At 34.9% G+C, this 114,106-nt stretch overlaps 3 protein-coding genes across 4 annotated transcripts; 1 reads left to right on the forward strand and 2 right to left on the reverse strand.

Annotated features, from left to right (window-relative positions):
- Positions 1-22,884: 22,884 nt before the first annotated feature.
- On the forward strand, positions 22,885-31,088 carry LOC106713185 (apyrase). The gene is made up of 11 exons (XM_014505902.2): positions 22,885-23,072; positions 23,474-23,696; positions 24,034-24,231; positions 24,308-24,438; positions 24,582-24,729; positions 25,250-25,376; positions 25,611-25,765; positions 25,920-26,010; positions 26,372-26,518; positions 30,504-30,670; positions 30,951-31,088. Exons 1-11 carry the CDS (start codon positions 22,969-22,971, stop codon positions 31,086-31,088), a joined length of 1,629 nt encoding a protein of 542 aa, XP_014361388.2. The 5' UTR covers positions 22,885-22,968.
- Positions 31,089-45,719: 14,631 nt separating this feature from the next.
- On the reverse strand, positions 45,720-50,918 carry LOC106713133 (synaptic vesicle glycoprotein 2C). Its single transcript, XM_045682320.1, has 10 exons — positions 50,803-50,918; positions 50,100-50,312; positions 49,430-49,592; positions 48,737-48,918; positions 48,227-48,411; positions 47,955-48,115; positions 47,186-47,360; positions 46,287-46,561; positions 46,046-46,173; positions 45,720-45,787 (listed from the first exon to the last, which is right to left on the reverse strand). The coding sequence occupies exons 1-10, from the start codon at positions 50,849-50,851 to the stop codon at positions 45,720-45,722; spliced, it is 1,599 nt and encodes a 532-aa protein (XP_045538276.1). The 5' UTR covers positions 50,852-50,918.
- Positions 50,919-58,190: 7,272 nt separating this feature from the next.
- On the reverse strand, positions 58,191-62,460 carry LOC106713181 (apyrase). 2 transcript variants are annotated; one of them, XM_014505898.2, is made up of 11 exons: positions 62,325-62,460; positions 61,749-61,971; positions 61,289-61,486; positions 61,089-61,219; positions 60,774-60,921; positions 60,393-60,519; positions 60,136-60,290; positions 59,798-59,888; positions 59,502-59,648; positions 59,176-59,342; positions 58,191-58,328 (listed from the first exon to the last, which is right to left on the reverse strand). In XM_014505898.2, exons 1-11 carry the CDS (start codon positions 62,420-62,422, stop codon positions 58,191-58,193), a joined length of 1,623 nt encoding a protein of 540 aa, XP_014361384.2. In that variant the 5' UTR covers positions 62,423-62,460. The 2 variants fall into 2 exon arrangements, with proteins under 2 accessions (XP_014361384.2, XP_014361385.2); XM_014505899.2 differs by lacking the exon at positions 59,176-59,342 and having other exon boundaries at positions 58,258-58,328.
- Positions 62,461-114,106: the final 51,646 nt, after the last annotated feature.

The following is a 114,106-nucleotide window of genomic DNA, read 5'->3' on the forward strand; positions in this document are numbered from 1 at the left end:
AGTTGTGTTAGTTACACCATTTATAACTCAAGAACAGCTGAATCGATTTGATTTGACTGACAATTGGTGGGCAGGTAGCTTAGAACCAGGAAACGGACATAGGATAATTTTTACTCCGTTTTCTATTTTTTATTCCGCGCGGACGGAGTCGCGGGTAAAAGCTAGTATAAAATATAAGATGGATTTTTACCTATTCTTTCGACTGGTATCAAAACTGAGAAGTTTATCATTACGTCTATTGTCTTTGGTAACCATAAACCTATATGTGTTACCACAAGTTATCAACTTCCCGGTGCGTTCCTTTGGAGATGACTCTAACCAGTTGGACTTGAAGATGGCCAACGAGGGGTTCCCGTTTTTCTCCCAGGAGGCAAGGCGGGCATCTTTTTTTTGAACATTTCCCCCCCCCCCAAATAAAGCTCTTAACTTACTTTGCCATCCTATAATAGACAGAAGAAAGCAATAAAATATAAGTCTACTTTCTATTTTCTATCCTTCGTTATCTGTTCCTTTCCCGTTTTTTTTTTTTCATTTTTAATGATGGGAAAAGGAAGATGAAGAATTAGGCCTCTGTCACCTCACTCATGAGGAGAAGTGAAGAACTGTTGATGTGTTCTGTAAAATCAAAGTATTTCACCAGTCAAGCCGAGCTATATTGCAACAGACCTTTTTTTTAACTTTTCAGGGAAAGCTTTTTGTCCTCATTTTTAGGAAAAGCTTTTTCCGTCCCCTTTCCAGTCAAAAGCAATGCAAAAATTGAGTAGCGATGCTACGAAAGTAATCTAATATATCCACATAAAATATCAATTTTAGTACTATTTCCCATGCTTAGTTTACTTTATATGTACATACTTTATACGTTTACACGTACATAACGTGGGAACATTTTTTTAATATAAGACATGGGGGCAAACGCACGGCGGGAACACCGAGGTGATCGATGCCTATGGATATCCGTAATACCAGAGGAACTGAAGATGCGTTGCTGCCCTTTGATAAAGAAATATGCTTGCTTTTTCAAGGACCCTAAGTCGTTCTTTTTTGGAATCACCGTCATGAACTGACCATTCCACAACGCGGCCGCCATTCCACAAACATAGGACTTGGGATAGGAATTCTTACCGAATATCATTGGGCTATAAATTTATTAATCTATATATATAAAAGAAACTTGTGTTAGTTACACCATTTATAACTCAAGAACGGCTGAATCGATTTGACTGAAATTTGGTGGGCAAGTAGCTTAGAACCAGGAAAAGGACATAGGATAATTTTTACCCCGTTTTCTATTTTTTTTTTTATTCCGCGCGGACACAGTCGCGGGTAAAAGCTAGTTTAGTATATTACACAATCCAAGTTTTAAGAAGAATGAATCTAGGGTTACAAGTTTTAATATCGACATTTTCATTTTATTATATATTGTTCAAGTAAATCAGTAAAATTTTGAACAGTGGTAGATCCCGCAACAACAATATTTGTTGGATGCATGAATTGGCCGGGTGGACCGGTGAAATACCTTGACCACACAGAAGACAGACAATTCCGCGTTTCGTCTGATGAGTGTGGTACCGGAGGCATAATTTTAGTCCTCTTTCCCTTCCCTTCTTTTTTATTAGGAAAGGATGAGAAGGGGAGTGGATTTGGTGGAAGAGGGGACGCATAGGAAGGAGAAATATCCTCTTTCCATGCGTCCCCTTCTCAACGTAGGCAACATGTCTGCATTTGCGGATGTATATGGGCAACGGTCGCCTCGCTATATCGGCGAATCCAGGTGGCTGTTTGCTAGTTTGCCACCTTATGATATAAAAAAAATCTTTAAGGTAAAATTCTTTCAATTGCTATTGAAGCGAATAAACACAAGATTGTTATTATCATGTAAATTGCGTCAAATTGAAATTCGGAAGATTTCAAGGATGTAGGAAATTACTTTTTATGAGCAGCTTCTTTGAAGATTCGCCTTCGATTTTTATTGTAATAAAAAAGTTGTGAGATATTAGAAAAATAATACAATATTATTTTGATTCTACAATTATTATTATTTTTCTACACATAAAAATATGCATCACTTGTTTTTTTACTGTAACTTTAAAAAATGCATTAGGCTCCTAATACACAAGGCTAAGTAAATCGCCCAAACTAATATTTTGTGGTTGTGTCGCAAGGATCGCGCTCCGTACGCACAACGTTGAATCGTCAACGTACGTCGTCTCTTCGATCAGTAGAGGCATAGCGACTACATGTCAACTGCATAGATTTGTTATTCTGACATTATATTACGTAAGTTGCTTATCAACTGCATTCGCTGGGTAACGAACATCTAAGTTCCCCTCTGTGCATGCAAGAGCATTAAGTTTTAACTTACTGGTGAACTAAAGAAATTTAATAGTCTCCGTCGTTGAATAAAATAAAGAACAATAGGCGTGAATGAATAGGCTCTCACTCGCATTTATTTCTAAGACGAGGTGGAGAGCAACAATGGTGGCACATAATACTTAATAGCTTACGACCAGCAAAACTACTACGTCACTAACATAATGTTCTTAATGAAAAGTACTATTGTAAAACATTTTTCTTGTTATACCTGTGGTACTTTATCTGTGATTTCGCAAATTGTTTTTTTGTTTCTGCTTAAAATAATTTAAAGCTAAATCACTGAATGTCAGTTGTTTCATCAGCTGTTCAATTTGTTAACCTATAATGTTAGATGTCACTATCAATACATTACTTAAAATCATAAGGAAATTCTTTTACATCCAACCAGTCTCTTCTTTCCAAATCGAACGAAGCACAAAAACTCGTTATTTGCACTCACAAAACATGTTTTTATTTATTTATTTTACAAACATTAAAAAAACATACTTTCGATTACTTAGCAGTACAAAAAGCCATAACAAAATTACAGACATCTTTTACTCGATTTCAATAATTTTATTTAAAAAGATCAAACGGTTCAGTCCAAAAAAACAGAATAATTTTGATTTTAAACGTCAGAATATTATTAATCTTAAAAGTAAATTAAAAATTAAATAATTCAAGAGCAGCTAATATAAACAGGCGGAATACATCAAAAGCCACAATATAATATTTCCTCAGTCACCAAGACCGTGATAATATTTGAACAATGGAACCTTACCACGACATTACGTTATCCAGACAAGTTATGTAGGATATTATATGATGCTTAAAATAGCTCGAGAAATTCCTACACCGGCCTCCTGACTGTCTTGCTGACAAAGTTGACCCCATTCCAAATACATTTTTGTATTTAGAAATGTTCAAATATAGCTACTGACCTTTAACAGTGTTATATAATATACATTGAACACATGTATTCAATGAAGAGGTATGTGTAGATTCATTATAACAGTTAGTTTCCATTGCCGAAATACCTGTACCACACATTGCTTACTCAATTTTTTCAAGAAAAATGTGAGGGATGAATTTATGTTATTGTAAAGGCTAAAAAAGGGAGGTAAATTTCTCAGAATTGTATTAAAACTCCTGATATATGTAGATTTTCGTTTTTTATTATTTATTTTCAAATCTTCAACTAATCAAGCGTATCCTTATTTTTTGTTATTGTCTTCATTGTATTTATACATGCTATAATGAAATTAAATTTAAAGATAAACAAATAGAACAAAATCATAAAATAACAAAAATATAAACACATCACAAGTCTGGCAATCTTGACGTAAACAATAACTCAACTAAACCGCTAGTTTTATTGTATATCTCAGAGTTTTGCATTAAGATTCCAGAGACAACGCATGTACCCTTGAATATTAATACAAACATTTGTAAAATAAAAGCGCTGAGCTTTTCATATTTATTTGCATTCTTTTCTCATGTTTCACAACTTAAGATTCTTGATACTTGAGAGCTTGGGTAATTTAGTATCCGGATTATATGTGCTATACATGTTACTAAAAAAATCATTTTAGGTAACTAAAGGATTTCTATTTGTTTTAACATAGTAGTATTTAATTAATTCAATATTTAATATTATAAAAAAATATTAAATGTGAATGTCTGGATGGTAGTTCGCTACGAGGTAACTTCAGAACAGCTGAAAAGTTTTAGATGAATTTGGCACAGAAATAGATCGTAATTCAAAAGAATTCATAGGCTAAATCTTATCCCTGAAAAATTGTACATACGTATGTACATGCCACGGGATACATATGTTAAATCTGTCTCCCGCGAATCCGTCCGCGCGGAATTTAAAAAAATAACAAAATCTGGATCGCGTTAAAATTTATGACAAATTTTAACGAGATCCATGCATCTGTCTTGGAGATACATTCTAACAAACATATAGATGTTTGTTAGAATGTATAGATGCAAATGTTTGGATGAATGGATAGCCATTCATCCAAACATTTGCATCTATCTATATATATAAAAGAAAGTCGTGTTAGTTACACCATTTATAACTCAAGAACGGCTGAATCGATTTGACTGAAAATTGGTGGGCAGGTAGCTTAGAACCAGGAATAGGACATAGGATAATTTTTACCCCGTTTTCTATTTTTTATTCCGCGCGGACGGAGTCGCGGGTAAAAGCTAGTATATATATAAAAGAAAGTCGTGTTAGTTACACTATTTATAACTCAAGAACGGCTGAATCGATTTGACTGAAAATTGGTGGGCAGATAGCTTAGAACCAGGAAACGGACATAGGATAATTTTTACCCCGTTTTCTATTTTTTATTCCGCGCGGACGGAGTCGCGGGTAAAAGCTAGTTTATAATATTAGTAAAACTACACATACATTATAATTAATAATACTAAGGTTAAGACATTTCAGTAGTGAATACGAAGTCTTATCCCTTATTCTAATTTATTATTATTAACAAAATTAAGTCTCGACGGATGTTATAACCTGTGATAAATTCAACAATTTGTCTACCTCTACAAATGTTTTCTTACCGAGGGCTTTCACTAACTAAACATTATATATAAATATAAATTGTTATTCATTTCTATAAGTTTTCAGTAGTTATTAAATTATTCAAACTTTCGTGAGCCATTATCATTAACTAATATAGAAATCTAAGTGAGCGACGGGCAGAGTCCGCGAAATAATACCAGTTCCACTCACCCTGATGAAACCTGGTGGGCTCGAAACTAGTCGGTGCCAACACCGGACAAATGTGCTTGTGTTTCAGCATTTTCTATATCTTGCTGATATTTTAAATGTGAATGTGGATGGATAGATGGAGTTTTGTTTGAAGGTATATCTCCGGAACGGGTCAACGGATCTTGATGAAATTTGGCACAGGTGTATGACATAGTCTGGAAGAACACATAGATTACATGTTTCCTTTTTTTTCTAATGTGCACAGACGGAGTCGCGGGCGATAGCTAGTTAGTCTATATAGTTATTTTTAAGTTTATAATAACTGAATAACTCCAATAAAATGTTCTTTACTAAATTTAATTAAAACAACAATAAACAAAGTACAAAAATTCGGGTCAAAGTAAGAAACGTGATTGTGCTCCTAACTGTTGCAAAAACTTTTCTGAACTAACCATTTCCCTTGAGGCATTTTCTTACAACGGAGTGTTTTCTTATTTTTTCCTTTGTGAAATTGTTTTATGATGAGTTTAAATATTAATATTACTATTTGTTAAATTAATTACTGGATAGTAGACTTTTTAATTAACGTTTCTATTTGCTTTAGTCTTTTTTAACTTTAAAAAAATAATATTAATTATAATTTATCAGGGACAGAATGTTGTTCATGGGCAATAGTAATTTTTGGTCTAAAATAATAAGTTTTTTTTTTCGTTTTAATATTTTAATTTAAAAATAAATCTAACGTACTGTATTTCTATCAAATATGTTTTAGTATATTAACTTTCCATTACTCATCTTATATTTTAATTTCAAAAGTTTTGTATTTAAATCACTTTGGAAATCCTAGATAACAAATTGGAGGCACAGCTTGTTTTATTTAAGTGTCTAAAAGTATACTTGAAAAGTCTTACAAAATTCATTTCATTTTGACATGAAATTACTAGCATTATATAAAAAACTTCGAAAGTTTTCGCGAATTTTGCGTTTGTTATTCCTGCGAAGGCAAACTTTATTCACGTTTCAGCTCGACCGTTGGCCTAAATATAAAGTTTGAATTTTCATACGATTTGAAATATTTTTATATCAAATTTAAAAATCATTTTTTTTATAAAAAAATATATTTTGGTACTTATTTAAATACTTTAACATTATTTTACTACACAAACTTTTTTTAAGTAAGAAACATACCAGCGGCGACACCGAGTTGATCATCGACGTCCATGGACATTTTCATACGATTTGAAATATTTTTATGTCAAATTTAAAAATCATTTTTTTTATAAAAAAATATATTTTGGTACTTATTTAAATACTTTAACATTATTTTACTACACAAACTTTTTTTAAGTAAGAAACATACCAGCGGCGACACCGAGTTGATCATCGACGTCCATGGACATGTGTAAAGGAACTGCAAATGAGTTTGATAAGGTAATACTCTCGCTTCTTGAAAGGCCGTAAGTTGTAGTGGTTGGTAATACCGCCGAGGACAGATCATTCCACAACGCGGCTGTGCGTGGTAGAAAGTTTTGCGAAACCCGAAAATGGAATTACTACTGTAGTAGAAGATTTATTTTTATATCACAGGGTGGCAAACGAGCAAGCGGCCACATGAATTCGCCGAACTGGCGAAGCGACCGCTGCCCATAGACATTCGCAATTGCGGATGCGTTTCCTACCCTCAATCGACGAAGGAGGAGACGCACAAAAAGAGAATATTTAAGCTTCCTATGCATCTCCTCCTCCATCAAATCCACCTCCCCTTCCCATCCTTTCCTTATAAGAAAAGGGGTGGGAAGGGAAAGAGGACTAAAATTAGACCTCCGGCACCACACTCATCAGACGATACGCGGAATTACTTCCACTTCAAATCTGTCTTCTGTGTGATCGTGGTATTTCACCGGGCGAGCCGGCCAATTCGTGCAACTGATGTTGTTATTGCTGGTGTCTACCACTGTTAAAAGGCTAAAGAGTGTTAGTAGAAGATATGATACATTCATAGTTAATCTAAATATATACCCTCTCAGTATGGTAATACTTAGTTTACTATGCATGACTGGACCTGCTTTGAGTCTGCTTACATACATATGATATAGACAAAATTAAGAACAGGGTGATGCATATTTCAAAATACAATCAAGAAAATATACGCTTTGAGTTCTTACATCTTTAAAAATTGTACTTTGCGATCCAAGGGGTGACTAATATTCAACCATGTTGGCTCAGTGTGGATTGGTGGATTTCACACATTTCATTGAATTTTCATTTACAGATAATATGTCCTAGTTGCATTACACAGTTTTTCTTTTTAATAACGTAGTATATATGTATGTTTTAAATTGTGCATCGAAAAAAAAAACACATTGGTATATGGCAGATACCGAAACTGGACGTGTAGATTACGGTCCGGTCCGGTCAGATGCGTCAACTTTTGGTCACTAACTTTATAATAAACTAAAAGGTTTTAAGAGTACTATGCGTATTGACATTTTCCAAAGGAAAAATAGTGCCTTTATTGTTATCATATTTTTTTTGAATTCAGCATAAAGTATAATGGCTTTGATGTCTACAGAATATTCAATCGCCTAAATTGTAAGACGCTGCTCGACTTTACATTCAAAGAGTAGCATCGCAATTTTTTATTTTATTTAATAAGCAAAATTTCTTTATTTCTAATTTAGATTAATTTTATAGGATAGAAAATTTATTATTTTAACTAATTAAACAAATGGTTTTTTAAAAACTTTTTCCTTGATTACGTAAAAACGTGATTGATGAAAATTGATAAAAGATTTTAAATAGATGTCCTCTTCATATATGTAGAATATTATATTGTTTAATCACAATACGCTTTAAGTTATCACGATCTATTTTAAAGTTGTAATTATTTAAAAAAAAAATCTTGTCTCTGAAGTTACTCGTGTATTTCGGCGTTTATGTTTTCCATTTGGAGTTATTAAAACGCTGAATAGCTAATAAAGGTTTCTCTAGACGAAGACTTTTTTATTTTTCATTTTAAAATATGATATTACTAAATAGTTTTTTTTGTCATTCGTATACAAATTTTCGAGTTAAATTGGTATAACGAATTTGTATAGTTGTTGAAAGGAAACCACAGTTAGCACTAACGAATGTATAGACGTATGGAAATAAAATACGAGTTTTGAAAACCACAGGAATGGGAAATAAAATGAAATATTTTTGCACGTAAAAATACAGTTCGAAGTGAGACCGCGATTGCGCTCGGAACTGCGGAAAAAAACTTCTAAATGGACTAACCACTTCCCCGGGGGCCGTATTCCTTCTTACTACGCCAATTACTGTTTACCTTTTTATTTTCAGTTGTTTTGTTTTGGATAAACAGACGAAAAGAATAGAAGTTATTTTCTTAAATTGCAAAGTTGGGAATGATTAGATTGACTTTTGTTTCATCACCTTATTCGCAAGACTACCTGTATCTTTGATGAAATGATCTTTGTACAATAACGTGTATTTTTATTAACTCCAGTTTCGAAAAACCCGTGTAGTTATACGCTGTATCCTATCTCCTACAGCTGATTTGTGTATTGTTTAATTCTACTTATTGATGTTAGCATAATTTGTTTGCATAAATGACGACGTTACGTCTTGCTAGGAAATTTCATCAGAGCTACTTTTATACAGCCAGTTGCATGACCTTTAGTTTTATAATGTGTAACATAATAGAAAACAAAGTGTAAAGAAATAGTATTCTTTTAATGTTGGAATTGCAGTAAAGGATAAAATGCAACGTGTCGTCTATTCCCTTGTCGCGGATCTAAATCACCCGAACGTTAGCGCATGCATTGCAAAACAGGTATTACCGACTGCAACATATGCATTCTATTTAAATGGAACAAAAACATTTTTACTTTTAAAACATAAAAGCTTTCATTCGTCTCCATTACTTCAGCTACAACCGACAAAATTACAAAAAAAAAAACTGATCTATATACATTTTTTAACCTAAATTTTTCCATCACAGATACACACAATATCGTGATACACACGTAAAAGCAGTGAACTTTAAAATAAATAAAAAGTCTACAAAACAACTTACGCCCGCAACCCAAAGGTAGGCGAAGACCACGGACTTTACTTGGCGCATTGCTGGCACACCTTCCTCGCTTCTTACACATTCGTACATCTACAGTGATATTCCTCGGTATAAGTATTTAGTTATCGTATCGTATTATTTATTTGCAAAGCTTGATTGCGACTTCGACCGCGCAGAATTAATGAATTACAAAAAAAATATAGTATTCTATGTGAGAGATTAGAATATAGCATTATTCTATATCAGAAATTAATTTAAAAAAGATGTATTGACCTGTTGCGAAGTTATCGAGTAAATAAGTAAATACCAAAAACATGTTCGAGAATATGTTCTGTGCAAAATTTCAATAATGATGTGAATTCAATATGATGAACCGTTGAAGAGTTATAGACTAAAACATGTAAAAAAAAAAAACAAACGTATCCCGCTTGAATGCACGCACGTAATGCCGAAAGCATAGATAGGCTTTTTTATTATTAAGTAAGATCTATCCACTTAACGTCAGGTACGATTACGAAAAGTGTTAGTCTATTATCCGTAAGAATTGTCGCGTAAAGGAGACACTTGAATGCCATTGTAGAGCTGAGAAGTATGCGATAGAAAACATAAAGATCTCTCCCAAGACCTTACGTAACATTCCCGAAACACGAGCCGAATATTGATAAGGAAAGTTTTACGATACGCAATATATTTCATATTCAAGTCGTTACGCTCACCAAATTTAATATTTTATATAGTAAGTACTATCTGAACTCGACATGCGTGGCAATGCCAGTCAAAATAATTCCAAAATTCAAAACCAAAATAATTTCAAACGATATCATAGTACAAAGATTTTTAAGCTCATACATAACCTGTCTAGCAGTTTAGAAACGTAAAGAATTTATATTACAAAGTATTTATTGACTTATAAAAAAACAACCTTTTTACAACTTTTTATTGCCTTCACATAACAATAAAATAGTACTTTTTTATATAAAATAAGGTGTTCATAATATGTTCACCGAGGTGTTCATTGACGCCCATGAACATCTGCAATACCAGAGGAATCAAAAAATACACTATATTAAATTAAAATCACAGAGGAAAACAACTACGTCTAAAAAAAGAGTGCATTAAGCTAAATAACTATTGAACAAAAAAAAAACGTAATAGTAATAGACGTAGAAAGAAGGAAAACAGCCGCGAGGGAAGTGGCCAGTACATTTAAACTTTTTACTACAAACGCAGACCGCAATCCCATTCTTACTCTGACCTGTATATTTGTTTGTAAATGTTATTTTTGTTAGTTTCAGTTTTGAAATTGTATTAACCGAGATTTCTTATAAAGTGCGATATGTTTTTGTTATTATTTGTCCTTAATATTATTTAGCAACAGCAAAGAAGAAAAGTAGAACACTTTGCAAAAGAAGCATGTGTACAATTTAACAAAATGGATTTTCAAGATTTATGTACATTTTTTTTAAACATATTTACCCAAATACACCGACGATATTTCAAACGACTCGACAAACATAATTTAACGCATGTACGCAATCCTGCGACTCATTTGGTCAGTAAATCCCAATACACGGAACAATCATATGCCCTACAAATTCCATTTTATATGTAATCAAGAACAATGTCAATCAAGCAAACAAGTGACGGTTCTCTATAAAGGCGGTTATATTACGATTAAACGAGAACAATTACTATTCTTGTTTTAAAATTTCTATGAATTACTCAGATTACTTAATTTTCCTTTGAAGGTAATTTTAAATGTTAGATGGAAGTTTAAATTTTTATTCCACCCGTCGTGTTCGTTATCTTCGCAATCTACCATTACTGGTACACAATTATTGGGTAGACGTAATAAAATCTATCAGCCACATAAGATATTTACGTTATGTATTTATCCTATGTATGTACCTTATAAAACAGGCCTAAATAGGTTACATTTCTTTTCTTTCTCTAGTCTTTCGCTTTTTATTCTCTTTTTTAGCCGACTTCAAAAAGAAGGAGGTTATCAATTCGACTGTATTTTTTTATATTAAATCGTTCTTATTTCTTAGTCTTTTGATTAGTGGACGTCATGTTAAAGATAAATGGTAGTAAAAACCATATTCTCGATGTTATATAACTCGCAACTGCAACAAAGCTTCTTTAAACTAAGAGTAATTTAGTCGCAGCTTATCTTTAGTTTGAGATACTGATGACTTTCAAATGGTTTCACAGAACAATGAATGCAATTTAAAATACAATTGAAAATTATTACTTTTAGACGACTTTAATCATCATCCTTAGCTTGAAAATGCATACAAATAATAATTTTCAAGAAGACAAACAAAACTATTCATATAATTATTAAGTTAACAAAAAAAAAATACTTGAATGTTCGTATTACTTAAAAAAAGAACATGTATAAAATACTTCAATGTACATAAATTAAGGTATGAATACAAAACAGCATTGTTTCATAATATTATTTTTCACGTGAGAAGTCAGTGAGAACTCATAGTAAAGACAAAGTAAACCCGATTCGCTTTTGTGGCTGGCGTCAGAGTGCAAAGTAAACCGCTGCACTTTGCATTAGGATCCGGTTTAACTCAATGCATTTAGTATATAACACTAAATGTTTTTACATAACATAAAAAGTTTACGATCTGTTTCATAAAAGAACACACCGAAATAGTCATTTATTTGGCCTAAGAAACATAACATAAATTTCGTTAAAGTTTACAACAAATTTTAAGACAAAAGCTGTTGCGGCGACTACCCATAAGGTGGACAGGGTAAATTATTCTTAAGATGTATAGTAAGATATTCTGCGACAAGTACTGGAGAATGTAAAGCAAGCCGCTCACTTAGCAGTAAAGCTAAAAGTAAAAAAAGCACAATTCAATTCCAATAATTTCTTTCATTCAATAAAGCTAATATAACATTTTTATTAATAACAAGGAATTAATTACATTCTATAATATTGGTCTCCAGCAACTTCGTTAGCAGTAGCCTATATAATATGCTTACATGCGTCAGTTACCTTTCCGTCAAAATCGGCCCAGCCATTTGGATAGAGGAACAATCTTATGATCCAACTTATTGATATTCCTTCAATTTATCTGAAACTTTTCTATCGAATGTAACATGGCTTATGAGTTTTTTATTTAGCACTTACATTAAATTGATTGTGAATATTGTTTTTTTATGACTGGCCATCAAGAATTTCGATGTATCGCGCTTATTCTTGTGTGTATATTTTTAGCCATCTTGTCGTGACCTTATGTAGCCTAAAGTATGGATAATTTTAAAGGTATCATTACATTAGTGTTAGTACTAATAAAAACTCTTTACTTTAGTTTAGGTGACATGTTATAAAATGGCGGTCATACTAAAGAACACATTATTCTAACGTAAGCTGTATAAAATTTGGCACAGAGAGTATATTTTCTAACAAAGTATGCAAATTATTAAGGTCTTGAAAAATTCTGCTGAATTTGCCGTTAACTGGTCGGCGTATGGTTTTGATGTCTACTTACTTTATTTTATAGTAAATGGATAAATTTTAATAAAAATAATGTCACGGTGTAAGAAATTAAGTATCAGTCTTTTAAAATGGTGGTACTAGGTATGTAGGGACGCTTGGTTACCGAACCGATATAGTAAATTCTTTAATAATTCTTGTTTTAGTAAACTAATTAAATTTATCGTTTCTAAAACATTCTCATCTCTTAACTTGGGGTCAGCCTTCCTAATAACCATTCCATAAAACCCTTGGAGTCCAAAAATCTTAGGTTTCTTTTGTACTATTATTGAAATTACAAGATTATTTTGTTGTGAAACTATTTTGTTATTTGGCTGTCAACGACAGATGTTTCGTTTCAATTTTTGTTCGAATTTCATCTTATATTGTTGCATAAACTTTCTTTACAAGTGCTATGCAACTACCGGCGCCCATTTGCATGCAATACCGCTGCGATGCGAAATAAAGTCCCTTTCAGGAAAAATACTTTGCTTCTTCTTTTATATTCAATGTTCCAAAAACAACTTTATATCCCGTCAGAGGCACATTGATATTACATTTCTGCCTTCAATTTAGATGCAATTATTACAGAATTATAGCTTCTATCTTACTAATATTATGAATGCGAATGTTTGAATATATGTTTGTTAGAAGGTGTCTACAGAACGGCTGCATGGCTGCATTTAATTTTTTCACCAGTGAAAAATTTAAAGAAAAATAAATATTTCAAGCGAATTTAAGATTATTTTTTTGCAAAAAAATAAGAAAACCTTTACTGAAGTATAAACGAACTGTAAGAAGTGAAACGCGAAAAGCGTAGCTTATGCTAAGCATTCTTATAGAATAGTTCCCGGGAAAATATACAATGAAGTTTTCATGCCACGGCAAGGTTGAGAGCTTTAACAACGACATTAAAAGGACCTTATAGAAAAGTTCAGAGAATCTCAGTAACATTAAAGGTGTAGTTAAATATAAATCCTTATACATTTTTGATGATTTTTATTTATTTAATAGTCTGGCTTCAGTGGCTAGTTGTAGTTGTAGTAGGCCTCTCTGCTAATTGTGGCTAGCTGTAAAACGCAATTGATACGTGCGCTATTGTATCTTTTAACCGCAAAACGTTTGTGCGTATATTATGTTTAATGGTCATACGCGAACCAATCGGCTGAGTGTCAAACGGAGTTACTGTCCCTTTCGTTGCTCGTGATGAATTTTAGATCACAACACTTTACTTGTAAATTACCGTTGTACTCCACTGCCAAATTATCTGTACACTAAAACATAGTATCATTTACTTTAGAAGTATGGATATAAATGTGAAATGTTTTTGTAGAAGTTTTTCGGCCATGGATGTCCAAGGTTTACAATACGGTTCCAAAGCGAAACAGAATAAGTATGAGATTATAAAATAATACATAATTTACTTAAAGCAGCAGGTATAGGTGCAGTTTCTTTTCATTTTCCAAGAAACGCTTAATCATTATAAAAGTCAGACAACGTGGATGGTAAGGAAGATGAATGCCTTATTATAAATTATTTTTCTATTTAACCACACGGAAATATAATTAAGTTAGGTTTTAACTAAAAAGTTCAATAAATATGTCAATTGCAAGTGCAATATGTTCAATGCGTTCGCAAATACGTAGATGTTATCTTTATCTTCTTATTATAAACGCGAATATTTGGATGGATGGATGGATGGAAGGATGGATGTTTGTTTGAAGGTATCTCCAGAACGGCTCAACGTATCTCGACAAAATTTGGCATAGATGTATATCATAGTCTATAAGAACACATAGGCTACTTATTTTGTTTTTGTTTTTTTATTCTACGCGGACGGAGACGCTGGCGTCAGCTAGTAAATTACAAATGAAATTTGAGAAGCTAGTGAATAGTCAATGATTTCTTTTTGTTCACAATATGTCTAGGCCGATAATTGACTAGTTTCAGAAAATATCGAAAAATATTTTAAATATCGTCTATAAAACGAAACAAAGCCGGCAATGTGTTTAAAGTTTAACAAACAAAATGTGTTTAAAGTCTTACCTAAGAAAATGGAACTGAAAGGAATGTTCTACTAACTTTACGAACTAAGCGAGCGGCAGTTCATGTAAGCCTTCAGTGAGTTACTATACCGGAAATGATCCTCTCAGGACCGCAATTATATTTCTTTGTGCTCGACTCGCAATGGACAACTATTGTGAAGATCCTACCGAGTGATTTTTATCATGCCATTTAGAGTCTTGAAAGATCTTAAAAGACATATCAAATGTATAAGTATTAATGTATAATTTTCGTTAACAGTTATCAAGTGTTTCAAAAAATTACTAATGCGACAAAAGCTTTGGAGATATTTACTTTAAACAAAATAGAAAAACGGAACATATTTTGTATATATGTTGTCAAGGGAACAACATTTTACAGCTACATATATACTAATACCAGCTTTTACCCGCGACTTCGTCCGCGCGGAAAAAAATGCACACAAGATAAAAAAGTTCCTATGTCCGTCTCCTAGTTCTAAGCTACCTCCCCATCAATTTTCAGCTAAATCAGTTCCACCGATCTCGAGTTATAAATAGTGTAACTAACACGACTTTCCTTTATATATATAGATTATAAAGGGGAAAGATTTGTATTATTGTATGTAACGAATAAACTTAAAAACAACTGTACCTATTTCTAAAATTCTTTTGCCGTTAGAAAGCTACATTATCACTGAGTAACGTAGGCTATTTTTATAATAACTAAAGTTTAGTATTCATGAAGAAACGACATATTTCTGAACACCTGAAAGTTGTATAAAATACTAGCTGTCGCACGCGACTCCGTCCGCGCGCATTTAAAAAAAAATTAACAGGGGTATGAAAAATAGATGTTGGCCGATTCTCAGACCTACTCAATATGCTCACAAAATTTCATGAGAATCGGTCAAGCCGTTTCGGAGGAGTACGGGAACGAACATTGTGACACGAGAATTTTATATATAAGATGATGTATGATAGAATCGTAGATATCCAAAAGCAAAAATAGATCTAAAAAAATATCGAGGAATGGCAGACACCAATGACATTTAACGTTAAATTTTCCTTTATACATTTAGGCTTCTATTTACTAGTATTTGTGGTACATGTTCAAACTCTATTAGACTCGACAAGCAATTAGCTGCAATGTTACGCGTCTAATTAGATAATCTGTTCCGATTACATTTAAATGTGACACTTAATTAGTTGCAATTACAGTTCGAGCGGCGATAGTTCGCAGCTGCATAATTTGACAGTAGATTATATCCTAGAACTATAGAATCACAATTTTGATTATAATAGAATATTAAAGTTAATAATTATAGTATTAGAAAAAAATATTTCGCCGGTTTATTCAAGATCGTTTAATTATATACTAAGATAGGTTTTTGTCGTTTCTATGTTAACAACTACATCTGTTTTAGGCAGTTTTGCCACCGACGAGACGAAAACTTAAAGGAGACGAGAACTTTGTAGGTCTTAAGGCTCTAACACATCCCGACTGGTGACTGGCTAGAGGCAGGCATCACGAACTACAAAGAAGAAAAATCGAGAATAGCAATTGCTGTTTCTATCTTTCCTAATTGTTAATCTTATAATAAGCGATTCGAGTTCCGCAAGGAAGAGAACTCGGTTAAGCAGTCAATGCACGGAAAAACTTTGTGGCACCACAGCGTGCTATACGTAGTCCGAATACAGTTTTCGTTCATTCTTTATTTCACTCTTATTTTGTATTTATATAAATATTTTTCTGTTGTTTGCCATATTTACTAACAAACTGTAAACACGAAGTCAATATATCTGGCTACTTAAGCAATTTAAGCTTAACAGAAGCTTTGTATAAATACTATTAACGAAATCGGAGTATCTGTATATAATACGACAAAAGTAATAATATTTCGTAGACATTTTGTAAATATTTTCATTGCTAATAACAACCAATTTTATTTTTATTTTTGTCTGTCTGTATGTTTATCTGCAAGGCCGAGTTTGTTCCGTGTAATCTCTGGAACGACTGGACCGATTTTTACGGGACTTGAACGGAAAAGTAGCTGATGCAGCGGGCATATTATAGACTAATTAAAATTTTGCGCTGACAAAATCGCGGGTGATTGCTAGTGTAACGGAGATGTAGGAATGTAGAGAGAGGTGTGGCATGATTGTTCGGTCTCGAAATATATGATTCCTGACTTAAAGGTTACAGGCCTGAGTATACCTACTTATTCGAATAAGAGATTAACTTTAAAATATTGTAATATGTTTACAGAAACATTTTCTATTTGTGACATCATTTTTTTATGAGTTGTAAAGTTTTTAAAAATTAAACGAAAAATTTATAACATAATATTCGTAATGATAAACGTAGTAGATATATGTATCTGACAAAGAGTTAAGTCGATTTTTGTTATCTGTAACAGTTGCGGCGCTGTATGGTCATTTGAAGCGGGCCTGTGGCAATTTGCGATACCGGCCGAGATAAATGAGAGCGCTTTCATTCTGGAACTGAGCATTTGCTTAAATTTGTAAACAGGGCACGTTTACAAACGAAATAGTTTATTTAATCCATCGCCTTTTTGGTATTTTGTGATCGTCATGTTTAAGTCAGACTTTAACTGTATTGAAAATAAAGGTTACGTACTAACGAATAGTTTGAATTTAAAGATAAGTTACGAAGTTGTACTGTACAGAACTTTGGTAAATACATTTTATGGGTTCAGTTAATATTCAAATTATCCAGCTTCATATCATCCGTTAGTAATCTTCTTATAAATCAATACATTCTTAAATTTTCTCGAGTACAATATTAAGTAATAATGTAGAGTGTTTTTCATTAATTTTAAAACAGTTTACCCTCTGACGAAGCGATACAAAGTTAGTCTCCGGCATAAGATGGCGTTGACGTCGCCTGCCACGCATTGTCCATAGTTTAACGGCGGCCTTCCGACGATACCTGGACCAGTTGAAGGGTCAATCAAAATGAAAATAATTATTTATTATATTCTTTGCTAATTCGATATAAAATAAGATATAACAAACATATATGCAGATTCACAAAGAAATATAGAAGATTTATGCCAAAAAATCATTAAAGAACTATATTAATCTCATTTTAATAATTCTCCGCGATTTATTAAAATCAAAATTAAAATTCTTATGCAACGATCAAGATGCACAGGTCTATCAGCGACCCGCTGAAAAATATTAATGAATTTTTCATTATTTAAAGAAAGTTTTTAATTAAAGTTTGCAGCTGGCTGTGAGACAACTACGAGTAAATGATGACTTTCAATTAAAAAACAAGACTTATAGTTTCAAGAAAGGACGTATACACTAGATGAAGTATTTTGTTACTGTAAGAAAAAAACAGAAATATAGTGTAGCAAGAAGCAATAGGTAATGTTCCACGTTTCCACTCTATCTTTTTCTCGGGTACCAAATTGTATGTTTTGTTAGTATCCCGTGTAAAAGTATCCCATTTTTTTCTTGGAACGGCATTTTATCAGCATTTGATTTGGCACGTCGGGAACAAGGCTTCTCACCTGTTCAGCGTGCCAACTTATGCACAGGGTGCTACACGGAACTTTCAACGTTTAATACGTCCGATATTTAACATGTTGAAAATCCGCCTCTATAGGCGCAAGATTCCCTCAAACCACCGACTATAAAATAATATTAATAATAATAATGTTCATATCTGTCTGTCTGCACGTAAGTCCGCGTTTGTTCCGAGTAATCTTCGAAACGAGTAATTTTAACGAGACTTTTACTAGAAGGTAGCTTATGAGGGCGGGAGTAACATAGGCTTTTTTTTTATTTTGCGCCGAAGAATTCGCGGGCAATAACTAGTTATGAATATTCTCTGGTGATTTATTTTCTCCAACTTTGAAACAAATGACATTTAATATCACCGCCTCCTCCACAACACGTCAACTCTGCTCGAAGCAATATAAACGTCAGAATATAGATGAAAAATTTAGTACATACAGATATTTCCATCTTTCTATAGTTCTACTGTATTAACTTAATTTCATACCAGCTAAACCATACATGCGTTGTGACGCCAATATCAAAAGTCCTAATAAATCAAAAAAAGAGTGAGCAACGGGCCGCGTCCGCGAAATAATCCTAGTCCCAATCACCCTGATGAAGGGCCCCCAATGGGCTTGAAACTAGTCGGTGCCGACACCGGATATAAGTCCGTGAGTGCCGTTCCTATATAAGTTAATCAAAATAATGTCTTAGTTGAAGTATGTAGTTATTTATAAGATATATTTTATAAGATATATATTTTAATTCATTACAAGTTAACTTTTATAAAAATAACTAGTTCTCGCCTGCGACACCGTCCGGGCGGGATTAAAAAAATTATTAGTAGCATATGTGTTCTCCCAGACTGTGTTCTACATCTATGCCAAATTCTATCGAGATCCATGTAGCCGTTCTGGAGATATCTTCTAACAAACATTCATCCATCCATCAAAACATTCGCATTTATAATATTAGTAAGAAGTAAGATATACATAAAGTTCCCATAATTCTAAAATAAGCAAATATTTTGGTATTTTTAGTAATCTTAAAATTGCCTTACAAATACGTACTGAAATAAACTATATTATTCCAGTGCGCAATTCTAACGGAGACGACCTTTGAAAACCTGTGTTTCATTTGCCTGACATAAATTGGCTGTTATTCTATTATGTTCGAGTATTTGTATTATTCAGGGTCTACCAGGCATCTTCAATTACTAGCGTGAATTGGGAATTTCAATTATATTAGTCTACGGACGCCGCTCAGCTTGTTTAATTGGAATTGTGATGATAATTAATATTTACATTAATACACCTACGCGTTTTAAAATATAATGACAAAATAATACATTTTACAACGGTAAAAACGTTAATCTTTTCACAAAAAATTAATTTGTGTTTGCAGTGGGCCTAGCATAAATGTTTGTGACAATCGTCATCGTATTGTCATCGTGAATTAATCAAAATTAATATGACAATTTCGGTGTACTTTACGCCCGATAGAGCGCTGCACAAATTTTGTCGATGGCGATTGTCACAAATATTCGTGCTAGGCCCACAAATGTTTACCTTTAACGGTATGAATTAAGGCGATAATTTTATATGCTCCGGATTATGTTTAGGAAATCGTAATTTGAAATTAATTTTAATTAAGTTATAATTTATTATGTCGTTTAATTTAAATCTTACCAAATGCTTCAACGTTTACAGAATAAGGATGTAATTAAGAAGTGAAAGATCCAATAAATTATGCTAAGATTAATTTAAGATTAAAATTGGGACAAGATAACTTAATAAATAACTTTACCCTTCATACAAAAAGACAGCAAGCGCCTCTGCTTGAAATTCAGACCCGGTCCTAACTTTGTAATGACCACTCGGGTGTGAATAATAAACAAGGTTACATAACTAATATTACATCTCTCACTCACCCGAATGAAGAACACGAGGATCGAGAATCCATTCCGTAGGTTTTTAAAACTAAAACACAATTCACCAACTAGTTCACAATACAAAAAATACTAAAATATATTTCTTAAACGATTCAACTTTATCTGTTGTTTTCTTTTAAGAAATGTCAAATGAATATACTGTCAAATTAATCACAATTTTTTTCACAAAACGGCCAGTGCTCATTAATGGTTTCAAAACAAATTTAAAATGCCTATGCAAACTTTTTACATAAAATGACTGATACTTAACTCTTATAAAAACAAGAAATAAAAGCTCTTTACTCAAGGAATGCGAATATTTAAATATTTTGCTATAATTATACATTCTTGCTTTACTACTTTTGTTGGCATTTAGTTGTATTTAAAAATAAACTAAATGTGAAATAGTCGATTTTGTACTAGTACTTTTGGTTCCATAAAATCTATAATTTGTTGAGGTTACTCTTTGATAGTTTTTACTCTTTGCCCTTCTTCCTATTTTTGTATTTTTGTACCGACGCTCATTTTTCAAATGTATTGTGACTTGTAGAGAGACATAGGACATAAAAATGTGATTTCTAAGTATCATAACTGTAAGAAATGCGAAGGAAAAATATTAGTAAAATTTGTATGCTTTCTGAAGCTAAAAGAACTAATAGTCTTTAATACACCAGCGTCAAGTCTTAATTATCGCGAGTTTGACATTACGCTCAAGTTGTCGACTCCATTGTTAGTTCGTTAAACATAGTTATATAGAAATTAGGTCTTTGAAAACTTTTGATGATTATTTTTGTTAAAACAGAAATTTTTGGAACTTTTAATAATATTATTTAAATTTTTATGCGGGTTATATTTTCATAATTTTTTGAACAATAAAAATGAAACGTTAAACGCTTGGGTAAACTTTTTATTCCAAATTTGTTGTTTGCTGAAAATATTCAACAAAGATTACAAGACATAAGCAAGTCATAAAATGCATATAAGCAATTTCACAAAAAAAAAATTGACATGTATATATTTAATCGCATACCAGGCTTTGGTACTTATTTGACGCTTAAGAAGTTTGCAAACAATTATTACGTTAATACTGTACAAAGAGCATGATGTTTTTATCGTAATAACAAATAGTAAAAAAAAAAACTTCTGTCAGTAGCAGTGCAGCTTCAATATCGTTTTGTACGGCCGGCTGCACTTTATTACAATAGCTGTCGCCAGCCTGTACTTTATGAAGGGAACGTTGAGTGACATTTGTTTTATGTTCGTACAGAGTTGTGTTTGAGTTGCTAACAAAATGTAATACCAACCGAAAGGCGAAAATATCTACATTTTACGAAAACATAACATAGCTACGTATTTTCGTCAAGTTAAGTGTTGAATGAATCAAGGATACTTTGCTACGAAGAAGTTTAACATAGTTTTCTAGGAAAATATATAGGCGGGCGGGAGGCTCTTTTGTACGGAGTACGTAAATTTAGTATAGTCCTAAGTTTAATTGCAAGATAAACGAGAATGGCTCAAATAAAACTTCCCGAAAGTGCTTGTTTATCTTTGGTGACATGTAAATTGCAGTTACCTCTGAAAAAAAAAAAATAACACCTTATAAACTGCATTAAGATTGAATTATATAAAGTAACGGTTAAAATATACTAAAATTTAATCGATTTACTTTCCATTTTTTTTAATTTCATTGATGTATGAAAAAAAAGAAATAATCATTAAAATTATTTCTGAAATGTAAGGTGAAATGTAAAGTTGTAAAGATGTAGGCTTTCATAGCGATTTTTATTTCTCATACACTTAACAATTTCTCAACATGAGTGGCAAATTCAGAAATACGTTCTAATATTAAAATGTAACTTAAGGCTTTGCGTGTCACTGGAAAATATCCCTTAAATTTGTTATAATTTAGTGTACAAAATTCTTTTCCAGCGTTATGAAGTAAAGTTATAATTTTATAAACATGGAAGAGCGCTTAGTGCTTGAACCTTTATATCAAAAGTCTCATTTTCGACGGAAAAAAAATTATAGTAATTTGTATATACGAAATTTTACGTACAAAGTATTCGGAATGATTATTTGAAACACTATGTCGAATGATTTAGTGACAAAATTCTTACCCAGAGACTTAAGTTCATATATGTCACATATAATGACAAAAAGAGGAACCCTAATGGGTGATAACCTGAACAAAACTATCTACAGATAAATAAAATTGTAGTGCTTATAATGTTAAAATATAATTTTAATATTTGTGCTACTTATATCAAAAAAAGATTTTTGAAATTTTTATCTATCTGTTTGTTCCGGATAATGTCCCAAATGAATGGACCGATTTTTACGAGACTTTTAATGGAAAGTAGCTTATATGTATGGATGTAGTAACAACGGCTATTTTTTATAATTCACGCTGACGTTTACGTTATGAAAAACTGTTTATTTTATAGACTAGCTGTCGCCCGAGATACCGTTCACGTGGAAAAAAATAATAAGTAGCCTATGTGTTCTTCCATAGTATGTTCTACTTCTGTGCCAAATTTTATCAAGATCCGTTGAGCTGTTCCAGAGATATCTTCAAACAAACATCCATCCATCTAAACATTCGCATTTATAATATTAGTAAGATTCCCTAATGTGATATTAAAACGATTTAAACGGTATCGCGTTCGTCAAGATAAGCGTGATTAGAAATAACAATGACAATCTTTGTAGATAATTTGAAACGTACATTAATACACTTATTTTAATACAATAGCTTGGCTCTGAATTATTAAAATAATTATAAATCTCAGAGTGTAAAGTCGGGAGTGGTTTTTACACATTAATGTTGATATGAAAATGAATATAGCATTAATATTTTTCACGGTTTTGTCTTTCTCGTCTGCCGAAAATGAATTTTCATTAAATATTTTACACTATAATGACTTTCACGCGAGGTATGTATTTGTTTTACAGCAATTTTAATAACAAGTTACCTATAATGAAATTAATTAATTATGATTTGTTTGGTAAATAAAATGTTTCCTGATTATTAATTAATTTAATTATTGTGATAATGTTTAATAGTACCACCGCTGAAATATTTGTATATGGATTTATGGTCTTTAATGTATTTAAACATTTGTATTAGTAAATTCAAAATGATATAGATTTACATATATAGATAGTGATTTTTTCGAAATTTTGTTAACAAAGTTCTGCCCAAGATAGGTTTGCGACTCAAATATTTGTTGTTTCGTTTAGCATGAACCAATTCGTTCTTGTCCACAAATGATTTTTTTGTTTTTAGCGAGTAAATTGGTGTAGTATACACTATGACGTCTATTTGTAATTTTAGGTTCGTAGAGACTAATCCAGCAGGTGGCGTGTGTAATCCGTCAGTGGCACCGTGCATCGGCGGCTTTGCTCGCTTGGCGACCGCTGTGAGAGAGGCTTTGGCGCGTGAACCTAATTCACTGCTACTAAACGGCGGTGACAGCTTCCAGGGTACGATTTGGTATAACTTGCTGAGATGGAACGTCACCCAAGACTTTATGAATATGCTGCCACATGACGCTCATGTGAGTTATCGTATTGTGAAAAACATATGTTTAAGCAATTGGATTTTTGAAAAAATTGATGGCTTGTGTGAAAGGTGCCACGATTAAGATGAGAGTGAAACACTGAAATGATGGATGATAGATCACCAGGATACCTGATCCTGATGATGTATCAGTTCTTTGGAGTACCAAAACCAGCCAAAGTGGGATAAGGTTTGGAAGATGATGATAATTTCTTTTTCTCTGGCGAATTCTTGACATTATTTTTGGTTAAGTTGATGCTTGTTGATGTCAGAATTGTTTTTGATACACCAACTTTTACTGCATCGATTACAAATATTGTTTTTAAATCCTATAGGTTCTAGGAAATCATGAATTTGACAATGGTATCGATGGAGTTGTACCTTATTTGGAGCATTTGAAATCAAAAGTAGTAGCAGCCAATATAATAGATGACTTAGAGCCAACTATACAAGGTTTATATTACCCCAGTATTGTTGTTGAAAGAAATGGAAGAAGGATCGGAATTATAGGTGTAATTATTTCGTCAACTAATGTATGTATTTCAAGTAACATTGGCTTGTATTCTTAAATGATTTACGGTTGATTTTGATGTGCGGAATTAATTTTAGGAGCTAGCATCAACAGGGCGTTTGAAATTTACGGATGAAGTAGAAGCTGTTAAAATGGAAGCAGAAAAACTACATAAAAATGGAACTGATGTAATTATAGTGTTGTCTCACTGCGGAATTGAAATTGACAGGTAAAAGATAGACAAATAAGTAATAATGAGAAGAGTATATACAATTATTTGAAAATTCTATTGTACTGAAAATACTACTAGTAACTTGTATTAAAAAATTACTATGTGCTTAAAATTCTTATTATAGTACGATAAATTAACAGGGAAATAGCTCAAAATGGAGGCCCATACATAGACATCGTTGTAGGAGGACACAGTCACACTTTGCTGTACAACGGTGATCCACCAGAAAACTCCACATTTCAACCGCAAGGATCGTACCCCGTTGTAGTTCGACAGGGATTAAAACCAGTAAGAGCGCTTATTCATTGATGTAAACTCATTTTATTAAAATTCAAATAAAAAAAAAATAATTACCCGAATGACAAGAAAGTATTTTTTTTATTACCCGACTGTTATTAGTTATTCGCGTGCATGTAAGATTGTTTTTATGTTTGTGGGATTGTATGTATGTAAATTTGTTTGAGCCTAAACTGAACCGATTTTGACGAGTAAGATGTCATTCGATTTGTATTCAGTTCTGAAGTGTCACAATTATATGATCATCATTACAAAACACACAGTGGACATAAGGAAAATAAATTAGTGAAAAACGCTGTCGAATCTCTTCACTTGTAGTACTTTTAACGCTGCTATACCATTTTTTGATGTTGCAAGTATATTCTGAAGTAAGAAAGTATTGCATAATAAAACATTACAGTTTATTGAACTTTTCTTTTAATTTTGTCATTTTTAAATTCAGTCAATAGATAGCGCTACTACAACGTGTCGCTTGAACTCGATTGAAGTAGCGACGTCGATATTTTTTTAGGTATTGATTGTACAAGCAGCGGCCCATGCTCAGTATTTAGGAGAAATAAAACTACACTTTGATGATCAGGGGAATCTCGTTAATTGGGAAGGTCAACCTCGTTACCTTGGAAATGAAGTTATGCAAGGTAAAAAATTTAAAACCCTTTTGTTTATGGTATGAAAATTATTTAAAATTGATAATCCTGATGTGAATCGATATGTTTAGACATAGCAGCGCATAGTAACAAAGTTGGAAACTATTACTAAATTTTAACAATTGCATTTCTAGAATTCTACGCCATTTTGACACTGAACGGATTTTTTGGACAGTAACTGCAATATTTGGTATATTATTCAAAATTTTTACCATATTCTCGCAGCTCCTGATGTACTAGCGAAGATAAATCAGTACCTTCCTGAGATCACGGAGATGGCTACGCGGAAAATTGGATCTTCCTTAGTACATTTGTCATCGAGATGCGCTTGTTCCGAATGCAACTTGGGAAGCTTTATTTGCGATGCTTATATGGATGCAGTGAGTTTTGTAATTTATTTCTTGCACGAATAGTCCGTTTTTACCTCTTCTACACTTGTAAAAAATGGTTTGTTTTATTGACTTCTTTTAAAAAAGGAAATTAAAATTTGTTTTTTTTTTTTTAATTTGATAAGTAATGGTGACAATTTAACAGATGGTAGGAAGAGCAAAAGGCGACAAGTGGATCGATGCACATTTTTGCGTCGTAAACAGAGGAGACATAAGGGTGGATATGGAACCTGGAGGTCGGTAAAAAATAGACTATTCATTTTGTTTTCATTGCTTATGCTGATGCTTATTACTCAGTGATAAAGAAGTATTTAGCGTTACAATACTTTCATATAGATACAGTCGAACCTGGATTAGTGAGATTCCAAAGGAACGTGACATTTTCTCGCTTATAGAGGGTTTCTAACCTGATTTCTCGCTGAAGGTCGTCTGTCGGGAATAACAATGACTCTAGCTCACAGAGGTTTCTTACTTTTCTAGATTTTACATTTATAAAAAGAAAAATAGATAGTGTGTAAAGAAGTAAACATATAATTACTAAACTCCGATAAAAATCAATATAATCTTAGAGAAAACTGTTTATTGGTTGGTTTTCAGTGATAACATTCGAGACAGTTCTATTATCGACGCCATTCGAAAACAACATAGAGGTGTTCGAACTACGCGGAGACTATATTTTAGAGATGCTGGAATACTCAGTCGCTAACATACCTTTCCCGGGCGCGAGGATGTTACAAATATCTGGTAAGGACAAGTTATTTATACAATTTTCAATAATTTTTTCAATAAAATGTACGTTATTTTATTAGTACATTAATTTAATTGCAGTTAATTATTATGATAAATAATTATTAAATTTAATAGGAGCGTCGGTAGCTCAGGGGTTAAGCTCTTGACTTGTAATCTACAGGTCCTGGGTTCAATACCGCCATGTACCAATGTGTTTTCGACTTTCGATTTACATATGTACATTTATCCGACGTTCTTACGTTGAAGGAAAACATTCTGATGTAACCTGTAAATATCTGCGAAGAAATTCAATGATATATGTGAATGCCAGCGTGGTTGACTATGACTAGTCACCACAGGTGGGCACAGTTAATCGAAAAGTTAACTTCGTTAATCGTTAATTCGTTAATTAAAAAATTAACTTCGTTAATCGTTAAAGCGTTAAATTCTCGAAGATTTAACGCAAGTTAAAGTTAATCGTTAACAGTTAACCATACCAAAATTATACGTACTAATTTCACACTTATTGTGGCGATACTTGTTTAAAATAGTAATTTGACTATATATTATATAACACATTAGTATTAGAGACAAGTATGAATGCATTATAGTATATTTCATTACGAGTGCGGAAAGCCTGTCATTGCAAAGAGTTCCGACAAATAATGTCTACCCGAGCCGAGGCGCAGCCGAAGGTGAGGGTTGACAGTTGGAACAAGTTCTAATGACAGTTCCGCAAGTGCACTGAACAACTATTTTTAATACGGTTGCGAAAAAATTAAGCAATTTAATAGAATAATAAAAACACAATAAAGCCAACCGTAAAAGAATACAAACAGAGATTTTTTTTTTGTTTTCTTCACCCATTCTGGGTAGGCAAAGGGAACTATGCCCAAACGGCCAAGTCTTCAGTAGATTATTTTTATTGATATGAAATGAAAATGAAATTTAATGAGATGAAATAAAATGAAACCTAACCTAATTGAATAAAATCATTAAATCTGATATTGTAATAAATTAGGAGCTTCTTTTTAGCAATATTTGCATGAATCATTAAAACATCAATGAATTTTTTGTAAAAACTTCGTGGTTGGTTTTTAGCCGACTTCAAAAAGAAGGAGGTTATCAATTCGACTGTATTTTTTTTTTTTTTTTTTTTTATGTGTGTTACCGCGAAACTCGGCCCCTGGTGGTCCGATTTTGATAAAAATTATTTTAATCGAAAGGAAGTGCTTGCAGGTGGGTCCCATTTTTTTGTTTTTTTTTTAAATAACTAGAAGACTAGTAGATTTTGAATATACCTTCAAAATTTGTTGCGGAAATTAGGGACATTTTTGCTTTCAGCGCTTACGTAGGCTAAACTATAGGACCTACATAAAAATGATGTATGGCGAATTGTAGCTCTTTAAATGTGCTAAATAAAAGTCCGCGATAGCATATATCTATCTTTTATAGTTTTCTCACAATAACCATTTTTTTCTTTAGAAACATTAATTAAATTCATGCCCTATTTCCGACGCTATTATTCAAGTTCAGTATTAACCCTTATGTAAATAAATATGTTCATTATCAAGAGAATTTAATGTAGATTATATTTGCAATTGAAACTATATCATTCTGTCTAATAGTTTAGGAGATATCGTAAGAATAAAATTACGCGGAAACGAAAAATGCTACATCGCGTTACAATGAATAGCACAAATTTGCTTTCTGGGCTTACGTAGGTCAAACTATATGACCTACATTAAAATGATGTATCGAGTAATTATAGATCCTTAAATTTGCTAAATAAAAGTCTCAGGTGGCATATATCTATCATCTATGGATGTCTCACAAAAACCATGTTATTATGAACAAACTTCGATTAAATTGCACACGAAAAACAGCGTCGTAAGCTTACGGCGCTATTATATTATATTCGATATGAATCCTTATCCAAATAAATATGTTTGATGGCTAGAGTATTAAATGCAGATTACATTAGCCTTTAAACTATGTAATTCTGATCAATAGTTTCGAAGATATTAAATTATTAAAAACTACGCGCATTCGAAAAATGCTACTGCGGCGCGCGGCTGGACAAAATTAAAGGCACGCTACGATGTATTAGTTCGTTAATTTTCAATTTGTATACCGATTTTGATAATTATTTCATTGTTTAAAGGATAAGTGGTTATCTGGTGTATTCTAAATTAGTTTTTGAATTGAAGTACACACATATTAAATAGGAAAGTCCTTTTCTTTATTTGTCTTATTTATGTCCTTATACGTATTAAGGAAATTTGTAATTAAACTTCAAATTCACTAAAAATTGAGAAATAAAACAAACATTTTAAGAAAAAAAAATAGCCGACTTCAAAACAAAAAAACTATCTCAAACAAAATGCGCTCAAAAGTAACTTAAAAAAAACAATTTCAAACAAAATGCACTCAAAAGTAACGTAAAAAAATAATTTCAAACAAAATGCACTCAAAAGTAACGTAAAAAATCAATTTCAAACAAAATTCACTCAAAAGTAACATAAAAAAACAATTTCAAACAAAATGCATTCAAAAGTACCATAAAAAACAATCTCAAACAAAATACACTAAAAAGAAACAAAATAATGTCATGAAAACTTCTTTCTTTCTTTCCTCTCTTTCAAAAACCCTCTAAACTCTAAAGAAAGTTCTCTTCTTTCTTGTAACATGTCTATATTGTATAATTATTGTTATTTTGGAGTCGGTTTCGGCCTAAGTAGGGACATAAACGTAAGTATGTCTAATACATCTTAAATATAAAATGTCACCTATTTACTTCGGCCGACACCGACTGCGAAATAACAATAATTATACAATATAGACATGTTACAAGAAAGAAGAGAACTTTCTTTAGAGTTTAGAGGGTTTTTGAAAGAGAGGAAAGAAAGAAAGAAGTTTTCATGACATTATTTTGTTTCTTTTTAGTGTATTTTGTTTGAGATTGTTTTTTATGGTACTTTTGAATGCATTTTGTTTGAAATTGTTTTTTTATGTTACTTTTGAGTGAATTTTGTTTGAAATTGATTTTTTACGTTACTTTTGAGTGCATTTTGTTTGAAATTATTTTTTTACGTTACTTTTGAGTGCATTTTGTTTGAAATTGTTTTTTTTAAGTTACTTTTGAGCGCATTTTGTTTGAGATAGTTTTTTTGTTTTTTTATTTTTAATAGACGTTATTTTGACAGTTGGGAAAGAGAACGCACGAGTTTGGAAAAGCTAAAGAAAAAGCACGAGTAAAAAAATGTTTTAATATAGTTGCTCAAAAAGGGATTGGAGGGTATTGCAGGGACGAAGAACGTTCGGAATGTGGGCTATTACATACTCTTGCTTTTATATACTCGTAATGAAATATACTATTTCGAGCCTTCTTTATATTTTGTCCTGTTGGTCAAGACTTTCCCGGACGTTCTGATGCATCACACTTGCACGCTAACTTCACATATATCAATTATCAACTCGTTCGTTCACCATTCGAGTCGCCGACAGTCGCTCAACATAGTTGAACTTACCAGCGTGGTGTGGCACGTAATTTAAACAAAATGACAGCACGTCTCCAAGTTTCTAATTTAACGATTAACGGACTTTTTTTAACGGAAGTTGAGTTTAACGGAAGTTAACAAAAGCGTTAACACTTTTTGAAGTTAACTTAAAAGTTAATCCGTTAAGCAAAATGTTAACTTCGTTAATTAACGATTAACGGATTAACGAGTTAATGCCCAGCTCTGCTAGTCACCTCTAACTTGGGGAAGGCTCCGAGCCCCTCAGTGGGGACTTACAGTGAGCTGATGATGACCATGTTTAATTGTATGACTAAAATATATCTTGACTATTTTTATGAACTGATCTGAAAGGAACAAAATACCTTCAGTAAGCGATGCCTTCAATATATTAAGAAGAATGGTAAAAATTAACCACAATTTTGAAGCAGTCACTAAAGTTACTGAATTCGAAAGAATAATTTTATGATGACTTTAAATAGGTATGCGTCCAATCTTCAACGGATCCAATCCAGTCAATCAAAGAGTAAAAAGTGTATCTATTCGATGCATTGACTGTCCTGTCCCCCGATACGAGCCTCTAGAACTTAATAAATACTACAGAATGATCGCTCCAAGCTTTATTGCTAACGGCGGGGATGGATTCTACGTAAGTAATTTCATTAAAAAACAAGCCCTTTCTTTATGTAACGCGAGAGTGCGAGAAATGTTTAGTTTCACCCCAATATTTTACTATATAATTCAAAAGAAAAGAACTTTTGTTTCCACAAACTCCAGAACAGCTAAACGATAAAACTTTACAGAGAAATAGATTACAATCTGGAATAACGCGTAGGCTAACAACCAAGTGTTTTCATTTCCATCAACTTAAATGCATATTACGTAAGATTATTTTTGTATTAAAGTTATTTTATTTTTCATTTATTTAGATGATTGCGGAAAACAGAAGAAACGTAGAAGTAGTTGGAGTGGATTATGACTTATTAATTCGGTATATAGCAAAGCTAAGTCCTGTCTTCATTGATGTCGATGGCCGAATACAAATACAAGATCCTTGTTTGAACTAATAAATAGTAGTTTTATTTTCTCATACCATAGTTTTTTACTACCGAAAAATCTAAAAAAAAATGTGAAAACACGCTGTTAACCTTAAACCTACTAGTTAATAAATGATTATAGTGAGACAGGTTCATTTGAACCGATAATAGAGGCGCTGCTATCGCGGTTAGTTCTGTCACAAAATATGTTAACCCTACATAGGAAAAGAATATGAAGTAAAAGACAGCAACATTACGACAAGGATCTTGTGGCACTTTTGGCATTGGCTGGAGGGCGCTAGTGAGTGAGTAAGAATAGGAATAGTGAGTGAAAAATATTGTAGAGTATTTCTTGTATATTTGATAATCTAAAAATTATATATTCGTCATTTCAATTTTTTTATGTGTGGGAAATTCCCTTAATAGAATAAATTTGTACTTTGTCCTCCAATTAATTTTGTTTTATGATAGGTGTTTCTATAATGACTAGGCCGTATTGTTGGCTTTATTGTCCATTAAATTAAGGACCCTTTCTAAAATGCTTACAACTTATTATAAGAACCTGTCATTACATGGCTCATAATTTTCAAGGATTAAAGTGGTACTTGTATGCGTAATAATAAATTTCCATTTCTAGACATAAGAAACATTTTAATGGGTTTTGTAAACTATATAAAGCTTTTAAGATAACAAAAAGAGGACAACTATAATATTTCTAAATGAAATGTAAGTTACATTTTAATTATGTCACGAATTTGAATTATACTTAATTTATAAATATTGTTTTTAACTAAATTTTTTCGTTAAAATGTAATTAAATAAATAACAAGAATTATAGAAATGTTGTTAATTCTGTATCAATAATAGAAAGAGGAAAGATTTGATTGCTTGTTTGCATTGAATAGGCTCCGAAACTACCGAACCGATTTGAAAATTTCTTTCACTGTTGAAAAGCTACACTATTCCCGGGTGATATACAGAGTCTATATTTATTCGGGCCTTCAAGAGTAGAGTGAATAGGCATCTACAAAGCTAGCGCGTACCATCTTTAGACGACATCTTCACCTCATCGGGTGAGATCGTGGTCAAGCGCTAACTTTTTCAATATAAAAAAAATATATATATATATTACTTCATTTTTTGGTAATTCCACGCGGACTAATTCATGGGATAATGTTTGATAAAATCTAACACTTTGGACTTAGTTCAGTTATACAAAATGCAATGCTAATTACTATCATTCAGAAACTAAAAATTGAAGCCTAAAACAATGAAATATTAACTGTAGGTTTCTGAAACTAAAGTCTCCGTTGGAAACATATTGTTATCTCTGTTTTGTTAATGACCGGTATAACAAAATGTTTTATATAGAAATTTTCTCAGAAACCCACTGTAATTGTGTAGCGATTTATCTCTATTTAAATCTATTAATTCACCTAGTGCTATGGATAAAGGTAAAATTCATGCAAATCCTGCATTTGAACGTTTGTTACTCTATATAGGATTAAACTTTCGAAACTGGATAACAGCTAGAGTAGAATTTATCTTTGTAACAATACTATAAATTGTGTTTTAATGCGTCTATGTATAGAGTTTTTTACTTTTATATACTTTCTATTAGTAAATTACAACTAAATATATTAATTTTCTTCGTACATATTACACGCAAACATACCTGGGTTTGGGAAACATTTTCCTGCCGTCCATAACCGATTCGTTTACCTCATAAATGTGGATGCGGACATCTATCCCATATATGAAACGTGACGGGCAATAAAGGGATATTTGGTCAATCACCAAGCCTTCGTTTACTATCAAAAATAACTTAGGTATATATCAAACTGTTTTAAAATTCTAAAGATATAAATAATCATTCTTTTCTATTGAGGTTATTACAAATAAAAGGAGTTGTTACGTTGAATCGTGACTTGAATTTAAATATTTCCTCAGGAAAGTAATTGAATTTTTCATTTATTTGAACAACGAAAGGAAATGACGTGGATTTCTGAAGATTATATCTGTCTTTTTATATAAGTAATTATTTTTAAAACTGTCATGGTTATGAGATAGAATACGAAATAATTAACAAGAGCACGGCTAAGAAGCGATTTCTTGAATGTCGTTGCATTTGACAGCGTCTTGTTTTAAGTACTTTGATACCCGCAGGTTCGTTACAAAGGATCTTTTGTAATAGTTCGATGTCGTTGTTTGAGAAAAAATAATTCAACATCATGATACAATCTTACTAATAATATAAATGTATCTTGGTATTGGCTCAACGGATCTTGTTATATTTGGCACACATGTACAACATAGTGTGGAAGAACAAATACGTTACTTATAGAGTTTTTTAACACACGCCGAAGTCGCGAGCGATAGCTAGTCTTATGTATATAAAAGAAAGTCGTCTATTTATACCTCAATAACGATTGAAAGGCCTCGGCTGAAAGTTGGTTTGGGCATATGACTTAGAACAGATATTGAACTTAAAGCATTCCTAGTTCTCACTTTGTCTTCTTCTATTGACCTAAGTCAGAATTAATAATAATCTTAAAAGTAGGTAATTTGGCAATGGGGGGTCTGAGGTAACAGTTCATTTTGGAAAAGGGGTCACTTGTCCCAAATAGGTTGGGGATCCCAGGCTTACAACGTACATATTCGTAGGTACTCTTCCTACTAGAACGACCTCTACCAATACTGGCATTTATTTTCACAAGCATAAATTTCTCTTGCCAGTATTTCATTTATCCTCTCAAAATGCTGGAAATTACTATTGCAAAATGAACAGTTTATGTTTTTCAAAAGAAGAAGTAAACAAAATTTTCTAAAATGTTCAATTCAATAATGAACTGCTTTTGTGACTTCACAACTCTATTGGAAGATTGCCAGGAAAGTCCAGCTTGGGCAATCACGTTTTCAAATATCAAACATTCCATATTCGAGGATAATTTCATTTTTAAGAAAATGTTTTTAAAATTTTCTGCATATAACATTCTATATTAGTAATATATTGGATATTATATAAGCTATCATATTTTATTGTCCTACGTACGAATTACAGACATCAATAGTTATTCTTTTTTATAAATATCAAGTGAAAAGAGCTTAAAATTTGTTTTATTTAAAATAGCTTTTGCCCGCGACTCCGTCCGCGCGGAATAAAAAAATAGAAAAAGGGGTAAAAATTATCCTATTCAATTTCTTGGTTCTAAGCTACCTGCCCACCAATTTTCAGTCAAATCGATTCAGCCGTTCTTGAGTTATAAATAGTGTAACTAACGCAACTTTCTTTTATATATATATAGATATGAATATTTAGTTTATAATTAATATTATTGATTTTTTAATTTATTTAAAAATTAATATTGAATTTGAGTTTATTCCACCCAGGTAAGGATCGCCTGCCCGTAAAAATATACCAAAGTAATATGTAGTAATAAGGTTTAAAAAACCTTTCGCTCCAAGCCCAAGTGAGTGATAGAGATAAGGCCAGCGAGATGATGGATGATTATTTTTTTCTTAGTACAAAATATTATCACAGACTCGTTTTTTAGTTTTATAAATTGAACTAACCATTTTGAAGTAGTCATTACCTAGCGCACTGAACTATTCGAAAACTTTTACTAACTATAAGGTAAGTTGTAAAGTTCGTAAATTTCCTTGAACATGCTTTAATTTCTTATTTTATCTGTGACTCAAAGAAGTATATGTTCCTCCTTACCAAATAATAATGTCAGTAGAATATTATATTGTGAGACAAATTATACTATTATAATGAAAATTATCTACTTATTTTGGGAAAATAATACGTCTTTTCAATTATGCTTTCAAGTAATATCTAATTATTGGTTTATACCAAAGTAGTATATATTTTAATGACAGTTCTTTTAAGTATTATTTAAAGATAGAAAATAAAGAATAAAATAATAACTTTCTGTAGTTTTACATTGATTTAAGTAGTCTCTTTATTATGTAGTGTACGTTTCTAAGGTTGTGGCTGCGGAGGGCGGACGTAAGCACATTACTGTCATGTCCGGTGGAAACGTGACCTGTTTCCTAATCTACCTTAAATCCGAGTTGTATTATAATGCGATATAGCAGTAAGAAAGTTGAACCACTATTGCCTTGTTTAAGTCCACTGAGAGACTATATTTGATTATCTACTTTCATCTTAAAGTGCTTCTCAATTTATCAAAGCTTTCTCTGTTTTTTTTTATATTAATTATTATTTGAAATTTAATAATTTTCATTTAACCATTCCAATTAAGCACTAGATTTTTTCGCTGACGTAGTTCATAGCAATCGACGAATCGCGGGACTAGAACCTAAGACGACTTTGTCGGTACCCTTAATCATTAAGTTTATTTTTCTAGCCTTATGGAATGGTAAGGTGGTACTCGCAATTTCAGAAAACTTTGTATAATTGCTCTTCGTGTAGCGTGGCTTATCTGTTTTGTATGTCACACCTACGCCGTATGTAAAATAGGATCGCGACAAATAAATAATGTGATACCTCGACCGAAATCAATTTTAAACACAAGGCCACTGCAACGACGATAAATTGTGAGGAAATTACATGCCGAGTTTGGAAGAGAGCCAATGCAATCTGCCATATTTCTAATGCTCAAGTTGTTGGATAATAGACATTGCGGTATTGCTAGTTATCCTCCTAATAACGTTTGAGTTTTTGATCCCAGCCAATTGCATAGCTTATAAAAACACTTTCTCAACAACTTTTCATATTTATTTTATACGATGTATGATTATAAGGTATTTAATAAACCTTAATATATAAACCTTTTCTTTAAAATATTTGTTTAATATTTAATTTAAATCAGCTTATTTTTTACCTTAGCCTTTCGAAATTCAAAATCCCCTTAAGTCTAATAATTTTACTAATTTAATTTAACTAATTAAATATCACTCTTCTTAGTCCTTTGTTTTTATTTGTCACGGTACCGAAAAATTTTGAAAAGATTTATCAAAAAACAATTGAAAACATAAAAATTTCTAAAATTGCTAACATTTTGAACATGTTCATAGAGTTGAAAAATATTTCAACTCTATGAACATTACGTGCGTCAATTTGATCTATTATAACTAAGGTCAATTATACTAAGATCTATTATGAGTCAAATATAACGTCAAGTCATTTGAATTTTACGAACTAAAATTCGTACCTAAAATATGTCAATAGAGCAGATTAAACGCTCTACTGTTCAAAATCAATAGCTTCAATAATTAAGCGTGAAGCTGGCAGTCGACAGCTTGACGTAGGTCAAGCGACGATTAGCCTTGATTTAGAGTTATTCCAATCAAAGTCATGACAGAGATCGTTTATACCATTAGTATTAGTGATTAAAATTAATTGATATCTCTCTGAGAGTCAATTTAGTTATAGTCATTAAACTTTTACAATAGTACCTAATACGTTGGAAGAGTTTAGTTAAGATTACATTACGTATTAAGTTTATTTATTTATCTGTGATTGACGAGTAGGTCGCTGAATTTCACATAAAAATCGTGTTTTGAGAAAAAGACGTAAAAATATTATCAAGAGTAGTGCAGGCTTTTTCACAATAAAAGAGATAATTTTTAAATACTTACTACAAAATCATATTAAATTAAATGTGAAAAAATTAGAGGATATAAATATTTATGTTTTTCAATACATAAATTCGAATGCAAATTAGTTTAACAGAATAAAATACAAAATGCATATCAGGTATAAAGAAATATTGCGCGCATGTTAACGCATACAGCTCGCGTTATGAGCACATTGGTATTGCCAGAGGGAAATTTAATTGACCAATACGTCATCTGAATCACGTCTATTGCGTTTAAGTGTTAAGCTCAAATGTAACTGGCAATTAATCTTATGCTAGAAGCCATACTTAATTCTTTTCTGTGGTAAAATAACAAATATATGATCAATTAATTCATTTACAATTTTTTATAACGGTGTACGTTTCTTTCGGTCGTAATGAATTCGTTCCCTTCTTACGCATATCTTTTACACAGTCCATTCATATCATTTTCAGTCTTCATTCAACTTTGCAGCCATCTACACATTGTTACATTAGTATCTTGAACGAAATGTGATCTACAATCCCAAAAAAAAAAAAAACAAACTCAAAACATCTGTAAAAGTAAACGTCGTTCGTGATGGAAGATTAAACGCAGTATACTATTAAAATCAGGAAGATAAAATCGTATCGAGTTTACGACAAAAATAAGGTCGTAAAGTAGTGATAACGTTTTTAAAGCCCCTATATAGCAATGCATTCATAAAGTAAATATCGTTTTGTTTTCCTCTTTGGGAAATTAAAAAAAAATCATCATCTCCCTGCCCTTTTCCCAATGAAGTGGGGTCATTTTTTTATAAAAAAAATGTACAAAAAACATATGTTTATTGTAATATATTGTGTTAAATGTAGGTAGGTTAGTATAACCTACCGTCTGTATGATTTAAAATAAATCAGTCCCAAACCAACCGCCGTTTAATTAATACCGATACACTACAACTGGCGACGAGGATGTTTTCAATTGCGTAAAAAGTATGGTGGACGCGTGGAAAGGTGAAGATAGTGGGCGAACAAGTGGACGCGTATGTTTATTACTCGCGAAAATAATTTTGCACAGCGTAATGTTAGTTTGCGGAACCTAAGTGCGTGCGATCATAATATGTCGGCGGAGAAGGCGGTGGCGTTGGTGTTCGCGGTAGAGGAAGACAGTCCGGAGAGGGCAGCGGCCAGGGAGCGACGCCGGCGCAGGTTGGGACTCAAGCAGGCAGGGCCGGTCGGCTGCAGTGGGCGAGGTGCCTGCGCAATGGCAGCAGCGGGCGGCGGCGCTTGCCTGTGCGGCGGAAAAGTGTGGCCGCAAGCTACGGTATGGTGTGGGAAGTACATTCGTGCGCGAGGCACGTGTGTCCGGAAGATGGGCAGGGCCAGGGCCGGTCGGCTGCAGTTGGCGAGGGGCCTGTGCAGTAGCAGCGGCGGGCGGCGGCGCCTGCGTGTGCGGCGGAGAAGTGTGGCCGCAGTCTACGTTTGTGGTGATGGAAGCACACGGGTGTTTGGGGCATGTGTGTCCGGAGGAAAGGCAGCGCCAGGGTTGGTTGCAGTGGGCAAGGGGCCCGCGCAGAGGCGGCGGCAGAGGTACCGGTGGAAGCTGCGGGGAAGAGTGTTTCGCAGGCTTCGTGTATTAAGTGCGTGCGTTAAGTGTTAAACGAAGCTAGTTATGTTAATGACTGTAAGACTGTATTAAGTATTTTGTATCGTAATGTTTTTGTAGTTTTTATTTTATTGAAATCGGTAAAGGGTAACCGATGTGTTTCAGTTTTTTTTTTTTGTATAAATTTGGTATAAAACAATTCGAAGTTGGTGTAAATTGTGACAAAGATTTTTAATATTTCAACGTCCATTTTGTAATTTTTCAAATCATGACAAAGCATAATGCAATTAAATGCAGCGCGAGGGCGAGTGAGACAGCTACACCGCTGTTGCCGCTAGTGGGAGCGGGACAGGCGCGTCGCTGTTTTGCTAGGATGACGTGTCTAGTAACGTATCTTACAAAATGTAATAAAATGGAATTGTATTGTGCAAAGTAAAATTATTATTCAGTGTTGTTTAATTGTACTATAATCGAAGATGAGTTTTATTGAATTTAATTTTGAACGAAAATATCGCACATTAATTTTAGTATAAAGTTCGAATGTTTCAGTTAGTATGTGAATTACGCCAATGTTAATTTCAAGTCACAAGCGGATAACTTGATTAGTTTGTATTGTAACAAGTAGTGAATGTTAACTGTGTAATGTAGGATGGTTTCCTTACATTAGTTTTTTTTTATTTGTTAAGCCATTTAGGGATAATGGTAATGGTTGTTGTGTTGCGGAGAAGATTCGCGTCCGCTCATTAGTTGGGCGTTGTCGTCATCGTTCGTCGCGAGCGTGGTGGTGGGCGGAGCGGACAGCAGGACATGCGGGGCTGCGGCGGCGTGAGCGCAGGCAGTTGTGGCACGCGGGTTGTCATCGGTATCGCGATATTGCAGTAGCCGTATTGTTGCACGTGGAAGCGTGCGTGGTGTCACTGCCGAAGAGGAGGTAGGACACGGTGCTACTGCCGAGGAGTAGGCGGAGCACATTGGCCGGGCGCACTGACTGGTCACTTGTACTGTTAAGGTGCGGGCAAGTAGCTGGTGGTCTGGGCGTACTGGCGTAGCCGTATTGGTGCACGTGGAAGCGTGCGTGGTGTCACTGCCGAAGAGGAGGTAGGACACAGTGCTACTGCCGAGGAGTAGGCGGAGCACATTGGCCGGGCGCACTGACTGGTCACTTGTACTGTTAAGGTGCGGGCAAGTAGCTGGTGGTCTGGGCGTACTGGCGTAGCCGTATTGGTGCACGTGGAAGCGTGCGTGGTGTCACTGCCGAAGAGGAGGTAGGACACAGTGCTACTGCCGAGGAGTAGGCGGAGCACATTGGCCGGGCGCACTGACTGGTCACTTGTACTGTTAAGGTGCGGGCAAGTAGCTGGTGGTCTGGGCGTACTGGCGTAGCCGTATTGGTGCACGTGGAAGCGTGCGTGGTGTCACTGCCGAAGAGGAGGTAGGACACAGTGCTACTGCCGAGGAGTAGGCGGAGCACATTGGCCGGGCGCACTGACTGGTCACTTGTACTGTTAAGGTGCGGACAAGTGGCTGGTGGTCTGGGCGTTCTGGCGTGGTTGTTTTGTTACGTGTGGAGTGTGCGTGATGGCACTGCCGAGGAGAAGGTAGGATACGGTGTGACTGTCGAGGACAAGGCACACAACTGTGCCCACATTGTCACTGGTACCGTCGTAGGGTGGACGAGTTTCTGGAGGCCCTTCTGTGTTGTAGGGAGGACAGGTTACTAGGGGTCCGACGCATCGGTGTGATTACATGTTGTGTAATGGGAAGGACAGGTGCCTGGAAGTCCGGGCACACTGGGATGGTCGTTTGTGTCGTTAGAGGGCACACATGTGATTGAGGGTTCAGGCGCACTGGTGCGGTCGCTTGTAGTGTTGACAAGGTAGGACTCATTGTCACAAGGCTTGTTGCTAGGTAAAATTTTGTATTTTTGTACTTGATGACAGTTTAATTAATTTAAGTTGATAATTTGAGGTAACGTAATAGTTTTTGGTTGAGGGATTTACCGGGAGTTTTATAGTGAAGTTAGGAAAATTTATCAGAATGTCAATTTTTATTATTTAACTGTAACATTGTGATCGTGGTGCATAGTAGTGACTGGGTCGAGTACTACTGTGTGAATTAATTTAATTTGTAATTGATAAGGGATATGGAGTTCGGTTAAAAAATAATATTAATGTGTAACCGCCATTTATTAGTTACAGTGTAAAAAAAATGTTTCATTTGTTTAGTGTTCTGGAGTTAATGTTGAGTGTATTTAAATCTGAAGTTACTGTATGTTTTAGAATTACAAAAAAAAAATTGTAAATTCATTGCATTTGAAAAAGTTAGAAGTTTTTGGTACGAAAACATGTTTAAATTATATTTAAAAAAAAAGTGTTAAAATGTTTCGGTTTGTTTGTTAATAAGTTGACCCCATAATTTGTTGTTCATTCAAGGATAATGTTATTTTGTTAATGATGATTGTGATTGAAGTTAGATTTCTTTAAACTGCAATGGCTTAGTTTTTTTAATATGGGTTCATTGTTCATCTGCATTGTTTTGGTCGAAAATGTAAAACATGTATGTGTATGTCAACATCTGTCATGTATGCTATGTGTTGTTGAAAACGAAATTTGTTGTAAAGTAGGTACTGTAATGTGTATTGTATATTTTTTTTTTAAAGAAGGGAAGTGTTGGTTTTGAAAACTGTGTATTTGTTGTAATTCTTTTAAGGGAGAGATTGTAATATATTGTGTTAAATGTAGGTAGGTTAGTATAACCTACCGTCTGTATGATTTAAAATAAATCAGTCCCAAACCAACCGCCGTTTAATTAATACCGATACACTACATTTATAAATTAACATGTTGTGCCCTTAAAATAGTACGAGTATAAGAATATAAGTGTGCCTTAATTTAAACTTTTATTTATGATTGCATATGTATAACATTTTAATTAAAAATTATATTTAAAAAAATATATTATATGAACATGTTATAAAATAATTGAACTTATACAAAAAGCTATAAATTTTACTGTGCATTAAGCCACTCCCAACATTTCAATCAGAATCTCTGCCATAAATTTTAAGGATTGACAACTTGAGTGATGGGTATGAGTTCACGCCTGTCGTCTTTGCTGGCAAACTGCCAGCCGACGTGAAAATCAAGATATTCAGGAAGCAGAAAATGTATAAAATTATTTCCCATATTAGGTTTTATCCATGAATCTTTTGTATTCAAATTTAATTTTTAATTTTTAAATCAAAAATAAATTATTATTACCCTTTTAACAAGACAGAGACCCCTTCTACTTTGGAGTTACCAAAATTCTATACATTGTTCTAGATATAATGAAAAAAAAAAAACTTTACAATTTAATATTAATTCTGAAAAATATCAATAGTGTTAAGCTGGCAAAATTCGTGCGAAGTATGTACATTATCATAAAGTGAACGTTCATGCAAATATTGAGTCGCTCTGTACCAGACATCCATTAGCATAAGACGAAAGGGGCAACGTATGTAGAATAGTCCAATTGAATGTCTATGAATCTTAACCTATAGCGTCTAGTAATCTAGAACAAATGTAGTAAAAAACAATGTGGTGATACATATTTATGATAAAACATAAAACCACATTCACGTCAATAATATCAATCAGCGGCGGTCAAAGGGTTAAAGCACGTGTTTAACTAAACAGTAATAGTTTTGTAGTAATAAATTAAATCTTTCTAAAATAAATCCATAGACAATAACATTGACATTGTCAGCCAATGAAATTGTAAAGTTAAGTGTAAATATAATTTCACATTTGCATTGAATTCGACTCTTAATGTTGAGATTGTTGACCGTTTGAACATTAAGAGCTATTTATATATAGTTACTTAAAGATATGCTAACTGCCCTTAGTGTTAATGATCGAGCACTATTAGTCGTCAGATTTACGCTAACGATATCTTTCCGACTAATTACTTATGCCAGTGTCTTGGCGCTCGTGATAACGACATGACATTTAATATTAACGTGTCTGTATTGTACAAAGGATTTTAATAGCTTGCAATAAGTTTTCATTGCTCGAAAACGTTTTAATTACATTGAATTTATAATTTTGATTATTTGTTAGTAATTTTCTATGTACTTTTTAGCTTTTTATCTCACATGCTGAAATGAAAAATGTGTAACAAGTTGTTGTAAAATGTGGAAATATTAGGAGTTATTAAATAAAGAATAATTAATCTAATATTAGGTCCTTACATATGAAATTGGCGTTTTGTATGGGAGGAACAAAAAGTCGAATATTTTTTAATATAATATATTTAATTAATCAAAGTATGAACCATTATTTTCTATGCACTTTTGCCATCTCATAGGTAGTTCATTGATCCCTTTACTAAAAAAACCAGTCGGACGGGAATCAATAAAATCTTTGAAGGCGATTTGGACTGCCCCATCGGAGTTGAATTTTTTCCCTTGCAAGAAGTTATCCAAATTTCGAAAAAAATTGTAATCTGTTGGAGCAAGGTCCGGGGAGTACGGAGGATGTCTTAGACTTTCCATTTGAAGCTCTTCTAATTTAGTAGCCGCCTGTTGCGCAGTGTGTGGTCTAGCGTTGTCGTGAAGCAGCAGTGGCGTGGAGCGATTGACCAGCCTAGGTTGTTTAGCCGCTAGCTTTTCCATCATGGTTTGCAATTGCTGACAATAGACATCAGCCGTAATAGTCTGACCAGATTTGAGAAAACTGTAATGAACAATACCGGCACTAGTCCACCAAACGCTTACAAGTAACTTTTTTGGGGTTAATTTTCGCTTGGGGCAGGATTTGGCTGGCTGGCCAGGATCCAACCATTGCGCTGAGCGCTTCCGATTATCGTAAAGAACCCATTTTTCATCACAGGTAATGATTCGGTTTAAAATACCTTCATTATTGTGCCGGTTTAGTAATGTAACGCAACAGTCGACGCGCGTTTGCCGGTTTGTTTCAGTCAATTCGTGAGGTACCCACCTTTCAAGCTTTTTAATCTTCCCAATTTGCTTCAAGTGAATTAAAACAGTTTTATCACTAACATCGCAGCCTGTAGCTAACTCGGACGTGGTTTGCGATGGATCCGCTTCCACAATAGCCTTCAACTCTTTATTATCAACTTGAGTCTCAGGCCGTCCACGGAGCTTGTTCTGCAGATCGAAATTTCCAGAACGAAAACGTTGGAACCAAAAACGAACTGTGTTTTCTTTTGCAACACGACCGCCATACACATCATTCACCCTTCGAGTCGTTTCCGCAGCACTAGTGCCACGGCGGAACTCGTACTCGTAAATAATGCGATATTTTAAGTTTTCCATTTTGTACAATGAGTGACGCAAACAGAAAAAAACAGAAGAAAAAAAACAAAGAATGACGGTCATCGAACCACAAATACATGAGTCTATAGCTGTACAAATTTGAATTTGGAATTCCTTACCAAAGAGGAGAAATTCGTGATTAAAGTGGCCAGTACGAAAAACGCCAATTTCATATGTAAGGACCTAATATATAAAATTCTCGTGTCACAGTTTTCGTTCCCGTACTACACCGAAACGGCTTGACCGATTCTCATGAAATTTTGTGAGCATATTCAGTAGGTCTGAGAATCAGCCAACATCTATTTTTCATACACCCCCCCCATTTTTTAACTGCGCGCGGACGGAGTCGCGGGCGACAGCTAGTAAAATTATAATCGAATGTTTAGATGGATGGATGGAGGATGGATGTTTGAAGGTATCTCCAGAATGGCTCAACAGATCTTGATGAAATTTGGCACAGATGTAAAACAGAGTCTAGAAGAACACATAGGCTACTTATAACGTTTTTTTTTTTAAATTCCGCGCGTACGGAGTAGCGGGATACAGCAAGTAATAAATAATTTCGAGGTGAATATTAAAAATATGTTTTTAATGATTGAAGTTTTAGTAGCCATAGCTTAACAATATTCTATATGATATAACATCAAAAAAATTATTTGTTTTAATGGTGTGTTTGCTTCACTGTTATCATATATATAAAAAAATCGCAGTTTACGCGCAGTCATCATAAAGTTATAACGACGCTGTTATCGCGGCGATGAAATGTAAAAACCTTTGTTCCATTTCATTTAATTTGATTTATGTCGGTTTTGATAACGTCTCATGAAAAATATTCGTTGCTGAATTGTATTTTAATATATTAAAATTGTTTTTACATTTTTTTTACTGTAACCTACAAACATGTTTAATTACAATATAGTCAAGACAGTGACTCGATGTTCGTAAGAAGTTTTTAACAGTGGTAGATACCGCAACAACAATATTTGTTGGGTGCACGAATGGGCAGGGTTGACCGGTGAAATACCACGACCACACAGAAGACATGCGTGAAGTGGAAGCAATGTGGTGTTTTCTTTGATGAGTGTGCGTGCCGGAGGACTAATTTTAGTCCGCGTGCCCTTCTCATCCTTTTCTTATAAGGAAAGGTTGTGAAGGAGAAGTGGATTTGATGAAAGAGGGGACTAATAGCAAGATGATATATCCTCTCGTGCGTCTCTCGAGTGCGTCTCCTCCTCTGTCGATTAAAGGTAAGCTACGCATCTGCAATTGCCGATGTCTATGGGCAGCGGTCGCTTGCTCGTTTGCTGCCTTATGATATAAAAAAAAAGAAACCTTACCACGATTAATAAATTATTAATATATAATAGCTGAGTTCTACAAAAAACCGTTAAAAAGTTTAAACAAACAACATGATTTTCAAAATATTTGTTTTAATATTTGTAATGTGATTTCGTAAAATGTTGTTTCGATACGAAATTACGGCAATTATAAAACACGAAAAACTTTTACGGACTTTCGTTTGTTTGAAACGAGGGTTTAGTTTATTCTTGTTTCAGTTTGTTTATTTGGTAATTAATTAAATTAAATCTGATTAATTCAAAGAAATCTCTCAAGAAGATGAATAAAAATTGTATAATTGCTGTCTCTTTAGTCGTAGTTTTCAACTTGGATGACTTATTTAAATAATATTTAAACATAATCAGCTTAATACCTTTTAAACTGAAAGCTTTAAGGTAATTAAATGTTAACAATTTAACATTTTGAATTAAAAGGTTAATTGTACAAATTAGTAAACAATTAACTTCTTTTTGTACGGAATCCCGTAAATTTTTCTATCTGTAACATACAATTTTTTTTGTTAAACTTTTAGTTTTTTTTAACACATAACAATAAATAATTTAATATTAAGTATAAAATATCGTTAGATATATCAGTGTGAAAATAAATGTTTTTGTAGGTTATACGAATAGGATGCTCACTTTCAGTATGGTAATGCCTGCTTTATTATGCATGGGCCGAGCTTCTGGTGATTCTGATACGACAAACAAAGTATTCTTAAGATAGACGAAATATAAATTACCATTTCTAAAATACGTTTTAACGTAAGTTATTGTATTGTGAATAAAATAAAAATCCATAATTCCTTTTAATAATAATTTATTTTAACAATTAATTTACTTGTCGCCCGCTCCATTGTTTTCTTTGTTTGGATCCGGTAAATAATAAACTAACCCAGCGACACCTATAATAAAATAAAAACTTTAAATAACTTTAAAATTGTACAAATTATAGGTTACTAGATGTAGCCCGCGATTCCGCCCTCGCGGAATTAAAAAAAACGTAATAAGTAGCCTATGTGTTCTTCAGGACTATGTTCTACATCTGTGCCAAATTTCTTAAAGATCCATTGAGCTGTTTCGGATGCTTCAAACAAACATCCATCCATCTAAACATTCAATTAACAATATTAGTAAGATGTCAAATATAATTTTATACTTACAAAGTGTTATCACAGATAAAGCCAGGAAAGGCCCCATACATCCTAACTCCAGCATTATTGGGAACAAAATGTTGCCAAGTAAAGAACCGATTCTGCCAATCATAACTATTGCTGAAAGTGCCAGTGTCCTAAAAGGATACACATATTAACATGAGTTTTCACTATCTAGTATCTTTTTTTAAACTACTATTAAAAGTGTTAATTATATTATTTTATAGATTTAATTAAAATAATAACATACCTTACAGTTGTTGGAAAAACTCTAATTAAAATATTTTGTTGAAGACTCAGAGCTGATTGCATTAAACCACAAGTCGCAGAAATAAGCAAAGCAGCTTGTATAGACGTATTAGTCCAGTACAATGATCCTGAACAAACGGCGCATAGAATCAATAAGATGAACATAAGTATTTTCTGTCCCACAAAATTAACTAGATAACCACAAGCGCCAACGAAGAACAATGAAAATAAACCAAGAATTATTCCATTTGTGTATGTCTCTGAACCACTTATTTGCTGTAAAAAAAAAAAAAAACATAGTTTATCTCTAAATTTTAAAACGTGCAAAACACACTTTAATGTCATGCACATTTACATCACAGTATTAGATTCACAGAATAGTCAACTAATCTCTGTTTTTTTTTTCTCAAAATGAATTATTAATTTAAATTAGAATTCACTGCTGAGAATATTAAAAATAAATTTAATAGATAACTAAACTACTATTGAGTATAATGTAAAATTGTTATATCGTCAAGTGCTAGCTTAACTTAATGTCAATCAGTTTTGTCGACTTCAATATTCACAAGTCTTTCATTTATCATCAGCTCACTATACGTCCCCATTAAGGTGCTCAGAGCCTACCCTAAATAAGGGGTGATTATGCCATCGTCAACCACGCTGGCCCAGTGCTAGTTGGTTGACTTCTTTGAATTTTTTCTCAGATATGTCCAGGTTGCATCACGATGTTTTCCTTCATCTTAAGTACATCGAATAAATGTACATATGTAAATCGAGAATCGAAAAACACATTGGTGCATAGCAGGATTCGAACCTATGACATCTCACAAGTCTTTTAATTAATACATTAACTATCATTAGGTAAATTTGTAAATTAAATTTTATTTAATTAATACTTACAGGTATACAGATTTCAGTATCTGTAACATTAGATGAAGAAACATTCATTTTGTCATTCAATTTATATTTATAATCATTCATCATAACGCAAAATCGGTCTGTCTTTCCGTAGTCTTTCTGGTAATTTTCTATAATCGTTGACAGCTGTGGATACCATAACCTCAATGCACTATACCTGTATGTAATAGAATTACTTATAGTCAGTTTTACCGATACTCAAAGACATTGAATGGTAACTAAGGGAGTCCCTTAATGTAGTATGGATTTAATATGTGAAATCTATGAACTTCCTTAGTGGCCAATTAAATTTAAATTAAACTCTGCGGTAAAAGGTAACTACGATAAGGAACTTTCCCTTGCCGTAGAGTTACTTTTTCAAATGCACACTTTAAGACTTTATTAGTAACCGTTAACCGCTTCTGCATATGCTAGTTAAGTACAATTATATGGCTTATGTACACTAACCTCAATACATGGACAGGCTATAAATTGTGGTATTTTGTGATGGTTACGTTATTTATGATGAGTAGTAGTGAGTGAGTATGATGAGAGATGGTACGGTTATTTTTTGATGGTGATGTTGTGTGGCGATTTGATTTGCATCATTTTGGCGGTGATGGTTACGGTTTGCAGCGGTGGTGAGGATTCGTACTAATATTAGTAATGGAATATATAGATAGATGCAAAAACTGTCATTCCCAAGCAATTACCTCTTCATTTATAGAGATTCGTGTTTATGTATTAATTAATGTGATTGTCAAACACTTACGCTAGCAAACACACGAATGTGAGACTTGAAAACAAAATAAGTCTACAAAACAAAGGCGCGCGGAACAACTCCTTGACGTCTATCATTGCGTGTGTCATTTGTTTCTTAAGGCTCATCTCTTTGGTTGATTTGAAGGAACCAGATGCACCAAGTGATTTTATCTGAAATACAAAAAGTATCAATGTCTATAATTCACATATTTTTGTACAAAATGTAGAGTATTTTTCCTAGCATAAAAGTTTAACTTTTTTTAAATATAATGTAGTACTTACGGGATACTCCGTTTTTAATTTCCCAGTATTCTCAACGTATACTTTCCTCAATACATCTAACGCTTCTCGTTCTTGTCCATGCGATAAAAGATATTTTGGACTTTCGGGTATGGTACAATAAAGTACTGCAGCTAATAAACTCCATATCGAACAAATATACAAGTAAATATTCCAGATTCTTAATTCTGGAAAAGAAAGAATTTATTTTAAATATTGTATTACAGGAAATTATGATGAATTTCGTTACTCGTGGGTTTCTGAGACCAAATCCTTGTTTAAAAGATATCGACTACATGTAAAACGAATAACTTTACCTCAGGAACATCATCTCTAAAGAAACTTAAGCACTTACTTAAAAAAAAGAAAATTATGAAGTAACTTTTTACGATTAGAGGAAAACAGGAAACGATCAAAAAGGGAAAACTCCACTTAACACCATGTGGCCTACTGTTTCCTTTTTTCTTTTAATATAAAAAAGATAATAAAAGATAAGAAGTTTTTTGTCCTTACCAAAGTAGCCCTCGATTATTACAAGATGCCAAGGTTGCAATAATACACCCCATGATATCAACGCAGCAACAACAAGAGACAACGACATGAATGAACAGTACAGCATCAGTATTCTATCTCGTATATTTTTATGTACAAATTCCGATACCATTGATGCAACAGCAGTAAATGATAAACTTAACCTGAAATAAACATCTTATTACTAACTAGTTTTTAGTCTATTTGTATTATTAAAATTGGAGTGTCTATTTATATTATAGATAAAAAAATCATATTTTGTACACATAATGTATTTACTCGTTTTATGTATTAACGCAAATCGGTATGTTCCGAAATTCTCGTTTTTTCCGGGAAATCTCTATAATGACTGAGTTGATTTTGACGTAACGGAAAAAAACTTATTGTGGGCGACCTTTTTTTTCTAAACGCACGAAGTTGTGGACGAAAGCTTACAGTTAATAAAAGTAATTTTAACAAAAATACAGTCGAATTATAATACTAAATCTTACTAATATTATAAATTTGAATGTTTGGATGTATGTTTGTTACTACGTATCTCCAGAACGGCTCAACGGATCTCTCTGAATGGCATAGATGTAGTGACATAGACTGGAAGAACACATAGGCTACTATTTAAGTTTTTATTTCCGCGCGGACGGAGTCGCGGGCAAGACCTAGTTATATTTTACTTACGCAATTCCTTCTAAAAGTTTTAATACGATTAACATCCAATAGTTTTGACTGGACCCTTCAATTATAGTACATACAAATATTGCGGCGTTGCCTCCAACTAAAAATATTCTCCTGCCGAAGGCGTCTACTAAGAATCCAGTAAAAAATGTCGCTCCCACTTGTCCTAAAAAAATAATAAAACTTTATTGAATATGTACGCTCAAAGATAAATTTTCTTTAAAAGCAGATTAAGTATAAATGATAAATTATGTACCATTAAAAAAAAACAAACATTCTAATATACTTATAAATATATTTATGGATTTCGTTTTTCATGTTAAAACAAGTTAAGTATTTGAATTCTTTTTAAATTTGTTTAAAAATAACATAACTTATTTATTATTAAAGTCACCTTTATGTCTTTCTGTTTTCGAGTCTTAAAGCAGTTGAATAAAGATTCTGTATTTTTAGAACTTTGACGTATGAATATAGAATTATACATTAGTTACTCGTATTTAATATTATAAAGAGTTAAACTAGCATAGACTTACACTGTGTTGTTGTTGAAATTATATTTTGTAAATATGTTGTGAAAATTATATTTTGCGAATATGTTTGGCAAAATATATTTTGCAATTGTTGCAATTATATTTTGGTGTTAAAATAATTTTAAAATATAAATTTTTCTTACCGAAAAAAGGCATAGCATTAAGTAAACCCTTATGCATAATACTCATGTTCAAATCGCATTCCGCCATTGGTAAAATATACGAAGATGTTGTAGTAACCATTGTGGAAGCGAACACTGCAGCCATTGAAGTGAATAATAATCTTATATGGAAACGTCCGAATTTGCAAAGAATCAACCCATCTTCTAATATTGTCATAGGATCTTTTGTTTGTTCTAGAAATATAATATTTATATTTATTAAGGCAAGTGTTTTGAATGTGAAAATAACTACATCTAATATATAAAATTCTCGTGTCACAGTTTTCGTTCCCGTACTCCTCCGAAACGGCTTGACCGATTCTCATGAAATTTTGTGAGCATATTCAGTAGGTCTGAGAATCGGCCGACATCTATTTTTCATACCCCCCCCCCCATTTTTTAAGTGCGCGCGGACGGAGTCGCGGGCGACAGCTAGTAATCTATATAAATATAATCTTACTAGCCTTAGTAATATTATAAATGCGAAAGTTTAGATAGATGGACGGATGTTTGTTTGAAGGTATCTCTGGAACGGCTCAGCGGATCTTGATGAAATTTGGCACAGATGTAGAACATAGTAAGAAAGAACACATAGGCTACTTATTAAGTTTTTTTTAATGCCACGCGGATGGAGTATTTATAAATTGTCTTTATAAGTTGCATATTTTTTTGCGACAAAAATTACCTTTGGACTCGGCTTGTTTTTCATCACCCATTTTCAATGCAGAAACCATTTAGTACACAGTCAACACAAAAACTACACTTAATAATTTTAAATAAAATAAGTTAAACGTTTTCATTAAAAAAGCTGTATACTAAATGAAAACGTGCGTTCTTTTTCGCTCTCATATAATAATGACTGCTTTAAAAGGCATCTTTTCTTAACGCTACTACATCAATATTAGTTTAAGTTTAAGTAATGTGATAAGGTTTATTGTGACATTGTCACTTTTAATAAGATAAGGAGATGCGTAGATAATTTAATTTGTCAATTGTTTTATTTAATTACACAAATTATCTACAAAGATTATATAATATTATGCAATGTATTCAAGTTGTATGATAAACGTAGATTTTTTCATCGCAATATGTGGCAAAGGAGCTAGTGGCCACTTGAAGTCGCCAAAATAGCGAAGTGACAATTGCCCATAGACATTTGCAGATGCGTTGCGTACGTCACATCTCGACGGCGAGATAAAATGTGATTCAAACGAATTTAGAAATCGAATGCTTTTTTTTACTGAAATGTACAGAAGAGTAAAGTCAACTGAAAAATATTCTTAAAATTATACTTGCATGGAGCACGTATATGTTTCCACTTAATGTCGAACCTATACAACAATGCGCGTCGATGATTACCTTGGTGTTCCCGCCGCTCGTTTGCCCACTTCTCTTTTAAAAAAAAACATATTATTTCGTTCATTTTTTACTCACTTCCTTACTATAATCATCTCAAATTTTACGTAATTCATTACCGTTTATCTTTACCAATGTATCTTTACTTATTCATATCTGAAAATCTGATATAATAAAATATATCTTTTATATTATGATATAATCAAGGAATGTGATATATTTGACATCTTTGTTTACATAACTAACATTGTTTTTGATAAAATGATTTTCAATCTCAGTTTGTTCAGCAAAAAAGATTACTTTATCTTTATAAATGACGTAATACGATGACAGCTAACGAGCACAATTAATAATTACGAAATCTTTGAGCTTGTAAACAAAATAATATAACTGTAACAATTGTGTCAAAATTGTTCCCTAAGATTAACGCAAGAAAATAAATCATTACTTGAAGGTAGTGCTCGTGTTTTTTTTCTAAAACATATTACAAAATCTTACTTATAATATTGTAAATGCGATAGATGTAGGGTATAGTCTGGAAGAATACATAGGCTACTAATAAGGTTGTTTTTTTTTCAATTCCTCGTGGACGGAGTCGCGGTTGACAGCTAGTAATAAATAAATCTGTTTCTATAAGATGGAGAGGTTAGGAATTTCCGTTTATTCACCGTCATATACATTTTTAGCATTTAAGTTTCAAACTGCGGGGTATGGATTCCCCTGTATTGAATTTATATTGCACAATTTTAACAGAAAATTGTAATATAATTATTAAAAAGTTTCACATAAAATCTTTTCAAATTGATTTAATGTACACAATGAATTCTTTCGCCTCCTTTTTAAAAGTTAATCGCCTATACAAAAGAACAATAATGCTATACGAATCTTTTGTTGGTAAAATATAAAAAGCTTTCAAAGAAATTTCAAAGAATTTCCAACAATTCAGCTATTAAGCTTAAAAGTTACGTAAGCGATTACAAAATCTAAAAATGTCGCTTTTTATAAACTTCAATAATTTATTGTATTCATTAAGTTTTATTTGACTATACAAATATACAAGATAGCTATAGTTTCAAATCTATTAAAAATTCGACATCTATTTCTATACTTATTATACTCTTAGGTTACGTAAATATTTGAAAACGTACGTACGATATGAAACTATCAAATAATATCACATTCGTGAGAATATACTCTTTGAATATCAATAAACTAAATCATAATTCAATTCCCTATTGAAGATCGAATCTTTATGCCTATAGAATATAACATTCTCGTTGCTTTTTCCTTTTTATGGATATCAAAATTTTTTTTTACCTTATCAAAAAAACGTATTGAGCCTATTTATTGGTAGAGCGATCGGTCCAACGGGAAACAACTGACTTGCTCTGTATTTTTCATACCCTAGGAATTCAACGAAAAGTTATAAATTTCATATATATGCATACAAAATTAAATGTTCTACCTTTACACTATTGCTACCGGACTCAAAATTTGCAGATGAACGTTGGCTTAATTAAGCTATTAACACGGATTTATGCTCACTGAAAGTCACATGTAGTAGATTTTAATTTACTACCTTTGTGAAAGGTTCATTAAACCTTGCTTACATTAAATCGAAATCAAATTGACGAAAACATGCTTACTCGAATTTATTTAGAACATGATGTTTTTGTCGAATTGGAATAGAAATTATCGCTTCTAAATTTTGCAGGCAAAATTAATCAAACATTAACTGTCATTAAACAGTTTGTTAAAAATTCAGACATCTAAGAATTTATTCGTATGCTTTCCTACTATCAAAATATTTAAACACACACTGCATTATCGTATTTAAAATATTTAACTAGACTGGAGGTAACTGTGGCTGCGGTGTCATGCGGCTCATTGTCACGACCCGACCTGAACGTGACTATTTTCGTAATTTCCTATACATATAAATTACGTTACAATATTGCCAAACAGAGCGTAAGTGGCTCAGGGGTTAACCATTTGACTTGTAATCTGCAGGTCCTGGGTTCGAATTCTGCCATGTGACAATGTGTTTATCGATTTTCCATTTACTTATGTACATTTAACCTGTACATATCTGCAAAGATATGTGTGAAGTTACTAAACCCGCACTGTGCCAGTGTTTGAAAATGGTCAATTCATCTAACTTAGAGTAGGCTTCAAGCCCCTTAGTGGGGACGTATAGTTGACTGATGATACATTGCCAAAACCATGTTTGTAAGATATCTTTTTTGAGTCTAAATTTAGTTACTTAATTCTAAATTATTGATTAATTTGTTTCGAACTCTTTGACATTCTACATGAATTAATAGGCGAAAATCCCGACTTGTAAAGCGCATAATATTTTTCTGTGTATTTTGTTTCATTATGACCTCGTGTTTTTTTCCATTAAAACAATTTTGTCTTTTCAGTCTAGTTTAACTTCAATAAAAACGCTTCTGGAAATCAGTTAATGTATTCACGTATGCTTTGCTACTTATACCGTATTGTGTAATGTTACAGGAAAATTATTCATAATATTCATAATAGCAGCATTCATCTTCCTTACGCCCAGGTTGCACGAGTTTTATTATGATTAAGTATTTTAAACAAAATGAAAAGTTACAGCACAGCGTTGCACTGCCACCTGATGCACCTTGTTAAGATTTGTTTTTTCAATTAGCCACAAATTATGTGAATTTAAAGTTAATTAAATCAGGCTGTAATAAAAAAAGCGATAATATGTAATAATCTTATCGTTCAAATAGAAATGAAAGGCGATCCGATCCGATCTTTCTACGCTTGCACCCAAAATGTTTCTAATCTACTAGACATATTTTCTGAAGACGACAGAGGAGACCTTAAAAATCTACAAAAAAATTCCTTTATATTAAAATATATATATTTTTTTTGTTTGTAATAGGAAAAATATTTGTCGTCATTTAAATAATTATTTTGACGTGATTTTTCGTTGGCATTACTCGTATACCGGGTTCAAAAACTAGTTATCTAAAAACACGTATGATAAGGTGCAAAAAAATCGAAACTCAATTTTAAAAAGTTGTGTAGTTGAAAAAAAAAAATTTAATGTAAAATACTTCAATTACAGACTTTTCATTCAGCAAGCTGCTTCACTTTGAACTAGGTTACGAGAAAACCTTTGAGATTCCGGTAATTTTCAACAAAAATAAAGACGCCGAGCGTGCCATGAATTTTAAAATATTAAGGATCACACTACAAAGTAGAATATTTAGCTCACCTAAATAGTTAACTACTACAGCTAGTCTAAGCAAAAAAAAAGATTTTTTTTTTAGATCATCGGTTTTTTAAGTACAGTCGATTAGTCGATCTGTCAAACGTCTATGGTCAGAGCACAATAAAATAAGACAGGTTAAATTCAAAGACGTAAAGAAAATGCCGTAAAAATCGTTCGAATATTGGGATCAGCCGTAAGTATCATACAAAATATATCATAATAGCTGCTTAGTTAATGTATTCAGCTGTAAGAAGCTGCTTTGCTGGTTGAAAAGTTCTGACGTGTTTGGAATGTTTAATTACTTTTCGCGTGTTTCGCTTGTGAACTTATTTGGCACGCCGGCACCCGCTAAAATGTTATGCTATCTTCACCTATTTCACGTGATGTAATCATATGTCTGACTGACTATATCAGAAGGATTCCGCAGCAGAAAAATGTATAAATATTTTACCGCTTACTCAATGAAAAAGAAAAAGTTTACGAAGTGGTAATTATCGTGATAATTATTTGCAAGCAATTTAATGAAAAACTAGTAAAATTTAAGTCTTCAAGTTTCAAAATCCATTAGATTTTTTCAAATCAAAGCACTAGCTAAATTAATTTCTTTTTTTTTTCTTAAGAATTCAATCGCAAAACCTTACAAAGGAATAATTAACGAACAGCGATTTTACTGAGCGACAACGAGGTTAAAAAGAACATTTTAAGCCTTGATATACTAATGATTTGAGATTTCGACATACGCAATAGAACCAGTTCTGGTTATTTAACTGCTTCAATATTCATTGAATGGTTGTTACAATCCCGCCCTATTCTAGTCAGAGAGTAAAGCGCACTGTATTTACCGGTGCTTCAAATTACACCGCATATTCTCTTTTGTGCTACAGTTTCAAATAAATTGCATTAAAATAAGACAGTTCTATAAAATGAACACATGACTAATACCAATCTAGATTTTGAGACGTATATTTTGAGAGTTCTACCGACAAATAACATGATCATTTTGCACTACCACGACCACTATGGATAGAAACTTAATCCCTGTTAATTTAAATTAACAGATTTTGTGCCAAATAATGGGGTTTAGTTATTCGTTGCTTTCTCATTGAATATAAAAAAAAATCTATATAAATGTACCGAATCTCCGAAATAAAATATATTTTATTCGAATCACGTACAACACATTGTGCTGCTACCAAAGTTTTTTCGTGTCTCGACTGCTTAATCGGCCCATGTTCATTGCGTAACACGAATTACTTCCTGCTTTGAATAAGTTACAAATTATGTGTGAAATTCGTACTTTTAATTATGACATCTCGATTCATAATTTGTATTTTGATAGATTTCCGTATCATAAACAGATCATAAATTTTTATAATACTAAATATTTTTTTTAATTCCGCGCCAACGAAGTCGCGAGCAAATGCCAGATTTGATAATATTAGAATTATAAATTTTGAAACATTCAAGTTTAACGTCATGAAGGAAATAAGATTTCTGTCATTAGAATTATTATGCGACAAATTCTGGCTAGAGGATCTGAAACAAAGGAGTTGTCTTAAAAAGCTTTGTTTTGTGTGTAATCGATGTTTTTTTATTATCTGATAGAATTAGTCGCGGTAGCAACGTCACTCTTACCAGGCCAGATAAGTTTCTAGAGCTATAAAGTACTAAATGTTTCCGTTTAAATAATATAGTGTAAACGTCTTATGAAACACTCAAAGAGAAAGCCTTTTCAACGTTCATTGCCACTTCAGATATTTTTACCAAGAATGGAACTATCCTAGAATATCGCACACTTGATACTCGAAGACATTACTGCGAGTCAATTTGGCTCTGGTCCAAAGAAATTTAGATGTAAGTCAGTTCATTATTAAAGAAAATTAACATTGTCCTTACATGGGATTGAATTACTTTATCAGGCGCTTCATTACTATCACAAAATTTAAAGTTTCACACGTTCGTGTACAAAGCTCACATAGGACTCCTCCTATCAAAATTGTCTATTTTTCGTAACATAATTTTTACCTGTGAAATTTTATTCGTACATTTAACTTGCATAAAATACAGGATTTTGTCACACCATTGTATTTTAAATCTTGTACACAAAGCTGTATATAGTTTTATTCTGCACTTATCAAAGACCGTTATTTAATCCTGATTACTCCTTTCCTATGCCCTTTTGTTTAAATAAATAATTAATAATAACTTATAAATCATGAATTTAAATAGCTTGTTACTAAAACTTTCTCACGTATTAGCAATATACAAGCAATCTACTAAAATTTCAAACTACGTCCTGGCAGGAAGCCAATTTAAAGGACCGCAACAGCGCCCAAAATTGCGAACTAACCTCAGCGTTTGATACATCGTGGAAACTAATCAAATTTCACGACAATCTTGACGAACCAAACAAAATATATTTTGCGGATAATGGTGTACAAAGCAGAAATCTTCTATTTATACATTATTAGTTTACTTGTTATTACAAAAAAAATATTCATTTTAAATATTTTTCGAGTTTTGGACTGTAGTAAATACTACCTGTCGCCCGCGACTCCGTCCGCGCGGAATTAAAAAAAACCTAATAAGTGTCCTATGTGTTTTTCCAGAGTATTTTCTACATCTGTGCCAGAATTCATCAAGATCCGTAGAGCCGTTCCGGAGATACCTTCAAACAAACAGCCGTCCATCCATCTGTTTTCCTAAAGCGATAGTCCATTTGTAAGTCCAATTATGTAAAAAGATTCAAATGGAAACCATAGAATGAAATAAAAAAGGAACATAAAAGGCGACGAAAATTACCTTAATTTACGAACTAAATATAACAAGAAAGCAAAACAATAGGAAAGTAATATTCCTAATGGTCTAAATGTTACGGACCGCTTTCCTTCTTGTCAACATTTGTCGTAAAATAACAACAATGTCCTTCAGAAGTTGTGTACACGCTTCGAATAAGTCATTTGTTAAAGTTATCGAGAAAATAAATCAAAGGAATTGTTCTTTTAAAATTTTAGATGTGGAAGCATAAAATATATAGAAAGTAAACTTGTTATTGTACATTGTATTTCATAGATTACGATACATTTTTTAATCTTCTGCATTCAATTGAGTAATAAAACTTTTGGGATACTTAGTTACTAAGTCGTGCTATAAAATAAAGATACTATACGTAACACAAAAGTAAATCCTCGTTTTAATTAATGTATCAGTTTTTTTTTTAATTTAATCGGTTTTTTAAATTTGAATTTCGAAAACAAGTCACGACCATTATAACTATTTAATTTTATTCTTAATCATTCATTCAGAATAAAAGGAAAAATGAATATTAAGGAACAAAACTTTTGTTTGTAATTGGCGAGTAAGAATTTTTTCTCTCGAACGTCCTTCGACTTTCTTTTTAATATATACAAATTAAATGGATAGATAAAAAAAAATATCTTTTAATTTTACTATTTATAATTATATTTATCTTAAACTACACATGGTTGTTCGATTTGTATCCGTCTATCCACGTCTATGAATATGGGACTGACTTTCTCGATATACCTCACTAGTACATCATAATCCACTCCAACTACTTCCACGTTTCTTCTATTTTCCGAAATCATCTATAACACAAACACAATTTCAATTAAAACAAAAACATTAATAAAACCAACAGCAAATAGTAAAATAGTATTGGCAGCTACATGTACTTTTTTTCGGAGAAATAATGTAACTTTATTAACTTAAGTATATGTGATAAACATTCTTGTATAGCTAGGTTTTAAGAAGACTTACAAATATCTAGTCGACTTGTGCGATCAACGATGAAGTGTGCCAAAATTACAAATACAAAAGCTTCTCAGACATTGTAATGCAAAATCATTCACATATTGTCACAGCTTATATCTCGTTAAAGCCAGATATCACCCTTTAAATATCGTATTAAAAGGGGAAAATATCAACAACACACATCAATGACATTTATGAAAGAGAAAACAACGTAACTCACATTAAAGCCTCCACCTCCATTGCCAATAAAATTTTGGGAAACAAGTTTATAATATTTATCTTTTATCAACGGCACGTATCGTGGAACAGAACAATCTATGCATCTCACAGTCACGTTAAGAACACGAGAACCGACTGGCCTTGAACCATCAAAAACTGTTTGTATGCCTGGAAAGGATTTAAAGAAAGTCATCTAAGAAAATTTTAAGAAATGTTATTGGTAATGACTATGGCAACTGAAAAACAAATTCGATTTTAGGAGATTTCCGTGATCGAAAAGTTGATTTCGAATAGTTGGGTGTATTGTGTATAACATACATGTCGATTCATGGATCGGCACATTCATATCGATAGTCAACGGTTTAGACATTTTTAATTAGGGTGATGGATAAGTACCCTTACTTTGTGTACATGTAGCTCCAATAAATTATAAATTTTAATAAATATTCGATTAAAACTCACTGAGAATCCATCACCTCCAGTGCCAATAAAGCTTTGTGATATAACTTTATAGTATCTATTAAGTTCTAACGGTTTGTATCGAGGCACGTCACAGTCTATACAACGAACATTAACATCTAATACCCGCTCGTTAACAGGCCGAGAACCATTGAATGTAGTTTGAATACCTGGTATATAACATTGAGTATTAAAATAAGAGTGTAATAGTTCTATTAAGTGCAATTCCTTAAAACTTTATGGTTACATTTAGATCTTGGCAGATTGGATCCTCAAACTTTTAACCAATGTATTATATCGTAGTGTTACAATCAGTTGGGGTTACTTACCTGATACTTGTAACATTCTAGCACCAGGATATGGTACATTTGCTACAGAAAATTCTAACATTTCCATTATATGGTCTCCTCTTAGATCAAATACCTCGACGTTGTTCTCAAATGGCGTCGATAATAGCACCGTCTCAAACGTAATCACTGTAAATAATTTGAAATCAATGTGTTGTTTAGTATATTTAAAATCTGAATAATTTCCTAAAACCTCTTGGATTTTTAATAGGGCTACTTCGTATACGTAATATATTATAGTGATTTTATAAAGTCTATCTATAAATCTAGACACTCACATCCAGGTTCCAAATCTACTCGTATGCCGCCTTGATTAATTATGCAAAAATCAGCATAATGCCAATTATTTCCTTCTGCTTTATCTAGAACCTAATTAAAACGAAAAAAAAAAATTGAACAACTAACCGTGAGTTTCAAAGACCAAAATCTCAGTTTAAAACTCTCAGTTTAAAGTTATCTATTTTTTGTCAAAGATATTGATACTATATTTTGGTCTCAGAAACCAATGGTAATGCAATATAATAAAAGAAAACATAAACGATTATGAAAAAATACAGTTCTGTTCTTTTTGTTAAAATTTATGAATAGCTTAGTCAACAGATACAAATGCACTTACCGCATCCATAAATGCGTCACATATAAAACTTCCTAAATTACATTCGGAGCAGGCACATCTGGAAGACATATGGACCATAGAAGTTCCTATCTGTTTGGTAGCTCTCTCCGTTATATCAGGTAGGTATGTATTTATCTTTGCCAACACATCGGGAGCTGAAACCAATTATTTTATTTTGAATATTTTAAATTTGCTTTAGCAAAGTTTCTTATTTACAAACACAGAGTACTAGGAAACTCTATTAAATAAAGTTTTACCTTGTTCGATTTCGTTTCCAATAAAATGGGGATTACCTTCCCATCTCAATAGATTTCCATCGTCATCGAAAAATAACTTTATTTCTCCTAAATATTGTGTATGTGCAGCCGCTTGGACAATCAAAACCTAAAAGCACATTTTGTCTTTGTTGAAACACACACTATTTCAAATACATTGCGTTGTAATAGATCGCGATAGTATGGTTCCGTAGTAGAATTTTTACCCGCCACCGTTTTTCTTTCCTACATTCAAAGAGCCCCGAGCTATTACAAACATTTCGATATTTGAGAATGAGTATTACTGATAATTCTTTATCTGCTTGATAATTTGTGGCCATCTGCCAAAATTTACTAGCTTATAATATAACGTTCAAACCGCACCTTCCTTGTCTGTTGTTCAACTATCACAGGATATGGTTCTTGGGCTACAAATCCTGAACTTTCTGGTGGCACACCATTGTACAGCAGTGTGTGACTATGACCACCCACTACGATGTCTATGTGTGGCCCGCCATGTAGTGCTATTTCTCTGTCAGTTTAAATTAAAAAATATATATAAAATAATTATGAATGGCATGAAATTTCTAGTTGCCCAATTGTATTATAATAGGCCAAGCGATCACTCTTAAATTATAATCGAAAAGCATAATATTTATTAAATTATTAATGTTAGATATTACTACTTTAATTTGTTACCTATCGATATCAAGTCCACAATGCGATAAAACTATAATAATATTAACTCCCTCATGATGTAACTTTTCTGCTTCTGCTTTTACAGCTTCCACTTCATCTGTAAATTGCAATTGTCCAGTAGACGCCAGTTCCTTAAAGAGAGTTGAAACATGACAATACAATCTAACGTAATTTATCCAAACTAACACTTGTTTACTTACTTTGGTTGAAGAAATAATAACACCAATTATTCCAATCTTTCTTCCGGCCCGTTCTACGACAATACTAGGATAATACAAGCCTTGTATAGAGGGCTCTAAATCATCAATTATATTTGCTGTTACCACTTTTGAATCTAAATGTTTTAAATAGGGTACGACACCATCAATACCGTTGTCGAATTCATGATTTCCTAGAACCTATAAATTGAAAGAAATAATTAGAATTGTAAGAAAACAAAATCTGAACAGTGTCTCTATTACATGGGGTTACTCTGAAAGATTAAATCACAAACATAATATCTTTAAATTTTTTAAAATTCAATTATGTATATTATTCATTAATGTTCAGAGTTAAGGAGTACACAGAATGATAGTACTGAAGATCGATCTGACGATTGGAAAGTAATTGAATTAGTTTTGTATAGATTTTATTAGCGAATATATTTATGGCATTACTTACATGAGCATCATGTGGTAACATGTTCATAAAATCTTGTGTGACATTCCATCTTAGCAAGTTATACCAAATCGTTCCCTGGAAGCTGTCACCTCCGTTAAGGAGTAAAGAGCTTGGTTCCCTTAACATTGCCTCTCTTACAACAGTTGCTAAGCGGGCGAAGCCTCCAATGCATGGTGCTACTGTTGGATTACAAACTCCTCCAGATGGACTCGTTTCTACAAACCTATGGGTGCCAAGAGTTTTTTGTTTATATTAATAACAGATTACAACAGGACCAGGCTCGGGCTGATAATGATGATGATCTCACCTTAATGATCCCTCATCATCTCCCTTACTTATATCCTATCGGGATATCTGAATTCATTTACATCTTACTCATATCCTTTTTTCGCACAATATTTTGCATCCAATCTACCTTACATAAAGATCATAGCTAAAATCCGTACGTGTCGTATTACTCTAACAAAATTTTATAAAAAATTTTAAAGGTTTATAATGCGGTTAAAATTACTTTATGAGATTATGTTACATTTGTACGAAAAATTACCTATTTTATGGTACGTTAATACTACTTACCTAGCATGAAAATCATTGTAGTGTAAAATATTTAAAGCGTACTCATTTTGAGTATACACTTCACATAAAATACAAAAAATTATAAATATTTTATACATTTTTTACTAACACATTAGCAGTGCGTGTTATGAACTACACAGTTTATAATATACTCGATATGATGCAATGGTGTGATAAGATAACCTAATATTTCTTTATAGCTAGATCTGTATTGTAATATAAGTTATCTGTATTAACTAAGATAAAATAATCCTTGAAATCCGAATCGCAAGTTTTACTAATTCCAATAAGTTATCATGAAATATTGAAAATACGCTTATGATCAAAGGAAATCAATATAGTTCATAGATTTTATTTATGGGTTTGGGATTGAAGTGAAACTCTTCTTTGGTTAAATTTCTTGTAAATTGAAGACAGGCATCAAGTGGAAGTAATTCCGCATTTCGTCTCGTGCGTGACAGAGGCCCAATTTTAGCCCAGTTTCGCTTCCCACCCTTTTCTACTAAGGAAATAAAGGGAAGGAGAAATGGATTTGGTGGAGAAAGTGATGCATAGAGAGGGTAAATACCCTGTTTCTGTGCGTCCTCTCCTGCTCTGATTCAAGGTAGGCAAAGCATTTGCAATTGCGGATGTCTAATATAAAATATAATAAAAGAAATTAGCTTTGTTGACGCGTTAAATTGAGAAGGTTTTAGTTATGAAGGCTGATTTATTATTCAGGTCCAGTAGGTCATTAGAAAGTTGGTAGCGCGACTGAATTTAAAGCGGCAGTCGTTATTGTCGTTTTGAAACAACGTTAAAATATTTATACAAGTTGCTTATCCCACTTTCAAACTCGATCACATTTTTAAAACCTAATTAAATTTCTTAAGGTCTGCTAAGTTATTTACAAAATTTAAAGATTATCTCCCTAACTCAGAATCATAAAGTTGTCACTAAGGATACCCTTACTGGGAATATTGTATGTAAATCTACAGAATAAACAACGGTTTAAGTAACCTTTAAACGTGTTTTTGTGCTTGAATACTCCTTTAGTCCGACAGTATGTGATCTGATTTTTACCAAAAAAAAAAAATCTGGTGTACTGTACTATGTAGTAGTGTGAGTGCAATATTGCAGTAAGTTTTCATTCGGTTCAAAATACTTAATCATAATAAAAGTCGGGAACCGTGGGTAGCAAGGAAGATGAATGTCCTATTACGTGTATTATAAATTATTTTCAAACTAAACTCTATCTTGAAATTGCTACTCTAACCATAAGTACAAGCAATTGCTAAGTACAAAGTACAATTGCATTAAAATGTAACATCATATTGTTTTTTAATCTAAGTCGTCAAGTTGTTGATGTCATTTACTCTAATGAATTTATAATGGTTCGTCTGCAGTATTTAAAAAAAAGTTTTAATTAAACTGCAGCTGTTCTCGAAGCTTCTGGTACGAGATTTCCCTAAGTAAAAATTAAAGTCGGTTCATTATTTTTACTAGAGCCAACGACAGGCCGCTGTAAACAGATGTGCTGGCTTGAATTAAAAATAACCATGACATTAAAATGTAAGACATTTTAAAGTATTAAAACGGTCAAATACAGAAATTTAATAATGGTTTATACGTCACTAGTACAATCAGCAAGCATAGTGAGCCATAATCAAGCTATTGTATTGTTCATCAGCATACTGCTGAAGTTCATTACGACGGAAGTAACGAACGATTTGTAATAACTATTTGAAAAAAAAAATATCCTGTTAATTTTTTTCAAATCTTAATGTTCTCTATATTTAAAAAAAAAACAACTGTTTTTGTTTCGTATCGGCATGTCAGGTAAAATGGAATAAGATATAAAATTATAAAAAAAAAACGTTAGTGATATTTTCAAAAGCAGATTCGGTCTATCGGACATTTATATCCAGTGCATCATCAACAATATGATATGTTGTGCTGCAATCTATGTTACGAGTATGTCGGTAACAAAAACATAACTAAAATATATTCTGATATAATACTTTTACTATTGTCTTTATATGTTTTACGGTCTATGTTAAGTTTATTGCATGTTTTGGATTATCGCTCGCTCATGCTTAAACTATTCAAAAATTTTTAAACTATTAATCCACAAAGATTATTTACTGTCTTAATGTATATATTGTAATTATTTTTAAATACCAGTTTCTTTTTAATACCATTCCAATTAATGTCTAGGGTTTGTAATAGAAATGTTTGTTACGACAATAGTCGAATGGATTAGAAACCCTAAAAACATGATAGGATGTCCGTACTTCTAACCATAAGACCATCCACGTTTATTATTAGACCGGTTTTATCTCTTATGAATTATTTTTATAAAAAGATAAAAGATATAAAATTTCGCCTCTTTTGTGTTATCCGATGCAACAAAAGGATACAACTAATATCAATTTAACTTTAATTTAAAACGCTAACATACGTAACGAAATGAACTCATTGCGTTTGTTTGTGCGGGGTTTCGAATGAGAGCAATGCAAACTGTTTGTCAACGACACAATACGATTTATAAACTGTACAAACATTTTGTACGTGACTAAACTTGTTTTAATCTAAACAAAGAAGTTTTACACTTCTATTGAAAATAGATCACTCACAATAATATTTACTAAACCCTGGTTTCTGACACCAAAATTTTTGTATAAAACATATCGTCATCCTTGTCTTTATTTTTGACAAAACAAAGACAATATGTTTTAAACGGGGATTTTGGTCTCATTAACTCACGATCACCAGTCCAAATCGGTCGTCAGTTTTTTAGCTATAGGCCGTCACAATGAAATTTACATACATAAAAACAAACATACGCTGGATGTTTTTCGAGTATGATAGACAAAATATTTTTTGGTCAACAGGTTCGGCAAACAGAAATCAAAACGCCGAAAATTTAAATTTCTACAATAATATTTTAGACCGATTAAAAGATAATTTGTATATTAACTTAGTCTTGTGTGGGAAGTGTGTTATTTTTACGATGTAATTGACTTTCTAATAGAGCACTTTTATTATGAAAGTTCAATCGAAAAACTATTTCCTGTCTTGACATTTACACGTAGTTCGTGAAAAATATTCTCAATAATATGTGATGCTCGAAGCGAGAATTTTCTGGCTATTCTCCAACAATATAATGACTTCGTTCTGACCACATTAATATATTTTTAAATCCTGACATCTGATGTAAATGACAATTTTTAATATGGCTTTGAATCACAGAAAAGGACACATATATCTCTGTAACAACAAAGCCTATTGTCTGCACCTTCTTCAAATTCAAATGAAAAGTCTACTTATCTTACTAATATTATATTTGATAAAGTGTTCATGGATGGATGTTTGTTACCAGGTATCTCCGTAACGGCTTAACGAAGAACAAATAGGCTACGATGAAAGAAGGGGTCAAGACAGGAAATATTGGTAAACTATCAAACTTTTTGTCGTTCGTAGTTTGTTAAAACGTTTGTCAATTTTCTCAATCACGCCAAATATTCTTTAAAAAAAAAATGAATCCCATCTAGAATCTAGTTTTTTGGTACTGTGTTTCTTATACATTTTTTATTTGGTTAATGTGTTGTTTGCATATTTTTCCTACTGATACCGAATATGCGAAATTAAAGCTGGTTTGTTGCACAGCTTAATTGTGACGAAATCGCTTAATTAAGCCACAGTTTAAACGCAAATTTAGAGAGTGACGCAGTTTACTGAGCTCGTGAAGTGTAAGTTAATACTCTCTAATGCTTTGTGGTATTTTAATGTAGCTCTTTTCAACCAGCAAGATTTGTTAAGTACAAAATATAATTAAATATCTTCCAATTCATCGATTTATTGTAAGTAATGGTTCCTCAAACACTTGATGAAGTGTCACGTTATACACACTTAATTAAGTAAACCATTGTAAACGTCCTATTCCATTTCAACAAAAAATAAGAAAAAAAGGAATGGAAATTTAATTTAGACACTTTGAGAACATTTGAATCAGTTAAAAACTAAGTAAGACAATTTAAGCTATTTTACTCGTATGATAAACCTAGAACTATGCAATGTATCGTAATCTTATATAAAAATATTAAGAAAACAATAAGAAACCTAAAAATACGCTTACAGTAGCAGCTATTGTTCAAAATAATTCTATTTAAATCATTTTGAAACATCATTGTAGGTGGTATAAAGCGACTACTTGACATTCAAACGACTCGCAAAGTTTTAAAAGACTCTCACGTGAAAAGTTATAAGTACGACTTCACAAAGAAGTGCTTTATAAGAAAGTTTTCAATGAATTGTTTTGCTCAAAGGAATAATGGTTTATTCTACAGAAATCTATAGCTAAATATTTTCACACTATACAAGATTTATTACTTAATAATTTTTTGACGTGACGTTTAAAAAAATAAGATAGTTACGACTGATATATTTTTAAATCTGCGATTATTACTGCATATTTCGCAGTTTGTGAAACATACCTATATTTTGCGACCTTCGGCATGCGTGAAATTATCTTTTTCGCTGGTCGCATTTTATAGAAGTAACTGACGGTATTTTCTGACCTATTTAAGACTTTAGTCATTTGGTGGCCGGAATCTAAATATTAAAATATCCTGCTTATGCTTTGGCGTAATTTATATAAACTTTTAAAGATATATTTTAAAACTGGACTGACTAAAGATAAAATTCATAGATTTTTTTATTAATTATTTATAACTTCTAACAAAATATACAATAATTTTTAAGTACTAAGAATGTTTATTAAGTGTATTAAGTTTATTAATTAAAAATGAATAAATTTTTTTAGTTAGTTTTACAAATAGAATTTAATAAGTCCATCTCCGCTTATAGTTTTAGTAACACAACTACACTAACAATTTCTGCTGTCAAAACGAATCTACAAAATAGAATTAAAAGTTCGCGGCAGCTTAACTCATTGCCTGTGAAAGTTGTTTCATACAGTTAAGACTCTTCCTTCTATTGTTGAATAGCAACTACAATAGTTTGTTACGATTTTGTGTTTGTACAGAATAATTGCGGTATTATTATCACAGGCGTCAGGATTTTTTTAATCAAATGATAACAGTAAAGAAGCTATTTCATAATTATCATTAGAAACTAGAAGAAGAAAAGTATATTTAATGAAAGACTTCTTAAGAAAATCTTTAAGAAATTTCAGATCAAAATTTGTAATTTTTGGGATTTATCATTTTTAAACCTTTCCATATGAGTCTTGTTTAAGTTGTCACGTGCGTTAAATACGAGTATGTGTTTTGTCTTTATTGCTTACAATATTATGGTATATTTATGACGTATTAGGTAGATGTAGGTAAAATGATTTTTTTATTCTCCTCTAACATGTGTTCATATGTGGGTACTTTAAAAAACATAGTAAATTTCACTAATTTAGTAAGATACAAATACCTATACGATTGAAGTACAACATCGTTTTGGTTAATTACTTCATAGTTTAAAGTTAAGAATAGTAATTCATAATTACTTATTAAATTTCATAAAGCCTAAGTGTTGTGCTAGGAGATGGATAAATGCATTATTCTCTCGTTCGGACATTCATCGTGACTGACTGTGACTATATCGTATCAGATGTAAACGGAACTTATAGGTGTAAGTGAAGTATATTGCTTCGGTAAATTATTATTTAATTCAGTGAAATATAGGATTAGTGCATCCAGAAGCTCTGTATCCTGAACACTCTTTACAAGGTATGTGTAATTTGATATTAAAATCAATTTAGATTGTATTGGTAAAGACAAATATATTATATAAATAATATGTTGTCTAAACAAATATTAATTGATGAAAATGTCACAGTTATTTCTGTTTAATGTGTAAAATCACAGCTTAAAGGAAAATAACTGCACGTCTCGAACAAACTTTTAATGGTTACAATAAACAACACTTATACGAGCAATTTACAACTTTGAAAAGCTTTAAGAGAGTTATAATGTCCGTCCTCGAATGTATTGCAGCTCGTAATTTTGACATGTTTGTACGAATAACTTCTGATAACAACTTCTTAACAAACGTGTTACAAATTGTTAGAAGACGAGAAAGTTATTTTATATAAGAAAGTCAATTAGTTAAATGTTATCTTTTGTATAAATATAATCTCATAATAAATAGAACTAATAACTGTTTTGCGATAACTGCAAATAACTTGTTATCAAATGTTTTTAATAAATTATTTTAGCTTGGAATAAAATTCCTTTGAGAATTGTGGGTTAATCAAGGTTTGTTGTTGTTTGACTCATTTTATCGCAGTCTCCGACAACGTTGTTGTGGTTTATTAGCGAAGCGTTGAATGACAGATACTTTTTGCCTTCACTTGACGAACATTTTTTATTTCTAACAACCACAGAGTCGGTTTCACTTAAAACTCTCAACGCCGCAGAATCAAGTAATTTTTATAATGGTCTGAGCTTATTTTAAAATAAGTGTTCGTATCAACGACCATGGCTAGAGCAGAGCCTGCCCATAGTAACGGAAGATTCCACAGCAACGATAAAAATATGTAGAGCATACGTGATATGTAGCAGGAAGTCTAAGAGATTGGGGCGCACGTAACACACACACACACCTATGAAGATCGTGTAAATGCTCATGCTTGGTCAGGCATCTAAGAACATATATAAGGCGAAATACATATCAAATAAACCTCTTCCGTTACCAGCATTAGGTGGTTTTATTTCCCCGTGCTCCGCATTGGGGGTGCACCGTTGATTATTGCCGGTGCACCTCCCGTGCGAGTTGTTCTGTATATCCGCAGTCAGTCCCCTACCCGGGGCCGATTTAGGATGTACATGTTGGTCCTTCGAGTAAAACGAACGGCGTCCAAGGTACAGTCGCAGATTCCATAAGGCAAGCAAGACGACGCCAACCGGAATTGTCGAGGTAAGTACCTTACACATTACCTAACACCTCGGTCAATTAAAAATAATGTTACACCAAGTTTAGCGTCGTAATATTAATAATACATGTGCACAGCAATAATTGCTTTATAATATTGTAATCGTGTAATAACTGCTCATGAAATATATTCGGGGGTAGTTATTATGGGCGTTTTGTTAAAGACCCAACAAATGACTAATTAGTTGAAAGAATTTAGTATCGCAGAAACCTTATAAATTTGTTATTTCATTATAGCTGTATTGGAAGTATAATGTAGAAATGAAAATAAATAAATAAGTTGCTTTATGGAGTAATTGGTTAAGATTATATAAGTACTTTGCGCGGTAATTTGCTGAGGCGCAAATAATATAGCAAATTGTGTTAAAAATTGGCTTATGTCAGATAAAACGTCGATCGACTGCAACCTCAGTGTTTTTAATCAAATGTAAGCTATTTTATATATTCTGTAATTCCATAACCTAAAACATTATTTTGTCTATTCTATAAATCAATAACACTTTTGTTTATTTTAAATAAACATCATTTATCATTGATTTGGGATCCACTATATTATTTAAATATTTGATTCACAAATTTGAAATAGAAATATTCTACTTATTTTGTTATTAATCGGACAGTAATTCGATATCGTAAATTAAAAGTATTGTAATGAGTAGTCTGAATGACAGCCAAGTTGGCATCATTCGGGGAATCGTGTGACAGATGTAAGATTAGTAATTGTAAAAAAGTTGTAATTTACAATTCATCAAAGAAAATATACGAGTTAAAGAAGACTGTATTTTATTAAAAGTATTCTCCGGCTGTGACTCCCACAGCTTCAGAAGTGGGATGACACGAGAACAAGCATTGTTTTCGATCTACGTCTACAAAGTTCATGTGAGTAAGCCTTGTTCAATCAAATTTAAACATAAACATATTGCTGAAAAGTGTGTTTGTAGATAAACTGTAAGCGAATACAGAGAGAAGGATTTGTTTTGGGTTACAAAGCCATAACAAAATGGCTTAGGGTTGTGCTATGGTTCGTGTATGTGGGGAAAGTAAAGTACCTACATGGATACTTTTGGTTTTATCAAAATATCACTAGCACTCAAAAGTATGTGCTATTTTTTTTTTTTAATTCATTATTCCTTATTCTCAGTATGGATTCTTATTATTAGTTGCTTTTATGTTTTTTTTTAACAAGTTATCATATTATATTATTATAATATTTTGTTATTTTGGTTATTATTTTGTCCAAATAAATACATAATTAAATAAATATATCAGAGATTGTGGATGTACATTGCAAAGAAAAGCAATCTTTCATTTAATGGAACAACATAAATGAAGGTGATTGTACATTTATGTCAAAAATGCTACATGTGGAAAGTACAAAATGTTATGTTGTTATTATTAAATTAAATTATTTTCTTAAATTTGGGTACAGATTTAAATACATTCTATGTGTACAAAAAGGGTAATTATACACATAAATTAACTTCTTAGAAGTTAAGTTTAGTAAATACTATATCACAAGTTACACATAGCCAAAGCAATTAATTCAAGATTTACATCCTTATACTTCTACTTTTATATACTTGAAAATCAATATGAATACAAATAAAAGTTAACTTTGATTAACAAAACAAGATGTTGTTGAATGAAATAAATCTAATATTTTTAAGATTAACTATACAACCTACATTTTAATTCTGCAGACAAATTATTTTATAAAGTTTTGTGGAACTTTGCTCTAATCCTAAGATTAATTATGATGTGTTAAAATAAATATATAAAGTTTCAAAAAAAATAATATTGAAATTACAGAACTTCTTTATTTATATCTCATAATTTATAAATAACACTTGATTTTTGGGTTTCCTGGTTTTACCTGTATGTGACTATGATACTAAGGCGAGTTAAAACTCCTGAATCCTATAGTGTGACTGGTATTTTGGGATTATTGATTCATTCCTTTACTATTCATTCCTTTCTTGCATGTTACAGTACTTATATTGATGTTTACAATTGTAATGTCAAGAACTTACATGTGACACCCTGTAAGGGCATAGCAATATATGTGTAGGTACCAGAGTTTTGTACAATAATAATTAAATTCCATTAAACATTTTCGAGTTTACATGAATAATAAATTAAAAATCTATAGAGAAAATGAACATGGCTGTTTATGTAACCTGACAAAATTCTAGTTTTTATGCTATTCCTGTATTGTTCTTTGTTACGAACTAAGGAGATTATGTTGGAAGATTTTAGTATTGTTATTGGTTACTACGCTGATAATTGTCAGTTTCAGATGCCACAATGGGACGTGAGAACGATAATTAAGGAGATCCAGTTGTGCCCAGGTGCGAGGACCAGGGTGAAAATAAAGACTAGCATTGCGTGATGATAAGACTAGCGTGTATTCACGGCTGAGAAGCGAGATCGGCGACAATCCGGGTTTGAGACTAATGACTAAGACTGACGTGAGCTCTGATATGAGATCGATTACAGATACCTATGAGTTCTCAGGTGTGAGAGCAGTGACAGACTGACGGGAGCTCAAGTGTGAGAGCTATAACAGAGACTGACGTGAGCTCAGGTGTGAGAGCTATAACAGAGACTGACGTGAGCGATGAATCAAGGTTGTGCTCTCAGGTGGGAGAGCGACGGCCGCGATTTGTATCCACTTAAGTATGTGAACGATGAATCAAGGTTGTGCTCTCAGGTGTGAGAGCGACGGCCGCGATTTTTATTCACTCAAGTATAAGAACGATGAATCAAGGTTGTGCTCTCAGGTGGGAGAGCGACGGCCGCGATTTGTATCCACTGAAGTATGTGAACGATGAATCAAGGTTGTGCTCTCAGGTGTGAGAGCGACGGCCGCGATTTTTATTCACTCAAGTATAAGAACGATGAATCAAGGTTGTGCTCTCAGGTGGGAGAGCGACGGCCGCGATTTGTATCCACTGAAGTATGTGAACGATGAATCAAGGTTGTGCTCTCAGGTGTGAGAGCGACGGCCGCGATTTTTATTCACTCAAGTATAAGAACGATGAATCAAGGTTGTGCTCTCAGGTGGGAGAGCGACGGCCGCGATTTGTATCCACTGAAGTATGTGAACGATGAATCAAGGTTGTGCTCTCAGGTGTGAGAGCGACGGCCGCGATTTTTATTCACTCAAGTATAAGAACGATGAATCAAGGTTGTGCTCTCAGGTGGGAGAGCGACGGCCGTGATTTGTATCCGCTCAGGTAAGAGAGCGATGAATAAAGTTTGTATTCTCTCAGGTGTGAGAGCGACAGCCGGGATTTGCCGAGCTCACGGGCGTGAGCAATGGATCAAATCTGCGAATGCTTAGGAGCGAGAACTATGACAGACCCAAGAACTTACCCAGATGCAAGAGCGGAGTGAGACGGGAGAATCCGAGGTTTTTGAACTGGCCGAAACCTTTACGGTAGCAGCGTGTCGAGGCTGATCATTGCAGTGCGGAGGTGCACATGCTAGAAGCGGAAGTGTGCATTAATCGCCGCGAACCGAAGGAGCCACGTTGGAGAGGAAAGTCGAAACCGGAGCCTTCACTCTGCTGGAGATTGGCGTTATTTTCCAGGTGGCAATGTTCACCCGTTAAACGCTTCGCGACTTTAAAACACAAAAGGAATCCGGCAGCAGCAGTATGATGACTCGCGGCGCGGACAAGCTAGCTCTAGTAGCGCATCGACTGGACGAGACGGACAAGTCGACACGATCACGTACACGAGCGGAGAACACGTTGTGGGCCTGCTGTTTACAACCGCCTGCCAAACCACATCACAGTAGCTACCAGCTTCGCCTCATTTAAAGATAGATTAAAATCGTGGCGTATCCAGAAAGCTCAGTATAACTATGAATGATTTTTGTTGACTAAGAAAAATAATGTATAAGTATATTAATTGTGCTCATTTTTAATCAAATAATTTAGTGTAAACAATTTCTTGGTTTACATTAAGATTCTGTTATTATAAGATAGATTTTATAACTTTTACTTTTATGAACTGTAATTTATATATTACCGTTGAAATTGTTATTGTAATTACTTTTGAAGCATTATTGCCACTTGAAGGTAGGTTTGTTGATCGGATGTTGGATATTTGTTCATCAGGCGACCGATTGCTTGTTGAAATGTTTATTGTATTGAAGTTATGGCTGTAGAGACGGCTCGATTAAATATTTTGACGCTGATATTCGTAATGACAGGAGAAATGCAACTATTGCTTCAAAATCGAATGGTTCAGGATTGACTTGCTATAGCCGACCAACTAGGACTTTGAGTTTGACTTTTGAGACTAAGTGTGCTCACGGAAAGTAAAGCATGTGAAGGATTGTAGCGCCTCTGTTTGTTGTTTCGAAAAGGTGCGCGCTCTGATAAGGACATTGAGAAGGTGCCGGACCGAAATGGAGACGATAAACGAGTTGCCCAACTGATTCGGACGGGGGGGCGCTCGACTAATATATATTCGACGTTGAAATGAATGACCACAATGTGTATTGCCGTTTGCATTTGGGAAGCTAATGACCCCTTGCCAGCTCGATGGTAGAAGGAGTGCAGAGATGGGACATCATGACACCAGAAGACGGGCCTGCTCTTTTGTCATGGTTAATGGCCTAGGTGTATTGGAGGGCGTTACGGAGGTTTCGTTCAGAGTTAAGGTAAGGAGAACTGCTAAGGCAGTGGATATGTATGTGATAAGTGACGACTTTGTGAGTAACATTTATTTACAGTGATCCCTGATATTTTTATGACTGGTGCACTAAAAGTATTTGAGGTGATCCCAGGGCTAAAATATATTTTGAAGCTACTAGAGTCGTTAGGATGCCTAAATCTACTCATGCGTAGTTCATGTTGTTTCTTCTCCTTTTATTGATCCGAAAATGTATGTTAACTTTTTTTATTGGGGGTACAGCCGGAAAGAAGTGTTGTTTATTTCTTGGCGAATACGAAACGAGGAGTATGTTTAGCGCATTATAGACTTGTAATTTATCGGATGGCTCTTACAAGAGATTAATTTGCTACAACTGGTTTTGAACGCCGAGGCAGTTTTGGTTCCTCTGACTCCTAACTATTTATGCATGAAAGAAATAAAAATAATATCAGACGTGTTTCGGTTGAGTTTTAGCACTTACTTACTCATATACGATGAGGATGAAGTGGAAATGTAAACTAATTATTGCGTAAAAAATCTTCATTTGGTTATTTAGGCTTAAATATAAAGTAATAACAAGAAAGAAATATGCATCGAAATATGGCTGTGTTCTTACGAGTCTTATAGAACTATTATTTATAGGGATTCTTATATCAAACGAACATTGAATCGTTGTTAGAGGCCTCTGGTTTGTTAGGTGACAGTGACCTTTTTCCACTCTTCGAAATTCAAAATTCAAACATTCAAATTCCGTTTCTTTATCATGTCAATACTAGTTGAACACAGCGGTGTGATGATCGGTCTATTTTGGCTGTTTTTTTGTTTCTAGCCGTTGATGCCGATATCTTGAAATCTCGTTCGACATCATCCAAACATGTTTATTTCGGTTTTCCATGTAATCTACGTCCCTCTCGTCGACTCTCTATTAGACGCTTGGGCTCTCTGCTGTTACTCATTGCCGCTAATTGTCCTGGTTGACGTAACTGTCCAATGTTGGTGGCCTTGATGACATTTTCTCATTAAAGACAGACAAATAAAACATTATAGACAGTTTTATTTAGGAATAATAGTTAAACTAAAGGATATAATAATGTATGTCTACTATTCTTCTTTTGGTTCTGACTTATATTAGAACCGTTACCTTCTATAATATGGCTGAATTGCAGTCTTATACTGATGAATAATTTAAGCATTGAAGAATAAGATAGTTGAAAAGAAGAGTTGCTTTTCAGTTGAACTTCACGAACTAGGTTCCACAAGTTTAGTAGAGGTGGTTGTCCAGGTTCCGGTTCGTTTTTGCTGAGGAATATGGGTTAGTTCTGGTTTAAATGAACTGTCGTGATTTAAATTACAGGGCCAAGAAGGGGTGCTGTACACTCCTCCGAACTGAAAACCTATTAGACTGATTTCGGGCATCAAGGTTTTTACTCGCTGAATCTAACTCTAGTTTTTGTAAGGTACTAATAGCCGAGGAGTCACGCTATAAAGCTGCCTAACTGAGGAGCTACAGCGTTTGGTAGTTTTAGAGCTGCTTAATCTTGCCATTTTTCCTTGACACCATTGATTTTCTTGACTATGAAGTGAGTGCAAGTGGAGTTGGTCCTGGCTACCATGGAACTGAGGCTGTATCTGGGTTTTTCGATCCAGCGCGAACTAGGTGGATTTCTTAGACCTTCTGGATTTTGGGAAAATTCATAAAAATTACCCTTCATATGGAACACAGATAACTGATCTTTTTAAAAGTGACAAAAGAATATTCTTGGCGTGGCAGTGGGCCCTGCTTCTCAAACGTTGAAGGAATATTTTCTGAGTGACCGCGGAAACATAGTTCATTTCCACATTGAGCCATGACCCGGTTGAGATGGTTGAGCTAGAATTTATTAACTATATTTATGTATTAGCTGTTGAGGATGGAGAACAGGACTGGATCACCACAGGCTAGTCATCCGATGAAAAGATGAAGGCGTTAAAGGCGGAATAATATAACTTTTAGATACAGATTCGAAACAGACCTTGGATGCAACAACAATTATAAAGAAACTAAAAGAAAACAAATCAGATTTATCGAATTGTTGAAGATGATAATAGGGAAGAGGAGGAAGAGAATAAAGATCTAAACTATAAGTTTTATATGTCAGCCTCGTGCAGAGCGGTTATTTTATTTTGTAAAATTACTGTTTGATTAATAATTTGATAATTAATTGATAAGCGTGGTTTAGTTAAAGGTATGAAGTAGTTTATTTTATTTGTTCTTAAAGTTAATGTTAAAATAACTAATGATTTAGAGCCGACTACTATGTATTTTATATATGAATTCGATAAATTTTTAATTACTTCAAGCGAAGGGACTCGCTTTTAGCAGGAAGGCCGAGCTGTAAGCTATTTTATATATTCTGTAATTCCATAACCTAAAACATTATTTTGTCTATTCTATAAATCAATAACACTTTTGTTTATTTTAAATAAACATCATTTATCATTGATTTGGGATCCACTATATTATTTAAATATTTGATTCACAAATTTGAAATAGAAATATTCTACTTATTTTGTTATTAATCGGACAGTAATTCGATATCGTAAATTAAAAGTATTGTAATGAGTAGTCTGAATGACAGCCAAGTTGGCATCATTCGGGGAATCGTGTGACAGATGTAAGATTAGTAATTGTAAAAAAGTTGTAATTTACAATTCATCAAAGAAAATATACGAGTTAAAGAAGACTGTATTTTATTAAAAGTATTCTCCGGCTGTGACTCCCACACAAATGATTATATTCAAACGTAAAATACCTCTTCTGATAAAGAAAAAAAAAAAAGACAACGAGACACTATTTAAGCAAACATGTGTTTAAACAATTATTCTGGGACTAATTGATATCATAGTCATCAATGTACTTGTTATGGTTCACCAATAAGTATGTATCGCCACATTGCCCTTGGTATAAAGTACTTACACTACTATATATAGGTCAAGGTTGCATTTTGCAAGCCTACACATAATAAATTTACAATAACCATGTGTTGCCATATTCCGAGCGCGGGGATAGTCACGGTTTGTAAGGTTGACGCGTGGTTATACTAAACTACGTTCAAGTACCATCAAAGTGCTTATTAGGAATATAAGGTAAAAAAAAAAAAAAATTAAGATAATTTTATGACTCAAAACCAATGAGAAATGTTTATTCAGAATATACTCGGTTAATTGAGTTAAATATGCACCGAGTATGAATTAATAATTGATGCATAAAGAAACTAGTTACCAGCCGTCCTTAAAGTCGGTGATGATCATCATTTTATCATCTTATATATAAAATTCTAGAATCATAATGTTAGTTACAATATTTCTCAAAAGCGGCTTGACCGATTTATTTAGTAAATGTTATATGCATATTCAGTAGGTCTTATAATCGGCTGCTATCCATTCTTTCATACTCCTATTAAGGTGTTCGCGCGGACACTGTCGCGGGCGATAACTAGTATGGTATAAAGGATTTTATACTCACGCAGCTTACATGTTAATATGAAGTGTTACAGTACATATCAGTCTACCTTTACAAATATAATTTCCAAATTATCTTGAGTTGGCTTGTCTTGTGACATAGGTCTATTGTATCTACGAGTATTGGATTTAACGCTATATGTAGTTCATTAAAGAGGGCTCCTCGTTTGGTATATATGTATTTGGTAATAATAAAAAAAAAAAAAAAAAGAGGAAATGATAATGCAAAGGAGACCATGAAAAAGGGCTTATTGTGTTAAAAATGTTCAACAGTTGAAGTGTAGTATGACAATAGTAATAATAATACAGAGTGGTTTTGTTTACTTAAAATGATTACGGCATCAACATTGTCTTAGCTCCTTAGCTCGGTTAACCTGTATTAAAACGTGCTTCGTAAGATGCATGTCACTGTATGTGTTATATTCATAATATTATTAATAAATATTTGTATAACTGCAGGAATGTGAACAAACGTTGGTTGCTAAGTAAGTGTTTCCAGGGGTTAAAATATGCATTGTAAGTATGAGATGTAAGGTTTTTGGCAGTCGTTATTCTCATTGAGGATCGCTCTGCAGGCGTTTTGGTTTATTGAATATATGTAAGCCCATCAGTAACGACGTAGGCAGAGAGAAAGCGAGAGAAGAGAGCCCACCAGAGACATAAGGACATGTTGTAGTGTTAAAATCATTTGTAATAATGATGAGTCTAATTCAATATTGGTGTAGGGTTTGTATCGTTAGTAATTGATGCTGTTTCGTGTGAATAGATTTACGGTTATAAATTGTAGCAGATGTACAACTAAACGTAATTTTTTTTTTTCTTTTTTCTCAAGGTAGTTTAGGAAAATCACACTTATAATGTGTATGACGTTACTAGCCTGTATAAGAATTCACCTATCCTCAATTATAGACATCCATCCTCAAGTAGAAGACAGCCTGAGCACATGTAAATATATTTTCTCAATATATAGAGATAAGTGGGCGATTTGTAACTTAAAATCACTTAGCTACTAAGTACACTTGGTAAGTACGCTCTTAGCATGTAAGGGTATAAATACGTTTATAAAATTATTTAGGCGTTGAGTACGCTAGAAAAATAAAATTTTAAATGTAGTCCTTACAGAAGAAAGTGACTGACAGACTGACAGACTGACTGACTGATATAACAAAGCAAACGATAAAAAGTAAACAAACGATTGATTTAATGAAGACCGGCCGCATTTTTTACGAGTGCACTCCAGATAGGAATGAACGGTAAACGTTAACGTACTACAATTGCTTACATAACAATATAAAACATGGTCTAGGCAACGCAATAAGTTAGCAGAGCACACATTACAATTATTATACAAGTAATTGTTTACAAATCGCATTTCCGTGTCGATAGTAGATTCAAAACCGGTACAGTCAAAACATCGCGTAAAAAAAAATGCGTTACATGACATTTTCGTGGTAAACAGTACGGTCAACGAACAATATACAAGATGGGGTTATAATACTAAAAATATAAAGGAAATGAAAAATGTCGTTAGATAAAGGTGTCGCGTTCGATAATAATCGTTCCGGTACGGTTAAAAATCTATATTATATAATTACGTAAATATGAGAAAAAAAAGTAGATACAGATCGAGACGCGATAAAACATACGGAAACCTAATAAGACGAAGTAGGCAGGCGTAGCTACGCAAGCGTTGTTTTTTAAAATATAATTCATAAGTTATTAAAATGGTCCGGACGCGGACAAAGCCAAACTGGCGTACCTATTCCGAGCTGTAGATGGGTCAAAAAAAATGGCCTGGAGCTCATAGCGGCGAAGTTACGACTCGCACGTTTAACAAACATTGCAAAGAAAAATAAAATGTCTAATGGCTCAGGGCAAATAGCGGGAAATCTGAAAGTTTTTAAATAAATTGTTACTACGAGCTTAGTGCTCATAGCGGCAAAGCTGAGCGCTTGCACGCACAAAGTTATAAAGAAAATGTTATTACGAGCTTAGTGCTCATAGCCCATAATGGCAAAAAGTTATCGCATGCATGCACAAAGAAAGATATAAATAAATATTTTTACGAGCTTAGTGCTCAATAGCGGCAAAGCTTAGCGCTTGCACGCACAAAGAAAGATATAAATAAATTATTATTATGAGCTGAGTACTCATTGCGGCAAAGCTTAGCGCTTGCACGCTCAAATTTATGAAGAAATTGTTATTACGAGCTTAGTGCTCATAGCCCATAGAGGCAAAAAATTAGCGCTTGCATGCACAAAGAAAAATATAAATAAAAAAAAAAAACGGCCTGGAGCTCAAAGCGGCGAAGTTACGGCTCGAACATTAAACAAACATTGCAAAAATAAGAGGTCTAGTGGCTGAGGGCAAATAGCGGGAAATCTGAAAGTTTTAAATAAATTGATACTACGAGCTTAGTGCTCATAGCGGCAAAGCTTAGCGCTTGCACGCACAAATTTATGAAGTAATTGTTATTATGAGCTTAGTGCTCATAGCCCATAGGGGCAAAAAATTAGCGCTTGCATGCACAAAGAAAAATATATATAAAAATGTTAACGAGCTTAGTGCTCATAGCGGCAAAGCTTAGCGCTTGTACGCACAAATAAAATCATAATGATGATCTGTGAATTCACAGCGGCGGAGCTGAGTGCCCGCACGCAAATAAACATATAATACAAATTGCTATTAGACAGAGCCAGGAGCAAACATTGAATAACGGCGATCACACTAATAGCGTTGATAACTATTAAACTTACGGCGATTCTAGATACTCGCGTAAGATCATTTGAAGATTGAACCATAGAAATTATAAAGGCTCTCACAGACATAACATTAAAGATTATACAGCGACGATACTATGGACTTCATAATATTAAAGATTATACAGCGGCGATACTGCAGACTTCAGAATATTAAAGATTATACAGCGGCGATACTGCTGACTTCAGAAGATTGAAGATAATACAGCGGCGATACTGCAGGCTTCAGAAGATTGAAGATAATACAGCGGCGATACTGCAGACTTCAGAATATTGAAGATAATACAGCGGCGATACTGCAGACTTCAGAAGATTGAAGATTATACAGCGGCGATACTGCAGACTTCAGAATATTAAAGATTATACAGCGGCGATACTGCTGACTTCAGAAGATTGAAGATAATACAGCGGCGATACTGCAGGCTTCAGAAGATTGAAGATAATACAGCGGCGATACTGCAGACTTCAGAATATTGAAGATAATACAGCGGCGATACTGCAGGCTTCAGAAGATTGAAGATAATACAGCGGCGATACTGCAGGCTTCAGAAGATTGAAGATAATACAGCGGCGATACTGCAGGCTTCAGAAGATTGAAGATAATACAGCGGCGATACTGCAGACTTCAGAAGATTGAAGATAATACAGCGGCGATACTGCAGACTTCAGAAGATTGAAGATAATACAGCGGCGATACTGCAGGCTTCAGAAGATTGAAGATAATACAGCGGCGATACTGCTGACTTCAGAAGATTGAAGATAATACAGCGGCGATACTGCAGACTTCAGAAGATTGAAGATAATACAGCGGCGATACTGCTGACTTCAGAAGATTGAAGATAATACAGCGGCGATACTACAGACTTCATAAGATTAAAGATTATACAGCGGCGATACTGCTGACTTCATAAGATTGAAGATTATACAGCTTCAATACTGCGCAAAAGGATAAAATTATAAAATCAACATTGTGGAAGAGCAAAGAACTAGCAGAGGAGTAAAAGTGAATATGGCAGTGGTACGAACTCGTAAAAAAAATGTGAAAAATAAAAGCAGCGTACTTCGGACTCGTAAAAGAACAAAAGTAGCAACTGCATTGCTACGGACTTACAGAGAAAAAATATAACAAGAGCCTAGAATTCAAATCAGTTAAAGATAAAAAAGCTAGACGTTGGATAAAAAGTTAATAAATAAAAAGGGAGGACATTCAAGAAGATATTCAAAAAATATATGTATATTTATAAATATATGTCAGTCAAGTATGCAGGAACCAGGAATTGAAATAAACGCAAGATTCTAACGCCAAGAAGCGGGTCCCTCAAAGAAAATTACAAAGAATAGCAGTAAATTTAGGCCAGGGAAGAGATCTTCCTCACCCTGCAATTTATAGCGGCCTCCACAGTTCTTCGATGATCGCACCAATCAAAACCAAAGACAATGTGAAAACTTAAAAATAAAAAGAAAAGAAAAACAACATAGACTATGGGATGCGTGTTATAATTGTAAAAAAGATTCAAGAAAGGTAGAAATACAAATATGACATTAAATGGATATTAAGAAACACTATAATCTCCTACAGATTAATAAGAAAATAGTCGTACAAACAAGGAACGGTCGCTGCCTAGAGAATAAGGCAGGGTCAACAAAGTACAGGAAATAACAACGTTACAAGGTAGAACTTATGGCGAGATTGCAGCAAAGGGTCAGATATGTTAACGGCGAGAAATATTACAAAATTTAAAGGTTGCATAGGTAAATGTACATAGTGTAAAAAAGCTACAAAAGGTGCGACCAAGCATAACAACATAATGTTATAGTGAAATTCGCAATCTAAGAAGAGCAAGAGATAAATCGAGTCAATAAAAAACAATTATGCAGAATCAGTTGCGTTATTCTGAACGTGGGAACGCGATACCGAGAAGCTAGAGATGAAGAATGGAAGTCTGGAAACCAGCGCGATATAAGAAACTGGGTAGAAGTTTTGTAACTCAATCGGGCGGAAAATATAGCTAAATATAAAGTCAAAATGTAACAATGTGGGAACTTTAAATTGCGAATGCCATAGTCGGATACAGAAATACTAAACCAAATAAAAAAAGGGATTGCTAGGTCTTGCACTGCAATGACCAAACGTTTGAGAGATGGCTAAATAAGAAACTATTCAACATTTACGTATAAGCTCATTACATAGAATAGTCCATGTAAGAAAGAAGAAAGAAGCCAGCAAAGTTTTGAAGTAAATATCTAAACCTAAACATACCCATAAATAGATAGGGTATAAAGAAAATAAAGAATCAAAATTACGCGGCATGACGCCGTCTGAGGAAGTTGTCAAAGCGACAAGAAAACAAACTATGGTGTGACGTGCTGTTCGGAGCGTATAACTGTGCTCTCATGTCCGCAATGTGCGAGGATCTTCGCAAACAAAATTGGCTACATAAGCCACATGCGAGCACACCAACGTCAAAACCGGAGCTGAAGACAGTCGCCGTGGCCGATATCGGCCGGGATTACTTCATCATCATCATCATAACTGTGAAATATGCTATGATGAATACAAACAAACAGTCATACAATAGAAATGTCATGAATTAAAATATAACGGGAAAGTCTTAAATTACAAGACACAATAAGAAAATTAACTATTATCGTGGAGTAATCTTAACAATGAACCAAAAATTCTTGTTACGAGACTATGCAATCATCAAAAATAAGAAAAGCTTAAGGTCAGCGTGGAACCATGGATAGAAGAAAAGAGAAGATATTTGTATCTGAAGAGTAGTAAAGTTTTTACAAATTATCACACAAGCAGAAACAAAGTCAATAGTAGAAAGTATTGAGTACTTCAAGTTAAGATAAGAAGTAAAACAATATTGAATAACAGCGTAAATTAAGGTCCAAGCGTATAGGTAACATTAAAATGACGGGTCAGCCGCTAGGAGAACTGATGTATGTTACCCATCGGGAGTATGTAAAGACAGCCATGGGGCTTGAATGTTGAAATACTCACAGTTAAAGATTAGAAAGAAGAAGAGGACACAAGTTCTACAATGGCGATCTACATTAAGAAAAGAAATAATAGGACAACATATATTTCACTAACAATTAGAGGATTAACTTTATGGAAAAGACAGTGTCACTATATGAATAATGTTATTGAATATGTGGCCATAAATCAATGAATCACGAATAATCACAAGGAATAACGAACTAAGTTTTTGGAAATATCATCGTCTTCCAGGATGAAATGATGAACCCTGTAATGCTGTGTTTTATATTACCAGATCTAGCGTACTCCTGCGGTACGACTGAAGAGTATGATTGATATGATCAATAAAACGAAACCTTAAAATGGCACCTGGACAAACTAAGCTGAGATTGAAATACTTACAAAAAAAAACTAAACGGAAGGTTATTGAAAATGAAGAAGAAGAAAAACAGTAGCATTAATAAAATTGGTAATTAAGTCATGAAAATTTATATATATATAAAAAAAAAAAAACAGCTATACTTATACTACTTAAATAAATAAGAGACATATTTGTGGTGAATCCATGACAAAGGAATTATTTTGGAAAGAAATGAAACTGGTAAGCAGACCACATGTGGCCGTTTTCAAAAGGTAACATGTACAAACACTATACATTGAAGAAATTATACAACAGATTCATGTACAAGAAAAGTAATACGTAAAAGGGAAACGAGGAGTATATAGATCCGATTAAGTGTCAAGTTAGAGGATATAAATTAATTCAACATGGGAAGTAATTAAAAAAAAAAAAGTAAGGTTTTCAAACAAGGTGACCACAGCAGAAACACAGTGTGTTATACAAATACATAGTTGAAGATGAGAAGATGTAGTTGGGAAAGCAATAAGGAATGTGTTAATTGTACGAAGTAACGAAAGAAGAGAGGCGGATTTGGAAATCACACGACATCTTTAGTCAGTTGAGAAATGAGCACATTATGAGACAACCAAAACAAGTCAAGATCACTTTTTGAACAAAACAACTGATGTTGTTAGCATTGCGGGCATTATGATATAAAACAATAGTATCGACGAGACTGGAAAACTTGAAATTGGGAGTAATAAAGCTAAAACAAAGCCTTGAAACATGTCAGAATTGATGTATGAAATTGAACGGTAGAGAGCAATAAAATACATAAGTGTTAAAGAATGTATCGCCAGTAAAAAGTAAACCAAGAATAAAATAACAATCATACTTGATGAATGTCAGATCGATTTTATTAGTTGGAACACAAAACAGTATGTAGATACTTGTATATAGCGGGCACACGGATTTTCACAATTAACAATATTTAATATGGGTTATGAGTAAAGAAAGGATAGCATCATATAGAAGAAGGAAGCTTTACAAACACGAAGTCAACACACGACAAGAAGTCCCGTGAAAAAAGAAATTAATGCCGCTACACGCCTACTTCGGAGAATATACGAATCATATGCAGCATCGCCTTTCGCCTTGCGTCGCGCGCCTTCTCCTCGCGCTTCGCTCCGCCGGCAGGACTGTCGTAAGACAGTTTCTATATAATTGCCCGCGCCCCGCTCCGCCCACCAGAACTGTCGTGAGCCGACGTCTACCTGCAAGTTGTCTCTATCGTCGCACGTCTTGAGGCTATATCCCCGCACCCCGCACGCCGCCAGAGCTGTCCTGAGCCTCAGCCTACCTGCAAGCTGTCTGCATCGTCGCCCGCCTGCTGGCTATCCAGAATGCTCCTACCAAATATTGAATCTACCCGCGCCGCGCCCTCCCGCCAGAGCTGTCCCGAGCCTCAGCCTACCTGCAAGCTGTCTGCATCGTCGCCCGCCTGCTGGCTATCCAGAATGCTCCTACCAAATATTGAATCTACCCGCGCCGCGCCCTCCCGCCAGAGCTGTCCTGAGCCTCAGCCTACCTGCAAGCTGTCTGCATCGTCGCCCGCCTGCTGGCTATCCAGAATGCTCCTACCAAATATTGAATCTACCCGCGCCGCGCCCTCCCGCCAGAGCTGTCCCGAGCCTCAGCCTACCTGCAAGCTGTCTGTATCGTCGCCCGCCTGCTGGCTATCCAGAATGCTCCTACCAAATATTGAATCTACCCGCGCCGCGCCCGCCCACCAGAGCTGTCCTGAGTCTCAGCCTACCTGCAAGCTGTCTGCATCGTCGCCCGCCTGCTGGCTATCCAGAATGCTCCTACCAAATATTGAATCTACCCGCGCCGCGCCCACCCAGCAGAGCTGTCCTGTGCCAACGTCTACTTGTAAGAAGCCGCATCCTCGCAATCCGGAGACTTCCCAGAATGTTCGTATCAAATACCGAATCTACCAGGGCCCCGACCCACCCACCAGAGCTGTCATGTACCAACGTCTACTTGTAAGAAGCCCGCATCCTCGCAATCCGGAGACTTCCCAGAATGTTCGTATCAAATACCGAATCTACCAGGGCCCCGACCCACCCAGCAGAGCTGTCATGTGCCAACGTCTACTTGTAAGAAGCCCGCATCCTCGCAGTCCGGAGACTCCCCAGAATGTTCGTATCAACGACCATGGCTAGAGCAGAGCCTGCCCATAGTAACGGAAGATTCCACAGCAACGATAAAAATATGTAGAGCATACGTGATATGTAGCAGGAAGTCTAAGAGATTGGGGCGCACGTAACACACACACACACCTATGAAGATCGTGTAAATGCTCATGCTTGGTCAGGCATCTAAGAACATATATAAGGCGAAATACATATCAAATAAACCTCTTCCGTTACCAGCATTAGGTGGTTTTATTTCCCCGTGCTCCGCATTGGGGGTGCACCGTTGATTATTGCCGGTGCACCTCCCGTGCGAGTTGTTCTGTATATCCGCAGTCAGTCCCCTACCCGGGGCCGATTTAGGATGTACAATAAGGGTATATCTAATAAGGAAATAATTTAACTCACGATGCGTCAAAACTAGAGTCACATTAAATTCAACTTATAGATTTATTGAGAAAACTCAACGGTACGCCAAATGTTAAGCGCTCAGATGCCCATGGACATTCGTAACACCAGAGAAACGCAGATCCGTTGATGGAATGTTAGAAAAGAGTACGTTTTTTCTGAACTAATTGTCTTCTTTCACGTAATTAATAACTAATGGTCTGTCCTCGGCGGTATTTCCAAACCGCTACTTAGGGTCCTTCAAGAAGCGAGCGTATCACCTTCTTAAAGGCCGGCAACGCATTTGCGATCCCTCTGGTATTGCAGATGTCCATGGGCTTCGATGAACACCTTGGTGTTCTCGCTGTTCATTTGCCCCCTTCTCTTATTAAAAAAAAAAACTTCTTACTTTAATGTATTTTTTGCTTAGTATTTTATGTAATTTATATTTTCATAGCATAAACTAAACTCTGTGCATGTGCAGTGAAGTGTAAAAACTCCAACCAATAGCATACTCGATATTTACTTTTTCAAACTATGTCAGATAAACATGGACCTAGCTTCATATCTGTTGTTTTCTATTTCAATTCCCACATCTGTATGTAGAGAAATGTTTTCGCAAACTGAAATATTTCTAAAATTTATAAATTATTAATATAAACAATAGAATATAAAACGAATAGATGAAATATTTCAAAGATTTTTTTTTTCAGAAATCAGATTCCCTTTGGGAGCGTAGGTTCGTATCCTACCGACTGCGCCATGTCAACAAGATAACACGTAATAAAACCACGACCTTCAGATGCAGACTGATTTATTTTCACTTTACTTATGACTACACTAAGTTTACATTTACAAATACCGACATATACAAGATACTAAAAATTATTCATACTATTGATGAGATCCAATTCCCTGTCACACTGTCAATTCCCTCCGTGACCGTGACAGGTGTAAAACTTAAATGAATGTGTTAAAGTTCTTTAAAAAAATCGTTTCAATTAAGGAATTATTATATCATTATTTACACTAAATATTATCAATGTACTATGTCCAACAGTGGGCGTTGAAAACATCGTTGTATGTAAATTGCTGAAAAGATCGTACATATGACTTACGACAAAGGATTTTATTTATTCCAATTTTAACAACTACAGTATAACGCAATCAGTGCGCCATCGCTGATTCGTGATTTATGAAATCGAATTTCATATTCAAAACGTTGAGATCAGACGATGGCATAAAGTGGTAGATCGGCAAGTTTTTACTCGAATAAAGTGAAGGCTTACTTGGCAGTAATTATACAAGCAAGTAAGCATAAAACTTTACGCTACTTTTCTTTTTAAAATACTAGCTTTTACCCGCGACTCCGTCCGCGCGGAATAAAAAATAGAAAACGGGGTAAAAATTATCCTATGTCCGTTTCCTGGTTCTAAGCTACCTGCCCACCAATTTTCAGTCAAATCGATTCAGCCGTTCTTGAGTTATAAATAGTGTAACTAACACGACTTTCTTTTATATATATAGATAATAGATTTCATTTCGGAATTTTATAAAAAGATACGAAAATTTAAAAAAAAAATTGAACTTACTTCTTGGCTCTAAATAGAATATTTTCGTTATTACTAATTTGTAAAAAATAATATAACGTTGAAAGAAAGTAACCCCTGTGATTTCTTAAAAAAAAATTGGAATTATTTATTTAAAAGTTTCATCTTGAATGTACGAGTAGAACGTCATTAAAAATATTTTATAGGTTTAGACTTTTAAAAACTTTGAATTAAGACACGTTTTGTACAGTGTAGATTTACCCGAATTCTCTTTTTTATAAGGCTTTTACTTTCTAAAGACAAATATCTTCGAACCTAACATTACATCCATATAATATTTTTAAGCCGAACTTAAAGAATAAATTAAGATAAATGTGCCAAAATATAAGCTGAAAAAAAATAAAATTAAATGTTAGACGAAATAGACCAATTTAAAATTGCCACTTATCATAAATATAATGTAGGAAGATATCTTTGACATCAATCTATTCTGTAATGCCATTCAATCTTCGACTTTGAAACCTTTGCCATTTAACGTTAGATATTACTGACTGTACTAATCAACAATTTGTCTCAAATAAAACACAAACGAAATACCAGGATATAAAGTTTACTGTCAAGGGAGAAACCATTCCGAGATGTCTCCGACAATTGATCTAACTTGTTCAATTAAGATAACATAGATCTAGATAATATATGATAATATAATTCGTGTCCATTTCAATTGCTTACAAGATTCCCTATTCACATGACATGGAATATCAATCATGAAGTACACTTCGAACTTTAGTATTGTTTTGTATTAACTTGCATTTACACTGTCATAATACTAGTATTAAAACATATTTATTTTAATTGACGTTATCAAATCTTAATATTAAACAGTGTGCACATAATAAATCCAAATACGAGTAGAAGAGAGAAGTTCAAAATTAACACTTTTTTGAAAAAAGAATATCAAATAGTTTTCTTACTTAATAAGACTTTAACTATATAAATTGTTAAAGCAATTTTCTCGGTTCGTTTAATTAACATTAAAGGAAACGCTTCACATAGAGGGAAATCACCGGAAATAAGGACAATGTGGATTCCTTGTAACGATTATTACTAACAAGAACTAGATTCCATGATATTGCTATAGAAAATTATGAAATAAAGATATAATTACACTGTTTTCTTTTGAGATTACTGCGAACTATTTTTTTAAAGTTTGCTTTAAACTGCACGAGAATTTAGTATACTTTTAAATCAATTGGAGTGTAATTTCGGTACAACTATGGATAATAAATATTGCTAGTAATATTTTACATAAATGAAATTAAAGGTCGTAAATCAACCACAGGTTCCGCAGTGTCGAATAAACGAATCATTGGATCATACCGTAAATTATATTATGCCATTTATTTAAAAAGGCTTTTATTAAATCAGACATTGAAAATCAATAAATTCTACGCATTAGGTCGGAAGTCGTTTTTTTTTTAGCTTAAATTAAGTTTTACATACTCTACTAAACGTGATCTTATAATGTACTCACCGCAGTTTCATTTTTCATACAAGGGTCAGAAGTTTAATTTCACGGTAAACTTATTTTTATCATAAGGTGACAATTTTTTTTTAATTTATTGCCAGGAAAAAAAATTACACTATTTACAAATTAATGTTCGCCAAACCACTCCCGTGGAGCAAGCGGCCACCTGAATACGCCGAAATAAAGAAAGCAGTCGCCCATAGACATCTGCAATTGCTGATGCGCTGCCTACCTTTATTCGACGGAGGAGAGGACGCACAGAAAGAAGATATTTCCCCACCCTATGCGTCCCCTCCTCCGTCAAATACACTTCCCCTTCCCCTCCTTTTATTGTAATAAAACCGCGGGAAGGAAGAATATTAAAATTAAACCTCCGGCATACACACAAATCAGGTGAAACGCGAAATTGCTTCCAATTAACGCCTTTTTTCTGTGTGGTCGTGGTGTTGAACCTGTCAAGCCAGCCAATTCGTGCAACAGATGTAGTTGCTGATGTCTACCACTCATCGTCATCAGCTCACTATACGTCCCCACCGAGGTGCTCGGAGCCTTATGCATTTACGCACCCCTACGCCGGGCTGTGCAATGGCGTAGGGAGTGTGGGACTCGCCGGCCGCAGAAGGCGACCGGAATACCCACTAAAACCATACTGCCCTCTGACGCGTTACGGCGGGGCCACGGGAAACGCGTTAGCTTACTTCCGTGACCCCGCCTGCGTTTGGCCCTAAGGGGCCCTCAATTTTGAGGCGTGGGGAGAAGGGCAGCAGCAAATTGCCGCCTCCTTCTCCCCACTCTTCTGCGCCGGAGCGGGGGCGCTAGGGGATCCCCTTCGCGCTCCCGCTCCCTCTCCTCCTTCTGCGAAACTGTCGTATCGCGACCGCGTTCCAAGACCTCTCACTTCCCAACATGGCGCGCACGACGCCGGGAAGTGAGAGGTCGCCGCCTATCGCCGCCACCAGGGTGCGGCGCTCTTCTGTCCAGGCGCAGCACACTTCAAGTGTGTGCTGCGCCGTATCCTCATCGGCGCCGCACCCGTGGCAGCGCATCGTCTCTTCCCTTCCGATCCGACACAGGTACCGTCCGAAACAGCCATGTCCGGACAGCACCTGTGTCAGTCGGAAGGTAAGGGAGCCGTGGCTCCTCCCACACCACTCCGGGAGCTGTGGGCGTATGGCCTCTATGGTGCGCACGCCATATTGGGCGTGCGCTAGGCCACTCGCCCAGAGCTCCACGGTCGTCTTTCTCCTCACCTCCCGGGCGCGGGAGAGCTCCTCTGGAGCCGGGGCCTCGCCCCGAGCTCTTTGTGTTGCCCGCGCCCAGTAGGCTTCGGCCAGCACGCCCGCCTCTATTTCCCACGGAGGGGTGCCGGCCAAAACGCAGGCCGCCGCGTGGCCTACCGTGCGGTAGGCCCGACACGCACGCGCCGCAATTATGCGTTGCGGCCTGCGGAGGAGGGCCCTGTTTGGTGCGTTGAGGGCATTTGCCCACATCGGTGCACCGTACAGGGCCATGCTTTTGACGACCGTGGTGTACAGCAGTCTCGTATGTACACCCGGACCTCTAAGGTTAGGGAGGAGCCTCGACAGGGCTGAGGCCGCTCCCACGAGCCGGGGGGCCAGCGCTCGGAAATGATCGCCGAAGCGCCAGCCCCCGTCGAGGACAAGACCCAGATATTTCATCCGGGCCCTGACCCCGACTTCCTCTTCGTTGACCCGGAGGGTGGCCCCCGCAGGAATCCTCCACCTAGGCCCTTTAAAATAAAGGGCCTCGGTCTTGCTGAGGGCCACTCGGAGGCCTAGCGCCTCGATCCTCCGGGTCAACAACATGGCTCCGGCCTCAGCCCTCCTTTTAAGCCGGCTCCAGGTAGTGTCCCGGACGGCTACCAGCGTGTCATCTGCATAGCAGATGACCGCCATCCGGGACAGCACCTCTCCGCGGATGGCCCAATCGAATCCGATGTTCCACAGGAGGGGCCCTAACACGGACCCCTGTGGAACACCGGAGGCCATCCGCCTTTCCTCACGGCCAGTTCTCCCCATGTAGGACACTACCCGCCCTTGCAGGTAGTGTCCTACGACTCTCCGCAGGTAGAGGGGCACTCCGTGATACCGGAGCGCCTCCTCTATTACCGCGAAGGGGAGGGAGCCGAAGGCGTTGGCGATGTCTAATGACACCGCTATGGCTCCCTGCCCCTTTTGGGCCGCTTCGTCAGTGAACCTCTTCAGGGCGGCCAGGGCGTCCATGGTGGATCGTCCTGACCGGAACCCGAATTGGTTCACCGAGAGCTGCGGCCCGTCCCTCGCTAGATGCTGGATGATCCGGGAAGCCATCACGCGCTCCAGCAGCTTCCCGACCTCATCCAGCATCACCAGCGGGCGGTATCCCGACGGAGAGTCCGCGGGGCGGCCATCTTTCCTTATGAGGACTAGCCGCCCCTCCTTCCACACCTAAGGGAAGTGCCCCGCTGCCAAACAATCGTTGTAGAGGCAGCGTAGGCGGTCCCCGAGGTGCTTCAAGGCGATGGGGAGAACCTTCCCGGGCACCCCATCCGGTCCCGGGGCCTTCCGCGGGCCTTGGAGCCGGCGGGCCGCCCCTAGCATTTCCTCATCCGTTATCAGAGGAGGATTAGGGGCGGCGTCTTCCTCGTTGTCAGCCCTCTGCTGCGCCATGCGCGGATGCTCAAATGGGGGGCTGTCTGGAAACAGCCCCTCTACCACCGCGCTGAGGACGGCCGGCTCCATGGCCTCCGTGGGGGGCGCCGTTTTGAGTTTGGCCCGTACCATCCGGTACGGGCGCCCCCACGGGTCCGCGTCTAGGGCCGCCAAGAACTCAGAGTAGGCGGCGTCCTTGGCGGCCCCAATGGCGGCTGAGAGCGCCTTCTTTGCTGAACGTGATTCAGCAAGAAGGCGCTCCAGCTCGCCCGGTTCCCGGTGCCGACGTCTTCGGCACCGGGAGAGAGCACGGCGGGCGGCGTTGCTGGTGGCATGTAGGGCCGCGAGGTCCCGCGACCACCAGTACACCCCCTCTCGGGGCGCGAGGCGCCTAGCCCTAGGCATTGCCGCATCGCATACAGCCGTCAGGTCCCGACGGAACCTGGCAGCTCTTTCTCCGACCCCCAAGGATTGAGGGTGGTCGGAAGCCCACGCGCAAGCAATTGCGGCCTCCTCTGCCAGGTCTGCGTCGAGACGTGACAGCTGCCACCTAGGGAAGGCGCCTCTGCCGCCCGCCGTGCGGGTTTGACGCCCGCGGGGCGCTGTGGAGACCCTGAACCTGCGCGCACCAATACCGGGGGTGGCAAACGTAACATCGACAATCGAGCCACCCCGCGCGCGCACACACGTGAAGGCGCTGCCCTGGTTCTTCGGAACCAGGCCAATCATGAGGGCCCAATCCCAGAGATGCGCCCCTTTGACGTCAGTGACGAGGGATCCCCAAGCCGCGCACTTAGCATTGAGGTCCCCCATCACGATGACCTGAGCTGGCAGAGCCCTCCGCACCACCAGCTCCAGGCTGTCGGTATTGTTTATAAGGGTAGTTATAAATAAAGTATAAATAAATCAGTATGCATCTGAAAGTCGCAGCTTTATTACGTCTCCCTTGTCGACATGGCGCAGTCGGTAGGATTATCGATTTAAAGTTTAAAAGTAAAAGTGGACAAAATATTGTGCAGTTATAGTGAGAAATTAGTGACAAATAAAATATAGGAACATTAAATAACAATCGTGTAACAAAAAAATGGAAGCCGTACTCCCTCCACCGTCGCCATTTTGTTATACTAATAATTTGGACAATTTAACATCAGGAAACTTATCGGAAGAGTGGAAAAAATGGAAAAGTGCATTCCTTATTTATTACGAAGCCTGTGAATTAGCGAAGAAGAGTGAAAAAGTTCAAATTAATATATTTTTGCATTTGGTTGGCGAACAGTGTAGGGAAGTGTACAACCAATTTAACGAGTCTTTTTCAAATTTAGGAAGACTAATAGAAAAATTTGATAACTTTTTCAAGGCCAAAAAGAATATTACAGTGCTCAGACATCAATTTTTTACCCAAGAACAACAAGATAATGAGTCTGTCGAACAATATGCTTTTCAACTAAAGAAAATGGCGGCAAATTGTGAGTTTGCGAACTTGTGCGACGACCTCATAAGGGACCGTATAATTTGTGGGATTACAGATAATTCATTAAGAGAACGTTTGTTAAGAGAACCGGATTTAACTCTTCAAAAAACATTAGATATATGTAATCTTGCCCAAATATCAAAAGTGCAAGCTGGAACAATTAAATGTAAAACCGAAGAAAATAATGCATACGAAGTAAACAAACGTAATGAAAATAAAGACATCTGTTATGAAAACTACGAGTGTGACGCAATGTGGAGATTTCAGCGTGCAGGCGCAGCGGAAGCAGGGCGTGCGCGCGGGCGCGGTGTTCGCGGCGTGCCATGGCGCGGCGGTACATCGCGGCGTTGCCAGCCCGCACGCCCCGGCGGCGTTTCAGGCATGCATTCTGCGTCAAACAATTTTCGTACTACGTCTTCGACGTTTAATAACGAAAATGTAAATTCGAACAATAAGTATGTGAGACGTGATAACAGTTCAAAGTGCATGAAGTGCGGCATAACTCATGGTTATAATCAGTTTCCAGCGTACGGAAGGAGATGCCTTAATTGTAACAATTTAAATCATTTTTCGCGAGTATGCAACAATGTGTACGAGGTGCAGTCGGAGTTCCCACAGGCTGACCAGTCCCCTGACCAGGTAATTTATTATTTTCATGAACCCAATAGCAAATGGTGTGTAGATTTATTAATAAACGGGAATAAAATTCAATTTAAATTAGACACAGGGGCTGATGTGAATGTGCTGCCTAGAAGATATTTACAAAAGATAGGTATGACAAGTGACAGCCTAATGAAAAGTGCAGTTAAATTACGCGGATATTCCGGCGGGGACATTAAAGTTGTAGGTCGGTGTAACATAAAAGTCAAGTACAAGGATGTTAATTACATCTTAGATTTTATTATAGCCGATGTAGATTCGCCACCAATTTTAGGTTGTCAATCCTGTCAGGAATTAAATTTAATAAAACTGACATTAGCAATAAGTAAACAAAGTAATGATAATTTTAAGGAGAAAATTCTGCACGAATATAAAGACGTATTTGAAGGTTTAGGATGTATGCCAGGTGAATACAAAATAGCTATAGATAAATCCGTCCGTCCGGTTGTTCACGCACCGCGAAAGTTGCCTGTGGCCATTAAAGAAAAGGTAAAAAATAAATTAAATGAGATGGAAATGCAAAAAATTATAAGTAAAGTAGAAGGGCCGAGTAATTGGGTGAGTAGCATGACTGTCGTACGGAAACCAAACGGTGATTTACGTATTTGCTTAGATCCTAAGGATCTTAACAAAGCAATTAAAAGGGAACACTTTCACTTACCCACGCTAGACGAAATCACGACAAATTTGGCAGGTTCAAAATTTTACAGCACATTAGACGCCAAAAATGGGTTCTGGCAATTAAAATTAAATGAAAAAAGCGCTGATTTATGCACGTTCAATACAGCATTTGGTAGATATAAATTTTTACGTTTACCGTACGGAATTTCGTCAGCGTCAGAAGTATTTCATAAAAAGATGTACGAAAATTTTGATGACATTGAAGGTGTGTGTTTGTTTGTCGATGATTTATTAATATATGGTAAAACCCAGTATGAACACGATGAACGGTTAAAGCGAGTGCTAGATAGATGTAGATTAATTAATTTGAAGTTGAACAAAGAAAAATGTAAATTTGCATTAACGGAAATTAAGTATTTAGGTCATAGAATCACTCAAAATGGGATTCATCCCGACGAGTCACATACTTCCGCGATAAAAAAAATGATGGTTCCAAAAAATAAAAAAGATGTCGAAAGGTTTCTTGGTTTGGTTAATTACGTCGGTAGCTTTATTGCAAACTTGTCAGATAAAACACATTTACTACGACAGTTGTTAAAAAAGGATATAGAATGGCACTGGACGCCAGATCATGCCAGGTCATTTAATGTTCTAAAAGAGTGTCTTACCAAACCACCTGTGTTACAATATTACGATGTCAATAAGCCAGTAGTGTTATCGGTGGACGCGAGTAAAAACGGTCTGGGTGCTTGTTTATTACAAAATAATTTACCGGTTAGTTATGCATCTCGTACGCTTACTAAAGCCGAACAAAATTATGCTCAAATTGAAAAAGAATTGTTAGCCTGTGTGTTTGCATGTGAAAAGTTTTATTCTTACATTTTTGGTAAATGTGACGTTACGATTGAGACAGATCACAAGCCCTTAGTGCACATTATAGTGAAACCCATAGCTGAGGCACCCCCCAGGCTACAAAGAATGTTGTTGCGTCTTCAACGATACACATTCACATTAAAATATAAGCCCGGTAAATATTTGTTCATAGCCGATGCATTGTCGCGCGACGCGGAGCCGGTGAGTCATGCGCAAATGAGTAATTACTTGGACACCGAAGCGCACGTCTCTGCGGTCATAGCTTCGAATCCACTCACAGATTCTCATTTTGTAAAATTACAGTATTGCACACAAAACGATAATGAATTGCAGACATTAATAGAACTTATTAAAAATGGTTGGCCCGAGCATAAACAAAAATTAAATAATATTGTTTCTCCTTACTGGTGTTATAGGGATGAGTTATCAACTGCACACGGTTTAGTTTGGAAAGGCGACAGAGTCGTCATACCAAAAGTCATGAGAGATGAGATGCTAAAAAAATACACACAGGGCATTTAGGTTTAGAAAAATGTAAATTAATAATGAGAGAGAGCATGTTTTGGCCGAACATAAATAGTCAATTAGAAGATTACATAAGTAAATGTCAAGCGTGTCTTACTTTTAAAAACGAAAATCAAAAAGAAACTTTAATACCGCATGAGGTACCAAATAGGGCTTGGCTGAAGATAGGGGCGGACTCGTTTCATTTTCAGGGCGAAAAATATTTAATCGTCGTTGATTATTATAGTAAATTTGTTGAGGTAGTTCAAGTGGAATCGCTCCGAAGTGATGTTATAGTAAATCATTTAAAAAATATATTTTCTAGGTTTGGAATTCCTGAAACAGTAATGTCAGACAATGGCCCTGAATTCAATTCTAAAGAATTTCGACTTTTCGCACGCGAATGGAACTTTAAGCATATAACATCATCCCCTCGATATCCACAATCGAATGGACAAGTTGAAAGAACAATTCAAACTATAAAAAACATTATGAAAAAGACCCGTTTAGATAAGACTGATTTTAGACTTGCGTTACTACATTATATAAATACACCTATAAGTACAACATTACCATCTCCGTCTGAGCTTTTATTCAGTAGGAAGTTAAGAACAACAATTCCTTACCAGCCTCGTCTACTTCGCCCTGTCATCTACAGGAACGTAAGAAATAATTTAGTTGATAGACAATTAAAACAAAAATATTATTACGATAAAAGAGCTAAGGACATGTGTGACCTAGTTGTAGGTCAAAAGGTTAAAGTGCGTTTCAATAAGCAATGGGTAAGCGGGGTCGTACAGGCAATCTTAAGTAAGAGGTCTTATCTCATAAAATTGAACAATGGTACGACATTAATTCGCAACCGTAGACATTTAAATCTTAATACAAGTTTAAAAAATTATGAATCATTAAACGACTCAAATAGCGACACTTACGACGACATAACAGTTAACAATAGTTGTCAGCCGGCATATTCACATCAGCCTAACCAAATCACAACTCGTTCTGGCAGGACCGTGAGGCAGCCTGAGCGGTGGGGATACTCCGCGCCCGGCACAGCATCAATGTAATTGGAATATACTCGTACATAAAAATTATTTTGTATTAACTTTATATTATTGTAATTGAAGCCGATATAATAGTTTAATATGGCTAAGAAGGCATATTCACAGTATATAGCTTCTCTGTAGATTATGTATAATTGTTCTCGTTTTCTTTTTCCATTTATTATAATTTTACATCATTAAAGTTTTATAGTTAACTGTTAACAGCTTAAAAACGTAAATTTTTATTTTAATATATATAATTTTTGTGATAAGTATTAGTAAGTATTAGTTAGTTATTATTAGTGTTATTAGTTAGTTAGTAAGTATTAGATAGTTTATTTCATATTATATCGAAAGTAGTAAAATAAATAATGTTATAACAAAATATTCAATGGAAGTAATGAACAAATAAATAATATACATATAAATGTAAAGAATAGTAGTGTGCACTTTAATACAGTTAAAGTCTAACCGAAACTACTATTGATTACCTATATAATTTACATGTTACAAACAAAATATTTCTTTGAAAAACAAAGAGGTTTTCATTGTTTTAATTCATACCCAAGAGTATTGTTACAAAAATTACCTACAATGTTTTATAAGGCATGTGTTAGTCTAATTTAAATAATATATAATTTTTTTTTTCCTGTTTTTCTATATTGTTGTACTTTTTTTTTTTTGTTTTTGTTTAAAAGGGGGTTGTCGGTATTGTTTATAAGGGTAGTTATAAATAAAGTATAAATAAATCAGTATGCATCTGAAAGTCGCAGCTTTATTACGTCTCCCTTGTCGACACAGGCCATCCAGGAACCCCTCAAATTGGGAGAGGCTCCTGTTCGGGGAGAAGTAGACCCCGATGAGCACTACTTCTCCCCAGTTAGCCGCCACGTAACCCGCGCCCCTCTCCCTGAGAGAGAGGCGTTGCGGGCCCGTTGGCGGCGCCACCATTCCGACCGAGCCCTCCGTGTCCCCGACCCAGTGAGATTGGGAAGGGATGAGGTAGGGCTCGGCCACGACAGCAACGGCAATTCTCCACTCCGCCAGGACCTGCATGAGTAGGTCCTGTGCGCGGGCGCAGTGGTTGGCGTTCGTCTGCAGGAACTCTGTATGCAGGTGTCTGGGCATTAGGACACCTGCATACGTTCCTCTTCAGGCTGCGGCTGCAGCCTGGCCGGCGGTTGCGCTTGTGGCGCAGGGGGAGGGCCGATGGAGCGGGCCTTCCCCCTCACAGTAGGGGGGGTGCATTTAGCTCCCCCAATCACGTGTGCGTGCGGGCAGCCTGTCCTGTGGCACACAGCGCAGTTGACAGGCGCCTCGCACGCAGCCCTCTTGTGGCCTTCTTGGCCGCATCGGAAGCAGAGGCGGCCATCCTCTGCCTCCGATGGGCATAGGGCCCGGGTGTGGCCCAGCTGCATACACTTGAAGCAGCGTAGCGGCCGGGCCCTTACCGCGGTGACGGTGGCCATGCTCCATCCTATGGCCACCTTCCCTATTTGAGCGACGGCTTTCGCTGCCGCCGCCGGACACCTCACTAGGGCAGAGCCCCCACCCCAGAAGGTGCTCGGAGCCTACCCCAAGTTAGGGGTGACTAGGCCATAGTCAACCACGCTGGGCAAGTGCGGGTTGGTTGACTTCACACATATCATTGAATTTCTATGTCTACCAACTACTGTCTACCACTGTTAAACAACTATTAACTCGTACAAAACTTTTACTTAGAAGAAAATACCGTGGAGGCAATTAAAACTAGCAAAGCTATCGATTGGAAGTGCTAAGAGGACTATCAGTTAAACTGATTGTAAACCATTATTTCCCTAATTTTGAGCAAGTTGTCAGTGTCGCAGCGTAATAGTTTTCCAATATCCTACATGTCAGGATGTTCCTTCTTGGTCAAGGGTAAAGTTCATGTAACATTAGTATGTAACTAAGATTTTTGTGTATATCAATTATTGTGAAATAGGAGGTGGGTTTCAAGCTTTTATTATGGAACTATGGAACGGTTTTTAGTAACCTAATTGTATACACGGCTATGAACAAAAAAGTTTATTAATTTCTTAAAAAACAGGAACATAAAAAAAATATAAAATCACGTCCACAGATTCACCGTAGTCATAATTTATTACGGTAATTAAAAGTTTACCGGCATCCTATTTCGTTTTAAAAATTATGAAACATAAAGTAGAATTTCTTAATAAAATTAATGGCTTTATTAGCTTCCGTTGAAAAAATCTCAGTGCCTACAAAATAACATTATACCTACTGAATTGACTTACACTTACAGCTAGGGTTGATGTATTTTAACCTTTCCAAAGATCACAATCGTCACCAACCTACCTTTTCTAAGTTGGATCGTATTGTCCTAACATCTAACTCGCAATTGTAATCTTTCAACCCTGTGGCACATATTGTAATTTTGTATGGTTTCAATTTTTTTACTGGCCGGCCGACTACTTGATGCCAAGCCTTTCTCCAGACTTCTCAAAATGACAATAAGTAACAAAAATGATGATCTGTTTTTCGGCCGATGTAATAATTTTTATACTCGTGTCAATACAATACATAATAATAATAATAAAGTTATTTCCCGATCGATCTCAAAGATCGCATATTGATTGCTCCGTTGGGGAGTAATTTCGAATATTTTTCTTACAAAAAGTGATCGAACTGAATAACAATTTTGAAAGAGAAATCAAAGTGTAACAATTTGGCAAAAACAAATTTCCGTTGCGCAGCGCAATAACTTTGCTATTTTCAGAATCTTGTTCTGCAAACGATGAAAACTATGCTCCGCCGGAAATATGACTTATCTCTAAAAATACTATAGTTTTATTTTAGGTAAAATGCAAATGCAAATAATAAAAATATTTTTCACTAATTCAACACAAAATAAAACAAACCAATGTGTATTTGTAGGAAGAGGATCGGCCATAGTTAAAAAGAATGAAGCTACTTTAAACTTTATAATAGTTTTTAGCAAATCACGGGACTAATGACAGTTAATTAACCATTAAACTAAACTATGTTCCAAAGTAACAATTCAATAAATTAGCCTTAAATATTAACCGGGTATAATTAGTCTAGGGACCAAATTATAGCACCGGAATAATAATTAATTCGTTTCCACAAATTAACTATCCAAAGCGTCTAGGTTAAGTAAGCGAAGTACAACTAGTGCACCGAGCCACGCCAGAGCCAAGACTGCCTTTCAAATAATGTTGCACGTCTTTTATAGCGGCAGAGCTAGTAGTGGGGAGAGTGGGGGCATCGAATGACGCGCTCGGTGACGTGATCAGTGCACGTGTTGTTTACAGTTTCGCTCAGGTGGCGCGCGGTCGCCGACACGGCCATGCTGACGTGCGTGCGCCCTCGCACGCGCCCCTTTTAATTTTTATACATCTGAAGAAAGAAAAACACCGTTCGATTATCCTGACAATATTATAGTGTCTGGTCCGGTCCAAACTGACCCTTTAGAGTTATGGTAGTTAGTTTTGGTCCGACCTGAGGTCCTGCAAAAAGATAAAAATTCCGTGTAGCATTCATGCTGGACCGGAATTAAGATTCCCTACTGTAAGATATTTGATGCAAAAGTATTTTTAAAAGAATTAAACTAACAGCGAAATAATGAATTTAACTCTACTTCATAATAATCCTCGCTGTGGTATAAACTCAAACCGAACGTAAGTAAACAAAAATGTCAGACGTTCCGCAAAGAGACTGCCTCGAGAAGCAGCGCACGCTTCCTTATAAAACCTTTTTTTGTGTGGCTACCCTCAACAGTCCTAACACGGCTTCTCCTGACATGAGACCGTCCTCGGGCTCGTTCTTCCAGCATCTTGAACACTGGAATTCGTCTGTAACAATGGCATAGAGTCTTTCGATACCAGCTCGTTGGCAGGCGCTATGCGGGCGCGCTGCTCGTCGTCAGGCGCTGCACTGGCGAGCTGCTCGGCGACAGGTGCTGCACTGGCGCGCTGCTCGCGACAGGCGCTGCACTGGCGCGCTGCTCGCGACAGGCGCTGCACTGGCGCGCTGCTCGCGACAGGCGCTGCACTGGCGCGCTGCTCGCGACAGGCGCTGCACTGGCGCGCTGCTCGCGACAGGCGCTGCACTGGCGCGCTGCTCGCGACAGGCGCTGCACTGGCGCGCTGCTCGCGACAGGCGCTTCACTGGCGCGCTGCTCGCGACAGGCGCTTCACTGGCGCGCTGCTCGCGACAGGCGCTTCACTGGCGCGCTGCTCGCGACAGGCGCTTCACTGGCGCGCTGCTCGCGACAGGCGCTGCACTGGCGCGCTGCTCGCGACAGGCGCTGCACTGGCGCGCTGCTCGCGACAGGCGCTGCACTGGCGCACTGCTCGCGACAGGCGCTGCACTGGCGCACTGGCGCGCTGCTCGCGACAGGCGCTGCACTGGCGCACTGGCGCGCTGCTCGCGACAGGCGCTGCACTGGCGCGCTGCTCGCGACAGGCGCTGCACTGGCGCGCTGCTCTGGCGCACTGGCGCGCTGCTCGCGACAGGCGCTTCACTGGCGCGCTGCTCGCGACAGGCGCTGCACTGGCGCGCTGCTCGCGACAGGCGCACTGGCGCGCTGCTCGCGACAGGCGCTGCACTGGCGCACTGGCGCGCTGCTCGCGACAGGCGCTGCACTGGCGCACTGGCGCGCTGCTCGCGACAGGCGCTGCACTGGCGCACTGGCGCGCTGCTCGCGACAGGCGCTTCACTGGCGCGCTGCTCGCGACAGGCGCTGCACTGGCGCGCTGCTCGCGACAGGCGCACTGGCGCGCTGCTCGCGACAGGCGCTGCACTGGCGCACTGGCGCGCTGCTCGCGACAGGCGCTGCACTGGCGCACTGGCGCGCTGCTCGCGACAGGCGCTGCACTGGCGCACTGGCGCGCTGCTCGCGACAGGCGCTGCACTGGCGCGCTGCTCGCGACAGGCGCTTCACTGGCGCGCTGCTTGTAGGCAGGCGCGGCTGTGGCGCGCTGCTTGTAGGCAGGCGCGGCTGTGGCGCGCTGATTGCAGACATGCACCGCTGAGGCGCGCTGATTGCAGACACGTCCGTTCGCCTCAACAGTCTGTAGCGGAGTGTGCCTTTCAAATAATGTTGCACGTCTTTTATAGCGGCAGAGCTAGTAGTGGGGAGAGTGGGGGCATCGAATGACGCGCTCGGTGACGTGATCAGTGCACGAGTTGTTTACAGTTTCGCTCAGGTGGCGCGCGGGCGCCGACATATTTATTATATTGTTTAAAACTTTAAATAAAGCGACTTCTATTTTTTTTTTTTTTTCATAAACAGTTTTTAGTAGATGCAATACTAGGAAAGTTTATCTGCCTATATAACCAAACAAGCAATATGGCTCAAAGAAAAGAAATTTTCAAGAAAAGAACAAAATTTATTATATTCGTACTATTTTTATGTAGTTGGCATTTATTTCGCTCGAGGCATCAATGCTTCGGATAGCAGCCTATCATGTTTCGATTTCCATTTCAATAGGGAACAAACGCTCGTTCAAAACAATACCATTCATAATAACGTAGCTCAACTTTACTGTTAACGCCCGATTCAATGTACACCTACACAATAAAAGATAACTCCTATTTATACAGTGAACAAAGTAAAGGTAAATATTAAATCGTCTTTTATAAAAAGGTAAAAACAAATTGTGTTCTATTTATTTATCTTTTCGGAGAAGGATTTCAACCAAGCGATTTGAAATAGAGTTTGGTGAAGTCTGGTTGTGCTATGCTTTGAAAATGAATAATGACAGACGTGGCGTTGCAACGCCGGACCTAGTTTGTTACTTGGATAGTTTTAGATTGAGGATCTGTTTAGACAGACCGGGGCGGAGAACAGAGCAGTTTTTTTGTCGTTTTTTATACAAGTGAAACAAGATTAAAATTTACTTTGAACGTCCTTTTATTAAGAGCTAACTAGCGTAGATACTCCGGCTCAATCTATGTCTATGTGAACGAACACTAAGTAACTTATGCCTTAAAGAATTCTATCTCGGCAATAAGATAAACAAAAAAAAAAATTGCATGTTGTGTCATAATTTTTAGTAAGTATAATTTATTTTGTTTACGAAATTAAAAAAAGAACTTCAAATTACTTTGTATACACATACTAATAAAACCTACTTATACCTCAGATGCAATAAAGATCAAATTTCCTTGTTCGCTTGTTAAGGTTTCCGGCGTTTACCTAAACAGTAACCCGGGAATTTCAATATCAGAGGTCATCATGTAAATAACCTAACCTGCCTTACATTCTTTCTATTACAATATACATTTTTGTGGACCAATATTACTTTGCTACCAAATCTTATTCTAAACAGTCAACCTGACCTTGTTGGTAATTTTTTACTCTATTTTTTATCGTAATAATACAAAATAGAGTGTCGGTGGCTCAAGGTTAAGCACTTGACTTGCAATCTGCAGGTCCTGGGTTTGAATCACGCATGTACACCATTGTGCTTTTCAACTTTAAATATGTACACTTATCCGACGTCCTTACGGTGAAGAAAACATCATGATGCAACCTGCACACATATCTGCGAAGAAATTCAATGATATATGTGAAGTTCACACATTGAGCCAGCGTGGTTGACTATGGCCTAGTCACTGCTAACTTAGGGTAGGTTCCGAACCCCTCAGTGGGGACGTATAGTGAGCTGATTATGATGAATAAAAAATAATGAATATTTATAATACGTAGTGTTTACAATATGATCAAAGCTTCTGATACAAAAAAAAATGTCACGGAAATCATAATAAAAATCTTAATATATACCTATATATAAATCTCGTGTCACAATGTTTGTCCTCAATGGACTCCTAAACCACTTAACCGATTATAATAAAATTCGCACAACATGTTCAGTTCGATCCAACTTGAGAGATAGGATAGTTTAAATCTCAAATTATAGTCGCAATTTTAATTTATTACTAATTATTTGTCTGTTATTATTTGACAGTCACAATTATCTGTTAACTCCAAATGATTCTAACAGATGTCGATACCTTTCGACTGGGTTGAGTAAGTAATCAATAGATGGCGCTGCTATGGTAAATTTTTTATTCCGCGCGGACAAAGTCGCAGGCGACAGCTAGTACTTGTATATGTTTTAAATTGGGATCAAAATTATTTTGGAGTTTAGTATAATAAATACTAGACTATAGTAAATAGGGCATAATTTTCATTTGTGTACTCACAGAAGTCTTTAAAATGGATTTGTGTTAGGAAAAAAAAATCTATGATGTTTTATTGACACAAAATCACAGGCATTAGCTAGCAATACATAAGCAGTCTACGTTACTACAAACCAATAACAAATTAACGTCAATTTCCCGACCATCGCAAAGCAGGCTAGGGTAAATTAAATTCACAGCTTAGGTGTCGAAACTAATTGAAGTTTTAGTAAATTAATTAATTTCGAGGATGTTCATCCAAATAACTGCTAATTTATCTATAATCCTAACTTAAAGTTACACTATTTACCAACACTTCCGCACACTTAAAATTATTTTTATAGGTTTTTGAAAATTTAAATGTTCACAGCTAGCCTTTGGAACTACAATTTTCACATTGCTGAACTTTTCTTTGTGGCCAAGCGGGCCATTCGTTTTCCCATATTTTTCAACTTCGGAATAACTTTTAATTTTTGTATCACGTTTCATTTTAGCATTTAGGATTATGACTCAATGATTTACATAAAATATTCATTCAAAGATAAATTCCACTCTGCGCGAAATCCAGTTTAGATTGTTTAATCCAATTCCGAATACAAACGTGTGCAAATACTGAATTTATTTAATGTAGAATTAACCCCAACAAAGTATGGTAAATAACACACATTTTAAAATGAAATACCAAATTACAATAACATTATCATTTTTAATTAAAATGATATTAAGCTATGAAATAGTCAACTAAAACACACGCAATTAGTTTTGATGGTAGCTGCAAGGTAACACACATAAATGGATCTTTTCTTTTCTCCTCTCCTCTCCTCTCCTCTCCTCTCCTCTCCTCTCCTCTCCTCTCCTCTCCTCTCCTCTCCTCTCCTCTCCTCTCCTCTCCTCTCCTCTCCTCTCCTCCTCTCCTCTCCTCTCCTCTCCTCTCCTCTCCTCTCCTCTCCTCTCCTCTCCTCTCCTCTCCTCTCCTCTCCTCTCCTCTCCTCTCCTCTCCTCTCCTCTCCTCTCCTCTCCTCTCCTCTCCTCTCCTCTCCTCTCCTCTCCTCTCCTCTCCTCTCTTCTCTTCTCTTCTCTTCTCTGTTCTCTTCTCTTCTCTGTACTCTTCTCTGTTCTGTTCTCTGTTCTGTTCTGTTCTCTGTTCTGTTCTGTTCTCTGTTCTCTGTTCTATTTTATTCTGTTCTGTTATTTTATTTTTCTTAACATGTTTTTTAAAATTAAAATCTACATATCTTAATGCAGCATAAAGTACTTAGGGTGTAAAGTATACATTAGCAGTCAGTAAATTTTCACACACAACCTTCAACTTTAGATGCGGAGCTCAGCTCAATTTCACGGAAACCCGGTTGCTTCCGTACAATTTATCTTACCTCAGAACAATTACTAGACTTCCATTATACCGCTAAGCGGTAGATAAGTTACAAGTTGAAGTATTAAGTTACGTTGACGTTCACTATGTTGGGTTATAACGTAGAATTTTTTACTTAAGACAAAATAAAAGATTATTATTAGTAAGTTGGACTCAAATTAGGGAAAAACATTATTATAATTTTCACATCTGACACAGAGAAAATTAAAAAAATTTGAAGCACCAATAGCCTAATGGTTAAGGACACGAACATCCGACCGTGGTCGTGGGTTCGAGTAAAGTGTTCGTATCGAATCTCGAAAAATATTTTCGTGAATCCTAGCCTAAGTCTAAGCCTACAGCTTATTTGAAATGTTCAAATGAAATGTTAAAAACAAAATAATATAAGAAATAGAAAATAGAAAAAAAAATAGTACTAGAATAAATCAACTTTTAGTTGTTTTATTTTTGCAAAGTTAATCGTGATCTTTGCACCCCAGGACTTGCAAAACCCCAGGCGTTAATCGGATCATGACTCGTGAGTATTTAAGTTGACGTCTGACCATTAAATTAGGATAATACAGTCTCAAGAGCTTGTTTATAATCAAGCTCGTAAAGGGACGTCATGTTTATTTTGTTGAAAGTTTATTAAGGGTTAAAATAATCAAATTATCCCTAACTCTCCCGTTAGAATAATTTTCTCAGTAATTTATCCTTTTAATAGACATTAAACTGTGGATTACTTTAAAACAATAATGATATATTTATTTCAATTTATGTTTAAAGTTATTATACCAAATTAAATTTTAGAATATTTCCCATTGATCAAAATAATTTTATATAGTTAAGTAGTAATTAATTTTTTACTAGTTGAATGAAAAAAAAACTTTATGATTTATTTTTGTTTTTCCAGACTATGTTCTACATCCATGAAAAATTTCATCGAGATCATCGATAGAAAGATTTTGCATTTTTGCATTTTCTTTTTATAATACGTAAGTATTTCAAAATTTAAACATTTACATTCGAATCCCGTGTTAATGCCATTTAAGTTTCGCAAGATTTCTCTCTAGAAAGCTTTGCAGTTGATATGTCTATCTTAGAGAAGCAGACCACAGACTGCTCTTTATTTCAGTTTATATTTCTTTATTGCCGATAAAAGGATTTTATGTTTCAATTTCTTTTGTTTTAATGGACGACGTTCTATTAAAATATAAACGAAAAAAAGTAAAGCTTATTACTAAGATAATGGAAAGGAATTGAGTCCCTTAATAAATTGGAAAAGGAAAGGGACATGCCATTCCCTTCCCAATTTATTAAAGTAAATATTGATTGAAGAGCGAAAAAAATAAAACCTTTTAATTTTACATATATCATGGGTATGTAACTAAAAAAAAGTTTAATTTTAAAAACATTAAAGAAAATTAAACATTCCCTTACACACACTAAATTAAAAGAATGATAGGCCTTTCCTGTTCATACAGCGTAAAATCAACAATTTTACCAATCACCTTGGGCTATTCAATTTCCTGTACAATTAATCAAGTCTTTTTTAACGATAAAACAATTTTTATTTTATATTTCATCAATATTGTAATTAAAATTTGTTAATATAAAAATTAAATGTAGATTGTGTTGACAACAGACAAATCCAAAAGCAATATATAATTAACTTTTAATTTATATACTTAATTGGCTTATTTAATTAAAGTGAATTTATGTGTTTATTACCATGAAAAATAAAACTATCCTACAAAGATGGCTATAAGACGAGACACAGTGCGAAGCGATTTGACAATAAAAAAAAAATAGAAAATAGTCGCGTGTATCCCATAAACAACCCATGGTTTACTTTGTTGCCATTGGAAGTATAGTATATATCAAATGTTTTGGGGGCTCGGAACTTATACAAGTAGCAATGTAGAACATTTTAGGTGTACCGTGTTCAAGACTCAGCGCGCAGCCCTAGGTCAGCAAAGATATTTGAATAATGCTATAACTTCAATCGACCTTTTTTTGCGGTAAAATATAGGAAATATATGTAAATAGTTATTCATGAATATAAGATTGAAATTTACAGAAGTAATTTCTTAATTACGCAGTTTTCATATTCGTCTCTATGCAAGCTTCACTCAAGGGAAATCAGTTTTACAATTAACAGCAATGTTCCGGCACCGAGAAGTGATTAATAAGATCTAATACAATTCTCTATGTTGGTTATCTAAGGAACTACAGATCACTGGATATTTCTGTATAGAGCAAGCTTATTTTACTGAACTACATCAGTTCTGACGATAAAATTTGGTAAACTTAGTTAAACTAAATTAAAGCGCTTTTTATTAGTTAAGGAGATAATTCAACAAAAATAAACGTGGGTTCTCAAATGTAAGTGACAAATTTATTTAAACACTGTCTCTCGCCCGCGGCACCGTACGCGCGGAATTAAAACATCCATACAGACGTTCCGGAGATACTTTCAAACAAACATCCATCCATCCAACCATCCATTCAAAGATTCGCATTCATAATATAGTAAGATAGATATGTGCATCGTAAAATTTGTGTTTGTTAAGAAGGGTGCCCACATACGGTTTTAAACGCATCAACATTGCGACGCGGCAGCTCGCCACCTTCTGTGTGATAACTCCCTTACTTCGATCCACACAGGTTTTTGATGTAGGTTTTTATTTTGTTACTAGTTTTTCAATTCGCTTAAGAAATAAAAAAATAGTAGCAAAATAAAAACTACACTGTTCCATGAGAATTCGTAATTTAGCATCGTATCGGTCAATGATTGAATAACTACGTGCACTTCTCTGAACCAATTCAGCTGATCCATTACGAAATTTTCCAATATCATATGCTAACGGTAACTCAATCAGTAGCGTGGCTACGTGATATAAAATGCCAATTTTGTATTGCGGAATAAATAATGTCATCAATTTTATTAAGCTTTTCAGTTTTTTTTATTTTCACCAGTGCTATGAAATGAAAAATGCACAATTAGATCTACGTGATGGTTAACGATAAAATATAACCTGTATTCAATTCTATAGGAACTTGATAAAGAGAAGGGAGCAAACGAGCGGCGGGAACACCAAGGTGATCAACGACGCCCATTGACAACCGAACTTTTCACCACCATTTTAACTAATTAATCATCTTAGATCTTCCTCTATACGTAGAATTAAGTCTTTTATTTTTCTTTTAACCTACAGTAGTCGATATTTAGCAACTATCACTAAATATCGACTATTAATTGAGTAATACACTAAAAAGCAGCATTAGTACACTACTGCAATCGTTTTCATTGCTATTAAGTAATAAAAGTTAATTCTAAGCAAAGCGAGCACAGCTTGGAAAAGGTCCAACTGTAGTCACTCATTTACAATATCAGGAAAATTACTTACCAGGATGTTTTGGATTAGGCAACACTTAAATCTTTATTAAAATTGTTTTTGAGATAAAAAATAAAATTGAGTGGCTTTTAATAAACATCTTAAGTACGATTTTTTTTTCGTTAATTTCATTAACGCTAATATCTTTTTTATAACTTTATTTAATTATAATCTCGCGTCTATTTTTATTCGTTTTAGTTGTAAAATTGGAAAACGTCCGCTGAAAAAAATACAGTAACCAATTTAAACAACAGGCTTATCTCTGTTTATGAATTTCAATTAGGACATTAAACCTACTTAGTTCTTAGTTTTCATAGGTTCATATTTCAAACATTTTCGAATATTTTAGTAAATTAAGAGAAAGTATAACGAAAATATTCAGATAATTTGAAACCACATTAAATAGAGTCAATGTGTATTTAATTTGTAAACTATAAAGAAAATGTCCGGCAATTTGTTGATACTATGTTACCCGTTCTAAACTCGTGGCTTCCAACTAGGATAAGGCGGGTTTTGTAATGACCCTAAATGAATATGGAAGCACTTAAGTTGGCCATCCAAAAGCTTTTATTTAATTTAATAGTTCGAGTCAATGCAGTTACTAATTAGTCCGCTAGACGAGTGATTTTACCCGGCTTTACTTGAGTAAATTTCAATATTAAGGTAGAAATCTCTATAAGCGAGAGTCATTTCCTGGTCTTGAAGTATAACCTACGTGATAAACTCGGATTTAAGGAAAACCTATACAAGCGAGAAATATTTTGCGGTCCCTTGGACTCTCGCTTATCCAGGTTCAACTGTATATCTAAGCCTTTTTTGCGGAACACTTTTCCTTTATCAAGTGCAAAGATAATAAAAATTTTGGCATTAAAAAAATTACTATAATGTGGATGCCAGTTTGAGGTATGTTCCTGTAAATTAGGTAAAACTGAAAAAGAAGTGTAAACATGACGCATTACTTTACAAAGGACTAAATTACAAGTATGAAAATTTGTAAAAAAATCTGGTGGGTTGTATCCAAAATTACGTATTAAGGGAGTTATAAGATTCAATAATCCGTGTTGCTTACAATGCGTACCATTTGCCTGATTATTTACGACCTTAATTTCATTTTGTGTAAAATATGACTTGCAATATTATTCCATCTGTTTTCAATTTCGCTTTAAAAATGGTCAAATTATGAATAAGTCATTGCGCTATAAATTACTTGGACTAAAATATTTTTCATTTATTACATTATCAACGTAATCTTACTTCTTGCTAATATTATAAATCCGCATGTTTGTATGGATGTTTGTAACTAGATATCACAAGAACGGTTCAACTAATCTTGATGAAATTTGGTACAGATATATAACATAGTCTGAATAACCTATAGGCTACCTAAGATCCTAGAATAGTGTACGGTTCCCGTGGGAACACGATAACTTATTGAAATTTGACACAGATATAGAACACAGTTTCAAATAACAATTAGTACTATCATTCATTCTGTTTTAATTAAGTCGTTGGCTAATGGTAGTAAATAATACTATCCTGTTTACTTATAGCGTACTTGGATAGTTTCGTAATGTCGATGAAATTGCGACATTAATTAAATACATGGCGTGAACAAAATAACTTGAAGATATTATAAGTGCTTTATGTAATTATTTAAACATACAATGTCATTATTTTTTGTAATAACAGAAATAACTTTATAATATTTTCTTGTTAATTAAAAGAAAGAAGTTATTATAATTATTATTCTAAATTAAATAATAAATTTCACGAGAAATAAGTCTAGATTTTCTTTAAATGACATCCTTTGTACCAGAACTTAATAACTATTTAAACATCTACGAATAGATTTAGATATAATTTTTACATAAATTTTACATTTTATTGTTACTTAGCAGAAAAAATGTGAACTGCGAGGAATATTTTATTATTTGATTAAAACAGATCTTTGAAAGTTTTCTTTTATAAAGCGTTTCTTTGTGAAGTAGTACTTATAAATTTTCACGTGGGAGGCTTTTAACTTCGCGTCTCGTTTAATTGTACTCGTAAAGTAGTCGCATTATACCGTCTGGATATTTCAATTGATTTACTTAACAACGAGGTACCATTGGAAACATATGAGTGAGATATTAACATATACCTCGCAGAAATAACATTTTTTCCGTGATGTCCTGCTTTGGTTTAAGATATTTTAACAAAATTAGTAATTATAAATTTACTATGCAGTCCAATATTTTTTTTTAAATAGAGTCATCTCGTATAATTAAATATTGTAAGACCTGACTGATGAACATGACCCTTCCATCAAAAATTATTAACGTGATCACGTTTGGCAACTCGATATGGAAGTAACGAACTTATGTCAGTTTAATCGCTAGACCCTCATAAATGTCCAATTCTTTAACTGAAACCTTCATAAATCTTTTTAAAAGATCAAAAGAAATATACGCCCTATATTGTGATAGTTGTTATTCCAACTTTCGTACGTCTCTAGAGAAGAAAATTCTTAAACTGGATTATATACTAAAGCTTAGAAAATCCATTTTAAGAATCTTAAGGTTAAAGAAAGGTGTTACTTTTTTAGTTTAATAAGTTTATTGAAGTTAATGTTCTTAACAGTATTGACTGATTATTTTTTAAGCAATTCTATTTACACTAATATGAAGAGGAAAGATTTGTATTTTTATACGTTTGTACGGAGAAAACTTAAAGACTACTAACAAAGCTTTTAAACTAATATTACAAATGCCACAGATGGGTACATGAATGGATGGATGTTTGTTACAACGCATCTCCAAAACGGATTTTAATAAAATTAAGCATGGATGTAGAAAATAGTCTGGGAGAATACTTGAACTACTTCGAAGTTTTTTTTAATTCCGCGCGAATGAAGTCGCTGGCAAATGCTAGGGAAAAATAAAGGTTAACGCTTGCGAAGCTTTTATAAAAAGAACAACACCAGTGTTATTTAAAACTACGCTTATATTTTATACTTACGTATTTCTAGAAGCTTGAAGACTTATCAACAATTTTAATTTATGTCTGTAAGACGTCATCACAGGAAATGACCCTGTCTGAGCTGAGAGTGCACTTCTTTGTGATCAGTTTACTTCCCTCTCGAGATAAACGTTAACTCTGTGAGTGACGTATTCACATAAAGCCTGTTTATAAAGCTAGTAACTTTGCATTACCCAATATTTTATTAAGTACAAAATTAAATTAGTAATTTAACTTTTTTATCATAAGATAGTAAACGGGAAAGCTCACACCTGAAACGCCAATATGGCGGAGCCACCGCTGCAAAAATATATCCGCAATTACAGATGCAGGCAACGAAATCTTTAGTCGACGGAGGAGGAAACGCACGGAAACAGGATATTTCCTTTTCCTAAGTGTCCCCTCCTCCTCCAAATCCACTTCACCTTCCCATCCTTTCATCCTGTACTAATCTTCCTATAAGAATTCAATATATTATTATATTATAATTATAATTATACTATAAGAAAAGGGTGGGAAAGGAAATGGGACTAAAATTAGACCTTCGGCACTTTTGGTACTTTATTTTTAAGATTCATATTGTGATTGTGGATTGTGTCACAAAAATTTGTCATCATCATCATCATCATCTTTCATCCTCTTCTCTTGTATATAATCATCAACATCATCTTCCACGAATTTCTATCAGCCATCATATATGTATTCACTCTCTTCTTGCGCATATACTCGTACTCTTTGACACAATCCGTCCGTACTTTCTTCAGTCTTCCTCTACTTTTGGTGAAGACATTCAATGTCATTTTCTTCTTATTTTTGTGATCATCTTCTTTATCATAACTATAAAACAAAATGTTTTATGTTCTTACGAAATTTGTTGAATTACTTTGTATTGCATACCAGATACGGCAAATAATAATTAATGAAAATCATTTGTTAACCAAAATTCTTAACAATTTTTATAAGACGCTGTCTCCTGATCTAGATGGATGGTTAATTTATTTAAAAGACATTTTAAGCATTCTTTCAACAGATTTAAGAATTCGTAACCTTTGTTACTGTTAACAAAACAGAAATGTAAAACCTTTGATAATGCTTTTAAGGTATCGTGTTTCCTTAGTAAACGTACCATTGTGCTGATGGATACCTCTAAAAAAACAGTAAAATTAGTATCCGACATTATGATTTATTTCCAATTAGTAACTATATATAACAATAAAACTATTTCTTTTAATTCGACATCATTGTCTGTCCTTATCGCACTCACGTAGGGTCGATTTAGTTTTTTCAAAACTAATCATTGTTAATACTGGCTAGACACTTTAAAAATATTTCAATAAACATGTTTATCAAAATCTTTGCATTTTATTTATCTACAATTAAATATATTGGTGTTCTTCAATGGGAGCAGAATAAAAATATCACTGAGGTACAATTTGAAAAGGCGATAACAAAGGCCTAGCAACGTTGAGAAACATAGCAACCTTTGAATCAGATTCGTTAATGTTTTGTGAAACCTTTTCCACAAATAATAGAATTCAGTTGTTGGTGACGAAAATCCTCACAAAGACTTTTATTTAATTTTTATAATTTCGTTTGAACAATGAGTTTTAAGTAAACCAAAATATATGACTGAAAATTACAAGTACGTATATACGTATATACAAGGTATTATATATTTTTTAAGGATCAACTACACTTTTTAGTGTAAACATATTTTAATGAATAACTGTTAAAAGTATACGAGTACCACTTTGTGTCATTTAATTATGAAACTGAAAAAGAAAGAAAAATTTTAAATAGGAAATATTATAAAGAACTTACAAAATATCTTACGATACTCTTTTTTTCATTATACTCTTTTGAAAAGTTCCTTAACACTGTTTAGCTTTACGAGACCATTACTTTTAGAAAGGGGATTCAGTATTCTTGATACTTAAAAATTAAACGAGATAAAACCATTAGCGAACAATCTTATACCCCAGCGATGTAATGAAGACACGAAATTATGACGGTTTTAAAATTAAATTGGCCTATAATAAGCGGCGAGATTTCTTCCCATTTTATATACTTAAGTGTAAACAAAATATAACATTGTATATTTTATAGGGTTTCCTTCTCTTTCAATAAACATACATAGTATATACATGCAAAAGTTTTTATGGATGGATGCTTATTAGAAGGTACT

This window comes from Papilio machaon, chromosome 18, assembly GCF_912999745.1.
Source record: "Papilio machaon chromosome 18, ilPapMach1.1, whole genome shotgun sequence".
NCBI lineage: Eukaryota > Metazoa > Arthropoda > Insecta > Lepidoptera > Papilionidae > Papilio > Papilio machaon.

What these genes read in the sequence shown, in the direction of transcription:
- LOC106713133 (XM_045682320.1), bottom strand. Translation starts at nt 50,851, where the DNA reads ATGGTTTCTGCATTGAAAATGGGTGATGAAAAACAAGCCGAGTCCAAA. An exon ending in AAAACAAGCCGAGTCCAAAG is followed by an intron (nt 50,313 to 50,802) that starts GTAATTTTTGTC and finishes TTATATTTCTAG; the next exon opens with AACAAACAAAAGATCCTATG. An exon ending in AAACTTTTAGAAGGAATTGC is followed by an intron (nt 48,919 to 49,429) that starts GTAAGTAAAATA and finishes TGTTTATTTCAG; the next exon opens with GTTAAGTTTATCATTTACTG.
- LOC106713185 (XM_014505902.2), top strand. Translation starts at nt 22,969, where the DNA reads ATGAAAATGAATATAGCATTAATATTTTTCACGGTTTTGTCTTTCTCG. An exon ending in TTCGACAGGGATTAAAACCA is followed by an intron (nt 24,730 to 25,249) that starts GTAAGAGCGCTT and finishes ATATTTTTTTAG; the next exon opens with GTATTGATTGTACAAGCAGC. An exon ending in ACGGCGGGGATGGATTCTAC is followed by an intron (nt 30,671 to 30,950) that starts GTAAGTAATTTC and finishes TCATTTATTTAG; the next exon opens with ATGATTGCGGAAAACAGAAG.
- LOC106713181 (XM_014505898.2), bottom strand. Translation starts at nt 62,422, where the DNA reads ATGTATAAAATATTTATAATTTTTTGTATTTTATGTGAAGTGTATACT. An exon ending in TGTGGACTTGATATCGATAG is followed by an intron (nt 60,922 to 61,088) that starts GTAACAAATTAA and finishes TTAAACTGACAG; the next exon opens with AGAAATAGCACTACATGGCG. An exon ending in TGGAAACGAAATCGAACAAG is followed by an intron (nt 60,291 to 60,392) that starts GTAAAACTTTAT and finishes AATTGGTTTCAG; the next exon opens with CTCCCGATGTGTTGGCAAAG.